The sequence below is a fragment of the Amblyomma mixtum genome, chromosome 7 (assembly GCF_055824585.1).
Source record: "Amblyomma mixtum isolate Tamu chromosome 7, ASM5582458v1, whole genome shotgun sequence".
Lineage (NCBI taxonomy): Eukaryota > Metazoa > Arthropoda > Arachnida > Ixodida > Ixodidae > Amblyomma > Amblyomma mixtum.
The window spans coordinates 75,603,815-75,747,993 of NC_143018.1; the positions used below are offsets into that span (position 1 = coordinate 75,603,815).

At 47.6% G+C, this 144,179-nt stretch overlaps 3 protein-coding genes across 3 annotated transcripts; 2 read left to right on the forward strand and 1 right to left on the reverse strand.

The window, feature by feature from the left end:
• Nucleotides 1-8,550: 8,550 nt before the first annotated feature.
• Nucleotides 8,551-64,981, reverse strand: LOC149336542 (uncharacterized). The gene is made up of 11 exons (XM_089554166.1): nt 64,952-64,981; nt 32,330-32,531; nt 27,190-27,445; nt 18,110-18,245; nt 17,580-17,747; nt 16,846-16,998; nt 16,159-16,438; nt 13,791-13,951; nt 12,688-13,064; nt 11,530-11,872; nt 8,551-8,985 (listed from the first exon to the last, which is right to left on the reverse strand). Exons 1-11 carry the CDS (start codon nt 64,979-64,981, stop codon nt 8,659-8,661), a joined length of 2,433 nt encoding a protein of 810 aa, XP_089410292.1. The 3' UTR covers nt 8,551-8,658.
• Nucleotides 25,942-26,852, forward strand: LOC149336543 (uncharacterized). Its single transcript, XM_089554725.1, has one exon. It carries the CDS (start codon nt 26,004-26,006, stop codon nt 26,850-26,852), a length of 849 nt encoding a protein of 282 aa, XP_089410851.1. The 5' UTR covers nt 25,942-26,003.
• LOC149336544 (uncharacterized) lies at nt 64,980-67,556 on the forward strand. Its single transcript, XM_089554167.1, has 3 exons — nt 64,980-65,273; nt 65,977-67,295; nt 67,385-67,556. Exons 1-3 carry the CDS (start codon nt 64,980-64,982, stop codon nt 67,554-67,556), a joined length of 1,785 nt encoding a protein of 594 aa, XP_089410293.1.
• Nucleotides 67,557-144,179: the final 76,623 nt, after the last annotated feature.

Genomic DNA, 144,179 nt, shown 5'->3' on the forward strand with positions numbered 1-144,179 from the left:
TTTTTAATAGGAGTGTACGCCAGTTCGGCTAGACTCCCTTTTGAGTGTTACACAGATAGTTTTTTTTACCTGCCGGAGAGAGTGCTAGGTTGAGCTTCTGAAGTCCTTTCATTCAGTTCCTACATTTTATATTCCATTGTTTTTTAATTGCTCTGCTGTGGGTGCCTTGGTAAACGCGCAAACCTTTCACAGCACTGGCACTTCGTGCGTCGCTCCAGAGCCTTCTTGACGTCTTCGGCGTGATAATCGGCACTCAGGGTTTTCTGTGCTAGTTCATATTATCCTAGAAAGGAGAAAATCTGAGTTCATCTTTTTTTAGAGCAAGCAACAAAGCATTCATCTTTAGTTTAACACTTACAAAGCACCAGAGGGTCTCGTTTCGCTACAATTCTACATGTAAAATAACGTTGTTAAAAACCCGGGGCGCAAGATTTAAATATACATGAGAGAAAAGCGGTGACTAATCGTAATAACAAAATGCTTGCATTAATCTAGAAAATAATGCTGATTGAGCCGCGGGGGTCTGAAAAATGTGGCCTGGAGAATTTCTACCCTTTTAGGAACTATTTTAAATTCACCAAGGCTCACTTCGTGCTTCTCCTGTTTGCTGCTTAAAAAGGAACCCAAGCAGGTCAACTTTCAATTAGGGGTAGTGCACATGTGGTGGGCAATACAGCCTAAATATAAAGTTAACATATCTGAACGCCTAAAAGCTAGGGGGCGCTGAGTAACAAAAAGTGTCGTTTTGTAACTCCCGTATGTCCCTTTTACGGTGTATTTTCTTCAGAAAATAAATTGCTGCAAACTTGTGACGTTCCTTGCACTTACTATCTCCGTAGTTTAGTGTCCACATCAAAAGAGCTTTCAATGTGATCCCTTGTTGCAACAGTGCGCATCCACTTGGGCGGAGCTGCGCAAACAGTTGTATGGGACACAGTAAGAGAAAGTACGCTCATATAGTTCCCGGCGATTTTAGCCCTGATTCTGAACGCTTGTTACTGCTCCACTCCGGAGCAGCCTCTTTGCTTTGAAGCGAGTGTGTCCAGTGCAGAAAGACTACTGAATGCATAAATCACATTGCTAACTTACCCGGCGTACGAAGCAGGACGTCTGACTAAGAGAAGCGGAGCATGCCGAAAAAAAAAATAATTTCCGGCATTCCATCCGCCTCAAATGCCAAATTCAACCTTAATTGTAGCAAAGCGGGGTGTTGCCACAGTCGGGGCGCTTGCGTTCAGAACTCGTGTAATGCTTTTTTGATCGCGCTTACTGAGTGCGGGCGAGTGTCGGGGACACACAAACCAGCGCTCGCAAAACGCAACGCGCACAGCTGGCGCAAACAAGTAGCCTTTGTTAGTGTTACAAAATAATGTAACGGAAAGAAATACATTTACAAAAACTGATTGCATATGTATACAGCAAAATACAATCAATGAGCCATATAATGAGGGCCCAGCGCCCGAACACACGCCATTCTCCTCGTCGACCCCACACAAGCACAACACTTCGTTATCTTCTTTGTTCTTGCCTACGACCGGGACATAATCTCCGTCGGCAAAAGCACCGTTCCGGTGCTAAGGTGATGACGTATCAAGGGCGCGGTACGGTTTCAGCCGAGCCACATGAATGACAGCAGTCACTGGGCGGGTGGATGACGTCACAGGAGAGACCGGAATAATTTCGTACGCGACACCAGTTCCCTGGCGGAGGGCTTGATAAGGGCCGGTGTATCGGAAAACAGCTTTTCAGACAGCCTAACGCGGCGAGAGGGACCCCGAGGAGAAGTGAACCTTCAGACGTTGGCGGTCGTAAGTGGCCTTCTGCTTGAACTGAGATGCGGAGAGACGAGCGTGAGCAGCTTGGCGCGCCATGGCGGTGCGTATAATGGCATCCTGTGCGTACTGCGTGATCGTAACGATAGTGGGCAGTAACAACGTGTTCAAAGGGAGTTAGTGATGCCAGCCGAAGAAAGAGAGTAGCCTGAAGTCTCATGGCGGTACGAATTACAAGCGAATGCAATATAAGGCGAATCTTCGTCCCAATCGCGACGATCAGCAGATATGTACATAGGTAACAGTGTGTGAGTGTTCGATTCAGGCGTTCAGCAAGTCCACTAGTTTGAGAATGGTAGGTAGGCTGTGGAGAGTTTATGCGGGGCAGAACAGGACCGAGGGCTATCGTCCACGACGTTCTACAAGAAACAGCGGTCGTGGTAGGTGTGGAGTTGCCGCGGTGCTCCCTGGTGACTCTCGCGAAACTCGTCGGCAACAGACGCACGATGGCGTATCTTATAGCATAGTCGGTGGCGACAACAATCGCTTTATTGCCTGATCGATTCGGCGGAAAAAGGCTAAGAAGGTAGAGACCGACGCGATAGAAATGAGCGGAAGGTATGTGATTAGGCTGGGGGGTCTAGCAGGCAGCAGGGTAATTTTCCGGCGTTGACACACGTCGCTGGCGACAACATTGCCATGGACGGAACGGTGTAATCCTGGCCAAAAGAAGCGGAAGCGGACGCGGTTGTATGTTCGAGACGCACCGATGTCCGGCTGTTGGCAGGTCGTGATATTCTGACAAGACAGCCGAACGCAGGCGCTGAGGCATGACAAACAGCAGGTGAGGGCAGTCAGGGTGGAGATCATATCGGTGCAGAATGCCATTTTCGAGCACAAAAAGTAACAGTGAAGAATCGGGGCAGCCAGCGCTCAGGCCTTCAATGGTCGCGCGTAACGAAATATCGCGCGTCTGTTATCGGAAATGGTGCTATCGGAAATATCTGAAATATCGGAAATGATGAAGAGAGAAGGTGTCATGTCGTTTCCATTTTAGTCAGGTGTACACAGGTTGACGAGGTAAGCAGGCAGCGTCCTGGTACAGACGACCGCAATTGTACACTATACTGAAGAAGTACTCTGTAGGCCCAAGACGTCACAAGACCAAGACGTCCCGTGGGGTTTTTGAGAAAAGAAAGCTCGCAAAGGGTGTGGTGGCCGGTCACGCGGAGAAAGGATGTCCTAAGGGATAACAGCGGAATTTAGCAACTGGCTAAACGAGAGCCAGGCATTCCCGCTCGGCGAGGGCGTAATTGCGCTCGCCGGAAGAACGAAGACCGCTGGAGTATGCATTGATGCGATCGTGGCCCTGCTGCCGCTGGGCTAACACAGCACCGATCCAGTATCCACTGGTATCGGTGCGAACTTCGGTAAGGGTTCAAGGTCGAAATAGACTAAAATAGGTGGCGTGGTCAGCAAGGTGATGAGCGTTGAAAAGGCATTGAGAGTACTGCAATGTCTTGCAGGCCAACGTGCGTTTCTTATTCAGGAATCGCTTGCTGACTTGGACAGCTTAAATGACTAGGATCTGCGTTTTCGAGAAGGAGAGTACGGCAAGTTACGACGCCGAGTAAGTCAGAACGACGCTGCGCGAAAGCAAAGATCGGTGTCCTGCTCGTAGTGGTCTTCAACTAGAACGTATGTAATCCACGGAACGAAGCCACTACGAAGTTTCGTTTGGTAAACGCCTCGGCAGCTCATTATTTAACAAAATTTCATCAATACACCCGCGAGCGCGGTCGTGTGCAGTGGACAATAAAGTCCGAAAACATTTCATCTCCCTTCAGGAGAAAACCCCTTCAGGTGAAGATGTGAAGCATAGAGGAGCCCCGCGATCCACCTAGTTAACACGTTCAAGGCGGCCGCGACTTGCGCACACTCATTGATGTGCGGCTTGGCCCACCGGTGCGGCAGCCTTCAATTTTCTTGCGCGCGGCGTGAGCCACTGACGAAGCCAACTTCTTTCAACCGCCGATAGATGGCAACAGCGATTTGGCACATGCGCTTTGGTTTGGTTTGGTTTATGGGGTTTAACTTCCCAAAGCGACTGAGGCTATGAGAGACGCCGTAGTGAAGGGCTCCGAAAATTTCGACCACCTGGGGTTCTTTAACGTGCACTGACATCGCACAGTACACAGGCCTCTAGAATTTCTCCTCCAAAGAAATTCCAGCCGCCGCGGCCGGATCGAACCCGCGTCTTTTTGGGGCAGCAGCCGAGCACCATAGCCACTGAGCCACCGCGGCGGCTGGCACATGCGCTTTATCAAGCGCTTCGAAAATCTGGGCTGTATCGCGGGTTCATAGTGAGACTCAGTATTCGAGGCAGCACATCATGAAACACGACCTCACCCACCGGTGATCCATTGCGCATTCAAAGTGTTACTTTTGAGATTTCCTACTGTTATGTGGAGTTTAATGTCCCGAAGCTCTACGACTTCAATAACTTATGTCTTATTCTACAATTTACAACAATTCAGGCTCAGAATCCTGCGACAACTTGTGGCTTCTTTTTGCAGGTTAGCAGCTAGTGGCGCAGACTGCGAGCTTAGGAAGCGGTTGCTGGCCACGTGATGTGACTTATTTTTTAGGCCAACCACTTTGCGAAGTTTAGGACGTTTACGTGAAGGATGCCAGTGGTGTGGAAAGACTGAGAACTCGAACTCAACCGAGATCAGAGCACTGAATTTAGACACACGGGTCCTGCACGGAGTTTTAAAACTTTAGAATGAAACAGCCCGGCCTTTCCTGATGAGCACACATGACCTCAAGGACTCCTAGCCCGTGGGTGTAAACACGCGGACCGTGCGCCGCATGTCGTCCAGGAGACGTTATGCGCCCAGCAGGACAGGCCGTCGTGGGGTCTACTTTGCTTGCGCGACGCAATGCCAGTGACAAGTCGGTTTCTTTTCCATCCATAACGCGCGTGTTTCATCCTGCACATTTCGACACTAACATGTTTTTTATCGAGTTTTCATCGTAAGGCAGTCCTGTAAATCAACTGACGTAATGATTTGAGCTGCTGTTTGACTTTTGCTCCAGTGGCGGTGGCAGAAAAATTTATTAGCTCTTTCTTTCTTCCACCTTGTTTCCATCTTTCTTTCTTCCATCTTGGGTTATGCGGGGCGAAACCCACCGGCGTGGCTCAATCTTATTATGCATGCATTTTTTCAAATCATTTCGTAATTTGCGCGCTCTTAACTTACTCTTACAGATAATTTGTAATATAATTGTCAGCATCCTTGCTCGATTACTTCAAATTACGTGCTTTGGGCTCTCGCACTCAACTAAAATGACCAAAATAACCAGGCCGTGCACAAGAATGACTGCCTGCGTGTTCTACGCGAGGGGCGTCCCTTTCAGTAGCCAAGGCGCCATCAGCGCCTTGCAGTCCTTCGAAGGCTTAGTCTCCGATGTAGTTGACCCTGCGTGGAGTAGTCTCTAGACCGTCGTCGTTGCGGCGGTCTCCATAGTTGGATTGGCGAAAGTGCCCAGCACAAGGTCGCCCAGCCCTTTAAAGTTACGGTCAAGAGCCAGGCCTCCATGGTTCTGACCGTCGACTCCGGCTGCCTGGTCATCGGCAGCGAGCGCGTTCCCATCGTTCCAGGGGGGCCACCAGTCATCACCATGGCCTGCCTTTTCATGCCTTCGCATGTTCACAACGAGGCGCTCGTTCAGGTCCTGAGTCAGCATGGGAAGGTCCTCTCCGCCACCGTGGGCCAGATGGGTTCACGTTGTGGGGTCCTGACCGGCACAGGGTTCATCCACATGAAAATGAGCAGCATAAACTCTATTCCAAATTACCAACGCGTCGCATGCCAAGAGGTTACCTTCGACTACCGTGGCATGAAGCGCATCTGTCGGCGCTGTAGCTCTTCGGAGCACTTCAGGGCGCAGTACACGGCGCCGTTCTGTGGACGCTGTGACATTCATGGCCATCCGAGTGGCAACTGTATGCTTTCCTGTCGGCGCTGCGGCGACGAGCACTGAACAGTGGCGCGCCCTGTACGCCGGTCACACTTGGACGAGACCACTAGCGCCTTCCCCCCGCTGGCACCATCGGCGGCTATAACCGCGGCCCCCTCTTACCATCCTGTCACGGTGGGGGAAAATGAGCTCTTCAAGGGGTCGCAGTTTTGTTGGACATGGCGCCACGATGCGTCAGCCAGCAGGCTGGACCGCGCATATGTGCCTCAAGTGCTTTCCGGCTACGTGTCATAGACGAATGTCGCCGCTTTGCCGTCGAAGGCGATGTACGTACATTACTGATCATTGACCGATACTTGTGATGTCTCTCCCGGGAGTTGCAACCAGTCGACTATGGCGCCTAAAGATGCGCGTGCTGCAAGACCCGAGTTCACGTGCGAGCCTTTTGCGTGCTTTGAGCTCTTCGCTGACCGACAGCAGCCAGAACCCGTGGGATGCGCTGAAGAATCTATGGCACCTGTATTGTTCCGTGGAGGGTCGCGTGCTACGTTGTCGCGTGTCAGATGATCTGGCCGACACGGCTGCAGAGCTTAGAATCGTTCTGAGGGCGGGCTGCCATACACATTGTATGCACACGTGGTATGACGAGCTGCAAGAGCTGTACCAGCGCCTTGTTGGTGCTTAGTCTCTCTTCGCTGCGGCTTCGCGATGCAAGCACAGACCTTGTGCGCATCCTGAAGACTTGCGCTTTGCAAGATCCAGCTATGTATCCAGCTCAAGGACAGCAGTGGTCAATCGCTCAATGTGTTAGCGCAGATTCAGATCGTTTTCGGTTTCTGGTACACATCGAGGCTATGCCGCGAACAGTCATCGCTGTAGATGAAGCGGCTGCTGTTCCGCCCAAGTAAACAACCTTCTTCGGGAGGCCCTGGCTGCGTATGAAGATAAATTTAATTAGCAACAATGCTTGCCATCTCTCTGTTCTTCCCTGTTGAGAACTAACAATTCCAAGCCTGCAAAATATCGGTTGCTGATTGTTATTTGGCTACCTAGTGACATCTCACGAAAGTATCAGGTGTAGGCGCTTAGCACTCAGATTTCGATAAAGATTAGTTTAGAATATCTACCCTGTTCCTCTAAGCCTCCGGTATTGGCTTAGAACATGCATGTTTCTGCTTGAAATGAGAATGCTGCGCCTGACATCTGCGTCACATAAGGTCTTTAAAAATATTCAGCTTCCGTAAAACAGTCTGAGAACAAATGGCGCTGTTGTATGCGCTCTAATCAAGAGAAAACAATATCGAAACTCCTTCGGCCAGAGAGGATGAGTACATGGGCTCTTCCTGCGTTGGGTACACTTGCCGAAATCCACGAGGCGGTGCGTAGGGCAAAGCAGTCAGTGGCATTATAATGAAGAACCAAACTTTCCCGTACACAACATCGTTCGGCTCTTCACTGGATATATCGAATGTTTTCCCGGAGAACCACTCCTCTGCGGGCGTCGTGTACGCCTCCGAAGCAATATTATTGCCCGCACTCAAGGCAACTGTTACGTCTGGACGCTGAACCAGTAGCAAAAATTTGCACGAGGACACAACAGACAGGATGCAATTTATTTTTAAAGAAAAGAGCGAAAATACTGTACAATAAAACACTGCTAAATCGAACATGCATCACTGAGCTCAATTCTATATCGTTGGCAACAAAACGAATTCAACCGTGAAATGGCTGCTCAACGTTCCAGGCCTCTCAATAAACTGCACACATAAGAGCAGGTGAACTGATTTAACGACAAAAATGGTTTATTCACCTGGTTCATCAATTCACAACATAAAAAGGTGTGCGCAAAACGCTGGCACATAATCGTCTTGCACATAAAATAATTCTAAAAAGTATACATTAGTAAAAGTAGTCCACAAAAATACAATTGTGAACACTTTGGATCACATGTCGAAAATGAAGGATAATATAGTACTCGTGAAGAAAAGTTACTACGCTAAAACATTTCAGCATGACTCGGTCACAAACTAGAACCATGTAGGTTCTTGGTCAATAGAGCTTGAGGCACGCTGATGAAGAGCGGCCCTGCACTGCGGCGAATCGGTCAGGAAACAGCCGCTTGGAAACTATGATGAATGTAGTGAAGCCATAAAATGAGTCACTAAAAGTATGTAATTCTTTAAAGCATATAAAAAGACTTCAGGATGGGGTCAGAGTCAAGCAACGTAATGAGATGAGACGCGTAGAGAGTATGCCTACAGAGACAGGATGTCTTCAGTAGCGCTGAGATGTTTTGTCAAAGATTTTCTGGCGGTAGCATGTACAGTCTCGAGCAAAAAATGTTAGCACAGATCACTGGCGATCAGAATTGTGATATTTCACCACGCGGCGCTGCGGTTCGCAGACCTGCCGATCGGGCCGTTTCCATGTTTGCAGACTAGGGGGGGGGGACGGCAGAAAGTAAGCTTTATCAAGCGTGCACCGTCCGAGCGTTTAAGTGCCGACCCTACTTGACTGCGCATGCGGCATTTATTTTGGCTCGGTTATCAGCAAAGACGACTTATTTTTATTACACTGTTTTTTATGTCCGCGATGCGTTGTCAAAAGGAACTCGCGGGAACAATAGATGATAGCGCTGCTTTTAACCAGTAATTTTGCTGGTGCGTGACAGTCCGCTGAACCCCCCCCCCCCCCCCCCCCCCCACCAATACTGTAGAATGGGAACGGCCCGGCACTCTCGTTATCAGCTTCTTCGCCACCCGCAGTGCCACGCGTTGCCATTCCGGCGCTCCGGTGTTCCGTCATGTGTGATAATCTTTTTTACTCGCGACTGTACTCATTCATTAGTACAGCAGCTGGCGGTAGTGTGTACTGCAGGCTGTCCTTCAGAAGTGATGGTGCCTTAGATGTCCATGACGTCAGTCAGGCTGAGGTAAGAGCAGATGTGAGCCTGCGCATCCTTACTCAGCTTGCTGAACCTGGCCCTCTTCTTTGGATGCGGGTGGCAGGCTATCTTTGCCTTGACGACGCCCGTGAAGACGAAGTAGTTGAGGGCCAGCCTCCGGCGGGCTTCCCGGATCTGCAGTTTGGCACAAGCCTCGTCACGATCGTCGCCATCCGGGTTCAGGTCTTTCAGAACAGTCCACGAGTTCTGCAGGGACTCGAATGCCAGAGCATCCTTTTTATTGCTGGAGCCCTTGACGAAGCGCACCGCTTCATTGACGAGAACCTGCATTTTAAGGCAGATCCGCTGGCAACTAAGTCCAGACTTCTTTGCTACGGGGGCACTGAAAGTTCCTTTAACAAAGTGGGGTGACCACCGTTTCGTCAACAACCTTTGCGTAGACCCAAAAGCACTTATCACGTGTGCGCATGCAACGGGCATAAAGCTATAAGCAATTGGGATTTTTTCTTTTGCTTCAGCACACGTGAAGCCCCAAAATACCGAGAACACATGCAGGAAATATGGCCGCAGCTGTAAGCGTGAGTATGGTACAAAGAATCCTATCTTTTGGTTAGTCTTGATCTGCCGAAGCTTTGCTCCAAAAGCTTGCTTTTGGCTTTGTAGCTAGCCGGGATGCTACCTCCCCATGTTGCCGAATGAGTAGATATACCATTAGTAGAAAGCTCTTACTAAGAACAGGCTGTACAGACTATTTTGAGATACGAATTTGCCTTGAATCATTACCTGTTTGAAGTTGAACGAAACGTGGGGACATACAGCGTCTTTCGGCAGATGCGACTGCTGTACAAAATACAGAGGGTTCTTGCATGTTCTTTTTTATGCAAGAACGTCGGCGGGGGGGGGGGGGGGCAATGCGGAAGCCGTGGTGTAATCATTTTTTGGTACTGCAGATTTGCGCATATGGCAGACGCATATGGCAGGTTCTCTCAGATCATAAAAGGCAGTTAGCCAACATCCCTCAAGAGGAAAGTATACAACAGCTGCATCTTACCGGTACTCACCTAAGGGGCAGAAGCTTGGAGGGTAACGAAATGTTCAGGGTATGTTAAGAACAACGCAGCGAGCTATGGAAATAGAAATGATAGGTGTAACGTTAAGAGGCGGGTAGGAGGCAGACTGGGTGAGGGAACAAACGCGGTTTAATGACATCCTAGTCAAAACCGAAAAGAAGGACTGGGCTTGACCAAGGCATGCAGTGCGAAGGGAAGATAACCGCTGCTGCTTAAGGGTAACGGAGTGGATTCCAAGATAAGGCAAGCGTAGCAGGGGGGGGGGGGGGGGGGGGGGGTGGGGGGGGGCAGAAATTGAAGTGGGCGGATGATATTAAGAAGTTTGCAGGCATACGGGGGCCACAGCAGGCAAAGAAAACGATTAACTGGAGAGACATGGGAGAGGCTTTTGCTCTGCAGTATGATTAGTTAGGCTGGCAATGATGTGCGGTAGCAATTGTAAGTGATATGTGGTACTGACACGTTTTCTGTCCTGTTACAATTGTTATATTATCACTCTTTGGCGGTTGACAAAGGAAACTGGATGTGATTGCATAAATTCGTTTAAATGGTGCAATGATTAGTGTAACTTTTTTACTGGTGGCCTAGCATACCTGAGGAAGTACGCCCTTAAACTGAATAAAAAGCTCTCTCACGCGGTCCCATTCCTTGTCTTTCTTGTAGCAGAAGCAAACATGACCTGTGGCCCTAAATCTTTCGATTGTAGTTCCTTCTTCAAGGAGCACCCAGGAGCCTTACTTCCTGCTTGGTTTAGAAATGCCGAAAATGATTTTCTATTTTAATTCAATTTTTAGCCAAGCTATACGGCTCCAACTTGGGCTTTTTTTAGGATAAGTCTTGTGCTTTTTGTAACACGGTTGCTATACTTTCTTAGCAACCCCTCCCCCCTCCCCCCCCCTCTGACATTTGCATTTTTCCTTATCCATCGAGTTCTCTTCTCAGGCTTTAGTCCATGGATTAGCTTCACCATTTTTAAGTCAGAACCGGATTTTCCTTGCGCATTTAGGACGTTGACCACCACATTTTGCCTTGAACTACTTCATTTCTCGTGCCTCGTTGTTCTCATTGCCAACTCTTCTCTTCGTCTTTCAAACAATAGGATTTCCGCTAGACCCATGAATGCAAGACTTTGGCAAACTACGTAGAGGTACAGCGTCACCACGAGCGCTGACACTTAATGCAGCTAAATCACCTAAAAAAAGGAAATCAGAGGAGCTCGTGGCGCTGCACTCACGAAGTGTCATGTCTGGCAGTAGCGCCTTCTAAGAATAAGTGGTCATCCCTGTTATCATGCTGAGAGCAACGGTGCACGATAATGGAGCTCATTAAATGACTCACTTCTCGGTGGACACCTCAACGCTTCTTTAAGCGATGAGAGCGTCTGAATGTAGAAAGAGAGAAAGAGGTACCAAGTGGACGGCTCCAGAATAATTTCGACCACTTCTTGACTTTTAACGTGCAGTAACATCGCAGAGCACACAAGTGCCTTTCTGTTTGACGTTCATTAGACGCGCCAACAGCGCCGGGGTTCGAGCTCAGGAACTACGGCTCAGTAGCCGAGCGCCCTAGTTTACGCCGCCAACTTCACTCGTTGCCAGCTCCTCTTTCTTTTGCTTGGCCTTCGCAATGTTTGAAAGCACAGTACGCAGCAACTTTCTCACTTCTCGGTGGACACATCAACCACGCCGTGAGAGAAAAGATGAAAGGTAAGGGAAAGAAAGATTCAATCCACTTGACTAAATTTTTCACAAAAGGAGAAAGTGATACAGCCTTCATGACGAGCGAAGCCGGCTCTTACCCTATTGCGCCTCAGGGCCTCTTTGATGATGAAATCTGAAGCACGGTTCACATCTTGCAGGTTCACGCTTACATTGGTCAGGAAGCGACTACGAGGCACAGCCTCTTTCAGCTCTCTGCAGATGGTGAGATGCTGCAGAAAGTCGTCGGAGGCTTCATCCAGGTCCACGAAAAGGCTGCTTAACGTGCGGTTCTCCTGCACCAGTCGGGCAAGCGCCCGGGCTGACCGCTTCTTGAAGGTTTCGATGCCTATCTGGAGTCTCCAGACGCTGCGGTTTTGTTCCAATGACCGCAGCACGTTGACGATGCTGGTTTCAGACCAATTGAGCATGAGGTCCAACTCTCTGCGCCAATAAAATGCGATTCACTTGCAACGTGCAGACGGTCAGCTATTGGTATCTGCGTGACACAGTGATATTTTCGGGGGAAATTCATGGCAGCAAAAAATTAGAGGAAAGGATACCAAGATACAGCGCATGAACGTACAGCTGAGCACTGGAAGGAAACACAGGCATCGCGGTTATTTTTTCTGTTCGAGAAGTTCCATTATGGTGTATGTCCGGGTTACTTATATATAATATACTTAGCATACTGCACACTTTGTACTACTTGACTAAAGTAGATTTTTCACCCAAACTTACATTTAAAAACTGCCTAAGCATTCCACACTTGTCCAGATTCCTTAAGTTTTGCTCGGTTTCCAGTTAATATGTTCTTCGCTATGTATATGCATACATGTACATACATAGTATGTATATACATGTATAACCACACCTGGACAGGTTGCCCATCACCCGGTGTGCACATAAGAAGCCTGCCACAAAGCAATCTTCAGACACACAGACAGATACACTACTCCTGAATGCGAGGAATAGCCACTATAAGTGCTAGTGAATGAAAAAGGAGCGGAGTGGGTTATTGCTTTTTAACCACGAAAATTTCTAGTAGAGAAAACAACTTGTTACTATTGTTTTAAAGTTAAATTCTAAATAAGCATGCGCGAGAAACCGCCTATCCCTAATTCCCACCGCCATGTCCTAAAGGCGCCCCCTGCCTTGGCTCCATGCATCTAAGCAAACACTGAGCTCTCCTCTTCCACCCAGTGAGTACAAAACGGCCCGAGGAGAGCGATTAGGGAATAAAAGCAAACAGTGCCTACCTCAGGGACTTGGTCTTGCCGAGTGCGTCGACCAGCTGCTGAACGACGGCGTCTTCCACCGGCTTGACACACTGAATCCACGCTGAAATAACATTCCTACCGGAGGCCAGCGGTTCCAGAAGAGTGGCGACGTCTTCTGGTCTACACGTGTCCAGTTCGGCGAAGAGCCAAGAGCTACTGCACAACTGTCCACCTTGTGGGTAATCAAACGGACGTGGATTGTACCAGTTCACGTGGATTCGCGAAGAGACGTCGAGCTCTCGAATGGTGTTGAACATTGTGCATAGACCGGACTCTGGTAGACTGCTGTACAGGTCGAAGCCAAACCTCTCCAGAGTAGAGTTCACCTGTTCATTGAAAGCGTGCATTACTGGGCCCTACAAGACATAAAAGTTCAAAAGAGTTCAAAAAGAAGTCTGGGGAGACCGTCGTGAGAATTATGGTAAATGTAGATATAAGCAAAAAACAGTAAATGAGGCTTGAAGAGACACAACTGAGGGCACTATTAACACTGCCGCGTGTTAATATATGAGCGGGTTTAGGAATCCCCGTAATTATTCTAGCGCCTTGCCCTATTGTTGATAAAGCGACGGCGAACTGGACGTAGATATTTTTCATTTCTCCTTTAGCTCATTGTTTTCAGTTGTTGCGTATTAATGCAGCAGTTAGGAGAGCCCGAAATCTCACAGTAACCAGTTTTGCAACTGGCAGCGTAGCATAGCACTCGTACTTCCCAGTAGGTATTTTGATGGTTTTACTGAAGATGTGACCACATAGGACAACTTTGCAAAATGTTTAACACTTTGGTCATGGTCACATTTCACGCAAAATAATATTCGCAGCTAGTCGACGCTCCAGCCACTAACGACCACGACTGACAAGCCCTCAAAGCAAAAAGGCTCGGGAATCGCTTGCGAAATAACACGCCGAAGGTTCTTACAATCACCGCTCGTATGCAACGCTTGTTTACTAAAACGATAATAAATAGTTTGAAATTGAAATTGAAACTAGCTCATGGTATCCTTGGTTTCTTGGTTTGCTTCCCAGAATATAGGAGGGATCGCCCTGTAAATTAAAAACGCTCAAACAAATATTTTACTCACCTCGAGCGCTTGGACCAGGATGCGGATGCAGTTGACGGGAAGCGTGATTTGTTGCAAGTTCAGCACTCGTAGGCGGGTGTCGGTGCGAAGTTTGCAAGCAGCAGTGGAAGCGAACTCCTCGCCCAAGGGGCACCTGCTAATCATGAGCTTTAACAGGACGCCTGGGCGAGGGAAGACACGCGCACACAACAGGTCATGTGAAATTGTCTGGCACTCGTGTCTTGTCTTACATCATCTTTTCGTCCTCCTGCTTCGCTCTACCTTCACAGTGAATCTTATTCAACTCGCCACACTTTCCATCTTAATATAATGTTCCGGGTTATACTGACCGCGACTGTGCGCAGTGTCTTCCCCAGTGCATCTTTTCCTGTCTTTATATAGGCGGGAAAGTATTCTCATAAGTGTGAAGCTATCGTTACTGTTGGCTTAGACTATCCCTAATGCGTACAAAGCTCCATTCCTCGCCACAGAACGAGGTTTTTTTTTTTAATTCTGTGGAGTATAACCTTTTTAAGCAGCCCGGTCTAGAGTGACTGAAGTTCTGGGTAGTTGGTAAGGCACAAATCGGAGGAGGTTTAACGTTCGTCCTGTGTCCCTCTGACGTCTTTGTTTCTCTCGGGCTAAGCTCCCCTCGAAGTCACGACTCAGTATACGAGGGTCGCCGCAGTTGAGGGCTCCAGATAGTTTAGACCACCCGGGGTTCTTTAACGTCTTCTCAGATCGCACAGTACACGGGCCTGTAGCATTTCGCCACCATTGAAATGCGACTGCCGCGCACTGCGACTGCACTCGACGAACTCGTCAGTTGACGCTTTACGAATATCGCCAGTAATATGGCAAGCTTGTCGAGCCCGATTCTATTTTGCTTCAATTTAAAATTACAACTTTGTGCCGTCCAACGATTTGTTGTCAACACTGGAGGCCAGGAAAGTAGCAGAGAAGATGATTTTTTAGTCTTGTCCGGGCATGGCTACAATAATTTAAAAAATATCATGGTGCCTTCACCTCGGTGAAGCCTACTGAGGCATAATACAGGCTGGAGACATGTACACAAGGTATTGTATGCACTTACGCGTGCTCCGTAAGTGGCGAAAGCACATATGACGAATGTCAAGAAGAGCAAGCGTAAACCTTGCCTGCGTATTTTATGCCTTTGCCGTTTTCATCAGATTCTTAATTACTTCCTTGGCAGGTACATGGCCCATAAACACAACTAATCGGCGCAATATTAAATATTGGAGCCCTATAGTGAGTGGTCACCGTGCCCATAGTCAGGGTGACAACTCACTATAGGGCTTACTGCTATAGCCCCTTTTCTAACTACGACCCGCTAGTGTACCTGCACCATGCAGGTGGTGAGCTGCGACAGCACGGTTTCCCGAGCATCCGCGGGTGCATGCCCGCGGGGAGATGTTGGTGAGCAGTGCGCCACCACGTGGCGCCTCGGGGGAAAAGAGATCCTGGTTTTTGAGCCCATGCAGGGAGTTTGCACCTTTAAAGGCCTCTCGGCGAAGGCAACATATCATTCCTTTAGACGCCACTTCCGTCGTTGCCCGACCGGGGGAATTTGGAAGTCGCGAACCTCTCGCTTTCCTGTAATTGTTCTCACAACTTTCCTAACTCCTCTTTCCGTCGAGGTTTTCCACTTTTCATGGGCGGCTACTGCTACTCCTGTGCGGCGAACTACCCTGAGTTACTCCACATTGGTTAGAGCACTGGTGCCCATCTGGCGAGGGCAGGATTGTTTTTAATTTCCTCTCCCGTCCCCTAGTTGGGCTTCATAGTGAGTGGCTGGCACCATGATTGAACAACATATTTTTTTTTATGGCTCCCTTCATGTTTATAATGGATCGCCCTCTGCAGAGAGGGTGGACAGAAGTGTCCTGTGAGTATTTCAACAAAAAGACACCAACTTTCATAAAATACCCAAGGCTGCAGAGTGTTACTGTGATAAGGAGATTGCTAGCTTGAAGTTTGCGAAGGGCATGTGCTTGTGCCATGTCGAGTGAGGGTGAGGTTGGACTCAAATTAGAGTACACGGGCCTGTAGCATTTCGCCACCATTGAAATGCGACTGCCGCGCCCGCGTCCGGTCCCATTCCGGTCCGGTCCGATCCTGTGTCTTTCGAGTCAGCAGTAGAGCACCATTATCAGTGAAGCACTGCGGCGACCGATGTTTTTTAGTCTTTTTCATCACAATCGAGGAGTTTTCAGCAGCGCAAAAGAACTATAAACATACAAACAAGCTACACAGAAGAGGCCGAACGCAGAACACCTGCTCTAGCCCCGTGCCCTCAATTTGGTTCCTTGTACTGTTGTGTCTACAAGAACCTGAACAAGCCACGTTAAGAGGAAGATGCATTGCTTGCCTCCGATGAGCGCTGCGTAGGCCACCTGTAGGCGTGGTTCGCACATGTTGCAGTCGTAGAAACCTAGGCTTTCCAGGCGGCTTGTCCGTGTCGGTGGTGCCTTCGCCGCGGTGCCGGTCAGGCTCGCGTACGAAGGCGGGTGCCGTGTTAGGGCGGCGGCCATGACCTCGATGTCCTCGGCATGGATGGTGTACGTGCGGACACAGAGCCATTTGAGTGTGCGGCTCTGCACAGCAGCCCGAAGCACAGCTGAGGGAGAGTAGTCGTGTGTGCCGCAGATCTGCCGCCGTACGAAAAAGTACATGACGTTCAGGGACAGGCACGGAAATATATAACGTCCGCTATATAAAACAGCAGATAACGCGAACAGTTATAAGGCATCGGGGAGATGCTGCTCGGAGAGGGAAGTAAGGCCCCGAAGCTCTGTAGTGTTTGTTTGCACTCAAAAGCTATGGCACGCCGCTTTATCATTCTATTAGAGACGCAAGATGTGACCAGACTTATCTCGATTGATCGCGGCCACGTGCACTTACTTAGACATTGTTCCACGATGTTGCAGCTGCATTTGTCCGTTATCTCGAAACTCCTTTGACTGCTTTAAATTGAGCGCCAGGGATTTCTGCCCCACCGCGCACGCTTGTCTATACAAAAAACTATACTATACAGAAGAACTACCATCGGCCTTACCTCCAGGCCCTCCAGAGCAACGTGGTTTTGCACGACACGTGCAAGTGCCTGGCCCTCCTGTGCCATCACGAAGTGCTCTGGCAACACGAGGCTTGTGACCGTCTGGTTTTGAGCCAGAGAGTCCAGGAACACAGTAGCGTTCTCATCTCCAGCCTGCGGAAGAAATAAATGGCAGTGAGCAAGTCATAAGGTCTCTGTATTTGCAGGCACTGGACACGAAGGAAGAGCAGACAACTTTTCGTCGCTTAGCACATCCGGAGATCACATGCAACTCGGCTCGCCTGTAAACCAAACTGCAAGTGGTCTGCAGGCTTAGCAATTTAACCCCCGTAGTTGTCTCAGGAAACGTACTAAAAATCAGGTTTTACTGGCCAAAATTTTTTTTTTCATTTTGTTTCAGTTCCCTTCCTAATCGCTATTAAAGAAAAATAAAACAAAGCAGCTTTAGAGAAGTTTTTCTTCAATGCGTAGCGAGAGCACAGGTTCTGAAATGAGTATTCGAACAGACGCAGTTCAAAGAAAATAGCATATGACAAGACATATGTAGCATATATAAAGCATATATATATAGCATATGTCTTCATCTGCACTGTCCAAACGTTGAAATTAACAACTCTTTTTGAAGCTACATTGCTACAAAATTGAATTTCATTTCGTTATCTTGGCTCCAGGACTGGGGAATGGGAGACAGTCGCATATAAAAAGTTCAAATGACCGCGAGTTGAAAGCGTTACCTGGACGTCTTGAAAGCCGATGCACTTGAGGGTAGTGGTGCGCACAAGGTAGTCGCCCAGCGTCTCCGCCGCTTCGGCGTCGAAAAGGACCCGCGATACGTGAAGGTCGCGGAGAGAAGGGAGGCAGACCGCCGACTGGGACCACATGCCCACGCTCATCCACTGAAGCTGGTGGAAACGCAGACAGAAGGAAAGGGGTGGGGAAAGAGATTACGATGGCTAGTCTTACATCTCGATGAACTTGCGTTTATATATAGCGTCGTCGTATACTTCGAGCTGCCAACAGGTACCACGGAGTGGCGAGGTTCTGTTGCGCATGACCAAGCAGCAGAGGTAATTGGTCCAATATTGGAAACGTATTGGCAAATGCTGGCCCTACAAAAGACCAGGGTGAAACCATGCATTTGCAACACTGGGCCTATTACATGTGCTGCTTGGTTGGTGTACCGGAATGACCTGCGCATGCCGTTGGCGGTTCGCTGTAGCAGTATATGATTACACTATGATGAATCTGTTATTGCTCAGCTCACCAGCTTGAGTTCAGCGCTCACTGAAGAAGTGAACGAGAAGGAGCGCACTCCCGTAGCTCCGTTCTGCAGGGAATGCCAGAAGATGCCCATCTCGATCTTCGTTATAGCATGGTCGATAACAACGTCGGTTACGCACCTGAAATACCAGACAGGAAAAAAAAAAAAAAGAAACCAACTTGAATGCTTCCTGTTGAGTAGCCATTCATTATTAGCATCGTAACCTTAATTATTCCCACTGCAGGAGAAAACCCTTGCACAACTCTCTCCAAATAACCCTGTCCTTGCCAGCTGCTGCCACGGTTTCACTGTAAACTTCTTTATGTCATCCGCCCACCCAACTTTCTGTCGCCCCCTGCTACGCTTGCCTTCTCTTGAAATCCACGCCGTTACCCTTAAGAACCAGCGGTTATCTTGCCTTCGCATTACATGGCCTGCCCAAGCCCATTTCTTCCTCTTGATTTCGACTAGGATGTCATTAACTCGCGTTTGTTTCCTCACCCACTCCGCCCGCTTCCGATCTCTTAACGTTACACCTATCATTTTTCTTTCCATAGCTCGCTGCGTTGTCCTTAACTTAAGCTGAACCTTTTTCGTTAGCCTCCACGTTTCTGTCCCGCGGGTGAGTACCGGTAATATACAGCTGTTATGTACTTTTCTGCAAATGGCTACTGGGAAACTGCAATTCATGATCTGGAAGAACCTGCCAATTGCGCTTCACCCCATTCTTCTTTTTCTAGTTTTTTCATTAGCTGTCAGCGCAGTTATTGACATTCTAAAAGCCTTCAGTAAGAGATAAAACAGGAAAGGACGACAGGTTGAATCCGTTTGTGCTGTCGTCTTCTTTGGTCTCTGTTTCTCTACCCTGCTTTCCAACTGATAAGTATTTAGTTTTCGGTGACACAGCCGCGCGATAAATTTAACTCGACTAGAGTTTCTCGGCACTGAATAGGCTGTTTCTGAGGCTGCAGTGTGCAGGGCCATCGGGTGCTGTGCATTTTGGATGTAGGGTCCACCACAAGGCAGCACCTTCTTTTATCAATGTTTTCTTTTCTCTCTAAGGAAGCGGCTAACCGCTAGTGCATTCTTATTTATATGGCTGCTATCACTCAACAGAGCGGCACGATGATACACAGGGTTGCGGAGACACTGAAATCCGTCTGATAGCAGCAGATCACCCCTATATTGCCATCAGTGAATACTCTGCACTCAAAATTTCCCAGTACTCGCAACTCGCTGTAGCTCTTGAGGGCGATAAAACATATATGTGTATAGATATCTCGAATTCTGAGATATCAAGTAGCGCCTATGTTTTCTGCGATAAAAATCACAAACGGCCCCCCTCTGACAACGGATGGCATATAGGCCTACCACCGAGCTCAGGGAGAGCGCATAGGGGGCTTCAGCGCACTTTTTTTTCTCATAAGCTCGACCTGCGTGCCTACCAGCTATTGAGACGTGGCCCAATAAATTGCCAGTTATAAAAATTGTCAGTGAGTACTTCTATTAGCGCTGCGTCTGTTTCTAGCATCTGTGGTCTTTGCTTAATCAACTACCATTGCTCGATGAGCAGATGTTGTACAGTGCGCGCTCAGGCTGTTTCCTATTAGCTGAACATAAGCTCAAGTTTAGTCGCAGTGTAAAGTCCCTCTGATTGACGCTGTGATAAGACACCGTGGCTTGTGATTAGAATGGCAAGCTGAAAGACATAATGCAAAACATTGAGCTCTGTCTTGTCAATGGTGTATCAACGTCATAGTGACGCCCTTATTTTATTTACGCAGTTCAGTTTTGCTATGCACTCTATGGAGGTGTGCAGCTTAGGTGTAGTTTTCTGACTGATCCGAACACGCCTGCAATGTATTTTCACTGGCTCATCTTCGTAGATCCAAATAACGTCCAAGATTCTCCGACAAAAATTTGGAAAATTTAAAAATGCAAGATACTGTTAGGGAAACATGGTTCATTCTTGTGATATGTAGCAAAATACTACTTCTAAAGTGTTTCCATCGATCGCTTCGAACAGTTAAGACCGCAGAAAAAAACCAATCGGCAACGTACCGTAAATAACAAACATACACTCGCCAACAAATTCTTCAAAAAGCAAACGACGTTTCGGGGCCCGTACGGGTCTCCTGGATCACATAGAGCGCTGCATGGAACGACATTGGCTTACATACGGTTAAAATTTCCTTGTGAGCGATTATAGATTTCCGGGCGATTACCGGAACGCTTTTGGCGATAGCAAGAACTTTAATTAAAAAAAAATGTGAGAATCGGGTGATCTGCGGATATATCGATTGTTAAAGTGAAATCTCACATTATTAGAAAAATTGTGATCATCAACGGTTTTTCCCTTAGAAATTATTTTGCCAAGAATTGTTGGCTATGTGCTTTCCCTTGATTATCCTCGAAAATATTTCGGATAATACTGTTGCTCTCGAACATAGCTGAGCATTGTGTTTACTGATACCGACCGGCTCACCCGATCCTATGTCTATTCTGTCTTCGCACTGATATTTTTGTGAAGCAAGATTATGTTCCTGAGAGCATCGTAAGCAGATATTGCAATATGAAGTCCTGTTCATACACCAGGGTACACACAAAAAGCGGTATTTAAAAAAAAATGTTTCATTTCACTACACCGCCACACAATTCTCTGCCCCGCCGCATCACAGTATGTGCCGGCGGTCAACGCACGCTTTCGTGTAAGATTACGAGTCACCGACGGCGCATAAAATGAACACGTTCATTCGGGTTCTACCCTTCCATTCGGGTTGTACAGGTTCCAACTAGAGATTTTTTTAGTGCCTCCAGGTCAACAGCCAAAGTTCTTGGATGCTAGTCTCACGGTACTCCTCAAACAATGTGGAGACCTATGATCTTCGTCCCTGGTACCCTCTGGTCGTCTCCACGCCATTCATCTCCTCGTAATATCCTCCTCCTCGTGACTGCTTCACAAGACAAAGCAGAAGTTTCAAGCGAAATGGATGCAGTAGGAGCTCACTTGGCCCAAATCTTTGAATGTATTGCGCAGACAACGCGTATGGACAGAAGTGCTGGAGTGGAAAGCGTGACCAGGGGCTATGGTGAATGGTTTATGGAGGTTTAGCTTTCCAAAGCGACTCAGGCTATGAGCAACGCCGCAATGAAGAGGCGTTCCTGTATCGAATGCCTCCGGAAATTTCGACCACCTGCGTCTTTCGACGCAGCAAGCAATCTGGACCGCTTGGATGCCAAATTTCGCCAGGTGTGCCCAATTTTGAAGATTTTAAGGCCGAATTACACCCGGCCACCCGGGCGACGCAGTTTCGCCTAAAGGCGTCGGCGTGGAACCGGCCTCCCGAGATAATATGGCTGCCCCTGCATCAATCGTGAGTGGTTACGACCCCGACGGCATGATCTGGACGACCGTTTCAACCTCAGAAGGTGACAAGTCCACAGCTGTTCCGAAATTTAGAAGCAATCCCTCAGCGAAGCGGTCGCGCGCCGCTCGCTCGCTCAAGCCAAACTGGCGGCGTCCATCTGTGATGAGTGAAAGTCTAGAATGGCTAAGGATTGAGTGTGTCTGCAACCTGCGTAGCCATTCTAGACTTCCACTCATCACAGACGGGAAATACAACCCTGTCTGCCCAAATTGTTACCCGGGAGACATCGCCACCCAGGCACACACCCTCTGGGGTTGCGCAGGAAATCCGGCCCCTAGAACCTCAAGCACAAAAACGCAAGCGAAAAAATTACCGACGATTACGTTACTTCCTAATGCGAAATTTGAGCGCAGCAAATAAGCTGTTTCATCTTTTCGATAGTGAGTCAACCCCAGCTGCGGAGTTGGTTTCAGGGACAACGCCGCCGATGCCGACACAAACAATATGATACCCTCGCTTCCTCAGCGCTAAGAACCAGGTCTAGCCGTGGGAAGGTGGTCACGTATTCGTCGACGTGCCGGGGCCTACGTGAAATAACCGGCGCGTCGGCAACTGAAGAGCACCCTATCCGCCACACAAGAACAGGGGGGGGGGGACCCTTTCCTCCTCTTTCTGCACGGCGGCGACGGTGTTCTATGCAGTCACGTTATCTTGACTCTCTAGCGGCGTCATGGCATCCAGCGGTATCAGTCGGTCGCTGCTAGCGCTGGGGGGATGAAAGGGGGGCGGAGCTGGTTACGAGGCCGACAGGGGGGGGGGGACCCTTTCCTCCTCTTTCTGCATGGCGGCGACGGTGTTCTATGCAGTCACGTTATCTTGACTCTCTAGCGGCGTCAGCGGCATCCAGCGGTATCAGTCGGTCGCTGCTAGCGCTGGGGGGATGAAAGGGGGGCGGAGCTGGTTACGAGGCCGACGACAACGCCGACGACGACGCGAAACCCAGGAACGGACGCCAAAGAGCTGCGCTCTAAAAACGAAAGTAGCTGCCAAGAAGAAGAGCTGCCATCTTGGCGCCCCCGGTGAGTTACCAAGCCGGGACAACAACATTGAGAAGCCGGCGACACCCAACGGAGGAGCCGGCAAGCGCCCGTCGACGCAGCCGCCACCACACGGCGACACTGTAAAGCAGTCGACAGCGCAACCACGCAACAAGCCCGGCGCCTGGGTCAACGCCATGAAACATGAAACGCAGGTGAGCGATACGGACAGGGCTGCCTGCTCCTCCCTCCCTCCTGCCCCCCTGCGGCATGCAGTGGTGAGCAAACCAAAATAACGGCTCTTGAGGGCAAAATTGAGATGCTGCTCCAGAAAATCGCGCTCCTAGAATTGGAATCAAAACAGCCTATCAAGCCCCCCTCGCAACCCGCTACCGAGGCAATGGAGAGTGAGCCCGCGGCATCGAACGCAGCACTGAACGCGGAAGCTGCACTTGAGGTCCGTCTAGAGGCCCGCATGACGCCCGTTTTAATGCCCTGGAAAGTCAAATTTCCGCGGCAATCACCTCCGCGATCGCAAAAATTACCGAAATTGTACCCAAAATCGTCGCACAGCACATCGCACAATCTTCGCGTGGCGTCCGACGAGTCGGCGGTCTAGTCAAATACGTGTCTGGCCGCTATCCCAAAACCTCGCGTCGCGCCACGGAAACTGACAGCTGCTCGCTCTACGGAATAGAGGATGGCCCCCTCACCGCGAGTACTGGCTCCGGAGCAGCGTCCCTACAATCGCCCTCTCATTTAACTGACCATGGCGAGCAGGCCTCAAATTAGGCGTTCTTCTCAAATCAATTCGGCTACCCCCATCCAAATTACCCAGTGTAACTGCCGGGGAATCCGTTCCCGCGCCAAGCGGTCGAAGCTTCGGCTCTTCCTGTCAACATTCGATTCACTTCCTGCGGTGGTTGCCCTCCAGGAGCCAGGGAGCGGCGCAACTCTTACAAATTATGTTACGTTCCAGCAGGACCCATCTACCTGTATCTGCGTGCACAAAAATTGCACAGCCAACTTGGTTGATTTGGACCTCAATACTGCATACTCCTATGTAATGGTCATTCTTCTTCCGCTTAAGAAAAAAAACGCACCCTTACATATACTTAACATCTATTCTTCTCCCAAGATAAATACGTAACTTTCGCAGCCCTCTTCAGTCGCACCCTGAAGGCTGCGGGCAGGGACCCCCTGGTGATCGCGGGCGACTTCAACGCTCATAGCACACTCTGGGGGTACGTGCGTGAAGAGAAGCGCGGACGTAAGCTAGCTGAACTTGCGTCCACGCTGTGCCTGACCCTTCACACCGACCCCACCGACCCTGCACATTCAACGCGGTTGGCTAACTTCGTGCCTCGGGACACGTGTCCGGGCCTTACCTTCACCAAAAACATAAGACACGCAGAATCGACCAACACCGAGGAAACCCTCGGCAGTGACCACTGCATACTCAACATCAGCCTTACACCAAACCACTGGCAAGATACCACGCCCAAGCCCGCCTGCCCGACTGGACAAAGTTCCGGCACACATACACTAATTAGGCCCCCATTCACGAACGAGGCTACCACGCGTGGTCACAAGAATTGGTTACGCATCTTCGTTCGGTAGAAACTCAAGTTAAACTATCAGAGGCCACGCCGGAGGTGGAAAACCACCTCCTGCACCTCTGGGAGGCGCGGCATAGCCTCGTCCGCAGATGGCGCCGCCAAAAACAGAATCAGAAACTCAAAATTCGCATCGCCGAGCTCACTCAGCGAGCGGCTGAGTATGCGGCCCAGCTAGCCAACTCGAACTGGGTGGACCGCTGCAATACAGCCCCTAGGCAGATGTCTAGCCGGAGCACTTGGCGTCTCTTTCGCGCCTTGATCGATCCGACTAAAACCAGAGCCGAGACACAAAATCATCTCCAACGGGCTATCCATAGCTTCAGCGGAGATACCTCAAAATTAGCATGCATATTACGCGATCAATACCTCTGCATCCAACAGGGCCCCCGAGGGCCAGCGTACTCGTATGCAGGTTCCGAGAACGCGGAACTGGATCAACCGTTCCGGCTCCACGACCTGAAGGCGGCCTTGAGTAAAATAAAACGAGGAACGGCGCCGGGAAGGGACAAAATAACTGAAATTACTTGCCAACCTTCCCGACCCGGCCTACGAGGCTTTCCTCGCATACATAAACTCAATCTGGCTAGATGAGGCGCCCCTCCCAATGGAATGGAAGACCACCCTGGTCACTTTCATTCCTAAAGCCGGCAAAGCCATAAACACGGACAACCTCCGTCCCATCTCCCTCACGTCTTGTGCGGGAAAGCTGATGGAGACTATGGTGCGAGACAGGCTGTCCAAGTTTTTGGAAAACCAAAATGTATTCGCAGACACCATGTTCTGGTTCCGCCCGCACCGGTCCTCGCAGGATGTCCTGCTTCAATTAGACCACGCAATTCTGAATCCCCTCGAATACCCCCTTAATGACAAGGTAGTACTTGCCCTCGATTTGAAGGGGGCTTTCGGCAATATAGCACACGACATCATTTTGACGCACCTCTCCCAAATCAACTGTAGACACAACACGTTTCAGTACATTAGACAATTTCTCTTCGCCCGGCAATCGTATATCCTGATACAAGACGAAGAACACGGCCCCTACCAATTAGGTACGAGAGGTACCCCGCAGGGCGCCATCCTCTCACCCCTACTATTCAATTTGGCAATGATGAAACCAAGCCCAGCTGGAAATTGTCGAGGGCATACAGCACGCGCTCTGTGCCAACGACATCACCATCTGGGCTAAACACGGATCGGTAGGAGACATTGAAGTCAACCTGCAGCAAGCGGCAGAGATTGTGGACGCTTACGGCCGCAGCTGCCGCCTTGAATGTCCCCGGCCAAATCGGAATTTGTACACATTCGACCCTCGCCGAAGTGCACTACCAAAATCAAACTGTCCCTAGCGAGCGGACCCATCCCAGAACACGCTGAGATCAGAGTACTGGGTCTCTTTATCAATAAACATCGCCGTGTCGACACAACACTGGCCAAATTGCGCAAGGTGGGGGACCAGGTGGGCCGCATGATCCGCCGGGTTTCCAATAACCGCGGGGGGTTACGGTGCAAAGATGCCTTGCGGCTGGCGCACGCATTCGAAACCAGTCGAGTCTTGTACTCGACTCCTTACCTCCACCTTCGCAAATGTGACGAGGAAGCTCTTGAGGTGGTTCTCCGTAAGATCTACAAGCGTGCTCTCGACCTCCAGGTCACCACGTCCAACCAGCGCCTCCTCGGTCTGGGGATGGTCAACACCTTCGTGGAGCTCCGAGAAGCACACTTGACAAACCACTACACAAGACTCTCAAAGACGCCGTCGGGTAACCGCCAGCTTGCCTGACTTCACATTAAACATCCAAAACTGACGGAAGAGCGCGTGCGCATTCCCGAAATCTGGAGATACGCCCTGCACGTCCGCCCTCTTCCGGCCAACATGACACGAGACGACCATAGTGGCCGGCGCCTCGCGCGGGCGGGAGCCTTGGCACGCTACTATGGAAACAAACGCGGAGTATTTTACGCGGACGCCACCGGCCCACACCATGGGGGTTGGTACACGGCCGCAGTCGTCCACCAAAACACCGCAGTGAACAGCCTTACGTTCAAAGCACAAGACATTACTCGTGCGCAAGAAGTGGCAATCGCGCTCGCCGCCGCCGATCAGGACTCGCGGGTCATCATTACCGACTCGCGAGGGGCTTGCAGGAACATTGAAATGGGCTTTATTCCCTATTTGGCATGCCGAATACTTCAGAATGACAATTACCTCGGGGCTCCCGCGTCCCGCACACTAGTATGGACTCCCGCGCACACTGGTCTCGAGGCAAACGAAGCGGCCGACGCCGCTGCCCGCGCGCTCACTCTCCGGGCATCGCCCTCGCCTCCCCCCGATGCGGACTCCGATCCCAATCCGGCTTTTACCTTCAAGGAAATCATGCAATATTACCAATTCGGCCATGCAATCTTCCCTAAGCCCTGCAAGGGCCTCAGGAAGGCGGAGAAACGCTTACTCCTTCGCCTTTATACTAAAACACTGCTGTGCCCGGCAGCCATCAAACATTTCGACCCTGCATGCGCAGGGGAGTGCCCGCACTGTAGGGAAAAGTCTTCCGACGTTTACCACATGGTGTGGGCATGCCAATCAACCCCGCACCTTCCCCTTATCCCCAACCCTACCCGGGAGTACTGGGAGGCGGGCCTGCTCGGCTGCTCTGACCTGGCGAGCCAAAACGCCTTGGTCTGGCGCGCCCAAGCAGTAGCTACAACCAATGGGCTCCTGTAATTAGCAACCCACCTAGTTTGTAAGGAACGGCCCCTTAAGCACCGCTCCACACCCTCCCTGTACATATTTTAAATATCAAGTTTTCCAGTCAGGCAGTCAGTGCACTAACATCGCACAGTACACGGGCCTCTAGAATTTCGCCTGCATCGATATTCGACCGCCGCGGCCATGATCAAGCCCACTCTTTCTTGTCAGCAGCCGAGCGCCATAACCACTCAGCCACAGCGGCGGCCGTGGTCAGCGGCTAACCGCCGAAAATCACTTCTGGCATACAAAAAAATAAAAAGAAGCACGTGACGGGCTAAACTTGCCCAAGTCGTTCGCATGCGCCACTCGCCTGTGCTGCCGCAGGAGCACGTTAATGAGTAAGGAGGTCATGAGGACGTCACGGATTCCCGGCTCATTGCTTTCGGGACATTTGAATCCCTGGAGGACCAGTTCGCCCCAGGAGTGTTCGTGCAGCTCGATGTAGTTGCGGGAGAGCACCCGGTTCCATGCTTCCAGCTCGGACACGAGCCAGCACTGCTCCTCGCCGGGCTCACACGTGCAGGGCCGGTCGAAGTTCTCGCGGTCGCCGCTGCCGCTTTGAAGCGCTGTGACAGTTTGAAAAAAAAGATGCTGAAATTGATTAGGTTCATTTGAGAAGCCTCTGTCACTTTTACATGTACCTTTATTACTTCAATTCTACTTCATTTATTTCACAATATACACGGTAGGAACTCTCGGAGAAAATGCTGCTCGAGGCAGTTTGACTGGGCCCAAGGGGTTACAGCAAGGTAGGGCAGCGGAAAGATGCAAACACAAGGAGAAAAAACAAATGTAACAACGAAAGTGGATGCTCATACATGAGGACACACAATACATAGCAAGTAGCTAGACAAGTAATTACTTTTGAAACAGTGCAATCAGTGATCAGTAAGCATAATGTCATTACAGTGTACATTACAGGTGCAGCAGCGACACCACTTGACACTTCAATAATTAAAACAAAATTTCAATATTAAATTATACGTCATAATGTCGCACATACAGGAAAGCGTATTCCATGTATAGGTGGAAATAAAAAAAGTAAAAATATATCCGGAGATTTGTGTTCACAAATCACCGGATAAGTGCATCATAGACCCGCAGGGGTGCCCTCTGTCTTCACCATCCGCCTCTCATGGGGGAAGTGCGGTGTTCAAACTCCACTGTCACACCGGGTGTCCACGGTTGATACAATAGCTACAACCTTTCGCCTGGCCTGGTGTTCGCCTTCTCGGGGGTTAAATACTTGGTTAATGGGTATCTGACCCTACCTTGTGCAGACAAAAATATATCGTGCCATATTGCTCTTTGGTCGAAGCTGCACATGCACTGCATTAATTAAACATAACGAACTGCATCACGGAGGGATCGGCTCTGCACCACAGAATGCACGATGAAGGTCTTGAATTTCGTACTTGAATGTTTAATTTAATTTGTGGAGGTTAACGTCCCAAAGCGACTCAGGCTATGAGGGACGCCGTAGTGAAGGGCTTCGGAAATTTCAACCACCTCGGGTTTTTTAACGTGCACTGACATCGCACAATACACGGGCCTCTAGAATTTCGCCTCTATAGAAATATGACAGCCGCGGCTGGGATAGAACCCGCGTCTTTAGAGTCAGCAGCCGAGCGCCAGAACCACCGAGCCCTCATGGCGGCCTGTACTTGAATGGTTCAGCAAAGCACTTCCTCATTTAAACTTCGAAATTGCTCGTATAAAGATTATAACTACTCAAAGTTAATATGAGGGTGCTAAACATGCGTTGGTAACATTTTAGAATGGAGGAAGCTGCGCAGTCTGACGGCACTACGCCTCACACGTGGTGCATTAAGAGGTATCTGAAGAAAAACTCCTATCTACGCTGCTGTATCTGCGTCTCGAAGCTTTCTACTCTTGGCGTTGCTCCTGCGCTGGCAGCTGCAGAGGTGCACCCAGCGCGGCACGTCGGAATTAGAACGGGGATCACTTTGCGGTAATTTCGTTAAAGAATATAGTGCTACACGGGACGCTAATTTCTTTTAAGAAAGGCTGAAAGAATTAGGGAAGCACAGCAAATACAGCTGATCCTACTGCGTCACTTATGAACGCTCGTGACCCACATACCAGGAGGTACTTTTGGTCTTTTTAGGCCGACGCAGAAGAGATGTTTTATTATGTATGATCCAGTTCTGTGCTATCGGCACATAGGTATCCGCCACTACTTCTACCATAACCGACTGCTGTTTAACTTGTCACTAAAGCTAGTTATATTTTGCGTAGGTAACGCATTGTGCGACGGTGGTTTCCTAAAGAATGTTAATATACTGCGTTTAATTGGTTGTGCTACGCTGACGGGAAACCTTCACGTAACTTTGCCTAGACTACATGGCCGAAGCTATCGGCAATTCTGTTCCTCCAATACAAATTATCCATGTTAGGTATCAGGACTTCTTAAACTTGTCTCGCTTGGCTAAACAGTCTGCTGGTGGTATTTGTGCAAAATAGCTTCACGCTAAGTGTGCTAGCCTCTGTTCGGTTATATACTTAGCCAACTTCTTTTCATATCACTTGGACGATGACATTTGCTGTTTAAAATCAGGTGTGTATGCGTGTACAGGGGGCATCAAATGTGCCCTGGCCGCGGAGTCTGGTACTGCAGCATGTTCTAGCACTTCGGCCTGCGAAGCTGGTAAGGTTCTCACATGTGAGACTTCTCCTACCACCTACGGAGATGTTGGAGTCTGGGGGGGAGGGGGGGGGGGTGTCGTAACGGCGTTGCTGCACGTACGATACACAATCAGACAGTGTGGCATGGTGGCCTTTGGCACACCCTTAAACTGTTGTGAATGTAATGCCGCCAATTCTTGTACTGTTTGTTCACGCTCGAATTGCCGGCCCGCGGCTTTGTAGGTTTAATTTCATGCAATATGCTTCGAGATATGTCTCTAATGATCGCAGCCACGCGAAACTGCTACATTTTACGAGGTTCTTATCGCTGGCTTTCGTGCTTTACATTTAGTGCGGCCGAGCTCATTTCTTCGACGACATCCGGATAGGTTTGCTGCTATCGTCGCTCCCGAGTTGTTCAGTTCTTTGTGTGCGCAAGAGAGCCAAATAAATTATCTGCTTAAGCGTCACTTCTGTCTGCTTCGCATCTTACTACGCGTCTTTGTCACCACCAAATGACATCTGGTCGAGGTGCTGGAGTGTTGACTTTTCATGCGCATGAAGATAGACTCAGGAGCACATTAAATGGCCGTCGTCATTCAATACCGCCAATACAGCGTGTATATAATTTTGTGCTTTATGCTTCAGCGACACATTAGAGGCTTCATCCAAAAATTTCTAATGAACTCCGCACAGTATCAGCCGCGTTCTCTTCATAGAAGCATCTTTAGTAGTGTTGTCACACAGCACTACTAAAAAAATTAGAATTGTATGGCATACGAGGAACTGCACTACAATTAATAACGTCATACATGCAAAAACGGAAGCAATGTGCAACAATCGGAAGCTACATGTCGACGTACAAAACAATTAATGCAGGAGTACCTCAAGGGAGCATCTTGGGGCCCTTGTTATTTAATTTCTACATCAATGATATCACAAGCATCCCTACAGCTGCAAAATATGTAATCTATGCTGATGACCCTACTTTGTTGTTTCGAGGCAATAGTTATGACTCCCTGGAAAATAATATTAGGAACTCTGAATTATTTACATTCTTGGAGTGTCGCAAACTCACTGCAGATTAACAGCAAGAAAACAAAAGTCGTTATCTTCACTCCAAGGCAGTCATCAGCGCAACGTATTAATTTAACCTTGGGTGACACAACTATAGAAGTCGTGGATACAATAAAAATACTTGGTGTACATTTTCATAAACACAAGTTATGGGACACTCACGTTAACAATATTATTTCCTGAATTGCCAAAAGTGTCGGCTTACTCGCGAAATTCAAATATTTTCTACCGACCCCAGTTAAGTTACTTTTGTTCAATGCATTGTTTCAGTCACATGTAAACTATTGTATTCTGGTATGGGGAAGCACAACATTTACAAATTTACAACAGATTCACATGCTACAAAAAAAAAGCAGTTTGCCTTATCGCAGGGGTAGATCCTTATGCACACACTAAAAGCCTGTTTATGCAATTCAAAGTACTTACAGTGCATCGGCTCTACTCATATTTTAGCCAAAAGATATAAACAGGGTGTCCAAAACAATGAGGTCCTCATTCAAACCATATCAAGTCTAAGTTTAAGAGAAGGTAGATCTACATCGCGGTCACCTGAAATTTGGAAAATTCCGTTCATACGCACAACCATCAGCCGTCAAATGCTCGAACATTCACTTCCAACTTTGTTAAATTATCTGCATAAACACGATATAAATTTCGAAAGTGTTAGCACCCAAACTCTGAAGAATTTTTTTTACACAACAAGAGTGATGGTTATGCTCGCTATAATTGTATAACGATGCTTTTCTTTTCTCCGGTGTATTATGCTGGTCTTGTTGTGATGGGGACATCTTATTGTTGTGTAAAATGAGATTTTTTTTCTTCTTTTTTTTCTTTTCAGACAAGAAGGTCTTGACTCACTTTCTATGTGTGTATGTTCTTGCGACTATGCTGCTATACATGTAAATGTGCAACCGCTGTATGCCTTGTAAATGGGGGCTCGAACCACGTCAAGTGATATGTTTTCACTTTTGTTCGAGTCCCTTACCGCCTCGACGGAATAAAGTTCAATTTCAATTTCAATCTTCCTTGATCGCAACTCCACGTCCCATTCTCTGCTAGCTGAGCTAGGTTTTCTGTTTGGAATCTCCTCTTGTGACCCAACTGATCACCTGTTATACGTTCTTTAAATCAAGTGCGCCAACCACGTCCATTTCGTCTGTTTTATAGCAATAAGAAAAACATTATCTGGCCTGTCCCCTTATCTACGTTGGTCTACTTCCGTCTCACAACATTGCCTTTATGCATTTTGTTTAAAAGCGCGTTTCTCAATCTTTCCATATGGAATAAAACTCTCTGGAAGCATAAAGATAAGACTTCCCAGGAGATTATGGAGGCCTTTTGCATAAGGAAGTCGGCAGATGTATGCGTGAGTTTGCCATCCTTGCTGCTGCTTGACGCCGAGGTTGATTATCTGCAAAGAACACTAAACCATGATAACAGGTAGATTCGTCGTGATTTAACGTGTGTGCTTGCCTGTAACCTTTGTAACCGTGTTATGAGTGTGCATGTAACCATTGGTTTTGTCTATATATTTTTTGTGCTTTCAATAAATTTTGTCAGTTGTTAGTGAGCACTTGTGTTGTTGTCACTGTCTCTGTCCCTGTCCCTGTGGTGCCACACCAGTATGGAGTAAAACTACTTCTTAAGGTTACAGTTTGATGGATCCTGAAACGAACTTTTTTTTACCAAAGTGCAACAATTCACCCACTGCAAAGAACTTTCATTACCGGAGTCACCACGGCCCTTCCTGGCACCACGAGATGAGGTAGACTGCCTGGACGCTCCCCTGCTAAGAGTGCGGTTGAACTCGTTGAAGATGCCGCTGATATCCTTAGCGGTGGCTTTGGTGAATGTGCATAAGCTCCGAAGCGTGTCTATGTACTTTTCAGTGACGACTCCTCGGACCTTCTTCGATGAGCTTGCCATGCTCTGAAAATGAAGCGGGAAAAATTTTGGCGGACACTTAAGCTCGACCTTTGTGCAAAACTGTGTACAAAACGAACTCGCAACTTTTTCTCATAGTGGGCAGCACTTAACAGTGACTTTTTTGCTTCAGGTGAATTTCGCACCATTCATCTCGAAAATATGCGGTTTTCCAGGTCATATAGCGAACATAGAAAATAATATGTTCCGAAACAGTGAGTGTGGCTGCACACAGTCCGCCATTTTTGCGCCATCATATTTTGCCGCCATCAGTACCGCCGTTTTTATTGCGAAAGCAATACTACTTGCACTTTCAAGCCTTTGCCGTGACGCGGCGGTGCCATGAACCCCATGTGACGTCATGCGTGACGTAACGCCGAAGAGCTGGGCGACCATCTCGCGCCGTCGGAGGAAGCGGCGGTGCCTTCATCGGTGCCTAACTCCTGCGCTCTCCGCTAGGAGCGCAATTGTGGCGTTACGCCGAAGAGATTGCTCAACTCACGTCGCTAGTAAGCAGTAGCTGTGCCAACCACCAGCGGCTTAACATTGCTTCGCGACGATGCCGCCCACCGCTAGGGAAGCTCGTCGCAATGCGCGTAAGAGACAGCAGCGAGCTATTCATCCTTCTCTCAGGTGCAAAAACAACAGCCGTATACGCAGAGCGGCGGTAGACACGGCGGATGCGGGCTGAAGAAACGGATGAAGTTGCTTTCGCAATTTCCGGGCTTAACCAAGGTGAGCCTTTGCCAATTTTTTCTCAACTTAAAGCGTAATGAGGATATTCGAAATAGGAATTATTTCCGAGATCCCCATTCCCCGGAATTGAATCCGGGGATTCAAATCCTACTGCTTGGACACACCAGCCCAAAGGCACAGGCACAGAGGCAACCGTAAAGGCTGCAGTCATGACAGTTTAATGCCAGAAGCTTAGACCCAGGTGGCCATAACACCTGCGGTGAAGCATAGTGTCTGTGGTTGTTTTCAGTGGTTGCGGAAACGGAGCTTATGATGCGAGCAGGTAGGAAAAATTTTGATAATTCTACGGGCTACCTTTCAATGCGAAAGCACTGCCTGGCTCATCGGCAACGAAGCCCGGCGTCGTCCAGAAACTCGATGACGTCATCACCAAAGAAAAATAAAATTTATTGCGAAGGTGCGGAGAATTAAACAAAGAATCTTAAGATTGTGAGGGGAGCGCTCAACAAAAAGGCCACAAAAATGCCGGACTTAATGGCGAATTAAGGGGAACCTAACCTAGTGTGTGCTTGCCTTATGACTCTTTACCAATGAATATGTGCGTCATTAGAAAGGAAAAAATATTAAAAAATTCGTAGGAAGCGTGGTACGGTAATTGTATACGGGAGACACTAGATACAAACAGTTCATATTTGCTGCACATGGGAGCCAAAGCGGCCTGATCAGGTTGCTATGGGTATGCCGACAACAGCACTTCTGATCGGGTGCAGCCACAGCGGAATGAACACTACATTCACTTCGGCCTCGACTTGTGACTAAAGTTCTATCCCCATTTCCCCCCACAGTGGTCTTGTGCCATCATCTTCAAAATAAACGCCTTTAAGTCAATTATTCAAACAAATAATAAAATAAAAATGCCGAAAAGAACAAAATTCAAAGTACAGTTGCTTAAACGAAAACACGCCTATGTCACGCTAGTCACTGTACGCAACCAAACTGAACTCGTAGCTACACAGCATGAAGTTCAGAATGGTTGTGCTCTGATTGCTAACGAGACGGGCGCAAACACAAAAGTAGATACGCCAAATATTTAATGAACTTCCTTTCCTCCTATGCACTCAAGGGACTGTCTGTCTATCACTCTGGCTACTCCCAGGACGTGAAAACAAGCGGTCATCAGAGCGTTAACATCTGGGATGTGGTATCAAGGGACAGACTCGGTCCCGTCTGTCTGATTCCGAGCCTACCCCTGTTAGGAAAATACACTAAAATATTTGATGACAGGCTTCTGCCCCTCTTTCTCGACTTGACCGTCATAGCCGACCTCATTGTCATAGAAAAATAGTGGGGATAATAAAAAGGAATCTTTCAAGTACGGGCCAGCAGAATGCGACTCCGATCAACCGTGGGAAGCTGTGATGGACGAGTGGAAAATGCCAAAAGCCGACGCTTACTTCGCGCCAGCTCTGCGATTCACTACCACTGCCGCGCATGGCTGGGGTTATGCAGTCAGTTGGAGCTATCTTGCCTCGCGCAGTCGGCAAATGCCGTCAGTTTTAAACTCGCGCACACTCACGCTCATGCACGCACGTAACACGCGAGCAGTGTCCGAATACCGAACCGTCAGTTTTAAACTCGCGCACACGCACGCTCATGCACGCACGTAACACGCGAGCAGTGTCCGAATACCGAATAAAGAGCATGAAAGTCAAACCAGGCATCTTTTTTTGTTTTGGTCCTTTATTCCTCGTCTTCATGTCCAATGTTTCCCGGTGTATGCGTAATCATGCGACAGATGCCCAAAAAAAAAAACGACCTAGCTACAAGCGCCTCTGCCATTTCAATCGTCCGGAAACCTGCGCACGGAGGAGACCATGGGAAGTAGTTGCTTCGCGCTCTTGGGAAAATCCTGGCTGGGCTTACTTGCGACAGGCAGAACCTTGTGAGCAGATGTTTATTCTTGATGGTTTCGCCGCTCAGCGCCGCGATAAGGAGCTGACCAGCTGGCGGCTCGACGGTTACGTGACGCTGTTAAATTGGCCGAATGTGCACTGTACACTCGCCGTCAAAAGTAGATGGAAGGCGACTGTCTGAAAACAATTTAAGTTCTTTAAATCTAAAGCATAATGGTCCATGTTTATTGGTGCACACTGCGATTCGCACAATTACAATTATGCTGCACATATGTATTCAAGGATGCATGAATTAGAGGCAGTTTGGGCTCGTTGGTAACACATGTCAAACAAAAATAGCGCAGCAACAGAACAGGGATGAATTTCTGTGTGTGTGTGTCCTTGCTTGTCCCTGTTCTGTTCCCGCGCTATTTTTGTTTGGCATGAATTGGGCCGGGGGGGGGGGGGGGGGGGCATTGATTAAATTTTTTCGTTAATTTGTTTCCCAATTACTTCTGACGGCACCTGTACAGTCTTTGTCAAAAGTTTAGAGCCCAGGGGGTTTGCTTCTAAGCCTTGTAGTGGGACTCCTGAAGCATTCGTGGCAGCCCTACCCATTGGAGGAGGCAAGACCAGAAATCATCTTACCTTCAGGAAATTTGGAGCGGTGGAGATGCATTACGAAGCACACTGTGTGGCTCAGAAGCAAACCCCCTGGGCTCCAAACTTTTGACAAAGGCTGTACATTTAGATTAAAAAAACTTGTTCTTTAAGCTCAGTTCAGTAATCGCCTACCAATTCGCGCAGTCAGTAATGTTGGTTTAGATTGTGTACTAGCCAAAATTCGTTTCGGTTGTTACCTAAGTGAAAATGTGCATAACATAAGTTCAATAGCTTACTTCAATAGGCCAGAATAACACTAATGAGAAAAAAAAATGACGAGAATCCAAATAGTCAATAAAAAAGTAAAAAAAAGGAGCAGTATTCCTTTCCTTTCAACAAACCATACTGGAGTGATCAAGAACGGCAAATTCTAAACAAGGGCAGGAATATGCGTTGTGTTTTTTAGGCCGCCCATGTGGAATCTGTGTCAGCGGGAACCGCCTTACTTTAGCACATACCACAATCCATGCTTGCAAACTAATTGGGGCGGCCTCAACTCGGACTAGACATAGGAAGAGTGAAGCGAGCCTTCGTAGCAGTTTGCTAGCGTCATAAATGCATAGCTAGACCCATAATTTAAAGAGCTGCGTGCAATAAAACATCTCCCAGAATAGACGACAAAGTGCTAATGCTTGCCTTCCGCTTCTTTGTACCGCTCTCAGAATCGCGTAAGCCTCCCAACAAGACACATCCCGCCTATATTAAATAACTTCACACTGGCTTACTCACGCGCCTAACGTGAAATCCAATGCACCTGAAATAAAGTATATGACAGTATCTATCCAGGAATAGGCACCCCATTGTCTACACTATATTGCTTGTGCAACTTCACGAGAAATTAGCAATTTTCTAATTTTCTTTTTTTTTGCCAGGTAGGAGGAAGGGGCAGTGGCGTGGTAAGTAAGCAATATTCGCAAAAAAGTAGATGCTTTTTAATTGGAGTCTTGTAGTCCATCGAAGCTTGCACGAAACGTTTGCGAAGACGCTAAAACAGCTCGATAATAACAGGACTGCTTCATAGAACCACGCAATTCAATAGCATAGTGCAAAAGCGAGCGTCATCTTTTGCCGTGCCATGTTCCCTCTGATGCTTGAGTTGGCACTTATAGGCGGAAGAACAAAACACCGAGGAGTGTCTTCAATCCTCAAACAAACCTCCTCTCCAGCGGTGTTAAGGTGCTTAAATGACATCAAAAATAGCTAGCGTAGTTATGCCTACCTTTCCTGACGGGGCCCCGCCGTATCCAGGCCCTCGGTGCGAAGAATATCTCCGCGGTAGAAACGGTTAACACAGACGCGCTTTAGATGCCATGGACGTTGCTAATGATGTCGACTGAGCAAATGCCGGCTGTCTTTCGGTAGGCGTGTCCGCTGCCGTCAAAATACCTTGCGCCTTGATCGACGCAGATATTGGTCGCTAGTGGAAGCATTGTCGATGTTCACGGAAGAAGAATCAGTGGCGCATGCGCAACAAGCGTGCTGATACTTTTTATGTAATGTGGATGTTGCGCGAAGCGTGAAGAAAGTGAAAATATGCAGAGGGTAAGGGGGGTGTAACCAGGCGAGGTGCTGGGTGGAAAGAGATAAACGGGACATCTTGCTTTCCAGCGTTGCGTTTCTTGCGTACGCGGACGTTACTAGAGCTTGGAAAGACAGAGTAGCGCAAAAAAGGGAACACGGATGTATTGAGGGAACAGAACGAAAGCTGTACAATCAACGAGTTTTGTTGGAGGAAGCGCGTTTTTATATCAGCTCCTTTACCAATGCGCCAAGGCGTGGACCGCGAACATTCATGTGTTTATCGACACTTATCAATTAAAAGCCTTTCATTCTAGCGAAGAAAAACTGACCTATGACTTATACAGCCATCTCCTCATATCTTTATATAAAAGCCTTCTACAGGTTCACGTCCTCTTTTTTCACGACACTTTACATTCCCAAAGGCGATATATAAATATCTTCGTTACATAAATCTTGTTTATAGTACAGCGCTCGACACACTCCCTCACTACATCCGAGTTGGTGTCTTTGCTCTGCTATGTCTTTCCGAAATCTCCACTAACAAGTGCAGCTACAAGTACTTAACAATTATCAGAGCTGCGTGCTAAAAAAATGAAAACGAAATAACGATTTGGAAGACGGAGTGCGACGTGCTAAAAATAGTGAAGCGTGATGCTTCAGCTTTTTTTTCGAAAGGATGCTGGGTTACATTTGGAATCAACACCTTCTTATCCTGAGTGCTTCAACTTGAACCCATATTTATGTAAAGTGCACATGGCACTACACATGGCTGCCAGGAGTGTATCACACTGGATGCTTTCTGCTGCAAAACGGGAAGAAGTATACAAAGAAAGAAGCTAGGCAAATTGAGGGGTATGTTCCTGCTGCAACGTCAAATATAACCATTTCCTTGTTTTTCTAGCTAGAGAATCGCCTTCGCTCTTCCTGGACTCATGCAACATGTGGTTACTGATTGCGCCAAAGGAACTAAGAAAATGTGCTGATGACTAGATACTACAGAATTAGAAACCCGAAAAATGTCACCCATAACTTGAGTGCAAGTTCAGTCCCCCTGCGTTCCTTGCAACCGTGAGGTCCGAAATAATTGGAGGCTTAAAATTATAATTTATCCCCTTACCATTCACGTGTAACCCCCGAAAAGAGCCAGAGTAATTAATTTATGTACGCATAGTGCGATCGAACATACATTTTGTCGAAATATAATTACACAGCATTTTCTACCATGCTACCTCAACAGATATCACGTACACAACTCTTCTGACTATCAAATTTATTAAGTATGTCTCTCGTGCCTTCACAATAGACCAACATTGTTATCCTGTATGTGCACCTCTAAGTCACTAACTGCCTCGCACGGAAATTACTTCCAATGCCGTATTCTTGAGAGGGCTGCATCAGCCTTCCTGCTCCGTCTCACGAAGCAGAAAGCATCGTGTGAAACTGAATTTAGGTTGTTTGAAGAAACCACAGCTTGCTCGTAGCGTACGCTGTAAATTTATGCCGTTATAGATTGACGCGCATGACTCACAGCGTTTTGTTCATGTAGTCTGCGACAGGCTTTCTTGGCAATGAAGGGTAGGCTAAAGGAGTGCGACCTCCGTAATTGTGCCACTCCGCCAGAGATTTCAGCCGCACACCGTGCCACCTAACTGCCTAGAGCGTTGCTCTTTCTATAGTTCTAATATATTCTGCGCTCCGTCCTTGGTGCAGCTGGCACGATTTTTCCACTCGTACGATTGTTCGAAGGTTCATGCAGCAAGACACATGCAACAAATTCCTTCTAATTAAAGAAACAGTTTTTGTATTTACTGCCTTGCGTGGAAACTTGGTAGGTGGATTGGAAATATCCCCTAAATATTGTGTATTAACAGCTTAGATTGTGTACTCTTTGTAGAAGGAAAAGACAGCTATAAACGAGGATGAGGAGACGGGGCGTTTTCGGCCGTGTCGCCTCCATTCCACTGCCAAGGAAAGTTGTCGCGGATCATAGAACAGGACTCTCTAGATTGTGAAAATGTGGAAATATTCAAGTTGTAATTGCACACGAAGAGAATGCAAGAAGCATGAAGTAAAGAGATCCGAATACTTTTGGACTCTTCAAAAAAAAAAAAAAACAATGATTTCTCTTCCTCTCGAATTACTGCTGGGTGAACACTCACTTCTTTCAGCAAACAGCGTACTGTGTTCTTGAAAATAGTGAACGCCGTACTCTAAGCTTCTGCCATCCCTCCACAACGGCAACCTTAAATATACCTGAGCCCACTGGCACAAACGAAATTAAAGTCTATAGTTCCTAGTCTAACCTTATTAGCAGCCTAGACCTTCTGGTAGATTTGAAGACAGGAGAGGCACATAAGTCGCTCAATTTATCGGTAGGCACCTGAGCCGCCCCGTGAGGAACAAAAATCCCAATCGTCGATTCACACCTTGCGCGAATCACTAGCGCTCGTGTTTGTCCATTTGCTTGTTTCGCGTTTCTGCGCCACAGCAGAATGGCGAGAGCGCGCGACCCCGTCGTGATTCGAACACAGAACCTGAAGTCTGACGCTGTCGAGTAGGCATCCTTGATTCCGAAGCGATTGCTGCCGCAGAAGCATCGGACTTCGAGGTCCAAGAGCATCATCTGGCCCATTCTCTGGGCCCTGAGTGGCTATGCCCTTTTCGCTCTGACGGGGTCATGCACAACGTCTGCACGTCTTGTCATTCCCACCGCATTTCGCCGCGGGTAAGCTCCGAAACATTCTCTGGACCAATTTCGTTCCAAGCTTGAATAGCACGAGTGCGGAAATGCATGCGGGCTGTGCCGTGGTTTGTAGGAGCGCGTACGCAACAAGGGTTGTCGCTACTCAAATCTTTAGCTCTCGTTTTGGTACGCCAGTATGAAGCACACACGTGGCACCAACGGCAATCTGAAGTTTAAGCCACAAGACCGCCTGTCCTCGACGCATTGACGGGAGCACTTCTTTTATCCGATAGCATAACGAGCTTGCCGTCCCAAGAGGCGGCGTGTAGCGTCACACTCGATCGTGAGCCACCGCGGTGGCTCAGTAGTTATGGCGCTCGGCTGCTGGCCCAAAAGACGCGGGCTCGGTCCCGACCACGGTGGTCGAATTTCGATGGAGGCGATATTCTAAAGCCCGTGTACTCAGCGATGTCAGTGCAGGTTAAAGAACCCCTGGTGGTTGAGATTTCCGGAGCCTTTCACTATTGCGTCCCTCATGGCCTGAGTCGCTGCGGGACATTAGACCCTCATAAACCAAACACTCGGTCACGATGTAAAACAGAAGAGAGAAATGTCTTTTGAAGCTCTTTTATCGTCCGCGTACGCAACGAACGCAACGCTGAAAAGCAAGCTGTCCCGTTTATCTCTTTCCGCCAAGCGCCTTGCCTAGTTACACTCTACTTGTCCTCTAAATATATTCCTTTTCGCCGCGCTTGGCGTAACAGCCACAATACATGAAAGTATCAGGATCCTTGTTGCGCATGTGCAACTGATTCATGCTCCATGAACACTGACAATGCCTCCACTAAAGACCGATATCTGCGTCGATCAAGGCTCAAGATACTTTGATGGTAGGGGACACGCCTACCGAAAGAGAGCTGGCATTTGCTCAGTCGACACCATTACCTACGTCCACGGCACCGCAAGCGCGTCTCTGTTAAACGTTTCTACCACGGAGATATTCTTCGCACCGAGGGCCTGAATACGGCGGTGCCCAGTCAGCAAAGGTAGGCATAAGTACGCGAGCTATTTTTGATGTCCTTTCAATACCTTAATACCGCTGGAGAAGAACTTTGTTTGATGACAGAAGGCGCTCCTCAGCGTTTGTTTTTGCGGCTCTGAGTGCCAACTGAAGCCACAGAGAGAACACGGCAAAAGCCGACGCTAGCTTTTTACCCTCCTGCTATTGAATTCCATGGTCCTAGAAAGCCGTCCTGCTGTTATTGACAGGTGTTAACGTCTTCGAAAGCGTTTCGTCTAAGCTTCAGTAGACTACAAGACTCCATTTTAAAAGCATTCACATTTTTGACAACATTACTTCTATTCCCCCCCCCCCCCCCCCTCCCGCGTAAAAGAGAAAATTTTTATAACTGACAAATTCGCGTTATGTTGCATGATCGTCACACCATAGACGACGCAGTGCCTATACCTTGATAGATATTGTCGTATATTTTATTTCAGGTCCGCTAAATGGAACGTTAAGCGTGTGAGCATGCAAGTGTGAGCTTATTGAATATAGGCGGGATGTGTTTGTTGGGAGGCTTACGCGATTCGATTAGTTGCACGAAGATACGAAATACTAGCATTGACACTGTGTCGTCTATTCTAGTACATTTTATTCCGGGCTTCTTTTTACATTTAGCCTGAAGTCACGCATTTATGAAGCTAGGAAATTGTCACAAAGGCCATAGCTTCACTCTTCCTAGCTCTATTCGGAGTTGAAGCCTTGTCAATTAGCTTGCAAGCATGGTTTGGTTTATTTCGGTATAACGTCCCAAATCGACTCAGGCTATCAGAGACACAATTTGGAAGCATGAAAGTGATATGTGCTAAAGTAAGAGCGTCTTCACTGTCAGCGATGCTGCATGGGCGGGCTATAAACAACTCATTTTCTGCCCTTGTTCAGAATTTTTTTAGTTCTTAATCAGTCCAGGGTTGTGGGTTCAATCGGAAGATATACTGCTCCTAACTATCTTTATTGTTTTTACTCTGGCTTAGTCTGAACCTTGCCACTTCATTTCTGGAAGACTGTTATTTGGTCCTATTCCAGTAAAGTGTTCGGCTCTTGTTATGCATTTTTTCGCGCATGTACAGTCGTCAGCACGCTTAACACGAATGACGGAAGGCGTGGCCGGGAGCGGCTTGGACTGACGCCAGCGCCGCGAAGTGTTGCGCGCTGTTGCCGAGATAACTCGGTATGTTTGCGGTGGCAGACGATAGCAGGAGCGCAGCTCGATTTGACTAGTCACCTTGTTATTTCGCTTGTATCTAGCTGGCGGGGTGAGGGTGCTCACTTGACCGTCTCGCGACTTTTCTGTGCTGGCCACGGCTCACGCGGGCGTAGAAAAATACGTTGCGGTTCGCTTATCTCCAAAAAGCGTCGAAGTGGCGTGGCTTCAGATCGCTCGAGCGCTTTTCTAGGCTCTTTTTACTGCCGACAAGTGCTCCATCCTCTATTTCTCGTTGAAACCAGGACTGGTTTGTTCCAATTTTGTGCGTGTGCTCAAACTCGGCTCGTTTCGGTTTTGTTGGCGCTTCTCGCTAATAAATAGGCATTAAAATCTTAGAATGGCATCCACGTGTCTTTCTTGCTCATGACACGAGCAGCTCTTACGCACCTGCACTGGATCTCCAGTGCAGCGTGGGCGAAACAGGAAGCCCGACACTAACCTGCGAGAGCACAGCGACGCACGCTATCCTAGAATATGAGAATTGAAGGGGAACCTGCGCAACGATGCCACCGGATTTGAAAATTTATTGTCCAGTCTTTACAAACGCCACAAACCCACATTTGTTGTGTTTTTTCGAATCTTCATTTCTTTCGATCACCGGCTTTGAGGTCGACCTGGAAAAGTGCTCGAGCGGTCTGAAGCCACGCCACTTCAACTCTTTTTGGAGATAAGCAAACCGCAACCTGTTTTCTGCGCCCGCGTGAGCCGCGGCCAGTAGAGAAAAATCCCTAAACAGTCAAGTGAGCGCAATCACCCCGCCGGCCAGATACAAGCGAAAGAACAACGTGAGTAGTCAAATCGAGCTGCGCTCCAGCTATCGCCAGCCACCGCAAACATATCGAGATATTATCCGGCAACAGCGCGCAACACTTCGCGGCGCTGGCGTCAGTCCAAGCCGCTCCCGGCCACGCTTTCCGTCATTCGTGTTACTGACAGCTGTACCAAGCGAAATTGATTTTGCTAGTGCACCTTGTGCGAACCTAAGCAACGCTACTGAATGCCCGAATCCGAAACGATTACAGATTGCACAAAGCGCCCAGAAGAACATTTATTAATGGAAAGGATTATGCCGTGCACTCCCGGAAAATTTAAGCGTCGCGTGACCGTCTTCACGCCGTGGCTGCCGCCTGGTGATGGCTACGAAAATATAAATGGGGCCTTTTATTATTGGAATGCATTGCTACATTCCTGATACACCGTAAGGAATCCTACGCAAACGGCAGTCTTTCAGCCTTGGTGTTAGTCAATGGCAATGATGATTTTTGGTCCGCTTGTCTGCGCGTGAAGCCTCCCTTGTGTAGACGACTCGTACACCTGACGAGCAGTGGGAGGCTCAGCTGACTGGCGTATTCCTGCAAGATCGCGTAAAGCTCATCGATCAGGTTCGTCAAAATGTTGCTCCGCGACCTTCTTCAGCTTTTACTTTCTGAATTCCAGATTTCATTTTAGCGGAATTATAAACTAATTTTGGTGATTTCATAACACAAGGTTGGCAAGGGTCATGATAGCCTGCTGTGATGACTTCGCAGAGTTTCATATTATTGCAGCGCCAACCACGCGTATGCCCAGCGCGCTGTCGCGCCAAATAGTTTGTTTGCATACTGATAATGCATGTCAGCAAATAAAAAAGAAAGCAGCGGAGGGCACTTTAGGCTACTTGCGTGCTTTGAATGGGAAAGCATCGTCTCATCGCGAGTTCTGTTGCGTGGTTGAGTAAAGGTTTCTCGTGTTCGTCGTGTGTTTATGCCCTTTTCCTTGGCAACCTAGACCATAGCCATTCGGGGCTGCCGCCTGACAGTGGCCGACAGTGCGGCTCAGTGGTTATGGCGGTCGGCTGCGGACCCGAAAAACACGGGTTCGGTCCCGATCACGGCGGCCGCATTTCGATGGAAGACATAACGAGGAGGCTCGTGTATAGGCAAAGACTACAAAGCAAAAAAGCAGCGAACCGGAGATCTCCTTGTAGAAATAAACACAAAAGAACAGAGCACCAAACTGATGTCGTTACAGAATCTTGGAGAAACGAGTGTACAGGTAACCCCGCACCGCACCCTGAACCACACAAAGGGCGTCATATCTGAATATGAACTCCTACAGAGTACCGATGCGGAAATGGAAGAACTATCTGAACAAGGAGTAATAGCAGCCCGACGAATAACCATCCGGAGAAACAATGTTGAAATCAAGACAAAACACATTGTCTTAACTTTCAATACCACAGCTCTGCCTGACTCCATCCACGCCGCATACCTCCATTGTAAAGTCCGCCCATACATACCGAACCCGAGACGATGTTTCAAGTGCCAGCGCTTTGGATACAGCATGTTTGCTTGCCGCGATAAACCCACTTGTGTCACATGCGCAGAAGACGCACATACAGAGGAAAGATGCGAACGCACACCAAAATGCATCAACTGCAATGGCGCACATGGCGCGTACTCCAGGTCGTGCCCAGTCTGGAAAACAGAAAAACAAATCATAACTTTGAAGACCACAGAAACCCTGTCCTACCTTGAAGCAAAAAAACGCGTCTCTTTCCAACAGAAAGGGACATACTCTGAAGCGGTGACGCGGGGACCGCCGCCGCCTTCAGTTTCTGTCGGCACACCGGTCGATCCGAAGGACCTGGGGTCGACAACCAAGTCCCCACCACAGAAGTCGGTGACACAGTCCACAGGGCTCAAAATTTCGCGGGAAGACTACGCGATCCTCGCCGGAGGCCCTCAGGCCCCACTTTCAGCAGCGGCATCCTCGGCGACAGACACCCAGAACAGCTCTGCTGAACTGGACCTGTCGCCCCACCCCTCTAAGAAGGCAACTGCTGGCCCAAGAGACTCTGCCCCTGGAGCAGAGCATAGTTCAGTGGTGCCAACAAAAAAGAAAAATGCGAAGGCCACGGGCCATCGCAAACAAGAAGCATCCTCCACGTCCACCGTGGAGGAGATGGATGTCAGCGAAAGTCCGCTGACATCTAAATCACACGCATCCGCGAATTCTCCGCGGAAATCCGGCGCCACGAAAGTGGCGATGGATACAACTCCTGGTTCGCCACCGCTGCAGCGGCGTCGAGAGTCCCTAGAGAAAAAAGGGAAACCACGAATCACTGCTCCTGAGAATAAGTAACTTTCCCCAATCCCCAACTTATCACAATGGCGTATCTAATACAATGGAACTGTAGAAGTCTACACAGAAACTACACAGACATAACCGATATGCTCAAAACAGTGGCACCTACAGCTGTGTGCCTGCAAGAAACGAACCTTGGGCCACAGCACACAAACATCTTAAAAAATATAATATTTTCCGGAAAGACCGAGTACAAGCTAGCCGACTCTCAGGAGGCGTCGCTATCATTACACAAAGCGATGTCCCTGCAAGAGAGGTATCATTAAACACGAACTTAGAAGCGGTCGCAGTAAACATCATTAGCCATAAAACAATAACAATATGCTCTTTGTACATACCACCACACAACACAATAACCATGCATGACCTACAAGAACTTCTGGGACAGTTGCCAGAGCCATATGTAATAATTAGAGGCCGTATTTTTAGGCACTAAAAAGCACGTTTTAGGCGCCATAAATAGGCGGCTAAAATTGCATTTTAGGCACCTAACGGAGAAAAATAGGCACTATAAACTTTATCAAAAGTGCACACACTTCCGAACTTCAGCGCGCAATATCTGCCGTAAAATAAAACAAAAACACAGCAGGAATGATCTGGGACCTTAAGCAAGGTGCGGACATTAGAAGCCGTTTTTTTAAGCAACTTTTCGTACAATACACATGCTTCAGCACAGCAAAAGGGACGGTTACCAACCCTTTTAAAACACTTTGGTATACTTCGAAACAAACAATTCGCTTGTCGTGTACAAAACTAGAAACAATGAACACCTTAACAGGAGGCCATGTATTTAGAAATTGATAGAAACATTGTCAATTCAAAGCATCTGACAAATGAGTTCAGTCTTCGCTCACACAGGAATTGAACTTATTTATTGCAGGCATACGCGATGCTTCAACATTAATAAATATGTTGTCATTTGTGTAAACAGTGTTTTATAGTCTTTGGGTTTACGTGTCTGGAGCCATGCGACTATCAAATGGTGCTTGCCATTAGAAGGGTCCGGAAACCATAATTACGAGATGCTGGAAAATGTTACACAGAGTGCTGCTTGATGCGGAATATGCCGTAAAGGATCATAGTTCTGCACGGGGCTGCGTACATCCACGAGGATCCATGGTAAAATAAACATCATCCATCTAGAAGTCACTCTTAAGGCCATGGAAGCAGTAGCAGACAAGCACCATCTCCAGGTTGATGGACCCACATTTATGCCTCTTATCAGTAAGAACAAGCTTGTATGCTGAAAAGGAACGCTCAACATCAACGGATGTTACAGGAGCGTGCTTGTACTTAGGAACATTTGATGACTTTACACTGTTCACTACAGCCAACTGACGGGGTCATCTAATGTTGCCACGTGTGTGTTCTACTCAAAACCGAAATGGATTTGAGAGCAAACAGAACCTGAGAGCAAAACCACACCGTATTTCAGGCCCCTTTTTCTGTAAAATAGGGCATTTTTAGGCACCGACGTCGGAAATAGGCATTTATAGGCACTCACACCCAAAATAGGCATTTATAGGCACTATAAAAAGAGTATTAAACATATTGTAACACCTAATTCGTGCTCATATGTAAAAATGGTAAGCCTACGAAGCGTTGAAAAAAATAGGCATTTGCCTAAAGTCCGGTCTCTAGTAATAATAGGGGATTTTAACGCACACTCCTCCTTCTGGGGAAGTGAGCATACTGATTCCAGGGGTCAGCTCATCGAAGATTTTATTTTTTCGAATAACATACGTTTAATGAATACGGGGAAAGCTACGTACTGCTGCCCCAGCTCTGGAAAAATGACCTGCCTCGATTTAGCATTTGCATCATCTGTTTTTAATGATTTTATTTGGGATGTTTTAGATGACCCCCGGGGAAGTGATCACTTACCTACTGTTTTAAAACTAACACCAGCTACTTTCATTCTCCCTACGAAGCCACGGCGATGGAAAATTCACCTCGCCGATTGGGCACTTTTCAGAACGAAGGCCACACTAGAAAAAGAATATGCCGAAACCCTTACTATAGAAGAACTAATTGAAAAATTTGTCACATGCTTAATATCTGCAGCAATAGAAGCCATCCCACAAACGTCTGAAATTGCACGAAAAACACAAAGTTTGGTGGTCAAATGAATGCTCATTTGCTAAAAAGCAGCAAAACAAGGCTTGGGGCAACCTTCGCAGATATCCCACTGCAGGAAACTTGCTCATCTTCAAAAGGGCTAGGGCCAAATCACGATACATTAGACGCAGCGCAGAAAGGGCATAATGGCCACAGTACATATCCTCCATAAACAGCTCAATATCATCAAAGAAAATGTGGGAGCAGGTGCGGAAATTCACAGGAAATTTTACTCCATTCACATTTTCAATGCTAACAACACCCGGTACTCAAACAACATTAGAAGAGCAGGCCAACATATTGGGTGAGCATTTTTCTACAGTTTCAAGCTCATCCAACTACACACACTCCTTTCAAAAGCACAAAACAATAGTAGAAAAACAAACATCTCTCCAGAGGATGCATACATGAAACAATCAGCTTATTACAATGCAGGAACTAAACGCAGTACTAACATCCGGTAAAAAGATAGCTCCAGGCCCAGACAATATACATTATGCCATGCTTGCTCACCTCTCCGAGACTGCCATAGTGGCTCTACTAAAATTTTTCAATAAAATATGGATGAGTGGAGAAATCCCCCAAGCATGGAGAGAAGCAATCATAGTACCCTTCCTAAAACCTGGCAAACCACCAACTAGTCCCACCAGTTACAGGCCAATAGCACTCACTAGCTGTATAGCAAAATCATTCGAAAGCATTCTAAACATCAGACTAACCTTCACACTTCAGTCCCGGCAACTTTTAGATATACACCAATGCGGGTTTAGAAAGACATGTTCCACAACCGATCACCTTGTTCGCTTTGAGAACACAGTCCGGGAAGCGTTCATCCACAACCAACACTGTATCGGGGTCTTCTTCGACCTGGAGAAGGCTTACGATACCACGTGGAGGTTCGGTATCCTCCGTGACCTAGCGGACCTAGGTATCCGCGGCAGGATACTGGGCTGTTTGAGCGACTTCCTAAGCAACCGCACGTTCAGAGTCCGCCTAGGCGCAACCTTCTCCAACACTTTTATTCAAGAAACTGGCGTACCCCACGGCTGCATCCTCAGCACGACCTTATTCATCATGAAAATGAACTCCATAGGAAAAGTAATCCCAAAATCCATAATGTACTCAGTTTACGTAGACGACCTCCAAATGGCATGCACATCTTCCAGCATACCTACCTGTGAGTGACAGATACAAATAACAATAAATAAACTGGCTACCTGGGCAGATAAAAACGGATTTAGATTTTTTCCTCACTAAACAGTAGCGGTTCTGTTCTCTTTGAGACGAGGCGTACAGGCCGACCCCACACTATATCTAAACCAAACCCCATTACCTGTCAAACAAGAGCATAAATTTCTAGGGGTAACTTTCGATAAAAAGCTCACTTTCTTGCCACATATAAACAGCCTAAAGAAAAAAGCTTCCCAGGCCCTCAATGTACTGAAACTAGTGTCAAGAAAACGCTGGGGGTCTGATAGGGCATGCCTGCTACATATATACCGTTCTCTGGTTCGCTCTAGGTTAAACTATGGGTCCGTAGTATATGGCTCAGCAAGACCGTCCTACATAAAACGACTGGATCCTGTCCACAATCTTGGTTTAAGGTTGTCTTCCGGTGCTTACAGAACTTCCCCAATAGCAAGTGTGTATGTGGAAGCTAATGAACCTTCCTTAGAAGATCGAAGAAATGCACTAACTTGTACATACATCCTCAAAATCCTTTCTCAGCCCAAACATCTTTGTTACCCAATTGTCACGAAATGCCCATCCCGAATACTCTTCAACAACAAGCCTCACGCGATTAAGCCGTTGCTCTTGCACTTCGAAGAAAAATGCCAAGCTCTGAACATACTAAATGAAATTAAAAATATTGCCCCAAGACACGAAACGCTACCACCGTGGTACACTCTCCCCACAGTGTGGGACGTCACACTAACACGCCTCAGGAAAACCTGTACGCCACACGACCATATAATACGAGAATATCTAGCACTACAAGAAAAGTACAGAAATTATACTGCATTTTATACTGAGGGGCCAAAAACTCATGCTGATGTAGGAAGCGCAGTAATACAAGGAAAAAACAAAAATGCAGTACGACTGCCCCCATGTGCGACAGTTTTCACCCCTGAGTGTTATGCTATTTGTGTTGCGGTACAGAAAATAACAAATGAACACATCAAAAAGAGCATCTTTTATACAGATTCACTGAGCGTCCTTACAGCATTAAACTTCAAAAATGCCACGGAGCCACTGATTGGAAGCATCATACACAATATAGTAAAGGTCAAAGCACAAAAACATGTTATAAAATTCTGCTGGGTTCCCAGTCACGTTGGCATTAGGGACAATGAGAGAGCCGACATGTGTGCTGCACAAGCCAGAACCATAGAAATAAAACATGTGAATTTGCCTCCTAGGGTTTACATGAAGTTAGTACATAGCAAACTAAGAGCCAAGTGGCAAGCTTCTTGGGAAAATGAAGGAAACAAGCTGCATACCATAAAGCACATTTTAAAAGAATGGAAATCATGCCGCCATAAAGAACGTTTTATCGAAGTAATTTTATGTCGTTTACGCATAGGTCACACACACATCACCCATAAATTCTTATTAACAAAAAAAGACAAACCTGTGTGTGAAATGTGTGGTGAGGAGCTCACAGTAAATCACATTTTAATTTCTTCTTCGCATCTCGAAGAACTTCGAAAAATTTTTTTACGGTATTTTACAATGAACACATTCCATTTCATCCCGCATTGCTTTTAGGCGAGCAAACACTTGTCGAGTTTTTACTTGTTTGTAAGTTTCTAAAGAAAGCCAATGTTTTAAATCTATAATTAACCTCTATACACTTAACATATCATCTAACCTTGTCTTTGGCGCATGATAGCCATAGTTGCTTATGCGCCATAAAACCCCATATAACTATCTAAGTAACTATTACTTCGTCAATTATTACCATTTCAATAATCACTCTTGACACAAAAACTGCTTTTGCATTAATAGCAAGCACCTCCGCCATTTAGAAGACCTTCGTACTTACAATCGTCAGTTTCACAGCAGACACCCTGAGCACTGGTGTGTTAAAACAACTACTACATATGGTCCTTTGAAATCCTTTGACCCAGATCTGAAGCTCCGGCTTCCATGCGGCTTATCACGACGTGACGAAACTTTACTGTGTCGCCTGTGGCTTGGTGTAGCTTTCACCAACCATTACTCTTTCTTGATCGGTATGGCTGATAGCCCTGCATGTGCGATCTGCGGGTATGACGAGACTATATCAGACATTCTTTGTGACTGCCCTGCCTACAGCGTCGAAAGGCAGTCTCAGCCGTGCGCTGGAGCGTCTAGATCCACGCCCACTGACTGAAATGAAGGTACTCGGCCACTGGCCGCAGCGATCGCCGGCGGTGAAGGCCTCCAAGGCACTGCTCCTCTTCTTGCCGACTTCTGGCCTGCATGACAGGCTGTGACTTCACGAATGCTGACTTTGATGCGACTTCAATTTTCTGTTACTCTCCTGTCTCTTTCATTGTTTTTATCCCCTCACCCTTTCCCCCCGTGTAGGGTAGCAAACCGGTAATTCTTTCGATTAACCTCCCTGCCTTTCCTCTTATTCTTCCTCCTCCTCCTCTTAAATATGGTACATAAAGTATTAAAAACACATTGCCACATACTTGGAACACACTAAACGCTGTTGATGTGAGCATTGCTGATATATCGGACAAATCACTCTGAAACTGAGTGATACCGAGCTCGTCCTGTAACTACATTGAAACTGGTTTTTTCCTTTGGTTTTCGGTGCTCTTGCAGCTTCTATACTCGGCCGTGCCCAAGTGACACTGGGAAAATAATTAAATTCACTTGCGTGAGATGTTGACTTGGTGCGTTTACTGAAAATCTTCACCTCCTGTATGTTAATTTAGCATCAATCTTTGCGAGACTTATCGCCAAGCATGCAAACAATCTGGCATGCTTGAACCATTGCAAGAAAAAATTGCGAAGTAAATCGACACAAAAAAAATGAATTTCCCTAATGCCACACATTCTATTCACTTTATTTTGCAGAAGCGGTGTGCTTTCCTGACTACTACTGCAGAAGCTGTGTTCTGGGCTCATTTGTGGACAACCATCGTGCCAGGGTGGCGAACACTACCTGAGAAGACCCCTAGTGCCGTATTCACTCATGGAAAAGAATTCGTTAGGGTGGCAGACACCTGGATTGAAAGGAGATGTGTTCATCTGCCCCTTCTGCGGCTACCCTTCAGCGAACTTTGCCGATGTTACGAGACACATGCACCCTGAGACAGGAGGGGACCCATTTAATTGTTCCGAGGACGCATCGGTGTTTGCGAAATGTGACGGTAAGAGAGATGTGCGGTGTCAAACCGGAGGACGACCGTATGAGAGCGCTGTGCGGCCTGTTAAAGCAGAAGACTCTACAACGCTAACTGGGCACGAATGTACGCACACTGGCGAAAACCACTTCAATCTCGACACGTGTCCTTCTACAGCTGCAGACTCGAGAAATGTCACTCCGCAATATAAGATGCGCACTGGCGGAGGCCCCTTTAATCGCGACATGGGTCCTTTTGCACCTGCAGAGTCTAGATGCGTGACTCCACACGACGGGATGGACACTGGCGAAAGCCCCTTCAATCCCGACACGTGCCCTTCTACAGCTGCAGACTGGACAGATGTCACTCCACAGGAAAGTATGGACACCGGCGAAAGCCCCTTCAATCCCGACACGTGTCCTTCTACAGCTGCAGGCTGGACAGATGTCACTCCACAGGAAAGTATGGACACTGGCGAAAGCCCCTTCAATCGTGACACATGCGCTTCAACACCTGCAGACTCCAGAAGTATCACTCCACAGGATAGTATGCACATTGTAGAAAGCCCCATCAATCACGAGACGTGTACTTCTACACCTGCAGAGTCTAGAACTGTCTCCCGCGATAGTATCCACTCTGGAGAGGAACTCTTAAAGTGCGACCTGTGCCCTTTTACTACTGCAATCTCTAGTGCCTTAACTCGACACAAGCGCACACACAGGGGGGAAAAACCGTTCACGTGCGACATGTGTACTTTTAAATGTGCTCGCTCTGACAATCTAGCTGTGGACAAGCGAACGCATACTGGCGAGAAACCCTTCATTTGTGACATATGTCCCTTTGCAGCTACAAGGTCTAGCCAACTCACATTACATAAGCGTACGCACACAGGCGAAAAACCGTTCAAGTGCGATAAGTGCCCTTTCACATGTGCAAAATCTTCAAACTTAATTTCGCACAATCGAATTCACACTGGGGAACGACCGTTCAAGTGTGACATATGCGCTTATGCAGCGTCTCAGCAAGGGACTTTAAACCGCCATATGCTGAAGCACGCTGTCGCAGAGGGCTATCGCTGTACCCTGTGATCATTTACAAGTTCAAATAGAGAGGACCTCAAAGAGCATGCGTTCGGTCACAGGAAGTGAAATGTTGAGATGGGCAGGCCAATGTCTGGAATACGCCTGCCGCTAGAGTCCAGTACTATGTGCCTTATCAGACAAATAAGCGCCGTCGATGAGGCTCGACGTGAGACGCATTGTTCTTGAAATCCGACTACCATCCGTACTCTACGACTTAGTTCTTAATGCACGGAGATAAATGCACGATTTCGCGCCTATTTTTTTCTTCCTCGGAGCCTATTGCTGCAGTGTCTTGCTGATAAGTGATATTTTGGAACTGGACACAGCATCAGTGCTTCGATTTTTATCCGAAGTGTAGAAGTTTGAATACTGGAGGACATATGAAGCGAAAATTTCGGAGGGCACTTGTAACTTCTGACGTGCTTAGAATTTGAAAGTACCTTTTTTGTGTCTTCAGTTTTTAATTTTTAGATATATTGTCATTAATTTTGCTTCCTTTGTAATTAGACACCTATTCGTTAGCATGCAGTCGTCACGCAACACATGTTCAACGTGCGCCTTCGTTCGCTAAGAAGCAACGTGTATTTAGGCCTATGGGTTGGATGATAGCCTCGCTATCTGAAAGTCGGAAATCTTCGGAAGAAATGCTAGTTTCCTGTGTACACCACGGTGACGTCATCTGGCAGTTTTCTGACCACGGCTGCTGGTCCACGCTGACCCGCGTTTCGTTCCCTATGATTCACATAGTGCTTTCGCATTCATAAACTGCAGACTACAGCCACCTTGGCCGCTCAGCGCTCGCCTTGTTTCTAATAGAGCGTCACTTGCTGTAAAACATCTTGTCAATTGCAGCCGAATTAAGTGTCGCTACGCAGAGCTCGTTTCCGAATACTTGCTTAGGGTGAGAATGCTGCGGACATTCTGCATGTTGCAATAAAATTAACACTGCTCGCTCGTGCGTTGACTTCGGCCTGTGGTGAATGCCGTTGTATCTACGCTGCTCATTTGTACTTCGACATTCAAATAAAGAAAAGATTTTTAAGTACTTGTCTCAAGAATGTATTACAAGAAATTCGTCTGACCACTCGACATTGGTTGGATATGCAGAACAGTTTTCGAACTAGCTTCAGCAAACTATGCATATTCAGCACATCGATCTTCTAGCTTAAGGGGGTGTCATTTGAAAGCGTACAAGTGATTCCTTGTTATAGCTGAATGGATAAAACCACAGAAATGAACAGGTGACTATGACAGTCGGTAACGCGAAATTTCAGCGCAGCTCTTCACACGCCACCTGCCACCCCTTTCAGGTGGCGTGTTACGCTGCTAGCCGCCCTACGGGATCTTCCAGTGGCAGCCACCTTCGGGTTGTCCGTTCCTCCGTTATCCCTTTGGCAGGTGGCGTTTCGCTCTGCTACTACCTGCAATAGTTGCCAAGTGGTTCGTTGAGCCAGCGCTGACAGAGAACACTACGATGAGGAATCTAAAAACTGGAGATTGTAGAGGTCGATGTGAAGGTCGCCCAGGAGGCAACTGGGGCCATGTTTATTTGAAAGCTTCTGGAGAGATGATAGCGGCAGAGCAGCGGCGGCAGCGTCCGACCGAGGCCATGGCCCAAAGCGTTCTCCTTGGCGCGTGCCAGCAACTTCGTCCTCTTCGGCATGTTGTCACTGTCGGCCCCGCGGGTCGCTGCAGGCTAATTACTTTTTTATTGCGTAAGCAATACTGCTTACACTTTTCTGCCATCGATGGAGGCCACGGTGTAATGGAGGCTCACCCTTCGTTCCGGCGCAGCTGCCGAGTGAGGGCGCTCGCTAAACTGGGATAAAACGGTCCTGCGGCTGTGCTCCTCGCAGTGCTGGGCTATTTCAGAGGATGCGTACAGGGCGAGGCTGGAACGGTGTGCCGCGGCCAAGCGACGGCGCCGTGCCGAAGAAACAGACGAAGAAAGGGAACAACGGTTGGCGAAGCAACGTGCGTATGCTGCAGAATGGCGAGCACGACGGCTTGATGCGGGTGCATCTACAAGTTCAGAGTCAAAAGGCATTTCTTTACGGATCACCAAAGCGTGTTCATCGGAATAAATAAAGCACATTTACAGTAGACCCATGTTGTGTCCAGAGTGAAGCTAAGCCTTCAGCCAATTTTTTCTTTTGAGGAAAGGAAATGACGTAGTGTCTGTCTCAGTATCTCGGTAGTAGAGTGCTCGGGCTAGCTCGTGAGTCCCCCCCGCTCACTGAGCACAAGACGAGCGTCTGCAAAATTACCGGGCAATCATCAACCATTTTAAATTGAGACGCAGACTGGTACCCCCGTCAGATGTTGGCTTAAATATTAGAGAAATATTCACTTGGAGGCGACTCCAAACCAATAAATTGATGAACGCGGTCTTTGCGTTGCACGTGAGGCCAGAGCTTATGGACAACGATCAGTGAAAACGCTGGGGCGAGAGGAACAGTCGACAACATAATTTGGGAGTGCCCACAATCCACAGCGTTTGGATACAATATAGTAAGCAGAGAAGGCCAAGTGCCCCGGCTGCGAAGCGCGGACCTTCCCATACAGCGACGCACCATCCATCTGGCGGAAGAGGCCGCAACAAGCGAAGGGCTGCCTGCCAGCCTCTAATCCGCGGGCGCACCACTCCCCATCTGCCCAGGCCTACGTGGGGGCGGGGGGGGGGGGGGGGGGGGCGGAGGGAGGCGCCTCTTTTCTGACGGAAATAGAAGTTGTTTCGATCAATCGATCTGTCAATGGATCGATCAATCGATCAACATATGTCGGCGGACGCCCGAACCATGCCGTAAGGGGAGGGATAAAGGACTGAGTGAAGTAAGAAAGGAAGAAAGAGGTGTCGACGTGGAGGGCTGCGTAAAAATTTCGACCACCTGGGGATCTTTAACGCGCACTGAAATCACACAGCACACAGGCGTCGCCTCCATCGCAATGCGACTGCCGCAGTTGGGTTCAAACCGAAGTACTCCGGCTCTGTAGACGAGCATCTTAGGAAGGGGGTGAAGAGCTGCGGCATAAAAAAGCAAGTTGAGCATAATTAGTTTGCGTGCCTGACATTGCTTGGGGTCATACGTTTGGTACAGCACTACGAGGCAAACGTACATCATTCCGCCAGCACCAGGATGTTCCCGATTTGCGCAGCATCATCATGAACAATTATTTGGGACAGCCGTGGGGCATTGCGCTGCCGGGTTTCACATAGCGGCAAAATACCTTTGTTGCCGAGCCTGCGGTGGTACTAGAATTCGTTCGGCCCTCTGGAATGGATCACTGAATAAATAGGGAGGTCAAGTGGTGAGCCCGGGGATGCGGATTTAGTAAGTTTCAAAACATCCACGTGACCCAAAATATTCGGAAGCCCGCCACTACGGCAGCTGTTTCTTTTTTTCTTTTTCACCGACTTCATTGTCTGTGGAATTCAAGTAAAGATAAATTGTTTTTACTACATTTATATGACGCACTTCGCGGTACTTTCTAAGCACTGGAACGAGAACATTTCGGGAGAGATCTGCCGCGTCGAGATCTGAATTATAAAGAGAAGACGAACAGTACGACTAAATTGCTACGAGAGGACTGCCGTCCGGTGCCGACTCGGCACCATCTTTAGGGTTGAGTGGGTAGGAGCGGAAGACGAACTTTTAATGCGAAAACAGTGCTAGTCCCATTACAAGAAAAGCTGGCTGTGTGCGCGTGTGTGTGTTGCGGTGGCGGAGTGGTCGTGGTGCTCGGCTGCTGGCACGGATGATGCGGGATCGATCCCGACCGCGGCGGACGACGTTCGATGGGGGCGAAATTCCAGAAGCTCGTGCAGTGTGTGACCTCAGTGCACGTTAATGGACCCCAGGACGTCAAAATTACCCGGAGCACTCCATTATACAGTGTCCCTCATAACGTGAGTTGGTTTCGTACCTCAAACCTTACAAACCCCTCTGCTGTTGGGGTGGCTCAGTGGTTATCGCGCTCGGCTGCTGACCCGAAAGACGCAGGTTCTATCATGTCTACGGGGGTCGAATTTCGATGGTGGAGAAATTCCAGAGGTCCGTGTACTGTTCGTTATCGGAGCATGTTAAAGAACCGCAGCTTGTAGAAATTTTCGGAGCCCTTCACTACGGCGTCCCTCATAGCCTCAGCCGTTTTGGGACGTTGCAGCCCATAAACCATATAAACCGTAAAAATCCCCAACTGCAGCAGTCGGTGTGAGTTGGCGTATGGCGGCAGGCCAAGGACTGCACTGTATGTTATTCTAATGATGCTGTTAGGTGCCTCTTCGTCCCTGCGACGCAGATGATAGTACGGGCAAGCATACGTGATTCTACTTGTGATGAAGGATTGGATGATCCTGCACAGGTCGGCTTCTCTCACGCCCTCTCGACGGGTGGCAATGCGCGTCACCAGCCCGCCTATCTGGTGCGCCGTGAGGCTTAGCCGGCGTGCTGATTCCGTGTTTTATTAGTCCGAATCAACGTGACAAGAAACTTGATCGTGGCTACCGCCGGTATCGGATGGCTGTCGATGAGGAACTCGATGGGTTCCCGAGGGTCGGGTTCTGCCTGTGAGGCTTGTTTGTTCTTTATAAGTGGAGGAGGAGGAGGAGGATGTAGAAAAGGAAAGGCAGGGAGGTTAACCGAAAGAATAATCGGTTTGCTACACTACACGGGGGCAAAGGGGTGAGGGGATAAAAAAAAAGAAAGAGAAAGGAGAGTAACAGAAAATTTAAGTCGCTCTAAAACGTCACTGTTCGTTAAAGTAAGGGTCCCCAATTCAGCCAGTGAAATCGACAGGCCGTTTCCCTGCACGAAAGATTGTACCGCGTCGATAGCTCGTTTTAATGGCCCTGGAATCTCTCTGTCGGATATGGAGCTGGTCCATATGGTGATGTCGTCAGCGTATATAGAAAATATGGTGAAAGAGAATACATTGTGGGGAAGCACACCAAAAGGGTCGACGCGAGGTGAGTCCTCATAACTTGGATCCGCGGGCAATGAATCCAGAACACAACTCTTTCGCATCGCCCTCTGAAGATGCGTTAAGCGACTCCATGGTATTTTTTTCGTGTTGACTATATTTCTTGCATTGTTTATTGAGAGGACGTAGATGTCGCTAGAATATTTACCCGTGCACAACACGGTGTAAACGGAAGACCTGAACATGAAAATGTACATTATATGTATATCGAAGCGGGGGGGGGGGGGGGCATTTCGATCTATATACTTCGCCTATGGAACACAGGTATCCTTGGAATCTCGTAGACAAAGGCATCCTTCGACAATGTCGTTCACCATCATCAGTTACACAAAAATAAAATTTCAGGCTTATAGGCAGCATAAGAAAATGCGACAGGCTCGGCACAAACATGAAAAACAGCAGTAACGCCGCCTCAGTGCACAGCCAATTAAAACAAGCGGTCGTTTATTCTAAGAGCGATAACAGGTTGGAACAAGTTACGTCGGTATGTGGCCACCTTATAATAACCGAAAGCATTTTTATCTGCAGTCAGATCAAGCCACTAAGTTTTATGTACTTGGTTTCATTCCTCGAATGTAGGCTATTGTGCTTTCGACGCTAAAATCAAAACAATACGCCTTTTAGAGCGCAGCTCTTTGGCGTCCGTTCCTGGGTTTCGCGTCGGCGTCGGCCTCGTAACCAGCTCCGCCCCCAATGTCACGCTTTTCAATTGGTCGAAATGCTCGTGACGTCGCAGTGCGCGAATTTCAAATGGGGCCAATTGTACTTTGGCTAGTAACCATGCAACCAATCAAAGGGATCGTATAGTGATGCTGCAACTAAGTTGGACTGAGTTTAGTTAATTGCTTAATTAATCAATTGGCCTAATTAATATAGAGGAGAATGAAGAGGTCAGAAGAAAAGAAAAGAAAGACGCGCGCCGCAGCGACAACAGCGTCCGCGGAAGGAGACGCTGCTGAAAAAAACAGATAAGTACGAAGCCGCGTTCCCTCCACCACCACGCACTTCCCCACTCAGTAAGACGTTGCTCGTTTCATATACGTTGTGTCGAACATCCTAGACAGTTCCAACAATTGACAGGTTAATGACAGAACACGATGGATAGAAATACAAAATATAAATATGAAATAGCCTAATTAACCTTTCTAGTTAGACCGCATAAATCAATAAAACCGAGAACGAAATTGGTCGAGTTGGGGAATCGAACCAGGGTCTCCGGAGTGCGATACGAGCAGGCTAGCCACTCCGTAATGCCAGCTGAATGGTTTGGAATGAACAAAGGCGCGTCTAGCTAATACGGCGTCTTCGTTCACTCCCATCTTCCCCCTTTCCCTTACGGCGAGGTGCAGGTGTCCACCCAGATATGCGAGAGAGATACATTTCCTTTCCTCAAAAAATAAATTTACCGTCCAGCAAGGCGTACAACCGAATTGGCGATGGCGTTCTGTGGACTCCCTGGCAGCGTTGCAAGACGCTGTCGCGTTCCACTCTTACAGGCGAAGCTTAACATGTTAACCACACATCAGTAACACACGCAGACAGCCAATGGACGCGTCATTCGCTGGCAGCACTTGATTCATCATTCACAACCACATTCTTAACGTACGCTCCCTTGCCGCACATGCCAAGGACGTACACCACGATCACATTCTGCGCCATTCCTCTGTACTTTGCTTTGCTGAAACCTGGATGGATCCCGAGAGAGAGAGAGAGAGAAAACTTTATTTACAAAGGAATTCGGGGCACGCCCCAGGGTCCCCGCACGACCCCACTGCACTCAAGTGTTTATGTTCCTGAGGTCCATAACACTGGCAGCACGGCCGGTGGCGATGGTCTGCACGGCCAGGTCCTCCGAGTGCAGCAGGGTCTCCCAGTCCTCCCAGGTCTTGAGGTTCTCTAGGTCCCGCGGGGGAGGGTCCGCCGGGCAGAGGGAAAGGATGTGGAGGGAAGAAGCGAAGGGTTCTGGGCATAGGGCTCAAGCAGGAGTGGGGAAGGAGGGATGATAGTGGGTTAGGGTAAGGGGGATGGATCCCGAAGAGCCTCTCGAAATCATAGATTTCCTATACTGCTGTGGTGCTCGCAGAGACCACAACAGAGCGGCGGGAGTCGCTATCTACTTGCGCACAGGTCTCTCTGCAATACCAGTCGAAATGTTTGGCACGTCACATGAAGTTGGCGAACTGTGCGCCGCAAAGTTGCCCAACGGCTTGCTGGTAGTAGCTGCCTACTTCGCCCCTACCGCACTCACGAAAGACGTCGTGCACTTCCTGCAACTCGCATTAACCGTCCATCGATCCTCACCGATGTTAGTAGTGGGGGACTTTAATGTTGACATAAAGACAAACAGCAATTTCCTAACACTTATGCGGGAGAACATCCCGTTCCTCTCGCTCGTAACGCGTCCCACGGCTGTGACAACCTCGCGAGGCACTTGTATAGATCTCGTGTTTGAGAATCAAGCATTGGTGTACCAAGTCGAACATATATCAGTCTATTTCTCCGACCACAAAGCTTCCTTCATGACTGTCAAGAACTGTTAGTGGAGTCTTTGTTAAAGGAATACGTGTGAAAAATAAAAAAAAAATTCTGTGATAGCGCATACATGTGTTGCTCGATTTCTTTGCCTCAATCTATCGAAAAGGTGAAACAGCTTATTTGCTGCGCTCAAATTTCGCATTAGGAAGTAACGTAATCGTCGGTAATTTTTTATTCACTTTATGAGCTCGTTTGTTGCGCGAAAGCTTCACTAATGTGCTCTCTTTTCTTATTGTTGCCTGTGATGGACCAAGCATTTTTACGCATAGCGCACCTATTCCTGCCGTGGTCCCGAAAAGGCAACCGGCAGTATTGAATGCAAAAACATAACAAAAAAAATACCGACGATTACGTTACTTCCTAATGCGAAATTTGAGCGCAGCAAGTAAGCTGTTTCACCTTTTCGATAGATTGAGGCAAAGAAATCGAGCAACACATGTATGCGCTATCACAGAACGTAAAGTAACGTAATCGTCGGCGCGTCGACAACTGCGCGTCGGCGCTATCACAGAACGTAAAGTAACGTAATCGTCGGCGCGTCGACAACTGCGCGTCGGCAACCGGCGCGTCGGCAACTGAAGAGCACCCTATCCGCCACACAAGAACAGGGGGGAGGGGACCCTTTCCTCCTCTTTCTGCATGGCGGCGACGGTGTTCTATGCAGTCACGTTATCTTGACTCTCTAGCGGCGTCAGTGGCATCCAGCGGTATCAGTCGGTCGCTGCTAGCGCTGGGGGGATGAAAGGGGGGCGGAGCTGGTTACGAGGCCGACGCCGACGACGACGCGAAACCCAGGAACGGACGCCAAAGAGCTGCGCTCTAAAAACCGCGCCACGCAGTCGTGTTTCTCGTGATTTGCCACGTGGTGTCGCCACATGGAAACAAGCGAGCCCCTGGGTGTGGTGTCCAGACTAACAGTACGGGGGGTAAAAAACAACCAGCGAACTTTTTTACACTTTCGACGGTGTCCGGCTGCCACACTAGCTGCTTAGTCGAGCAGTTTTCGCCCGCAGTGTGGTGTCCTTAGTCTACTGGATGTTTAAGCAGGACAAGAACGCCGATGAAACAAATTTGGGGAGAGCCTGTGTGAGTAAAACTGATATTTTTGGCATTGCGCGCCTCCCATTTTTTTTTTCACATCACGTTATAGGTATTTTTTCAGCGTCCATATATATTCCACGCTACATCAAATGAAGGGTTTGGTCGAGCTTAGTGCGGCTTCTGTCTATCTGTTTTTATGCCGGATGTTTTTCGCTCTGTTTTATGAAGAACTACCAGGTATTCAAACACGATTGACATTTCAAAACGAGGTGTGGCCTAGGATGCGACCCGCAGTGCTGCTTCTTTTTGGTTGGGATTGGTTTGGCGCCACAGAAATATTCAGGAGAGCGTGAGCATGTTCATAAGACAACGTACTGGGTGCGCCATTCAAAAGATGAACTTGTTCTCCCTCGCGACTTGTCTATGCACTTCACAGGCAGTCAACTCAAGGTGTTCTGCCTAGCAGTGAGGCGTCTACTTTACCTTGCACGACCAATTAGGACTGGTACGTCGACGACTCAACACTGGGGAGACCCTACGTGAGTCCATCTGTACTCTTTATCATCGCTCGGTTGGTGTTTATTGAGCGGATGTCTCTGAAAGCCGCACGCTTTCCTACCTGCCTCATAGTAGCAGCCCGCGTTCTGTCTACGTCCTGGAAGCTTTCATCAAACATAACATTTTCTACAAAGAATATTCTGGAGAAGCCTGGTGCGGGTGTAGAAGTGGGAAGTTCCTGAAACATGCATTCTTTCACCCAAAGAAGTGGTGCATCAACTGTCACTCAGCGAGCCATTTCGGGTGACGCAAAGTCGTATATGTTTGGCGGCGGCGGGTGGAATTCTAGAGCGCGAAAGGAAGAGAAGAAAGAAGCGTCACGGCGCACATCCACACTCTCCCTTTGCAAGCATCTCTGTACCGTCACACCTTACCTTACGCGCTCCGTATAAATAGCAACTGAGAAAACTTTATGCCCGTAGATATACAGCAGAGCCCACTTATAACGACAGGCAGTTATAACGAACGCCGGCTTATTAAGAAAGAGGGTAGTTGGTTGGCTTGGTTGACTTTTGGGGTATAACGTCCCAAAGCGACTAAGGCTATGAGAAGGCTATGAAAACTATGAAGGCTATTAAAACACTTGGCTTCTTGAAATGTCACCTGCGGGATGCCCCTCAACATGCAAGACTACAACCATACATTTCACTCATCAGAACTAAACTGGAATTCGCATCGGCTCTTTGGAAACCTCACCAAACATATTAAACAAATGCTTTCGAAGCTGTGCAGAACAGAGCCACCAGATTCATTCATTCCTCGCATTCATACGACGTTAGGAAATCATCTCTAAAATTGCAATCAGGTCTGTCTAATCTTTCTGCTCGCCGTCGCACTGCCAGTCTCGTCTTATTTCACAAGTTTTTTTATTCACAAGTCAGACAAGTACCCTATATCTGCCCACCCCCGCCGCGCAGATCCCATCGCATCAGTCACCCTCTTCAAGTTTTGCGCCCATGTGCCCGTACTACTGTTTTCACTAATTCATTTTTTTGCCGAGTAGCAGCTGACTGGAACGGCCTTCCCGACGATATCGCTGCCATCACCTGCCCTGGAACATTCATGACTGCTGTGAACGCCTGTACTTCATAAAAACCCACCCCTTATGTAACACCCCGCAAGGGGTCTTCAAGGAAATTAAAGGGATGTGATGTGATGAGACACCGTAGTGGAGGGCTCCGGAAATTTAGCCCACCTGGGGTTCTTTAACGGGCACTGAGATTGCACCTTACACGGGCCTCTAGAATTTCTGATCGAAAGAAAAGGCAGTGCTGCGGTCATAATATACATTGGGGCAATGGGGTCTGCATTTCAGACACCATGAAGGACCGCGGCAGCGTAACGAGGTCAGAACGAACGGAGAGGCGCAGCAAATTCTGCCGCGCTGTCCAGAAACTCACTTATCTGGTAAGCGCGGAGTTGGAAGAGCGCCTCGGACCCCTCGTGACACCCGCCCTCTGATCGAATGCGGAAACCAAAAATTTCAGTAGGAAAGGCGACACATGGACGAAGAAGAGACCGTTTTACCGAATCATGCCGTGAAAAACAAATTTATTTATTTTATTTATTTATACAAGTACCTGCAGCGCCCACGCGCATTATAGGAGGGCAGACAGTAACAGTAAACATATACCTAAAATTAGCATGTACACATTACTGAAAGTAAACAGTAGAGCACATTTGTTTAAAAATAAAAAAAAGAAATGCATCCCTGAAATGAGTGTACTAGAAACAAGCTTAATAGGGTGGAAATCCTCTACTCCAAATTGGACGCCAGGAAATACAGAAAATGTTTACCCGTTTTACATTGTTCTATGCTCTTGGGAAGTTTATTCCAATGTGAAGTAGTATAAGGAACAAAAATTACGAAACATCAGTTCGACATCGCGGAACAAAAACTTTCGCCACCGCGGTGGCTCAGCGGTTATGGTACTCGGCTGCTGGCCCGAAAGACGCGGGTTCGATCCCGGCCGCGGCGGCTAGAATTTCTTTGGAGGAGAAATTCTAGAGGCCCGTGTACTGTGCGATGTCAGTGCACGTTAAAGAACCCCAGGTGGTCGAAATTTCCGGAGCTCTTCATTACGGCGTCTCTCATAGCCTTAGTCGCTTTGGGACGTTAAACCCCATAAACCAAACCAAACCAAACCAAACCACAAAAACTTTCAGTTTATGCTCGCGGCGTTCAGAGATAAAATGTGGAGGTAGAATGTACAAGCTATTGTTTATTACCGTGTGATCAGAGTATATTTGGAAAAAAAGATCTAATTTTGCGGTTATTCTCCGGTGAGCCAGTGTTTTCCACCTAAGGTTTTGTTTAACTAGTGTAACTCTACTACTGAAGTTATTGTTGCCAGAAACAAACCTTGCAGCGCGGTTTTGGATGCGTTCAAGTTTTTCCTCAAGATATGAACTTTGAGGGCTCCCATGCTGCACAAGCATACTCTAGTATTGGAAAACATTAGTTACGCATAGCTATTCTTTTAGTTTTGTGGACGCTTTATAAAAGCTTGGTCTAATGATGTTTAGCGTTCTAGATGACTTTAAGATTAAATATTCTATGTGTCGGTTCCGTGCAAAATTTTCAATTGCAAATTTCAATGCCTTGAAATGCGACGCTTGCGCTCCTGTAAGGCACCGCACACTTTCGCGTTAACGAGGAAGTACGCCTGCGATAGGCGGCTCTCCATCCTCATGCGCAAGCCCAGCCAGCTGGGAAGATTTTCAAGATTTCAGAATCCTGCGTAATGCCTCACCTTTTGTTCGAATTCATGGAGCGTAAACCAAGCATGAGTTTCACAGGGGAAGGTCTGGACAACGGGATGCCTACCGGAGGCCTGGCGCAAGGCATTGGTGGTCCCAGTGCTCAAGGACGGTAGGCCGCCAACGGACCTGAAATCCTACCGGTCTTACTCCCTGACCTCAGCCCCGGGGAAGCTCCTGGAGTCCATGGCCCTGGCAAGGCTGGAGTGGATCGCCGGGGCCACGGGCTACCTGCCCGAGCAGCAGTCGGGGTTCCGAAGACATCGCCGCACGGCAGATGCCATTGCCGACATCACCTCCAGCCTCGAGGAGGCGCGTCACTCCCGCCAGGTGGTCTGCCTTGCACTCCTGGATGTGCAGGGGGCGTTCGACAACGTCACGCACGAGGCAATCCTCGAGGCTGTCGACTACCTTGGCGTGTCCGGCAACCTCCGGGAGTACGTCCGAGGATTCCTCAGCGACCGCTCCAGCTGCATCCGGGTGGGAGGAGCCACCAGCGCACCCCAGCCGCTCACGAGATCCCCAGGGCAGCGTGCTGAGCCCCATGCTCTTCAACCTGGTGATGGCGGAGCTTCCCCGCTTCCTTCCGGAGGGTCTGTGCCTCCCTGTCCGCATTTATTTATTTATTATTTATTAATTATTACCCTCAGGGTATAAACATTACAGAGGGAAGTGGGTTTTAATCAATAAACAAACAAAAGATATGCACAGCAACAAAAACATACAAGTAATACTGTAAGTGACATTTAAGTTTGGTTAAAAATGATCTAAACAAAGTCCCATAACACTTAATATAACACAATGAAAATCGTTTGAGTGTACACAGTGGTGAAATTAAATAATATATGAACACACAGGAAAGAGGTAGGTTTTATACAATGTTAAGAAGAACTCGCATGGTCTATATTGCGCACGGCAGACTGAAATAACAAAATTTTTTTAATTGTTGCAACGGAAAAGGGAAGGCGGTTCCAATCTTTAGATGTGCGGGGTATGAAAGAATCGGAGAAACATTTAGTGTTGCATGAATTTATGCCAACCTTGCCCTCTATGCGGACGACCTTGCCCTCTGGTGCTACGGGCCACGGCGCCAGCGGGTACAGGTCGTCCGGAATATGCAGCGGGCCATCACCAGGGTGAGCTCCTACCTGGAACGGGTGGGCCTGCGGCTCTCCGCCAACAGACCGAGGCCATGCTGCTCAACACCCGCCCAGGAGCACGCCCAGGGAAGACAGCCCTGAGCATTGCGGGACGGGAGCTGCTGTGGCGGCACTCCTGCCGATACCTGGGCCTGATCATTGACCGCCACCTCACGTGGCAACCTGCGGTCAAGGCATTCACGAGGCAGGCATCCCGGGTCCGTGGAGCCATCCGGAGGCTCCTGGCGGGCGGGAGAGGCATCACCCCAAGCATGGGCCTTCAGTTCCACCAGGCCATGGCAGGGGTGCAATTCCTTTACTCCCTCCCCCTCATCCAGCTCACCACCAGGCAGCAGCGGACCATTGAACGCTGCCAGAGGGCCGCCATCCGCCTGTGCCTCGGCCTCCCACGGGGTTCCCAGGTCCCTGCGACGCTGGCAGAGGCCGGGGTATGGCCCATGGAGCTCCAGACCCAGAGGGCAGCACTCCGCCACGTGGGGCGGCTCCACCTTGCCCCAGACGGACGTCCCCTCCTGGAACGCCTCCTCAGCTGCCCCCACTCACGCATGGGGAAGACCGCCATTGCCTTTGAACAACTGGTGGGGGGGGGGGGGGGGCGGACAGAGCACCTACCTACCCCTCCACGGCCTGACCAGGGACATCAGTTCCGGGTCCTCCTGCCAGCACGAGGGGCCAGGCCCAAGCGCCAGACACCTGCGGTCGGCCTCCGTCAGGAGGCAGCGGAAACCATGGAGGAGGACCTGGCTGGCTGCACGCAGTTGTTCACGGACGGCTCCGTCCTGAAGAGGGCCTGCCCATCTGCAGCGGCTGCCTGCATCTCCCCTGCCCTGGGCGAAACAAGGCAGGCGAGACTCCCCTTCGCGGCCAGCTCCACCACAGCCGAGCTGGCAGCCCTGCACCTGGCGGCGGACATCCTGGATGCACGGCCTGCTGTACAGTCGGTGGCCATCTTGTCCGACTCCAGGGTGGCCCTCCAGCTCCTGCAGGAGCCCCGGTGCCGACTCCCCATTGTCTGCAAGCTGGCGGCGCGGCTTAACACCATCTGCTCCCGCGGCTGCTCCATCTCCCTGGCCTGGGTCCCCAGCCATGTGGGAGTTCAGGGTAACGAGGCTGCCGATGCCCTGGCCAAGGCAGCCCACGAGGCCTCCATGCCCTGCTGCACCTCAGTCGTCCCCCTGGACGCTGCCCGCTCCATCACGGAGCGGCTACTCCTCCTGGAACATCCCGACACCAGGGTTGCCCAAGAGACACCCCCCCCCCCCCGCTCCTGCCGGACAAGGGGCTTGCAAGACGGAGGAGGTCCCTCCTGCTCCGGCTCCGTGTGGGCTGCGCCTGGACCGGGGCAAGGCTCTTCCGCAAGGACCTGGCTACCAGTGCAGACTGCCCCCGCTGTGGTCAACTGGAGGAGACAATAGAACACCTCCTGTGCAGTTGTCCTGCCCTGGCCGCACAACAGGCTAGGCTCTCAGCTGGCTACCGGGCACTGGGTCTCCCAGCTGACACGGCAAGTGCCCTGCTCTTCCCGTCCGGACCCAACACCAGCAAGGCCCTTCGGCCCCTCCTTGCCTTCCTGGAGGACACGGGCTTGGACAGCTATTGCTAGTCCTCGGCGGCTGATGACAGCGACGGCGCCTCTAAAGACGCTCCTCTTTCCCTTCCCTTTACTTCTTTCTTATCCCCTCTACCTATCCTCCTCCCTATCTGCACGCCGGCAGTGGTGGTGGCGATAACTCGCCAGTCACAGGCCCGTGCTAGTTTCCTTTCCTCTTCCTTCATGCACTTACTACTACTACTACATAGGGGCGATGGACAATTATCTGGTCAAGTTAATTGTGAACTCATCCATGACATGGCGAAAAATATGGGAGCTTCTGCACGTTCTTGACAAATTGCTTTCTCTGAATACGGTGCCAATGCACTTCTCGCAACTGAATAAAAAGTGCAGGATTCAGCCACTGGAAATGGGTGTCAATCACGCGCTCAAGATGTCTCAGCATCGGTGCTATATACAGCGCATGCTCATACCAAATGACGCTGAAGGTGGCGATGTTCCGGGTCGGATATATTTGATTGCCGCAGTGGAAATGAATCAGACCGTGTCGATGCGGGTTACGGCGGAGTGAATAGCAAATTGCCTCCCTGAAGCACAGTTCATGGGCCAACAAACGACATAAGACGCTGTTGAAAATGTGCGTGATTTGACACATGTTGAATGGTAACAAGGCGTCGTTGACGCACAGATCGCAGGACGTGATTTCACCTAGGATGACTTTGAGAGGTGCGGATAATGACGCCGTCATTGCAAAGCGATACACTGACGAAGCCATTGCACGCGAAGTACGAGCACTCCCTCACTGCCAAGGATCTGTTGACTAGGATGCCGAGCTGCCACCGGTTGCCAAGAAGGCTTCAGCCCGGATTAGGTAAATCGTGTTCTTAAAGGGTTTTATTAGTTGGCGTTGGACAGAAGCATACGTATGCCCGCTCTGCGGTACTTGGAAAGCGTAGTGGTATGGTTTAATTTGAGGAAGCCGACGCGGATAACGAACGTTTCTGAGGAACAAATGTTTGTTTCGCCGGACTTCGCATTTATGGGTGAAAATGAAAAGTCCGCTTACTACGAAGCTCGGATGCAACGCAATCCGCGCTACCCTCAGATTCGTTACAAGTGGGCCGCCGCGGTGTCTCAGCGGTTATGGTGCTCGGCTGCTGACCCAAAAGACGCGGGTTCGATCCCGGCCGCAGCGGCTAGAATTTCTTTGGAGGAGAAATTCTAGAGGCCCGTGTACTGTGCGATGTCAGTGCACGTTAAAGAACCCCAGGTGGTCGAAATTTCCGGAGCCCTCCACTACGGCGTCTCTCATAGCCTTAGTCGCTTTGGGACGTTAAACCCCATAAACCATAAACCGTTACAAGTGGGCTTCACTGTACGGTTCTCTACATCCGCCGCGGTGGCTCAGTGGTTATAGTGTTCGGCTTCTGACCAGAAAGACGCGAGTTTTATTCCGGCTAAGGCGGTCACATTTAAATGGAGGCGGAAGACGACGTCGGTGGACGTTTCAATAACACCAGGTGGTCGAAATTATTCGGAGCTCCGCACTACGGCCTCCTTCGTAGCCTTGGCCGCTTTGGGACATTAGACCCCATAAAAAAAAACCGAACTAATCAATTTTAGGTTATAACCTTCGCCCTTGAAATGTGAAAAAAATGTGACTAGTTAACCTTAGGTAGTTGTGTACTTATTCATACATAATGAGTTCGTAATCTCCGTTTTGCTCTAAAGTCTGCCTGCACACACCACACCCGCGTACTTCTCACATTTTTTAAAGTTATCTGAAATTGAAAGAAGGTTTTGGCGCTTAATTATGCAGACTATGCCGTGCCGAGCTCCATTATGATGTTCAATGAATCTACAGCATCTACAATACCGTTGGCGCCAAAATGCAACGAATTTATCTATTTTTCTCCTCTCTTTCGATTCCTATATCACCATCCCAGAGTCCACGGCATCCAAGAGGGAATTTTCTCGCTAACCACTCTATTTCTCCTGTTTGTGAGTGAACCTTTTTCTGAAGTGAACCATGTCGTTCTCGCAGATATACAAGGTGATTAAGTTAAGTTGAACCCACCACAGCTTTTGCGCATTATTCAAGAAACGAATGCCCTCTGCTCACAAAACACCAAGGCCTATTTACAGTTTCAAATCTGTTGTCTTCGAGTACTTCGTTTCGCACGCAACTCAAGGACATTTACCGAGAACCTAAGTTTTAATTGTGACGTTCTTTGGTAGTCACTCTCGATATACTGATACCTCGCATGCATTCTAAAATGCTAGATGAATTATCTGTGCTTTTTGTGTACAATTTTTTCTTAATCCTTCGATTCTTCTTGATGATTTATAGCCACTTCTAGATCTGCTTGTTACTCAATCTGCTCACATTTTTCCTGTCTGCTAGTAACGCTGACCAGTTGTACTTTGTTGCACGTGTGGGTTATGACTGCCAAACATTTGCTGCAGAGCTCCTGCTTCGTTTTCAGAGTATATGAGATTTGCAGGCATGATCTCAGCTGTGTGATGAGCCGATAGGTATCGCTAAGTGCTTATTGTAATACGAATTCTCTCCGGGAAAGAAAATTTCTCAATCTTAATGCAAAGATTTGTTTTCGCTAGGGCTGACGTGCAGGATGAAAATAGCCTAAAGTTGATCGCATCAATGCACACAGAACACGGTATCACACAAAACGCTGAGCACGAAACTTGGAAACTTGACCGCTTCAAGCTTTAAGGGCTAGAGCGTTACAAAAGACGTCAACGTCAAACTCCGCCACACACAGTGGTTTATACGAGCGCAATGTCATGCACACCGTTGCCTACATTAGGTGTGATATTAGAGCTGCCCTAACAGTGTACGATGGTAGATACACGACGATTTTGAAAGCTTGCATGAATCCTCTCTTTGATACTAGAGATGTCGTTGATGTGATGCGTTTAATAAAAATGTCTGCGAATCATGTGTTATTTTAGCATGAATCTTAGCGAGAATTGTTCGTTGACGCGACCAACAACCTGTCATGCTTGAACCATCGCACGAAAATAATGCAGACGGAGTAAGCGCAACAAAAAAAAACTGATTTTGACTAACGCCACATATTTTATAAAATTTATTTGCAGAAACAGAGTGCTTTCCCGACTACCACGACGGAAGTTGTGTTCTGGGCTCATTCAAAGAAAACGACCAGTATAGAAGGGCGGTGAACAATACCAGCAAAGAACCCTAGCACCTGTATTCAATCATAGAACCGAATTCGTTCGGGCAAGAGGCACCAGTATTGAAAAGAGATTTGTTCAACTGCCCCTCCTGCGCCTACGTTTCAGCGAACTTTGCCGAAGTTACGAGACACATGCGCACTGAGAGTACGCACACTGGCGAAAGCCTCTTTAATCGCGACATGGGCAATTTTACACCTGCAGAGTCTGGAAGTGTCACTCCACATGGTACTACTAACATTGCCGAAAGCCCGTTCAGCCTGAACACGTGTACTTTTACGCCTGATGAGTCTGAATGTGTCCCTCCACACAATAGTGTGCCCACAGGCGAAAGCAACTTCAGTCGAGACACGTGTCCTACAGCTGCAGAATCGGGAAATGTCAATCCACACGATAGTATGCACTCTGATGAGAAACCCTTAAAGTGCGACATGTGCGCTTTTACAACTGCAGACTCTAGAATTTCAGCCGGACACAAGCGTACGCACACTTGGGAAAAACTCTTTATGTGTTACATGTGCCCTTATACAACTGCTCGATCTAGCTGTCTAGCTGTGCACAAGCTGAACCATACTGGCGAGAAAACCTTCATTTGCGACGTGTGCCCTTCTGCAGATGCTAGCTTTGGCAACCTCACTCGACATAAGCGCATACACACGGGCGAAAAACCGTTAAAGTGGGATATCTGCCCCTTTTAAACTGGAGGCTATTCAAACTTTAATCGGCACAAGCGAATTCACACAAAGGTGCCCTTATGCAACGTTTCGGAAAAAGAGAAAAAGAGCATCCTGTGCTCATCCACGCGTTTAGATAAGAAGAGTCTCAGAGAGCACCTGTCCGGTCACGGGCAGTGAAATCTTCAGATAGACATGCCGTTGTCAGGAATATGCTCCTGCCACTGGTGTACAATCCCATGCGCCTTAAAATATAAGCGTTCATGATTAGCCGTCATGCAAGACGTATTTTTCTTGTAATCTTACAGGCATCAAGTAATAATGACTTCGTTACTAGGGCAGAGAGGTAAATGCAAGATATCGCAGGCTTTATTCTTTATTCGGCGTTGCAAACTGCTGCACTGTCTTGCTAACAAGTGACATTTCAGAACCGGACACAGCATCACTGATTCGATATTTGTCTGAAAGTGAGTTTGTATACAAAAGAAGGTATGTCGCAAACTTAGCGGAGAGCACTTACGTCTATTTATGTGCTCTTAATGCGAAAGCATTGTTTTTGTATCTTATTTATTTTTATTTTCGTTACCTTGTTATTATCTTCTCTTCCTTTGTAATGGCACACCTACTCATTAGCAGTCGTAAGGCAGCGCATATACGATGTTCACCTTTGTTCGCAAAGAAGAAATGCAATTTTACGGCCTTTAATTATATGCTGGCTTCGCAGTTTGAAAGATATGGGTGGAATTCCCAGCACCTTGGGAAGAAATTTTGGTTTTTATTGATATCACAGTGGCGTCGTCTGGTACTTTTGGGAGCAGCGCAGACGATAAGTGCCGACGCCGCATTTTGTTCCCAATGGCCCGTAAAAGGCTTTCGCATTGATAAACTGCAGAATAAAGCTGGCTTGGACGCTCAGCGCACGCCCCTTTTTTAATGGAGCGTCATTTGGTTAAAAGATCCATGACAACTTCGGGTCGAAATCAGTGTCGATACGAAGAGCTCGTTTCCAAATACTTGCTTGCAGATAGGATGAGAAAGTCTTGCTGATGGCATCTGCATGTTGGAATAAAATTGCCACAGCAGTTCTCGACGAGACTCGTGTATTGAGTACATCCTGTGGTGTCTGTTCTTGTATCTAAGGAGCGCCTTTGTACTTCGACATTCAAATAAAGGACACTTTTTTGAGTACATGTCTCAAGAAAGTGTTGCACGAAAATCGTACGTCATACTACTCGACATTGGTTGGATATGGAGCATAGTTCTTAAACTTGCTCCAGCGCACTATGCATACCCAGCACATCTATGTTCTTTCCCATGTGGATTGCCAGCTGAAAGCTAACAAGCGAATCCCTGTTTAGGCTAAATGAATAAAACCCCAAAAATTGGGGGTCCACTACGATAGTCGGTAATGCGAAGTTTCAGCGCAGCTCTTCGCACGTCACCTGCCACAGCTGGAAGGTGGCGTGTTACGCTGCTAGCCACCCTCCGTGATCTTCCCGTGGCAGCCACCTTCCGGTTGTCCGTTCCTCCGCTCTCACCGTGGCAGGTGTCGTTTCGCCCTTCTACTACCTGCCATGATTGCCAGATGGTGTGTTAAGCAAACGCCGACTCAGACGTCTACAATGAGGAACCCAGGAACAGGAGGCAAATGGTTGGTTTTGAGGAGAGGAAATGACGCAGCAACTGTCTTGCATATCTCGGCGGACACCGGAACCGCGGCGTAAGGGAAGCGATAAAGGAGAAAGGAAGAAAGAGGTGCCGAAGTGTAGGGCTCGGGAATAATTATGACCATCTGGGGATTTTATGCGAAGCATATTACTAGAGCTACACTAAAGCCCGTCGAGCGCGGCGGTGGAGCTACCATTGACCTTTAGCGTGACCACGTGACAACATGACGTCACAGCAGAGGAGAGATGGGCTGCCGGCTCGCGCGGTCGACCGCGGCGGTGGAGGCTCCACATCAGAGGCGCTGCCTCTTGTCTTATATTTTTTGTCTTATATTTTGTCTTAAATTTTGTCTTATATTTTTACTAGGTTGCATGATTTAACTTTTTAGGCCCTTTACACCGCCGTTCATTTAGACTTCAGTATAACAGCTATTTAAAAGAATTTTCTATACCCTGAGCTCGGCGCATGATAGCCTTAGTCGCTTATGCGCCATTAAACTCAACTCAACTCAACTTTACCACTTTGTCCTCCACAGAGTCCGGTAAAAAATGCTTTTCATGACCAGGAGAACTCTACACTGGAGACGTTGGCCTTCGACTTGAGCAGCTGGCTGCCGCAGTTCGTTCTATCGACACTGTTCAACATCCTCCGAGAGATCGATGTCTCCTCACGCGTCCAAGTGAACTGCTACGACCTGCACCCGTTGTGTATCTCGCAAGGCGGAGGATTGTTCGCAATCTCTAACTTCCTTGTGGATCTGGGCAAGCGCACTGCAGAAGATGTGGCCATCCTCCTGGAACCACTGGTTTCCGGCACGAACGTTACTTCAGCGTGCATTCATTGCAGCAGCACTGTGGAAGACTCCGTGGTCGAACAGTTAGTCGATGCACTCGGCAAGACCAAGTCCGTCAGGTGGGCACTTTCTGTTTTTTTTTTTTATGCGAAGCATATTACTAGAGCTACACTACAGCCCGTCGAGCGCGGCGGTGGAGCTACCATTGACCTTTAGCGTGACCACGTGACACCACGTGACAACATGACGTCACAGCAGAGGAGAGATGGGCTGCCGGCTCGCGCCGTCGGCCGCGGCGGTGGAGGCTCCACATCAGAGGCGCTGCAGCTGACCACGTGACGCTACAGCAGCGGTATAAAGCTGAGCTTGCCTCGCTCTCCGGGCACTTACGAGGCGGCCAGGTGTTGGGATGCTGCCTAGAAGCAGGGCTGATTTGAACGAGAAGCGAAAGCTTCAGCGTGCCACAGAGACCGATGAAGAGCGGGATGAACGTCTGGCTGAGCGGCGTGCTCAATATGCGGCTCGGCGACAACGTTCTACAACAACTGAAGAACAAAGCGAGGAACTTTACCAAGCCTAGCCATCAATATGCTTCGCATCTGACTAGGCTTAACCTTAGCTAAGCCTCAGCCATTTTTTAACGTGCACTGACCCCACACAGCACACGGGCGCCGCCTCCATCGAAATGCGACTGCCGTAGTCGGATTCGAACCCGGGTTCTCCGGTTCAGAAGACGAGCGCCTGATTGGTGTGTGTGTGCGTGTGTGTGCGAGGGGGGGGGGGGGGGCAAAGATCTACGGTTTTAAAAAGCAAGTTGAGCATAGTTCGTTATGCGAGCCTTGCATTGCATTGGATAATAAGCGCTACGAAGCAGACGTGTACCACTCCGCCAGCACATGGGCCCAATTTCCGCACCAATTTGGTGGAAAATTATTTGGGACAGCCGGTTTTCATTGCGTTGCAGGTTTCTGATAGCGTCAAAATACCTTCCTGTTACACCTGCAGTGGTATGCTTCCGCTCTCCGAAATGACTCAGTGAATAGGGCGCTCGGCTGGAGAACCCGGTATTGGAGGCTGCCTTTAAATGGAGGTGAAACGGAAAAGAATTCGCGCGCTGTGCGATGTCAGTGCAAGGTAAAATTATCCATGAGATCCAAAATATACCAAAGTCCTTCAGTAAGGCACCTGCGTATTTCGTTGTTTTTCCACCGACTGTTTTGTCTGTCCAACTTAAACACAGGAAAATGGTATTTACTTCATTTTTATTACGCACTTTATACGGCACTTTGTAAGCACTGAAACGAGAACATTTCGGGAGAGATCTGCCTCGTCGAGATCTGAATTATAAAAAAAACACTAACAACCCGACCAAATTGTTGTGAGAGGACGGCCGTCCGGTGCCGACTGGGCACCTTCTTAAATGTTGATTGGGGCTAAGATAGGAAGACTCACTTTTATTGCGAAAGCATTGCTAATCCCAATAGAAGAAAAGCTGGCAGTGTGTGCGTGTCAGGGTGGCTCAGTGGTTACGGTGCTCGGTTGCTGGCCCGAAAGTCGCGGGTTCGATCCCGGTCGCGGCAGTCGCATTTCGATGGAGGCGAAATGCTGAAGGCCCGTGTTTTGTGCGAAGTCAGTGCGCTTAAAAAAACCACAGGTGGCCTAATTTGTCTGGAGTTCTCCACACTGGTGTCCCTCATACCCTTAGTTGCTTTGGTACGTCAGACCCCACAAACCATCCTGCCGATGGGGTTGCTCATTGGTTACGGCGCTTGGCTCCTGACCCGGAAGATGCTTGTTCGACCCCGATCGCGGCAGTCGCAGTTCGATGGAGGTAAATGCGGAAGGCGGACTGTGCTTAATCTGAGCGCTTCAGAGAACCACAGGTGGCCTAAATTACTTGGAGCCCTTCACTGCGGTGTCCCTTTTGGCCTGAGTTGCTTTGGTACGTCAGACCCTATAATCCATCCTGCCGGTGGGGTGGCTCAGTGGTTACGGCGCTACAATTTTAATAAGATTGTATTAGATATCTCTAGAGTATATACTTCTCCACAACGCCGAGTAGATTTCGTATAGGATCCGCATACGAAAAGAGACGTTAGAAGTCTAGGGAGTGGGGCGGGGGTTAAAAAATGCGCAGCGATTTATATGACAAGCCTACTGAAGACAGGTATCGCTATCTAACCTTGTCAGGCGCTCCGGTTTGCCCCCCTTTGAATTTCGTCAGTTTATCATACAAAATAAAACAAAAAGAATATAAGTCTTATATGCTGGTGTTGGTTTATGGGGTTTAACGTCCCAAAGCGACTAAGGCTATGAGGGACGCCGTAGTGGAGGGCTCCGGAAATTTCGACCACCTGGGGTTCTTTAACGTGCACTGACATCGCACAGTACACGGGCCTCTAGAATTTCTCCCCCAAAGAAATTCAACCGCCGCGGCCGGGATCGAACCCACGTCTTTCGGGTCAGCAGCCGAGCACCATAACTATTGAGCCACCGCGGCGGCAGTCTTATATGCAGTATAGCAGAACACGAAAGAACAGGGGCACCAACATGACAAAGCGATTGCAGTCTCTCAGTGCAGAACCAATGCATACAAGATCTCGTTCTTTTCAAGTACGATAGCCTATTAGAATTGGTTACTAACGATTTGGCCACCCGATCGTCACCCGAAGCATTTTTATCTGCAGTTAGATCAAGCCAGTAAGTTTTATGTAGTTGGATTCTTTCTTGGGGAGTGTGGTTTTGTTGTCTTCTGCCATGCATGTAACTGTGGCTCTTTTTCATTTTTGTTTGTGGGCTGGTATCTTCAGCAGAAATTGAGTGTATGCCCATTTTCGTTCTTTCTATGTTGTTTGTTATCTGTTGCAGACCATGAATTTGTACACCTCATATATCCGCTTCTTCTTTGGCTACCAAAAGGCGGCGGGCAGCATTGAATAAAAAAAAAAACAGGACGAAAATAAAACACACTGAGCAGCCTTGTTGCTGGCGGTTGCCGCATGGTGGCACCACAAAAAAGACTTGAGACTGCAGGGGCGTGGTGTTCAGACAAACAGTATGGGACGCAACAGAGAACCACAGTACTTTTTAACTCTGCCGACGGTGTGTGTAGCAGCCTCATTGGCTGTTTAGAGACGCATTTGTAGCGCGCTGTACAGCGTCCACTTTACACTGAATGACCAAGGAGGACTTGAATGCCGAAGACCCAACTCTAGGAATACCCAATGTGATTCTTTTACGCATTGTGCGCCTCCTTTTTTTGTGCCCGGCTAATGTTGTAGCTTTATTTTCAGCGCCAATATCTATTCCAAGTGTCATGAAATTAATGGTTTAGTGGAACTGAGTGTTTCTACAGTCTGTCTGTTCATATGCCTGTGGTTTTCGCCCTGCATTATGTAAGCGTACCAAATGTTCCTACGCAGTTTACGTCTGCTAAACGAGGTGTGGCCTAATACGTGCCCCGCAGTGTTGCTTCTTATTCCTTGCCATTGGTACGGCTCAGCTGTAAGAAAGTGAACTTTTTCTCTCGCGCGACTTGTCCAGACGCTCCACAGGCACCCAACCCAAGCTATTCTACCTCGATCTGCAGCGCCCACTTTATACTTGAAGAACCGAATAGGAAAGGGACGCCAACTACACAAATTGCGTGAGTACATCTGTTCTCTTGCACATCTCTCGGTTGGCGTTTTTTGTGCGGATGTCGCGTAAAGCCACTCGCTCTAATACCTGCCTCATACTAGCAGCACGCATTGTGTATACAGCCAGGAAGCCTTCATCAACTATGTCATCTTCTGCGCAGAATATTCTCGAGAAGTCCGGTGCGGGAATAGAATTGTGAAGTTCCTGAAATATGCGTTCTCTAACCTAAAACTGGTGCATCAGCTGTCATAAAGCGAACCAATTCGGGCGATGAAAATTCGGCGCACATTTTTAACGGCGGTTTGTTGAATTCTAGAGCGCGAAGTCAACAGAAGAAAGGAGCTGCGCCATTATTTGTGCATCCAATATATGAACATGAAGTTTTGCATTGTTTGTTGGTTTATGACCTTGATACGGGGCTTTATCACTTTGTGACGCGATCCGCGACCATATTTATCTTGAATTTATTATGGGTTTAACGTCCCAAGGCGACTCTGGCTATGGTGATGCCGTAGTGAAGGGCTCCGCAAATTTCCACCACTTGGGGTTCTTTAACGTGCTCTGACATCGCACAATACACCGGACTCCAGAATTTAAACTCCATCAAAATTCGACCGTGGCGGCCAGGATCGATTCCGCGTTTTTCGGGTCAGCAGCCGAGCGCCATGACCACTGAACTACCGCGGAAGCTTCTATCTAGAGTTATCGCAGTTACGCGCAGCCGCTTCAACGTCGTGCAAGATAACAGCCATACCATTCGGACCTTGCCTCGAATGTTCATCTGGCAGCTTTAAATTTAGCGCGGCTGAGAGCAGCGGTCAGTTGAGTTATTCGACGACCGCAAAATGTGCTAGTAGCTATCGTTCAGTGCAGTCATGAAGTTGATGAGCGTCAAAAGGGGAGCTTGTGGCTGATAGCCTCGAGCCCTACTTGCGGCAATACGCGACGGCTGCTTTTATCAACGTGGTGGAAATGGTTAAGCCGCGTTGCCTGCTCCCGGCCAGCCGAAGGACACACCTCCCTTTCCAGTTTGCTTATGAAAGCGGCCGCCGCCCATCGCCGCGAGCAGGGTTCGAGGCTATCGGGCACGCTGCGATGTCCACGCTCAAAAATTTCATGACTGTACTGTTGCGATCACATCTGTCTAGAGCAGACCTGCAGGCTCTCCAAATAGTCACTTTAGCTCCAAAGTGCGTGTGCGAAGTCTTGAGGCAGTCATTAGGTTCGAATTCGCTTGGTGAAATGCGTAACAAGAGTGGATCCTACAGCATTCTAGGCGGACCAAGATACAGGTTTGTGTGATTTGCGGGTCCCGAGGGCAGATTTTCCAAGATTCTTCAGAGGAAAACGCATGACGACACTTCATTCCACTGCGACGACTCCGCACACGAAGTTGAGGCGGAAATTGACGCGATGAATGTATGAAATGACGCGAGCGAGAAAAAAATACGACGACATGCCCAAGCCATATTTCTATACGTGACGCAGCACTGACCCTGCTCAGAGGGCAACAATCATTTCGAAACCATCGAAACTGACGCAGCGGTGGCTCAGTGGTTATGGTGCTCGGCTGTTGACCCGAAAGACGCGGGTTCGATCCAGGCCGCGGCGGTTGAATTTCTTTGGAGGAGAAATTCTAGAGGCCCGTGTGCTGTGCGATGTCAGTGCACTTTAAAGAACCCTGGGTGGTCGAAATTTCCGGAGTCCTTCACTACGGCGTCCCTCATAGCCTGAGTCGCTTCGGGTCGTTAAACCCCACTAAACCAAACCAAACCGAAATTATCGAAACTGAAGAGGTATTTCATGGCCGCAAGGTTACCGTCCTCGTAGACAAGAGAGACGGCGCTGCCATCAGCGCACTCTCTGCAGTCATCATGATTAAAATCATGTTTATCCTCATGGGACCCCGAATCCCCACTGCTGGAAGGTGCCCTATTACCCATTAAAGGACAAGTACACCACTTTTAGAGAATTCCGTGATATTTAAGGATTCTATTCCATATAGGCTGTAGGTAAAGCGTGGCAAGTGTTTTTTGAGCTTGTATTACAATAGTGACGTGACCGCTGATTGAATTTTGGGCTTGTCCTCTTTGCGCCGGAGAAGTGCGGGCAAGGTCGGTGTGACGTCATTGAAGGGGATATATCAAATTACCTCTGCCGTCAACCAAATCCTGCAGCGTTTCGTTTGATGCTGCCAAATAACACACGGTGGCGTTGTCTTCAGTGGCATTGGCTCATTCGTTCTAAGGAAGCGCTTACGCTTTCGAAATGTTCGTGGCAACACAAAAAAACCTACGTATTATCTCCTGCATTGTAAATACAAGCGCGGTTGAAGAACACTTCTAAATAAGAGTCTTGGTGCGTTCGAAATTAAAATAGCAGGAGCTAGCACTCAGCTTACCTGGCTAAGCGCTGCATATTTTGCAGTGCGTGGTTCAGTTGTCTTCTTCGCGTTTCATTTCTTGCTGATAGCACAGGTACCTCGATGACGTCAACATCCGCCCTCCCACTTGGCGCAGTGTGCTGCGGAGAAGCTTAATTCCATTGGTATTTTAATATGAGATTACGTCAGCATTTGAATAGCTAGCCCAAAAGGATTTCGCATGCTTTACCTGCAAGTTCCACACCTTCGACCCCTTAAATTTCGTCGATTTCTAGAACCTATGCAGTTGCGCTTTAAGGACCTTGTTTTGCTCGAGTGGTGGTGAACGGACGTAGTTACTTGCCCTTCGCCCTTTGTTTTCCTGCGGCTGTGTTCCCAGGACCTTATCGGGGCATAGGCTTCCTGACGGAACATAAAAAAAATATGACCTTAGGTACAAGCACATCTGCCTTTCGACGGACTTTCCTTTTAGAAGACGCTGCATTCTTAGCGAATAGTATCGACGAAAGCCCCTGAATTACCGCTAGCTTGTTATCTCGTGTGGGCAACTAACTACCACTGCATTAATAAGAACAAGATATTTGCCTGCTTCAGAATAATATTCTACGTGCGATATGTAACCAGAGTTTTTTCGCCCACACAGTCGATCTTTTTGGTCAGTATAGTCAAAATATCTGGCCTTTAACACTTAAGACTGCTTGACACTTAGAGAACTTACCTTGTTAGAAAAGTATAAGAGATGCACTTAAGTTTTCTTAGTGGCATTATGGGAAAGCGTTTCTTTTAATGCAGCCGATTCGGTTCTACCACACGTTCACATGTCTCGTTGCTAGAGCGTGTACTAAGTACACCAAAGTATTAATTCATTATTCAGTAATTAAATAAATAATCAGTTCGGTTTAATTACCGATGACTGCGAAGTAAGCTACTAATTGAATTAGGCCGGTTATTTATTCACCGAATAATTCATCCAATTCATTTGAGTGATTATTGGAATGTAATATAAATTAATGGTTTATATGATTCTGTAACGACTTGTTCGCCGCTTCAGTTAATACACCTTAATTTGCGAGAGTAATTGACAAAAACAACTAATTAGTTACTTCGTCCAATTATTTCTATTCGATTAATCACTCGACCCAAAAAATGCTTTCGGATTATTAGCAACCACCTCCGCCACTTGGAAGACCTTCGTACTAACACTGGTATGCTAAAATATCTACTACATACGAGTATGGTGCATAAAGTATCAAAAACATATTACGACGTACTTCGAACAAACTAAACGCTGTTAATGTTAGCGTTGCTGAAATTTCGGGCAAATCACTCTGAAATTGATTGTATTCCTGTAACTAGATTGAAACAGCTTTTGTTTCTTCCCTTTGTTTTCGCGCACATGTGTCTTCATTTTTTTCTGCGTTTCTGTTTGCTGCCTCACACTGCAGGGATGACTGGCTTGTTTTCATCTCTGTATGTTTTGTATCGGAGTGCTTATTTTTCAACACTGCTGTCTGCTGAAGCGCTCTATAGAGGTTGAAGCGCTAGACTAGCTCCGTTTGCACCTTTTATACTCGGCCATGCCCAAGTGACACTGGGAAAATATTTCAATTTACTTGCTTGACATATCTACTTGGTGCATTTACTGAGAATTTCTGCCCCCTGTGTTACTTTAGCATCATTTTTTAAACTTATTGCCAAGTACGCCAGCAATCTGGCATGCTTGAACCATTGCAAGAAAATATTGCGGTGTAAGTGGACAAAAAAAAACGAATTTCCTTAATGCCACACATTCTATTACCTTTATTTCCAGTAGCGGTGTGCTTTCCTGACTACCACGACAGAAGTTGTGTTCTGGGCTCGTGGCGGACAAACAACATTGTCGAAGGGTGGTGAACACTACGAGCAAAAAGCCCTTGAGCCGTATTCGCTCATGGAACCGAATTCATTTCAGCGGGAGCCACCTGCATTGAAAGACGTGTTCAGCTGCGCCTCCAGCGCCTCCGTTTCTGCGAACTTCGCCGATGCTACGCGGCACATGCGCCCTGAGACAGGAGGAGAGCCATTTGAATGCTCAGATGACCCAACAGTGTTTGCGAAATGTGAACGTAAGAGAGATGTGCGGTGCCAGAAAGGACAACCATATAAGAGTGCTATGTGCCCTTTTACAGCTGAAGGCTCTACAATGCTATCATGGAACGAGCCTACGCACTCTGGCGAAAGCCCCTTCAATCTCGACACGTGTCCATCTACAGCTGCAGACTGGAGTAATGTCACTCCACAAGATAGCATGCGCACTGGCGGCAGCCCCTTTAATCGCCACACGGGTCATTTTACACCTGCAGAGTCTAGATGTGTCACTCCACACGATAGCATGGGCACAGGCGAAAGCCCCTTCAATCTCGACACGTGTCCATCTACAGCTGCAGACTGGAGTAATGTCACTCCACAAGATAGCATGCGCACTGGCGGCAGCCCCTTTAATCGCCACACTGGTCCTTTTACACCTGCAGAGTCTAGATGTGTCACTCCACACGATAGCATGGGCACAGGCGAAAGCCCCTTCAATCTCGACACGTGTCCATCTACAGCTGCAGACTGGAGAAGTATCACTCTGCAGGAAAGTATGCAAATTCTCGAGAGCCCCATAAATCACGACACGTGCACTTCCACACCTGCGGAGTCTAGAAATGTCTCACACGGTAGTATCCACTGTGGTGAGAAACCCTTAAAGTGCGACATGTGCCCTTTTACAACTGAATATTCTGGAAATTTAACTCGACACAGGCGTATGCACACTTTGGAAAAACCGTTCACGTGCGGCATGTGTAAATTTAAAACTGCTCGCTCTGACCATCTAGCTGAGCACAAGCGAACGCATACTGGCTAGAAACCCTACATTTGCGACATGTGTCCTTTTAGAACTAAAAACGCTGGCGACCTCACTCGACATAAGCGTATACACACAGGCGAAAAAGCGTTCAAGTGCGATATGTGCCCTTTCACATGTGCACAATCTTCAACATTAAATCAGCACAATCGAATTCACACTGGGCAAAGACCCTTCAAGTGTGACATATGCGCTTTTGCAGCGACTAGACGAGACGCTTTAAAGGGCCATATGCAGAAGCACACTAGCGCAGAGGGCTATCGCTGTACCCTGTGCTCATTTACAAGTTCAAATAGAGAGGACATCAGAGAGCACGCATCCGGTCATCGGCATTGAAATCTTCAGATGGGAGCGCCAATGTCAAAGAATACGCTTGCCGCTTGAGTCCAGACCTATGTGCCTTAACAGATAAATAAACGTGCTCGATGAGTCGTGACTTGAGACGCATTGTTCTTAATATCCGACGGACATCCGTACTCTACGACTTGTTTCCTAATGCAGGGAGATAAATGCACATTTCTCACCTTTTATTTTTATTCCTTGATGCGTATTGCTGCATTGTCTTGCTGAAAAGTGATATTTTAGAACTGGACACAGCATCAAGGCTTCGATTTTTATCCGAAGTGTAGAAGTTTGAATAGTGGAGGAGATATGAAGCAAAAAGTTGGAAGGCAACTTAATTAAGACTACTTACGTGCTTAGAATTTGAAAGAATCGTTTTTTATATTTTAACTTTTTATTTTTATATATATTTCATTATTTTTGCTTCAATTGTAATTAGACACCAATTCGTTAACACAGAGTATCCAGGCAGCGCATATTTTACGTGCACCTTTGTTCGCCAAGAAGCAACGTGTTTTTGGGCCTACCGGTTGGAAGATCGCCTCGCAATCTGAAAGTTGAAAATCTTCGGAAGAAATGTTATTTTTCTGTGTACACCACGGTGACGTCATCTGATTGTTTTCTGAGCACTGCTGCTGGTCAACGCTGACCCCGCGTTTCGTTCCACATGAGCCACACAGTGCTTTCGCATTGACAAACAGCAGACTACAGCGACCTTGGCCGCTCAGCGCTCGCCATTTTTCTAATAGAGCGTCACTTGGTGCTAAACATCCATGACAACTGGAGCCGAATGCAGTGTCTCTTCGCAGAGCTCGTTTCCGAATACTTGCTTACAGTGAGAATGCTGCGGACACTCTGTATGTTGCAATAAGATTACCACAGCCGGCTTGTGCGTTGAATTCGTCCAGTAGTGTCTGCCGTTGTATCTGCGCTGCTCATTTGCACTTTGACATTTAAATAAAGAACAGATTTTTCAGTGCTTGTGCCAACAATGTATTACCAGAAAATCGTCTGACCAATCGACATTGGTTGGATATGAAGAACAGATTTCAAACTTGCTTCCGTACACTATGCATATTCAGCACATCGATCTTCTAGCTTCTGCGCGGAGTCATTTGAAAACGTGAAAGTGATTGCCCGTTAAAGCTATACGAATAAAAGCACAGAAATTAACAGACGACTGTGATAGTCGGTAATACAAAATTTGTGTGCAGGTCTTCACACGCCACCTGCCACCCCTGGACAATGGCAGCCACCTTCCGATTGTTTATTCATCCGCTCTCCCTTGGTGGCGTTTCGCTTTGGTATTACCTGCCGCGGTTGCCAAGTGGGGTGTTAAGCCAACGCTGACATAGACGACTACGATGAGGAGCAGGGGTTTTAGAGGTCGATGTGTAGGTCACCCAGGAGGAGACCGCGGCCATGTTTATTTGAAGGCGTCCGGAGACATGATAGCGGCAGAGCAGCGGCGGCAGCGTCGGCCAGAGGCCAAGGCCCCAAGCGTTCTCTGTAGAGAGCGCCAGACACTTCGTCTTCTTCGGCACGTTGTCCCTGTCGTCCGCGCGGGTCGCTACAGGCTAATTACTTTTTTTCTTTTGAGGAAAGGAAATGGTGCAGTGTCTGTCTCAACATCTCGGTAGTAGAGTGCTCGGGCTAGCTCGTGAGACCCCCCCCCCCCCCCCCTGCTCACTGGTCATAAGACGAGCGTCTGCAAAATGACGGGGCAATCATCAACCATTATAAATTGGGACGCAGACTGGTACCCCTGTCAGATGTTGGCCTAAATAATAAATTGTCTCGCGGAGGCGACTCCAACCTAATACCTTCATAAACCTGGTCAGGGAATTTCACGTGCTCTCAGAGCTTAGGGACAACGATCAGTGAAAACACTGCGGGGCGAGAGGGACACTAGACCACATAATTTGGGAGTGCCGGCAATCCACAATGGTGTGTCAAAATATAGTCAGAAGAGAAGGCCGAGTGACCCTGCTGCAATGCGCCGACCCTCCTACACAGCGACGCACCATCCATGTGGCGGGAGAGGCCACAACAAGCGAAGGACTGCCTGCCGCCTCTAATCCGCGGGCGCACGACTACCCATCTGCCCAGGCCTACGTGCCAGGGGCAGGAGGGAGGCCCCCCTTTTTTGGCGGAAATAGAGGTTGTTTAAATCAATCAATCGATCAATCAATAAATCAATCAACATATCTCGGTGAACGCCCGATGCGCGCCATAAGGGGAGGGATAAAGGATTGAGTGAAAGAAGGAAGGAAGAAAGATGTCGAAGTGTAGGGCTCCGATATAATTTCGACCACCTGGGGATCTTTAACGCCCACTGACTTCACACAGCACACGGGCGTAGCCTGAATCGAAATGCGGCCGCCGCAGTTGGGTTAAAACCTGAGTACTCCGGCTCTGTAGACGAGCGACTTAGGAGGGGGGGGGGGGGGGGGGTAGGGTGAAGAGCTGCTGCTTAAAGAAAGCAAGTTGAGCGTAATTAGTTATCCGTGCTTGACATTGCTTGGGGTCATACGTTTGGTACAGCGCTACGAAGCAATCGTGCATCATTCCGCCAGCACCAGCATGGGCCCGATTTGCGCAGCATTTTCATAAACAATTATTTGGGAGAGCCGTTGGTGTTTTCGCTGCCGGGTTTCTCAGAGCGGCAAAATACATTTGTTGCCGGACCTTCGGTGCTACTAGAATCCGTTCGGCAATCCGGAATGGATCAGTGAATAAATAGGGCGGGCAAGTGGTGAGCCCGGGGATGCGGATTTAATACGTTTAGAAATATCCACGTCACCAAACATATTCGGAAGCCCACCACCATGGCAGCTGTTTATTCCTTTCTTTTGCCACCGACTGCATTGTCTGAGGAATTCAAGTAAAGAAGAATTGTTTTTACTACATTTATATGACGCACTTCGCGGTACTTTCTAAGCACTGGAACGAGAACATTTCGGGAGAGATCTGCCGCGTCGAGATCTGAATTATAAAGAGAAGGCGAACACTCCGACCAAATTGCTACGAGAGGACTGCCATCCGGTGCCGACTTGGCACCTTATTTAGGGTTGATTGGGTACGAGCGGAAGACGAACTTTTAATGCGAAAGCAGTGCTAGTCCCATTACAAGAAAAGCTGGCTGTGTGCGCGTGTGTGTGTTGCGGTGGCGGAGTGGTCGTGGTGCTCGACTGCTTGCTCGGAAGATGCGGGATTGATCCCGGCTGCGGCGGTCGCAGTGCGATGGAGGCGGAATTCAAAAGGTTCGTGCAGTGTGCGACCTCAGTGCACGTTAAAGAAGCCCAGGACGTCAAAATTGCCTGGAGCACTCCACTATACAGTGTCCCTAATAGCGTGAGTTAGTTAGGTGCCTCAAACCTTACAAACCATCCTGCCGTTTTGTTGTCGCAGTGATTATCACGCTCGGCTGCGGACCCGAAAGGCGCAGGTTCGATCCTGGCCCCTGCGGTCGAATTTCCGTGGTGGCGAAACTCTAGAGGCCCTTGTACTGTGCGATATCAGTGTGCGTTAAAACACCGTAGGTGGTCGAAATTTCCGGAGCCCTTCACTACGGCGCCCCTCATTGCCCCAGTCGTTTTGGGACGTGGAAGCTCATAAACCATATAAACCGTAAAAATCCGCAACTGCAGCAGTCGGTGTGAGTTGGCGTATGGCGGCAGGCCAAGGCCAAGGAATAACACTATTATTCCAATGATGCTGTTAAGTGCCGCCTTCGTCCCTGCGACGCAGATGATAGTACGGGCAAACGTACGTGATTCTACTTGTGATGAAGGATTGCATGATCCTGCACAGGTCGGCTTCTCTCATGCCCCCGCGACATGTGGCAATGCGCGTCCCCAGCCCGCCTATCTGGTGCGCCATGACGCTTAGCCAGCGTGTTGATTCCGTGTTTTATTACTCTGAATCAACGCACTAAGAAACTTGACCGTGGCTACCGCGGGTATCGGATGGCTGTCGATGAGCAACTCGATGGGTTCCCGAGGGTCGGGTTCTTTCTGTGAGGCTTCTTTGTTCCATATAACTAAGAGTTCAGATTCAGCCGTTGAACACGCAAGGTTATTCCAAGTTAGTCCATATGGTGATGTCGTCGGCGTATATAGAAAATATGGAGAAAGAGAAGGCATCGAGTGGAAGCAAACGGAACCTGCCGACGCGGGGCGATCCCCCAGAACTTCCATCCGTGCACATTGAATCGAGAACACACCCCCATCGCGCTGCCCTCTGAAGATACGTTAAGCGACTCCATAGTATTTTTTTTGCTTGACTATACCTATTGCGCTGTTTATTGAGAGGATATTAGCTATCTCTAGAACATTTACTTGTGTACTATACGGTGCAGACGTAATGCAAGACCCGCGCGCGAAAACGTAGATTATAAGTATGGCCGGGGGGGAGGAAGACTTCGAATTATATACTACGCCTACCTACGGAAGACAGATATCGGTACTTGATCTTCTCAGGAACTCCGGTTTTCCTACCTTTGAATCTCGTCGAGAAATGCATCGTTCAATAATGTCATTCGCCATCATCAATTCACATACAAAAATACAAATTCAATCTTATCTGGAGCATCAAACAGCGTGACAGACTGGGCACAAACATGTCATGAACTAATGCCTGAGTGCCGAACCAATTCAAACAAACTGTCGTTTATTCAAATAACGATATACAACTTCAATGAGATACCTCGGGATGTGGCCGCCTTAATACACCCGAATGATTTTTGACTGCAGTGAGATCAAGCCAGTAAATTTTATGTACTTGGTTTGATTCTTCGAGTGAAGATTTTTGATGCTTTCGACGCTTACATGGAGGTGAAACGCCTTTTTGCGTACTTCATGAGCTGGTTTGTTGCGCAGAAGCTAGACAGTATGCTCATGTGCTCTCTTTTCTTGTGATTGTCTGTGCTGGACCAAGCATTTTAAGGCGAAAGGCTTTTATGGCTCATACTCGCGGCCAGGTCACATCCGGTGTAACGCTGTCTTCCGGCTGTGAGAATGTGGCACATTCTCACAGCCGGTTTTTCCCTTGCTCCGTCGCCTCCGTCACGCCGGGAGCCGACGGAGGGGGCTGCATTTGGACCGTTTTCCCCCCCAAATCGGGTGGCCGGTGCCGCCGGCTCCTGCTCTACGTTTCCGTCGAGCGGCGGCGACGGAGCCCGCCCCCACGGAGAGCGAGCCAGTCACAGCGCGAGCTCGCTTCACGTCACCCGCGGCTTGCTTGCTGCGACCAAGAGATGGCGCTGGCGAGCGTCGGCGGCGGCGATGCGCGGGTGCGCGGGCAGGGAGAAAAAACAAAAAGCCTGCTCATTTTTTTACTCTCCCTCGGGAGATGCACGCGCCTTGCGCCCCGAAAAGCGCCCGCTGTCGAGGAGCAGAGAGCGGATGAGTTTTATTTCATATGGCAATATGCGAGGGGTTCGAGCCAAAACGGGTCTTCGAATGAACATTGTGGTTGCACTAGGCGTGGGATATACGATAAATGATTTTTTTTTTTGGGGGGGGGGGGGGGGGGGGGGGCGCTCAAGTAGCACCACTGTTATGTATTTGAATTTCATGCGCTATCTTTTAGAGCTTTAAGAAAAAACTACTCGGACGATACCTTGTTGCGAACACTCTAGCCGGCCGTTTGTCAAAGTGATCTACAACTTTTAAATTGACACTTTTTTAAAGAAATCAGTCAGAAGAATGAAAATACAGCACCAAAACCTTTTCCAAGAGGACTTCCTGACGTCCGTGTTTTTTTTTAAGAGGGGGGGGGGGAAGCAATCTTTTTTTTTTTTTTGACGCGAAATAGCCTTGCCGTGTTTGTTGCCTGAATACCGCTAGCGGGAACGATGCACACCGCGCGATACTTTGAAGCTGGAAAATCTGGTGCGATATTACTTTGGGAAAACGGCACGGAAAACGTAGAGTGAATGACACAACACGGGAGGTGGCTAACAACTGAGGTTCACTCCACGCAGAGAGAAATACAGAAAACGGCACGCCGGGTCAACACACTCGTTCACATTTAGCCCAGAAAGAAAAGCCTGTTCGCAAACAGCGCCGACTGCAGCACTCCGCTTGCATGCTACAAGAAACTCGCAAACCCAAGACACCCCAAATCAGGAAAAGCCTGGGAGGTTGAAACGGTGGCTCAACATGTGGCTCCACAGTTCAGAGGCGAGCCATAAGGTAGATAAAACCTAAAAAAAAAACACGGCCCGTGGGCCATGACGAACAGAGGGAGTTCGGGAGGGTAACGAAGAGGGGGACGAAAAGACTGTTGCCAGGTTTAAAGCGAAGTGAAGGGGATGGCTGATGCAAAGGGGAACCATCCAGGTGAAGAAAGGAGAAAGGGGCGAGAGGGGTAACTGCGGAGATAACGAAAAGAGCAGAGAAAACTAAATTTTGTTCATTGTTTTTATTAGCCGTTTAAATTCTTTTGCTAGCTTAATTCTTGAATGTTTGTATAAAGACCAATCTCCCAAGCTATTGATAACAGAGTTCATTACCACCCTACATATGTTCAATTTCGTGCATATCGGCCTGAATACTGTGACTGCAGCACTCATTTCTGCAGCGGCTTTAAAAGTAGTTGCTATACTCATATATATTTGTTTTGGTGCTGTACACGTGGTGTTTCGTTGCAAAAACAGGGGAGTTGCGTAGAGTTAATAAACCAACTTCAAACTTTTTCCACCGCTTGCGAGATCGCATCGTTTTTTTTTTTCTGCGATAAGAGCCAAGCGAACCAAAGCCCAAGCAGTCGACAGACGACTTTCACCGCTACTTCGGCATGTCCTACAGACACCACCGAGCAGCGTATTTTTTTTTCGCGCGGAAGAAAAAAAGGCACCGACGTAGAGTCACGTGGGAGCAGCGAGCGCCCGCCCAAACTGGTTTGCCGGTGTCCGGCGCCTCTTTCGATTAGAACACAAATCCGTTCCGTTGCGGCCGTGGTTCCCGGCTCCGTCGCCGCCGCGCCGGAGAGGAGACCGGCTGTGAGAATCAGGCCTAACGCGGCAGCTAATCAGGAAGAAGAAAGCGAATTGGATCATCAGACAGAGGGGCAAAGTAACCCCGCGCCAAGTTTGATGGCTGTAGAGTGATTAGTTAATTATTTTAGCCAATTATGACATACAAAACACAGAAAAACGCGAAATCCGTCGATATAGTGACGGGAACGGTGTGATGGCACATCAACCGGAAGTCGTCAGCATAGTGAAAATTATCACAGAATGTCCAGAAAAACGCCGAATTCCTGTCAAATTAGACTGAAAGTGTGTAATTAAGCGTAAATAGTACTTAATATCCCTGAAACACCTATAATTTGGGTAAAAATTGCTCAAAAAAGAGGAAAATTACATGATGACGTCACATCAGAAGAAAGAACGTCGAAGCAGTGTGATCTGCCGCCAAGCAAAAAATACCGACATGCTGCGCACGCGCAGCGCCACGTCACCGCTTTCTCTCGCCACGCTCTTGGCTCTGTCGTGAAATTAATTCAAGCTCGGCAAATTCAAATCAGTGCAATGAGTCGCAAACGGCTTCCGCCTTCCCGTACTTAAGAGATGCTTCCAAATAATTTTTTTTTTCACATAGCGTACCCCATCCTGACTAGGCCAGAAAAAGACACATGGCAGTATTGAATAAAGAAAAAGAAGAAAAAAAGCACCACGCACTCGTTTTCCTCGTGGTTACCGCGCGGTGGCGCCACATAAATACTTCAGACACCGTGGGCGTGGTGTTCAGACAATCAGCACGGGGAGTGATATAGAATCAGCAAAGTTTTTACCAGTTCTGACAGCGCCCAGCTGTTCACTTGCTGCTTATTCGCGCAGTTTTAGCCCGCTGTGTACTGTTCATATTCCACTCAATGTCCAAGCAGGATTAGAACGCTGACGACCCAACTGGTGGGAGACCCCCTGTGAGTAACACTGTTCTGGTACGCATTGCACGCCTCCTTTTTTTTTGTGCCCGAGTGATGTTACATCGATATTTTCAACTCTAATATGTATTCCAGGTTGCATGAAATGAATGGCTTTGTCGAACTTAGTATGGCATCAGTCTACATGCTCGATTGACCTTTGCTTCGCGCTCTGTTTTAAAAAGGAATGCCAGATTTTCCACACAATTTACAGCTGCAAAAGGAGATGTAGCCCAGCACGCCTCCCGCAGTTTTGTTTCTTTTTGCTTGGGTTTGGCTTCGCGCCGCATATGTAATCAGGAGAGCATGAACATACTCATAAAGAAACGTACTGGTTGCAGCATTCAAATAGTGACCTCTCTCGCTCTCGCAACTTTTCTAGCCACTTCACTGGCAGCAACCTCAAGCTGTTTTACCTCGCTGTATAACGCCCACTTTACCTTGCACGACAAAGTGGGACTGGGTGGCCGACAACATAACTCTGATTACACCCTACGTGAGTACATTTGTTTTCTTGCACATGGTTCGGTTGATGTTTTTTGTGCGGGTGTCACAGAAAGCAGCATGAATTTCTACGTGCCCCATACTAGCAGCACGCGTTGTCAAAATCAAGGCAGCCTTCGTCAAATATCGCGTTTTCTGCACAGAAGATTCTCGACAAGTCCGGTGCGGGAATAGGAGTGGAATGTTCCTGAAATATACATTCTTTCACCTATATAACTGGCTCATCAGCTGTCACTCAGCGAGCTATTCCGGGTGATGCAAAATCAGCGTATATCTTCAGCTGCGGCTGGTGAAATTCTAGTGCGCGAAGTTAACAGAAGAATGAAGCTGTGCCATTCTTAGTATATCCAATATATTCCGTGAAATTTTGCAAAAGTTATTGGTTCATAACCTCGATACGGGCCTCATAACTTTGCGTCGCGAAGCGCAGCCATATTTATTTCGAATTATCCCATTTATGCGCTGCCGGTTCTACGTCCTGCGAGACTGTAGCTACTTGATTTTCGCACCTTACCTAGACAGTTATTTTTCAGCTTTACGTGTAGCGCGGCTGAGAGCAGCGGTCATTGTGTTCTTCGACGACCGCAAAACGCGCTTGCTGCTATCGCCGTCGCCAAGCTGTTAAACACAGTCGCGATCACAATATTGTGTTACTTGGGAAAGTGTGGCAAAATATGGCAAAAATACGTTCTGCTCGACCTAATGCGCAAGGCCGCACTTTCGCCACATGCACACGTCTCTGTACCTCCACTTCTACCTATTGCGTGCCGTACGTATCGATTGAGAAAACTTTATGCCGGTACACAAACAGTCGAGCCTGCTCAAGCGACCGCATCATAACGAACGTTTACTTATTTTGAACGAGGGTAGTGCTATCGTTAAAATATGCATTATGGAAATGCGGACAGCATTTAGGATACACCGAACAACCATGGCACCGTAACTGAGGACACCGTAACGAACGGAAAGGCGCCACTTAGCCGCGCAGTCAAACAGCCCGCTTACTTGTTAAGCGTGGCGTTTGAAGACTGCCTCTGACCACTCATGAAACGCGCCCTCTGATCGAATGCGGGACCAAATAATTCAGTAGAAAAAGCGACAAACTGACGACGAAGTGACAGTTGTAACCAATCGAGCAGTCAAAAACAAATGCCTTGAAAGGCGACACCTGCGCTGGTGGAAGGTGCCGCAAACTTTCACGTTAACTAGCAAGACCGGCTGCGAGTGTCGGCTCTCCATTTTCATAGGGCAAGTCCAGCTAACTGACATTCTGGGGCGTGCGCTTTCGTACGCTTCGACCGTAATTGAAAGGCCTGCATAATGCCTGATTTTATGTTGTTATTCATGATGTGTGCAACCAGACACGGGTTTCATAAGGGCGATGCACAATTATCTTGTCGAGTGGCTGGTGAAATCATTCATGACGTCACGAAAAATGTAGGAGCTTCTGCTCATTCTTTACAAATTTGCTACGCACCACGTGTTGTCTTCTCTTGGTGTGGTGATAATGCTCTTCTCGCCACCGAATGAAGAGTGCAAGATTCAGCCACCGGTCATGGCCGTCATTCACGTGTTCAATATGTCCCAGTATCAGCGCTATATAGTGCGCATGCTCATACCAAATGACGCTGAAGGTGGCGTAGTTCCGTTTCGGATATCTTGTTCTCCGCTGTGGAAAAGAAAAAGGCTGTGTGGATGTGGCTTACAGCGGAGTGCGTAGTTAATTGCTGTTCTGAAGCACAGTTCATGTTCCAAGAAACGACAGAAGACTGAGTTAAACATGCGCGTGATTTCAGACGTGCGTAATTGTATTAACGCGTTGTTCATGCACAGAGGGCAGGACATGACTTCGCCTTGCATGACTTTGAGAGGTGCGGATCATGACACCGTCATTGCAAAGCGAGACTCTGATGAAGCCATTGTTTACGAATTACGAGCACTTCCCGACAGTCAAGAATCGGCTCACGAGGATGCGAGCTGCCACCGGATGCCACGAACGCTTTAACCGCGATCAGTTAAATCGTGTTCATAAAGCAGCTTATTCGGGATCGCAGCGGTAGCCTTGTCGTTTGAGCATCCGGCTTGCTTCCAGGAGGTGCGAGGTTCGATCCCCAGTGCCGCTGGGTTCCCACCGGTGAAGCAATCGGTACAAGTTTTCCCCTGGTCTGGCGCTCGTCTTCTTTAGGGTGAAAGGCTTGGGAGATGGGTCTTTGACCCCACCTTCAATAGAAGAAAACCCTGTGCCATGGCTCCCTTTGTCCACAGATGCCTTGCGCCATAAAAATTCATCACCAAAAGCAGCTTCTTCATGGCCTTGGACTGCAACATACTCATGCGCGCTCTGCAGAGCCTGTAATGCGTCGTGATACGGTCTACTTCTAAGAAGCAGGCGCGCATATTGAATGTTCCTGAGAAACAAACGTTTGTTTCGCCGAATTTCGTATCTCTGGCTTACTACGCTACTACAACGCTTACTACGCTAAGTCCGCTTACTACGAACCTCATATGCAGCGAACGATATTCGCGCTACCCTCAGGTTCGTTAAAAGTGGTTGTTGTTTTGGCGTTCGGCTGCTGACCCAGAAGATGCTAGTTTGATCCCGACCAAGGCGGCCACATTTAAATGGAGTCATAAAACTATATCTGCGCACGTTAAAGAAACCCAAGGGGTCAAAGAGCCCTCCTCTAGGACGTCCCTCATAGCCTGATTCGTTATGCGCATTAGACACCATGAAACCAAACCAAACCAATCAATTTTGAGTTATCACCTTTTCCTCTAAATGTAAAAAAGGTGGTTAGTTAATTTTAGATATTTGTGTACTTATTCATGCGTTATGAGTTCATAATGTCTGTTTTGTTCTATATTCTACCTGCACATTCCGCACCAACGTACTTCTCACAATTTCTTATATCAAAGCTTTAAAGTTTAAAAAATCGCATTGCATTTGATTATTCAGCCTATGGCTAGCCCCGCACCGTAATGCTGTTATTTACTCTACAGGATCTACATCATCACGGGCATCAAAATACAAGGAATTTAACTTTTTCTCTTGTCTTTCCTATTCCAACGTCACTCTCCATCGTCTACGACAGTCAGCAAGGAATTTAATGGTTAACCGCTCTTTCTCCTGATTGTGAAGCTTTTTCTGGAGTTAACCATATCGCCCAGGGAAGCCGGCCATTAATTTTTGAAATTAGGGTTCTGACGTAAAGGAAAGTTCTTTGCGGGGAATTAATACACAGTGTTGGCGGACGTCAAAAAATAGGCGAAACATACTAACTAGTAAAGTGATTAATCATTGCTTATAGTTAACTATCGAAATGTGACCGATAGCCATCTGATTGCAATCAAAGTTTGGTAGCAGCCCGTCAGTGATGACCATGGCAGTTTTTAGAATTTTGCAAATGCGGTTATTGTCGCTGCTGTGGCTCATCAAATTTAGTCCATTTATCGTGCCGTTCAAAATCCAAGCGGTTTCGTGAAAGCGCAAAGTGAAGTCAATCAAATGCCGCGTGTACCACGCGACAGTTTCAGTCCCGCCCAGGCCGCAGTGTTGCCCGCTCCTCTCCACTTCGCTTCTCCAGCGCAGGCGGGGCGGAGAACGTCGCGTGGTACGTGCTTCAAGTGGTGTCGCGATTTGTCTGGCGTTGCAATGCGGCCTGCCGCAGGGGCGCGGTTTTCGAATGTCGTGAGAAGTGGCCCAAAAGAGCAGAGCAACAGCAGCGAGGGAAATCAAGTTGTGAAAAACTACAAAAACTAATATCGCTATTGCAAAGGGCAGGCTAAAAATCTGATTTCAATCAGGTGTGTATCGGTAATTGTTACGAAGGCAAATATTAGGATTTACTGAACAATATTAACAGGTAACATTATTCGCCTGTCTCTTATCATCCGCCAACACAGGTGTTACGACACCGCAAAGAGCTTCTCTTTTAACTATTTCACAAATTTATCACCGCCTACCGTGAAACAACTCCTGAGTTGTGATCTAGTTGCTTTTTTATTTTTATATTGTGTAACTTCTTATATATCTAATTGCGTCTTGATGTTTCGTTTTTTCCTGCTTTGGAATTTTCTTTTCCGCACTATATTTATCCTTTGAAGCCTTTTTTAGCTTTTCTACTCAATCAGATTTATTTTCCGAAAATTTATTTGCCTCTTCTTTTTAAGGATATGCTGGCGTTTAACATGCATTATATATTTCCCTTTCATTTATGTTTGCCTAAGCACACTCCTATTATGAGTTTGTACTTCACCACTGATGTGGTACCCTCAAATTGAAGGTCCTTGATAGGGTATCCTGAATTCAAAACAGAGCATGGAATTGTATCTATTCATCTTAATACAGCGCGATACACAGGACGAGAGAAAGAAAAAAGAGACGTCCTGTGTATCGCGCTGTATTAAGATGAATCCGTTCCAACTTGCCCAGTTTTCTGTTCTAGTTAATTGTATCTAGTCAGGCTGTAATACTTTTTCAGTAACCGTTTTTTCTCTATCGTATAGTGTAAAACTATTCAAAATGCCCGAAACTTAATCGATCGATCTTGTACGCGAAGAAGGAAAGGACAGGCGAAAAACAGCAAGCGCGATGACAATAGGCTTACCGGTGTAATATGACGTCTGAAGTTGGAATAGGGATATTATAGATGCATGCATAGGTCTCGGTGCTAGGTTGTCGATATTCCGTCGCTATATTTTGTTTCTGATCTATGCAAGGTCCAAAGGTAGCCATGGTTGATAAGCTACCGAAATTGAGTAGTTATCGCAGAAATGAGAGAAGCTGGATCGAGCTGCACAGAAGGACATAACCTTTCACCCCTCATCCGCCGCCATCGCCGTATACGCTATGTCACAGTTATGACATCATCACGCAGAGCTAACCTACCGAACAGCCGCTCCATTGAAATCAGGCGCCCGATAGGCGAGGCCATGTCAGAAGAGAAAGATCCACCGCCCCAGTGGAATTTCTTCGTGAGGTCAAACCAACGCAAGGATGGGCAAAAGAAGAGACATCTGTAATAAGGGAGTAATTACTCATTGGCATCCACCCAAGCGCAGCCATACGGCTACAAAGGAAAGCTATACAGCTTTCTCAGAAACTTCGTAGTTAAAGAAAAATTCGTCCTGGTCCGGGGTTCGAACCCGGAACCACCGCCACACCGGAGCCGTCGCTCTACCAATTGAGCTAACCGGGACGGCAAGCTTATGGTAGGGCGAGAGCGAATTGAATTTCTTTCGAATTTTTCTTTAACTACGAAGTTTCTGAGAAAGCTGTATAGCTTTCCTTTGTAGCCGTATGGCTGCGCTTGGGTGGATGCCAATGAAATTTTTCTTTAACTACGAAGTTTCTGAGAAAGCTGTATAGCTTTCCTTTGTAGCCGTATGGCTGCGCTTGGGTGGATGCCAATGAGTAATTACTCCCTTATTACAAATCTACTCCACCTTGGGGGATTCCCCTAAAACATTTGATCAAGAGACATCTGTGCTAGTTGGTAGGGTGACATAATGGATAAACAGCGCTAAAGATGAGGATGAAGAGCAAACAGGACAAACGCTGTCTCGAAACTAAAGTTTAATGATTAAAGCACAATTATATCCCAGACAAGCAGCACTATTTATTTTTATTTATTCATACTGTTAACCGTCTGCATGAGGGCCATTACAGGGAGGGAAACATATACAGACACAAGTGCAATTCTCTTCGCTAAAAAAAAAAACACTCAAATGCACAGAATTACAGATTTGCACAGCAATCTTCCAGGAACGCGTTCACACCTATCACAAATTTGTCTACATTTGGTCCACAACGTCACTTGGTAGTTGATTCAAAATTTCTACAGCATCGGGAAAAAAGAAGTAGCGATAGACATCAGTACGTGTAATAATAGGTTGTAATACCTTACTGTGATTTTTCCGAGGGCAACGCTTCAGGGGAGGTGTAACATAGTGATGTTTATTAACTTTGACTTTATCATTCATTATCAGAAAAAAAGTTTCAATTTCTGCTTTGTTCTTCTTACTTCTAGTGGTTCTATCTGACACTCTTTTAGCATTGCTGTGACTGAATCAGTGCGGCGGTATGGTATTTAGAGCATATAAAACGTGCTGACTATAACTGCAAAATCATCAAAAACCAAAAACCATGTCCTGACAACTCCCTATGCATGCATTGTTCAAGAAATCTAGCCTCATTATCTGTTAAAGCAATGAAAGGGTCACTGACACATTCTTCCTCTAATCTCATGATATGTTAGGCCTCTATGATTTCCTGGTTGATCTTTGCAGAATGGGAACCTAAACCAACTGTCTGTGATAGAAATGGATGCAGCCATTACACCCCTTACAATGCGTAACCAGATTCGACCACCTACCAATCTGTAGTGATCTCACGTGTTCCCGTAACCGAACACTGATACACCTTCCAGTTTGACCTACATACACTGTCACAACATAACGGGATCATGTATACCACACCTACTTTACAAGGAACATAAGCAAATTCATGCTTCGCCCGACCAAGCTTCAAATTTTCGACAACTTATTTGGTGCCGAGAAGACCACACCAACATCATACCTTCTGGCTGCATTGTTCGAATTATGTGATAGGATATATACATATGGCAGAACAACAGGTTTTTCAGCTTTTCTCTACCCAACCCCCTCTTGCTCCCGGAAAACTGCCCTCGATTGTTTTACTTTTTTCAGCAACATGTCGCACGTTCTCATTATGATGTCACTGGTTTCGGGAAACCCTGCGATCACTAGCCTTGTTATTTGTTCTTGAAAGCTAAACTGCATGCTATGAAAGCATGATTTTGACAGGACCGAACCCAGGCTAGACCGACCCCAGGCTAGAAGGTCAAAGCCGTAGGATGTGCAGCATACTGTGTTCCGAGATGTGGCGGCAAGCGCGCATCTACAAGGACAATCTGCAACCAAGGATGCCAAGGATGGGCGGAAAAAGATTTCCACTGGAGCGCGCCGACATTGTTCAATCAAACTTTAGCCAGAGCACTTTTTTCGGAACAGCAAGAATTTACACGCTGAATGTTAAAAGCATTGGGTAGATAATGAATGGCTAATTTTTCCAAGGGTTAAAAGCAAATTTGAAGCATAATCATAACTCCGGCTTTGCTGCAGCACCTGACCATCAGTATATCGTAAGTGAAAGCTTCTGCACCAAATTAGAGCTGACGCATAGTGTGGACTTCGTTCTTTGAGGCTGGAGCTCACAATTTCAGCGTGGAACGCGGGAGAGTTCTGCAACCATCGCCTCAGGGCATTGTACTCTGGACTGCGCCTCCGTCTTCCATGTGATAAAGCGCGTTGTGAAGAAACATTACTGTGACGTCTATGGCTAGGTGCTGCCTTCACATATCAATATGCTTTCCGGATCGCGAAGGCCGACAGCCTTTCTTGTGTAAACTGCTTCTGTACAGAGACAGTCAGTCATCTCCTGTGTGAGTCCCTGTCTTTGTGAACGAAATACGTAAGCTGCGTTGTGCTCTGGGCAGCCTTGATCCTCGCCCTTTCACAGAGGCCAAGATGCTCAGTCCGTGGCCACAACAGTCGACTGCCATCAAGGCTTACACGGCACTGTTTTGTTTTTTGAGGGAGACTGCCTTGATTGACAGATTGTGTCTGTGTTTCCCGTTCCTTCTCTCTTCCCTCTTTAATCCCGTCATTCCCTTCCCCAGTGAGAGGTGGCCAACCGGAAACCTTTCTGGTTAACGTCCCTGCCTTTTCACTATCTCTGTATCTCTCTACATCAGCGCCCACTCGCTGTCATCGAACCACCACCACCTTTTGCCCCGCCACATACACAAAAAACGACATGAAATAAACCTTATGATAAAGTGCGATACCCGAGCTGCCTTAACACGTTGCAAGAAACCCCGTACATCTGCATACGCCAGTTGATACACTTTTAGCACTATTTCGAAATCTTAAATGAGTCCACTCCTTAATGCTTGAGATGTCGTTTGCGTGGTGCGTTGCCTTAAAATGTCCGCGTCTTGCGTGTTTTCTTAACATCAATCTTTGCGAGAAATATTCTTAGATACAAACAACAATGTGGCATGCTTGAACCAAAGCAAGAAAATATTGCGGAGTGAGGATGTCGAAAAAAAAACTGATTTGCTCTAATCCCACACAACTTTAATTTCAGAAGCGGCGTGCTCTCCTTGCTACCGCGACGGAGGTTGCGTTCTGGGCTCATTGGCGGACAACGACCATCGTTGAAGGGTGGTGAACACTAACAGCAGAGACCCATAGCTCCTGTATTCACGGATGGAACAGAATTCACTTCAGCGGGAGCCACCTGCATTGAAAGGAGATGTGTTCAGCTGCCCCTCCAGCGAATGCGTTTCAGCGAACTTCGCCGATGCTACGAGGCCCATGCACCTTGAGACAGGAGGAGAGCCATTTAAATGCTCAAAGTACCCAGCGGTGTGTGCGAAGTGCAACTGCAAGAGAGATATGCGCTGCCACTCACGAGGACGACCGTATGAGAGTGTTATGTGCCCTTTTACAACTGAAGGCTCCACAACGTTAACTAGGCACAATCGTACGCACATTGGCGAAAGCCCCTTCCAGCACGACACGCGTCCTTCTACAGCTGCACACTCGAGAAATGTCACTTCGCAGGATAGTACGCAAACTGGCGAAAACCCCTTCAATCACGACACGGGTAAATTTACACCTGCAGAGTCTAGAAGTGTCACTCCACATGGCAGTATGCACTCCGGCGAGAAACCCTCAGAGTGCGATGTGGAAACTCTTGCAACAGGATACTCTTCAGCCTTAACTCACGACAAAAGTACACACACTGGCAAAAAACGGTTAAAGTGCGATATGTGCCCTCATACAACTGCATATTCTTATGCTTTAACTCGACACAAGCGAACGCACACTGGGGAAAGACCCTTCAAGTGTGATATCTGCCCTTTTACAACTGCAGACTCTGGACGTTTAGCTCGTCACAAGCGCACGCACACTGGGATGAAACCGTTCAAGTGCGACCAGTGCACATTTAAAGCTGCTCGCTCTGACAATCTAGTTCTGCACATGCGAAAGCATACTGGCGAGAAACCCTTCCTTTGCGACATGTGCCCTTTTGCAGCTTCAAGGTCTATCAACCTCTCTCGACATAAGCGTACGCACACTGGCGAAAAACCGTTCGAGTGCGATATATGCCCTTTCACATGTGCAGATTCTTCAAATATAAATCTGCACAAGCGAATTCACACTGGAGAAAGACCTTTCAAGTGTGACATATGCCCTTATGCAGCGTCTCAGCAAGGGACTTTAAAGCGCCATATGCTGACGCACGCTAGCGCAGACGGCTATCGCTGTACCCTGTGCTCATTCACAAGTTCAAATAGAGAGGACATCAGAGAGCACGTATCCGGTCATGGGCACTGAAACCTTCAGATGGGCTCACAATTGTCACGAATACGCTTGCCGCTTGAGTCCAGTCCTATGCGCCTTACCAGATAAATAAGCGCCCTCGATGAGACCTGACGTGAGACGTATTGTTCTTGAATTCTGACGGAGATCCGTACTGTACGACTCGGCTCCTAATTCAGAGAGATAAATGCAAGATTCCGCACCTTTTATTTTTTATTCCTTGATGAGTATTGCTGCATTGTCTTGCTGATAAGTGATATTTTAGAACTGGATACAGCATCAGTGCTTCGATTTTTATCCGAAGCAAGAATTGCGGAGGGCACTTAAGACTACTCTCTTGCTTAGAATTTCAAAAGCATCCATTTTTGTATTATTCATTTTTATTTTTATATATTTACCATTTCGCTTCCTCTGTAATTGGACTCCTGTTCGTTACCATGCAGTCGTCAAGAAACACATATTCTTTGCCCGCGTATGTTCGCCAAGAAGCAAAGCGATTTTTTGACCCATGGGTTTTATGCTTGCCTCGCAATCTGAAGGTACTGGGTGCACTCCCCTGCATCTTTGGAAGAATTGTTAGCTTTCTGTGGACACCACAGTGACGTCATCTGGCAGTTTTGTGACCACTGCCGCTGGTCAACGCTGACACCGCGTTTCGTTCTCGACGAGCCATATAATGCGTTCGCATTGATAAACAGCAGAGACTACAGCTGGCTCGGCCACTCATCACACGCCCGGTTTCTAACAGAGCGCCAATTGATGTAAAAGATTCATGGCAACTGCAGCCGAAAAGAATGTCGGTAGGCAGAGCTACCTTCTAAATACTTGCTTACAGTGAAAATGAGAATGTTGGGCTGCGGGCAGTATACAAGTTGCAATAAAATTGCCACAGTAGTTCGCCACAGCACACGTGTATTGAATTCATCCTATGATGTCGGTACTTGTATCTAAGCTGCTCATTTGCATTTCAACATTCAAATAAAGAACCGATTTTTCAGTCCATGCGTCAACAATGTATTCAAAGAAAATAGTCTCACTACTCGACGATGGTTCGATATGGAGCACCGTTCTCAAACTTGATTGAGCAGACTATTCATGGCCAGCGCATGTGTCTGCTAGTTTATGCGGCGAGCCAGTAGAAAGTGTATAAGTGATTACCCGTTACAGGGAAATGAATAAAACCACAAAAACTGAAAGACGACTACGATAGTAGGAAGCGCGAAGTTTTAGCGCAGTTCTTCACCCGCCACCAGCCACAGCTGGAAGGTGGCGTGTTACGCTGCCAGCCACCATCCGGGATCTTCCCGTGGCAGGCACCTTCCGTTTGTCCGTTCCTCCGCTCTCACCGTGCCAGGTGGCCTTAAGCTGCGCTGTCCCACATACCGACTGTTGCGTAAATCAGAGAAAATCGGAAAAAAAATTCTCTCGGCCTAACCGCACGTTTGTTCGGGCGAAAATTTCGCACAGAGGTTGCATTTGGTGGTCAGTTTTGTTTCATACTACATTTAGGTGGGGTACTTGCCTGATTCGGTCAGAATTATTTGGAAATCCGCATCGTCTGCGGTGACGGCGAACCAAAACCGAAAGTCTTCGCAACAGTGGTACCCGTGGCGCCACCTCGCACCCACCGGAGAAACGAGCGCTCTACCGAGGACATAGACCGAGGAGGGCGCGGGTGGAGGAGTTGGACTCGCATAGCCAAGTCACGGCCATGGCCTTCTTTTGATCGCTGTACGACCGTATTTTCAATGGTGGGCTTCTTCGATTAACCGGGCTCGGGCAGCCCGCTGGCAGCCCGCAAGTTCGTCTCTGACAGGAAATCGCATCATGGTCACGTGGGCTGGCGGCCACCGGAACCAGACGGTCGGCAATCTCGGCGGCAAGCAAGTCGCGGATCACGGAGGGCAGATGCTCTCTCTAGCTTCGCGTTCTGCGTCCCATTCACGCGTACGGTAGAAATAGGCTGCTTGGTATCGAAAACAACGACTTGCAGTTATTGAGGGCTGCGTGCCGCAACTGCAGAACATGCAGCTGATCAAGCTCGCACTCGTATACATCGGCAACGACAACGCGAGCGTGTGCCTTCGGTGCGTGTAAGCTTCAAGAAATCCTCAAAAGCATGCGATGAGCAAGCGCAATCTAACGTGTTTCAGTCGACACCACACAGAACGCAAAAACTGCCCGTGCGTTGTTTATCAAACGACAAGCCGTACTCTCGGATTATTGCGTGTTTGCTTACTACGCAGTAAGTATATATGACTGGTATGACCGCCGACGATCGACCCAGCTGGTGTACTCTGCTGTGGTCGTTGCGATTTCTACGCTCGTAACCTGCTTCCCGTAAGCTGTAAGCAGAAAAGAATCGGAATACGTTCGTTCAACTGTAGACTGTCGGCCGCCGGCTTTTGCTGCGGGCAAGGAACGCCTAATCTCGGCAAAATTTGCGCATATCAGCTTGTTGAACGTCCACCTAGAACAAGCGGGTGCACTGTATAAATTTAGCTGCGTATCGTTTCTGTAATAATACAGCTTTATAGCAGAGAACTGGCACTGAAATGAAAGGCGCTACAATAAAGCCCTGCGTGTCGGCTCCTAACGTTCCGCGTGTGTTTGCATGACGATCAGCGCTAGAGCTCATTTTTATCTATTTTTTTTAATGGGCCAAACGCGAGGAGGTGCATGCCTGCGGTACTTCTCAGATATTTTGAGCATATGTGGCAGTAGGCCCGAGCATGAAGCTGTTCAACAGTTGGTGACAACAGAATCAGCACTTGGCGCGACAATTCTGTGTGGCCATATGCCCGCAGAGATGTCTCGAGCAATGTGCTCGTTAGGGCTTTTAATAAAGGACATGTTTCAGTCAAGCGTTTTTCAAAGCATATCCACTTTTGCACTGCGCCAAACGCAATGAAGACCATACGCTCCCGTATCGCGCTCAACCAACACTTCGTAAAACACGGTCAGCACATGCATCGATGCGCGCGTCTGAACGCGTACTCGGAACTGGAATCCGGCTGCTCTCGTGAGAGGCCTCGAACACCATCGCAATATCTGCCGGGCGCACGAAATTAACAGCCGAAATATTTTGTGAATCAGAAGTATGCGATCGTAATATGAAGCGAGCAATTGTGCTTTCGAGGTGGTGAGACGATCGAAATATGACCGCGCATACGCACGCAAAACATATCAATAAACAGCGAGAACTACCGCAAAAGGTGTCATTGCAGGCGACACAGTCGATATGCACCGTGGCCTAGTCGAAACAAGCGCCTGCATCGCGCAAAACATCGCATGAAGAACCGCGGTCCTTCTAGTCCTTATAAAAATGGCCGCGCGAGCTTCCCGCTACCAAACACCTCTCTGTCGTCTGCTAGCTGCCCGAGCGCTGCCAGCACAAAATCGTCCTGGCGAGTCTGGCCGCCGGCTGGCAGCCCGAAACCGCCCAGCCAGAGAAAAACGAACGCGTTCCGGGCAGCCACCGGAAGTGGGCGGAGCAACCCGAGAAAATCGAGCGCGCTCGGGCAGCCCGCAAGCAACCCGCGGGCTGCCAGAGGCGGATAATCGAAGAAGCCCGGTGTCTTGCGATGCTTCGCAGCAGAGAGCACCAAGCACAGATAATTTGCTCACCAACTTAGCACAGCTGGGTTTCTTCGGTGGTTGCGAGATGGCGCCACGGGTACCACTGCTGCGATGTCTTTCGGTTTTGGCTCGCAGTCGCCGCAGACGATGGGGATTTCCAAATAATTCTGACCGAATCAGACAAATACCCCCCCCCCTAAATGTAGTATAAAACAAAACTGACCACGAAATACAGCCTCTGTGCGAAATTTGAGCCCGAAAAAACGTGCAGTTAGGCCGAGAGAATTTTTTTCCGATTTTCTGATTTACGCAACACGCGATATCTGGGTGGATACCCGAACCGCGCTGTATCGGAGGGTAAAAGAGGGAGCGAAGAAAGAAAGCGGTGCCGAAGTGGAGGGCTCCGGAAAAAAAGTCACACGGCGCTACAGAAACCACATTGAAGTAATGCGAAAGCATTGACGCCTCCGCCGCCGCGGTGGCTCAGCGGTTATGGTGCTCGGCTGCTGACCCGAAAGACGCGGGTTCGATCCCGGCCGCGGCGGCTGGAATTTCTTTGGAGGAGAAATTCTAGAGGCCCGTGTACTGTGCGATGTCAGTGCACGTTAAAGAACCCCAGGTGGTCGAAATTTCCGGAGCCCTTCACTACGGCGTCTCTCATAGCCTCAGTCGCTTTGGGGCGTTAAACCCATAAACCGAACCAAACCAAACCATTGACGCCTCCTCGCCGCCTCTAATTACTCCTATTTGCCTCTGGTTGCTCCTCTTCACCTCTATCTCCATTGTGACGGCGCGTGCGACAGAGGAATCACATAATTCTTCTTAAACACAGTTAAGGCACCTAACTGCATAATTAATTGACCCGCCGTGGTGGCTCAATAGTTCCGGCGATTGGTTGCTGACCCGAAAGACGCGGCTTAGATCCCGGCCGCGGTGATAGAATTCCGAGGCGAAAATACAGAGGCCCGTGTACTGTGCGATGTCAGTGCACGTCAAAGAACCCCAGGGGCTGGAAATTTCCGGAGTCCTTCACTACGGCGTCCCTCATACCCTGAGTCGCTTTGGGACGTTAAGACCCAATAAACCAATAAACCAATCAACTTTCACATTTTCTGCACAGAACTTTCTCGAGAAGTCCGGTGCAAGAATACAAGTGGAAAGTTCCCCACCTAAAGAATTGATGCATCACCCCTGACTCTAGCGAACCAGTGAGGGCGATAAAAATTCGGTGTGTATTTTTAGCTGCGGCTGCTGGGATTCTAAAGCACGAAGTGAGCAGAAGAAAGAAGCTGCGCCGTTGTTACTGCCTCGATCATATTACCGTTAAGTTTTGCATTGTTTATTGGTTGATAACCTTAGTACGGGGCTTTATGACTTTCTGACGCGAAGCGCGGCGATATTTATCTAGAATTGGCTTATGGGTTTAACGTCTCAAGGCTACTCAGGCTATGGTGACGACGTTGTGAAGGGCTCCGGAAATTTCCTCCACTGAGGGCTCTTTAACGTGCACTCACATCGCAGATTACACAGGCCTCCAGGATTTCATCTCCATCGAAAATCAACCACGGCGGCAGGTATCGAACCCTCGTCTTTCGGGTGTAGACGCTCCACAGGCAGCCAACCCAAGCTATTCTACCTTGATCTGTAGCGCCCACTTTAAAGACCAAGTAGGACAGCGACGCCGACGACGCAACTTCGGGGCGAACCTACGTGAGTGCATCTGTTCTCTTGCACATCGCTCGGTTGGCATTTTTTGCGCGGATGTCGGGGAAAGCCGCACGCTCTCCTACCTGCCCCATTCTAGCAGCACGCGTTCTGTATACAGCCAGGAAGGCTCCATCAACTACCGCGGTGGCTTAGTCGTTACGGCGCTCGGCTGCTAGCACGAAAGATGCGGGTTCGATGACCGGCCGAGGCGGCCGAATTTCGATGGAGGAGAAATTCTAGAGGCCCGTGTAGTGTGCGATGTCAGTGCACGTTAAAGAATCCTAGGTGGTCGAAATTTCCAGAGCCCTTCACTACGGCGTCCCTCATAGCCTGAGTCGCTTTTGGACGTTAAGTCCTAATAAACCATTAATAATTGATAATAATTCGCATCTAATTCAATATTAATTTCATTCACATTTATTTCAGTTAATTCACTTTGTGCGGACACGAAATCATCGACTTAGCCAAGAAAGGCTTTTGCCTTAATAATTTTGACCCCACGGGGATTTTAACGTTCACTGATATCGCACAGCACACAGGCGTCGCCTGCATCGGAAGGCGGCCGTCGAGGTAGGGTTGGAACCCGGGTACTACGCCTGAGTGTACGAGCGCCTTCGGGCGGAGGGGGGGGGGGGATATATGCGGTTCAAAAAAGGAAGTTGAGCCTAAGTCGTTATGTGATCCTGACATTGCTTGTTATAATATGTTTGGTAAAGCGCTACTAACCAAACATGCATCATTCGGCCGGCACCAAGATGGGCCCTATTTGCGAAGCATTTTGATAAAGAAACACTCGGAAAAGCGTTGTTCATTGCGCTGGTCGGTCTCTCACAGCGTTAAATTACCTTTCTTGCCGCACATGCAACTAGAATCCCTTCCGCCGTCCGAAATGGCACACTCAATAATGTGCTCGTATGGTGAGCCCGAAGAGTCGGTTTTACTTCCCGCTTTTTCCCCGCAGGGAGGCGTCTGCAGCATGCAGACGTTGGTGAGTGGCGACACCACGGGGTTAACCCGAGCATCCGCAGGGACATCCCCGCAGGGGGATGATGGTGAACAATGCGTCACCACGGACCCGAGCATCCGCGCTTAGCCGTGCGTGGCATCGCCGTGTCCGGGAAAAAGGGGATCCTGGTGGTTGAGCCGATGCCGACCGTTTGGACCCTTAAGGCCCCTCGGCGGAGGCAACACACCACTTTGGCCCCAGCTTCCTGTAGACGGCACCTCCGGCCTGACCCGACCGGGGGAAATCGGCAGTCGCCTTTTCCTATCCTCCCCTCTATCTTTCAGTTTCCTATCTCTTTCTTACAACTCTCCTGTCTCCTCCTCTCTTCTTCGTTTGTTCCTCTTTTTCCTGGCGGCGAGGGTTAACCGTGTGTGACCAACTACCCTGAGTTGAGTCATATTAGGTTATAGTTAAGGTGTACAGCTGGCGTGGGCAGGACTTGCTCGCAAGTTCCTGTCGCGTCCCCTTGTTGGACTCCATGGTGGGTGGGTGGCACCATGACCGAAAAACATCAATTTTTTATGGCTCCCCCACTTTCCAAATTTGATCCCTCTCTCAAGAGAGGGCGGAACGAAGCAGATGTTTTTTTCCAAAAAAGAAAAGTCAGTTTTCCTAAATACAATGTCATCCATTGTGAAGTACAAGATAAGCAAGCTAGAATCCTGTCCCCCTTCCTAGTGTCAAAGTGTTTGACAGATGCCTTGGGCATTGGCTACAAGGTATCTAAAATGGCCAGCGGTGACTTACTGCTCGAACTGCGTGACAACGTCCAACACTCAAAACTCGTAAACATTGTATCTGTTGAGGACATTCCTGTCTCCGTGACGTCACACCTATCTCTGAACACCGTCCGAGGCGTTATATCCGAAAATGACTTTGTCCACATCACTGAAAAAGAGATGCTCGAAGGTCTGAGTGACCAAGACGTGATAGATGTTCACAGAATCAAAATCCGGAAAGATAATAAGGAAATAGACACAAAACACATGATCCTGACGTTCAACACCAGCATACTGCCCGAAGCAGTCAAAGTAGGATATCTGAAAGTTAACGTAAGACCATACATTCCCAACCCTCGCCGATGTTTCAACTGCCAAAAGTTCGGTCACGGCTCACAAAGTTGCCGCGGCCGGAAAACGTGCGCGAAATGCGCCTCGAAGGATCATTCTGATCAATGTGACGCAGCCCCGCACTGCGCAAACTGTGATGGAGATCATGCAGCGTACTCCAGGGCTTGTCCGTCCTGGAAAAAAGAAAAGGAAATAATCACCATAAAGACAAGGGAAAACATTTCATTTAAAGAAGCGAGAAGGCGTTTTGCACTCACAAACTCATTCTCCTTCACAACAAAACAAAACTTCGCCGATGTGGTGCGTGGGCGCGGCGCACCACACCAGGCTTCGGCACCCGTCCAGGTCACACGCAGTGAGCCTGTGGCGGTGCCACCCGCGCCCCAAGGCAGAGCAGCTAGCGCTGTTCTGCCTTGTATTTAGGACAGCTAACGCTGCTCCGCCAACTGCAAGTCAGGCTGCGCAGACCCCCGGGTCGGCAGGCCTCAAGACCTCTTCCCACAGGTCGAGGTCAAACTCGAACGCGACCGTGCCTTCTGCACGGTCGTCCAGCGCCTCCGCAGAGGCGATGGACACGGCCCCGGGCAGCCCCGCGCCGTCCACGTCGGACGGTCGGCGGAGCTCTCTGGATCGATCAAAAAGACAGGCCCCGAGTCACGGTGCCATCAACAACTTGATCTACCTTTCCATTCTATAGAAACACAAAATTAGGATGGCTTTCACAGTACAATGGAATTGTAGAGGACTTTTAAACAATTACAGGGACATAAAAGACGTACTAGGAGCACACGCTCCTGTCGCCTTATGTCTACAAGAAACAAATTTAGGTCCCCAAAAAAATAACTTTCTTAAGAATTACACTGTTTTCCGCCGCGATCGGGAACAGGCGAGCCGACTATCGGGAGGCGTAGCCATCATAGTGAAAAACGGTGTCCCAGCTCGAGAAATCACACTCAAAACAAAACTTGAAGCTGTTGCGGTCAGTGTCGTCAGCCATAAAACAATTTCTATCTGTTCTGTATATATTCCTCCACACTTTACATTAACAGTCCATGATTTACAAGAACATTTCAATGAACTTCCAGAACCGTATCTACTAGTTGGGGACTTTAACACTCACTCCCCTTTTTGGGGAAGCGAGCACTGTGACTCTAGGGGTCAAATAATCGAAGATTTTATCCTCACAAACAATGTATGTCTTTTAAATACAGGAAAAGCCACCTACTGCTCCCCTGCCTCGGGAAAAATGACCTTTTTAGATTTTTCATTTAGCTCACCTTCTGTTTTTAATGATTTTAAATGGGATGTCATTGACAACCATGGCAGTGACCACCTTCCTATACTAATCACTTTAACTTCCTCACCCGAAATAATCCCAACAAAACCGCGGCGCTGGAAACTTCACCTCGCCGACTGGACTGGTCACTTTTTAAAGCAAAGGCAACTTTAGACGATATAGTTTTAGAAAATCTCACCAGCGACCAGATAAACGAAGAGTTCACTAATTGTATCATAACTGCCGCACTCACAGCTATTCCTCAGTCGTCAGGAGTGGCGCGACAAAACCATAACGTATGGTGGACAAAGGACTGTAAGGAAGCCAAAAAACAACAAAACAGAGCTTGGGGTAAATTCCGCAGGTATCCGACAAATGAAAACCTCGTTAATTTTAAGAAGGCAAGAGCCAAAGCTCGGTACGTCCGTCGGTGTGCCGAGAAAGCATCATGGCAGAGTTATGTTTCATCCATTAACAGCCAGATGACATCTAAAAAAATGTGGGAGCAGGTTCGCAAATTAAATGGAAACGTTTCACCCTTCGCAATTCCTTTTTTAACAACACCTGGCACACAAACAAGCATAAGGGAACAGGCAGACATACTGGGGGAACATTTCGCTGCAGTTTCAAGTTCATCACACTATACACAGTCTTTTTTAAAACACAAAAACACAGTCGAAAGACAAAGACTTCCAACTAGTGGAGGTGCAAACCAAAAATAGAACAGTGTGATTACCCTCCAAGAAATAAATACAGTACTGTCTGCTAGTAAAAAAACTGCTCCAGGACCCGAACAAATCCACTACGAAATGCTGGCACATCTATCTCAACCTGCCGTAGAGGCACTTTTAAGGTTCTTCAACATAGTTTGGATATCAGGCAAAATACCTGAGGCCTGGAAAAAAGCTATTATTGTACCGTTTCTTAAACCTAGTAAACCCCCAACCTCTCCTAGCAGTTATAGACCCATAGCCCTGACCAGTTGCCTCGCCAAAACCTTCGAAAGTGTCCTAAATATAAGACTAACCTTTGTTCTTCAATCCTGTGAACTTCTTGATATCCACCAGTGTGGTTTTAAAAAGGGATGCTCCACTACAGATCACCTAGTCCGTCTCGAAAATACAGTCAGACAAGCTTTTATACACAAACAACACTGTCTTGCAGTCTTTTTTGATTTAGAAAAAGCATATGATACTACCTGGAGGTTCGGAATTCTTCAGGACTTAGCTGAACTGGCATCCATGGCAGAATGCTGAACTCCATTAAAGACTTTTTATCTAACCGCTCATTTAATGTCCGTCTAGGCTCGACCCTTTCGAGGGATTTTATTCAGGAAAATGCAGTGCCTCAAGGGTGTATTTTAAGCACAACTCTTTTTATTGTAAAAATGAATTCTCTTAACAAAATAATACCAAGGTCTGTTATGTATTCACTTTATGTAGACGACCTCCAGATAGCTTACACATCCTCCAACATATCAACATGTGAAAGACAAATACAGCTAACAATAAATAAACTGACAACATGGGCAGACAGAAATGGTTTCAGATTTTCCCCACAGAAAACAGTGGCCATTCTGTTTTCACTCAAACGAGGCTTACAGGCAGATCCCACCCTACACCTTAACGAAATAGATTTACCAATAGAAAATAAACATAAATTTCAAGGCATAACATTTGACAAAAAACTCGCTTTACTGCCTCATATTAACACATTAAAAAAGAAAACTTCCCGATCACTGAACATACTCAAAGTCCTTTCACATAAACACTGGGGTTCTGACAGGGCAGGGCTTCTAAAAATTTATCGCTCTGTGGTACGATCCTCATTAGACAGAATGGTAGTATAGTATATGGTTCAGCAAGGCCATCGTACTTGAAACGACTGGACCCAGTGCACAATTTAGGTTTACGTCTTGCAGCTGGCGCTTACAGGACATCACCCATTAATAGCCTCTACGTTGAAACAAATGAACCATCTCTTACAGATAGAAGAAGCATACTTACATGCTCATACGTCCTAAAAATCCGTTCCCTACCAAAACATATCTGTTATGAAATAGTTACAAAGTGTCCATCCAGAACACTTTTTAATAATAAACCACAAACTACCAGACCACTCCTCTTGCGTTTTGAAGAGATGTGCGAGAGTCTCGGTGTACTGAACACATCGCCTAACATTGCGCTCAGACGAGAGCCACTACCTCCATGGTACAACTTCCCTGCAATATGCGATTTCACTCTCACACAGTTTCACAAAAAGCAAACCCCGCAACAACATATAGTACAAGAATTTCTTGCACTGGAGGAAAAATACAATGGTTTTGCGGATTTTTATACGGACGGTTCAAAAACAGCCACCTACGTAGGAAGTGCGGTAGTACGAGGGCATGAGAATGAAATAATCAGACTTCCACAGTGTGCATCAATTTTCACAGTCGAATGTTACGCTGTATGCTTGGCCGTAAAAAAAATAGTAAATGAAAACCTCAGAAACAGTATTATTTACACGGACTCCCTTAGTTTACTTACAGCTCTCCACTCTAGAAATGCAATTACTCCGATGCTCGGTGACATAATACACAACATAACAAAAGCCATAGCTCAAGGAAAAAACATAAAAATTTGCTGGGTGCCGAGTCACGTCGGAATTAAAGGCAACGAGAGAGCAGACCTCTGCGCTGCGCAGGCTCGTAGCAAACAAATAAAGAAAGTAGACATTCCCTTTAAAGATTGCATGAACTCAGTACATTGTGAAATAAGGAAAAAATGGCAGTCCGCTTGGGACAATGAATCAAACAACAAACTACACTTTGTAAAACCAGTTTTAGGCGAATGGAAATCTTGCACCCACCAAGAACGCTTCAAAGAAGTCATTATTTGTCGTCTTCGTATAGGACACACGCATCTGACGCACAATTTCCTACTGTAAAAAAAAGAGCAACCTTTTTGCGAAGAATGCGGAGTTGAAGTTACAATTAACCATATTTTATTCACTTGTATGAAATTGGAAAAACTAAGGAAAAAGTACTTTGCTCAATTTTATAACGAATATATCCCTTTTCATCCCGCACTGCTTTTAGGAGATGATGCAATTGTTGATATATCATGTGTTTTCAGCTTTCTTAAAGAAACTGGATTTTTTAAGTGTCTCTAAATTTTTACCCACAGGTCTGTTTTCATTCTAATACACCTCCGCCACTTTCTCACGCCTGAGAAGAAGGCTGAGGTTTTTAATTTTGGTTGGTTGGGAGTCTCAGTGTCCTTGTCCAGCCAAGGATAGCTACTGAGGTTTCCCAGCCCCGTTTAAAGCTTTTACTAGTTGCCATTTTTAAGCTTGTGGTGTGTGCGTATGTGTGTGTCGTGGTGGCGCAAAGGTTATGGCGTAGGCTGGCAGATCAAGAGCCGCCTTGTATGCAGTTCTAATAATGATATTAATATTAAGTTCCCGTTCGTCTCAGCAACGTAGATTATAGTTCGGGCAGGCGTATGTCATTCGACTTGTCATGAATGATTGCATGATCCTGCATATGTACGCTGTTCTCATGCCCCTGCGTATGGTGGCAATGTGCGTCACCAGACCGCCTTTCTTTTGTGCCGCGATGCGTAGCGTGCGTATCGCTTCCGTGTAGTATTATTCTGAATCAAAATTCGAAGGACCCTAATCGTGGTTACAGGAGTATTGAATGGTTGTCAATGTGCAACTCGATAGAATCCCGATGCTTGCGTGCTGCCTGTGAGCCTTATTTGTTCATTACAAATAAGAGTCCCGATTAAGCCTTTGAAATCTCAAGGCCGTTCCCCTACATGAAATACTCCACCGTGCCGATAGCTCGTTGTAATGATTCTTCAATCGCTCCGTCGGATCGGGAGTTGGTCCATATAGTGATGTCATCGGCGCATATAGAAAATGTGGAGAAAGAGGATGCATCGCGGGGAAGCAACCCAAAAGGGTCAACGCGGAGCGAGTCCCCACAAATTCCATCCGTGTGCAATGGATCCAGAACATACACCATCGCATTCCCTCCTTAAATGAGTTAAAGGGACAGTGAGGACAGCTCTATTAATATTTTTTTTAAAGCAAAATCTGACAGTTCGGCATTTCATGGCTTTGTTGCCACTTGGCCGGCAGCGAAAGATGCATTTATTTCTAAGAAATTTGAATTCGAAGTTCAAAAAGTTTTCCCGCCGCTCTGATTCAAACTTGGGATTCTCTGATGACGACACAAGACTAAGTGATGTGAAACATTACGTAACGCAGACTCCATGATTTCTGACGGCCAGCAGAGCGGCCTAGCAGCAGCCGAAAAGAAAGCTACCGCCGGCCGCACGTTGAAGGCATCTATCGGCTATTGCGGCCGTCGCTACCGTCGCTTCATTTACGTTTGCACCGGCATTTTGCCAGCGTTACGATGGATCCCGTTCTCGAAGTCGTCAACGAAGTTCTCGCAAATAGACACCTTAAGCATACCGTGTACCCTGTTACCGTTAGCGGAATAGCGGGAGCCCATCTACCACCGGTAAGCAGGCACTTATTGGTCCCGATGCTGCAGGCGCGCGCGTAGCTGTTGGGTACGTGGCGCCATCTGGCGACGTCAAAAAGATTTGGGCATGCATTGGCTGCGCCTCAGTGATTCGTAGCTTGTCGTTTCCTAGTGTTGCTAGAATCATTGGTTTTAGCAACACTGTTCTGTCCTATGGCGTCATCACGCTTGTGCTTGCGAGTTTGGCCTGTGGCGGTGATACCTGTATTTTGGTTCTTGCTCTTTTCTACATTACAAGAGCTTTGTTGTCAGTATGAGTGGCGTTTTTGTAATCAGGAGCTGGTATTCTGTCGATACAAGCCAACTTCAATTTCTCCTCAGTGTCCCTTTAAGTGACCCATAGCATTTGTTTTTCGTCTTGACTTTCTTTCTTGCATTGTTTATTGCGAGGATACAGCTGTCTCAATGATATAGGCGTGTGCACAACACGGTGTAAACATAATGCATGGCCCGCACACGAAAACGTACATTATAAGTATATCGCGAGGGAGAACTTCGATTTATACACTTCGCCTATGGAAGACAGGTATCAGTATCTTCCTTCGAAGCCACTCCGGTTTTCCCACCTTTGAATTTCGTAGTGAAATGCATGGTCTGATAATGTCGATCGTCATGATCAGTTGTCATAGAAAAATAGAATTTTAGGCATATATGCAGCACAACAGAATGCGAAAGACTCGGCACAAACATGACAAACAATAGTAATGCCTAAGTCCATTGCCATTAAAAACAAGCTGTCGTTTATTTCAAGAAATATAGCGGGCTGGAATAAGTTATTTTGCGATGAGGCCGCCTTATCATCCCCGAAAGCCTTTTTATCTGCAGTCAGATCAAGGCAGTAAGTTTTATGCACTTGGTTTGATTCTTGTAATGTTGCTTTCTGAAGCTTTCCACGCCTGAATCGAAAGATGACGCCTTTTTATTTACTTTGCGAGCTCGTTTTTTGCGCAAAAGCTTTACAGTATGCTCATGGGCTTGTTTTTGTTGTCTGTGATGGACCAAGCATTTTTACACATAGCGTACCCACTCTTGCCTTGCCCACTAAACTGGCAGGATTTAATGAAAAAAAGAACGGAACACCCAGCATAATGTCGACTACGTGGGGATCTTTAACGTGCGCTGACATCACACAGCACGCAAGCATTGCTTCCATCGTAATGCCGGTTCCGCAGTTCGGTTGGAACCCGGGTGCTTCGGGTGACTAGACGAGTGCCCAGGAGGGGGGGGGGGGGAGCTGAAGTGTGAATAAGAATGTTGAGCATAATCCGCTATGTGTGCGTAACATTGCGCTTGGGATCATACGTTCGTTTTTTAAAGTACTACGAAGCAGACGTGCATCATTTTGCCAGCGCCAGGACGGGCCCGATTTGTGCAGTATTTTAATACAAAATGACTTTGGACAGCCGTTGGGCATTGCCCTGCCGAGTTTCTCATAGCGTCAAAATACTTTTCTTGCCGCACCTGCGGTGGTACTACCATCCTTATGCCTTACAAAAAGGCACAGTGAAGAAGGTGCTCGGCTGAAGAGGCCGAATATGCGGGTTTAATCACTGGCTTAGCGGCTGCCGTTCCTTAGGGGCGCAACGGAAAATGGCTTTTCAGCTGAACGATTTTAGTGTACGTTAAAAATAACCATGTGATACAAAATATATGGGAGCCGTCCACTACGGCACCAGTTTAATTCTTTGTTTTTCCACCGACTGCGTTCTCTGTGCAAGTCAAGTACAGAAAAAGATGTTTTTACTTTATTTGTATTACGCACTTTACGGTACATTACAAGCATTGGAAAGTAACATTTCGGGAGGGATCTGGCTGGCCGGCATGTGATTTGTAAAGAAGAGACTAACCCTCCTACCAAACTGCCATGAGAGGACTGCCGTCCCGTGCCGCCTTGGCACTTTTTTAAGGTTGATTGGGTGGGAGCAGGACACCTACTTTAAAGCTAAAGCACTACTAGTCCCATAACAAGAAAAACTAGCGGTGCGTGCGTGCGTGCCAGCCTGTGTGAGCGTGTGTCCGTGTGATAAGTGTGCGCCCGTGTTCGCGCGCGTGCGAGCGTGTGTGTGTGTGTGTGTGTGTGTGTGTGTGCGTGCGTGCGTGCATGTGTGGGAGTGTGTGTGGGGGGTGTGTAGGGGTGTGTGTGTGTGTGGTTTTGTGTGCGTGGGGACGTGTGCGTGCGCGCGCGTGAGTGCATGTGTGTACGTCTGAGCGCGGCGGGGGGGGGGGGGGGGTGTTAGGGGGGATGGGTTTCTAGGTGTGTGTGTGTGTGTGTGTGTGTGTGTGTGTGTGGGGAGCGGGGTCTCTCGTTGGGACCAAGTTTATGGTGCTCGGCTGTTGGCCCGAAAGAATCTCTTCGATAAATGTATCGTTTGATTATGCTTTTCGCCATCATCAATTATCTCACAAAAAAAATAATTTCAGGCTTATATGAAGCATAATAGAACACGAAAGACTGGGAAGAAACATGACAAAACAACTGCAATCTCTCAGTGCACAATCAATGCATACAAGATGTCGTTCTTTCCAAGTACGATTGCCTATTAGAATTGGTTACTCGTGGTGTGGCCACCCTATTATCACCCGAAGCCTTTTTATCTGCTGTCAGATCAAGTCATTATCTTTTATGTACTGGGTTTCATTCTTCAAGAGTATGTTTTTTGATGCGTTGTGCCCTGCATGTAAATGCGGCGTTTTTTTTATTTTTGGTTGTGGGCTGGTTTCTTTCGCAGAAATTGAACTGTATGCCGATTTCCTTTCTTTCTTCTTTTTGTTATCTGTTATAGACCATGCATTTGTACACGTCATATACCCGCTTCTGTCGTGGCTACAAAAAGGCGATGGGCACTATTGAATAAAAAACAAAAAAAAGAGGGAGAAAAGCCGTCACCTTGTGCAGCCTTGTTGCTCGTGGTTGCCACTTGATGGCGCAACAATAAAAACGTGAGAGAGCGGGGGCGTGGCGCTCAGACAAGCAGTACAGGGCGCAACAGGTAACCAGCGGACTTTTAAACAAATGTGACGGTGTCTATACGTGCTACACTGTCTGTTTTTGTGATGAAGTTGTACTATTTAGCGTCCATTTCGCAGTGAATGACCAAGCAGGACTTCAGCGCCGAAGACCCAGCTCTAGGGAGACCCAGTGTGAGTCTTTTATGCATTGTGTGCCTCTTGTCTTCTGTGCCCGGGTAGCGTGGTGGCTACGTTTTCAGCGAAAGTATCAATTCCAGCTGTTATCAAATCAGTGGTTTAGTGGAGCTCAGTTTTTCTTCTGTCTATCTGTTCATATAACCGTTGTTGTCACTCGGCTTTATGTAAGCGTACCAGCTGTTCCTACCCAGTTTACGTCTGCTAAACGGGGTGTGTCCTAACACGCGTCCCGCAGTGTTGCTTCTTCTTCCTTGCCCTTGGTATGGCGCAGCAGTCAGAAAGCAACCTTTTTCTCTCTCGCGAATTTTCTAGACGCCCCTCAAGCAGCCAACCCAAGCTACTCTGCCTCGATCTGCAGCGCCCACTCTGCCTTGAACCACCAAGTAGTACCGGGACGTTGACGACGCAACTCAGGGGAGACCCTACGTGAGTACATCTCTCATCTTGCACATCGCTCGGTTGGCACTTTCGTGCGGGTGTCACGGAAAGCCGCACGCTTTCGCACCTGCCCCATTACCAGCCCGCCTTCTAGCTGCATCCAGGCAGCGTTCATCAATTATCGCATTTTCTGCACAGAATATTCTCTAGAATTTCACTGCGGTACTAGAAGTGGAAAGTTTCTGAAATATGCGTTCTTTCACATAAAGAACTGCTACGTCAGCTGTCACTACGAACCATTTTGAGCGCTGAAAAGTCTGCGTACATTTTTAGTGGTTGCTGGTAAAATTCTAGATCGCGAAGTCAACAGAAGCTGCACCATTATTTGTCGATCCATTATATGACCGTGAATTTTTGCATTGTTTGTTGGTTCCTAACCTTGGTACTGGGCTTTATATCTGTATGACACGTAGCGCGACCATATTTATCTCGAAAGGGCTTTGGAAAGTTCCGCCACTTGATGTTCCTTAACGTGCTCTGCTACTGCACAATACACCGGCCTGCAGAATTTCATCATAGAAATTCGACCGCTGCGGCCGGGATTGATTCTGCGTCTTTCGGGTCAGCAGCCGAGAGCATAACCACTGATGCACCGCGGCGACTTTTTTCTCGAATTATCGCAGTTACGTGGTACTCCATCAACGTTCTGCGAGGTACTAGCCCTAGCATTTGGACGTTGCCTCGAAAGTTCATTTGCCAGCCTTATATTTAGCGCGGCTGAGACCAGCGGTCGGTTGTGTTCTCGCTGAGCGTAAAATGAGCTGGTTGCTATCGTTTCCCGTAGAGTGGTAAGTAATGTAACGATCACATTTGTCTAGAATGGACCGGCAGGCTCTGCACATTAAGTCACTTTAGCTCCAAACTGCGCCTGCGACGTCTTGCGGCAGTCATGGGGTTCGAGTTCGCTTGTTAAATTGCGTCACGAGAGTGGATGCTACAGCATTCTCGGCGGACAGAGATACAGGCTTGCGTGATTTGCTGCTCGCGAGGGCTGAGTTTCCAAGATTCTTCAACGAGGACAACGCCTGACTACGCCTAATTCCACTGCGACGACTCTGCAGACGAAATTTTGCGTGAAAGTGACGCGGGGCAAATCTCAAGTGACGCTAACCAGAATACGACGACATCCCCGAGCCATATTTCGATCCTCGACGCAGCACTGACCCTACTCAGAGACCAGCCTGCATTTCGAAAGAAACCATCGACACTGAACTGGAATTTCATGGCCGCAAGGTTACCGACCTGGTAGTCAAGGGAGGCGACATTGCCATCTGCGGACTGTCTGCAGCCATCATGATTGAAGTCACGTTCATTCACGACGGGCCCCGAATCCACACTGCAGGAAGGCTCCTCATACGCGTTCAAGGGCAACTGCACCACATCTCGAGAATTGCGCGATATTGAAAGATTCGAATCTATATAGGCTGTAGGTAAATCATGCCAATTACTTTTGCGCTTGTAGCCCCGCCGCGGTGGCTCAGTGGTTACGGCGCTCGGCTGCTGGCCCGAAAGACGCGGGTTGATCCCGGCCGCGGCGGCCGAATTTCGATGAAGGCAAAATTCTAGAGGTCCGTGTACTGTGCGATGTTAGTGCACGATAAAGAACCCCAGGTGGTCGAAATTTCCGGAGCCCTTCACTACGGCGTCCCTCATAGCCTAAGTTGGTTTGGGACGTTAAACCCCAATAAACCAAACCAAACCAAACCAAACCAAACGAAACCAAGCTTTTGCGCTTGTATTTAAAATAGTGACGCCATCAACAATTGTCTTTTAGGCTTCTCCTCACAGCGCAGGAGAAGTGCGGGCAAGTTCGGTGTCACGTCACGGAAGGGAAGATTTCAGGTTGCTGCTGCCGTCAACGATATTCTGCCGTGCTTCGTTTGATTCTGGCAAACAACTCTCGGTGTGCTTTGCTTTTTCTGGCGTTGGCTTTTTCCTTCAAAGCAAGCGCTTACGCTTTTAAATGTATGGGTACCTTCGATGACATCACCATGAGCCCTCCCACTTGGCGCTCTGTGCTGCGGAGAAACTAGAATGCCACCGAGATTTTAATCAGCGTTTGCGTCACCATTTCAAATGCTAGCCCTAAAAGGTTTAGCATCCATTACCTGCAAGTTTCACGCATTCGACCCCTTAAATTTCGTCGATTGATAAAACTTATGCAGTTGCCCTTAAAAGATCATGTTTTGCTCGAGTGCTGCTGAACGCACGTAGTTACTTGGGCTGGTAGGCCTGCGGCTGTGTTCTCAGGACCTTATCGTATTCACAGGCTTCCTGCAGCGAACATAGAGGAAGTCAACGGCCTCAGATCCAAGCACTTCTCCGTTTCGACGGCGGACTGAGAGGTGTGTTCTGAGGCGACCTTGCAAATAACATTGCTCAAGTGTGCTCGATGATGGTTTATTTATTTATTTATTTATTCCAGATACCTGCAGCGCCCAAGGGCATTATTGCAGGGGGGGAAACACAATAACTTCTGCTCATTTGGCCGAAAGTACACATAATAACAGAAATACAATTACACAACTAATAGATGAGGAAAAACATGCAGTGAAGGAAGACAACCGCGCTCCACAAATAAAATAACACTGATGAAATGAAAAAGACACGCGCAAGACAACTGCGCGCCACGTCACATCAGATAAAAATGCGCGGAATTGACCTTCCGTGCAGCCCTCAGTGACGCCGGCTTGTAGCCTGTTCCACTCATTGATCGTCCGTGGAAAGAACGAGGTTTTGTAAACATCTGTGCAACACCTAATCTCTTAATCTTAATCTCTCAATCTTAATCTCTCAATCTTAATCTCTCAATCTGAATATCTTAATCTGAATATCTTAATCTTAATCTCTTAATCTGAATATCTTAATCTGAATATCTTAATCTGAATATCTTAATCTGAATATCTTAATCTGAATATCTTAATCTTTATCTCTTAATCTTTATCTCTTAATCTTTATCTCTTAATATTTATCTCTTAATCTTTATCTCTTAATCTTTATCTCTTATTCTTTATCTCTTAATCTTTATCTCTTAATCTTTATATCTTAATCTTTATCTCTTAATCTTTATATCTTAATCTTAATATCTTAATCTTAATATCTAAATCTCTTAATCTTAATCTCACTGATCTTAATCTCACTGATGTTCAACTCCTCTAGAAAAAAAATGAGGTCGAAGCAGATACCGGTCTTTGTCAATGCTCAGCTTTCAAAATAGATGCGATGCATGATTTGTAATCTCAAATGTTTCCTACGGTTAGCTAAAGATCCCCAGCCAAGGTGGTTTTTAAGAGAAGTGACACTAGTTGAGAAGCTATTTATTGGACACAAATCTCGGAGCATTATTTTGGACGCGCTCGAGCATATCACATAAATAAGCAAACTGGGGGTCCCATACAGGACAGGCATATTCAAGGATTGGTCGGATGTAAGTGAAATACAGGAGTTGTTTGACATTAGACGGTTTAACGTCCCAAAGCATATCTAGCTATCAGGGACGCCATAGTGGAGGACCACGGAAATTTCCACCACCTGTGGTTCTTTAACGTGCACTGACCGCGCACAGTACACGGCCCTCTAGACTTTTGCCTCCTTTCGAAGCAGGTATCTTCTCACCCTGGTCAACCGTCGTAATTCCCGAGACTCTTTGGATTGCAGAGAATTGCAATGAATGCATCGTAGAGTGAAACAAACAGTTCCTCCTGGACCGAGGATTGGCATTGCACGAGGCGACGTATGTCTCGGAAATTGCTAAGCTGAGGTTCTGGCTCAAAACTTTGCAATGAATCTCCAAAGCTGAGCTAGAGCACGATAATTCCGCTCTTAGATCAGAGTGCCGAGGGAAGCAAGGGACTCGCTCTTCTAGACATTTACTAAACGACTGCAGTAGCTCAAGCACTCTAGGACATTCTTATCAATGGAGAGACCTTCTAACGGCGCGTAGAGGGTGCCTTAGTTCACCAGGAAAGCCCCAGCAGACACCACTGAGTCACGAAACGTTTCGTCATAACTGACGATTACGCGGGCAACCTGTCTCTTAATGCCCATAGCAAGTAAGAGCACGAGAGCGTGATGCTATCAGATATGAGGTCGAAAAAAATTAAGTGGCACGGCGTCATCAAGCCATGCTTTGTTTCGTGAAGAAGGAAGATGGCACTCTTTGGTACTGCCTTAACGACAGTAGCCTCAACAACATAACGATTTGCACCACTACCGTCTATCCACGACACCCGGATCTGAGTGCAGCTCGAAGTACTTCTTGTCGGTGGTTCTCAAGATCACGCCATACGGCGCATTTGAGTTCTAGAAAATGTAATTTCCATTTTGATCCGCAACTGCATTTTTTCTGCAGATCAAGGGCAATGGGTCTGCAGGTCTGTGGTGGCTGAGCTCTGTTGTTTATTTTGACGACGCTATGCTCTTTTTGTGAGGAGTTTCGAGGAAAACCTAGGAAGGCTGAAGCAAGTGATAGTCGGACATATTTTTAGGACTCAGGCTGAAGCCAGGAAGGTTCCGCTTCACCTACCTAAATTTGTTCTTCGTTGTCAGCAAGGACAAAGTGGGATCCGGCCAAGGGACGACAGTCACTATTTTATATTTACCGATACAACCGACCAGGAAGGCGCTTCAAGGTATTTTTGGGCTGCAACCCTATCCATACACAACAGTTCGTAAAGGGCCATTGTCGCACTGCCGTCGCTTTTTGACGCAGGCGAGAAAAGTAGACGTTCCTTTTCGATGGGAAACAATGCAAATCGTAGGGCTGAAGGAGCCTCAGTCCCGTTTGCAGGCACCACCAGTCCTCGCCCACATTAATGAAGAGATATATCTGCTTCAGAATAAAGTTTTACCTGCAATACGAAAGCACATTTTTCGCCCACACAGCCAAGCTTTTCTATCGGCATATTATGCGTAGTCAGAATATCTGGCTTTTAACACTTACGACTGCTTGACGCTTAAAGAACTGACCTAGTTGGAAATAATTCCAGAGGTGCTTCTAAAACTTCTTAGCTACAGTGATGGGAAAGGATTCCTCTTACTGCTGCCAATCGGCTCTACCACATCTGAAGGCGTGGGGCTCGTTGATAGAGCGTGTAGTAAGCACGCCAAACTACTGATTATTCAGTAATTAAGTAATTATTCAGTTTCATTCATTACCGATGTATGTCTGAAGTATTTCAATAGTTGGAACAAATTAAATAATTAATTAGTTCAAATATTTAATAATCCAGTTCACTAATGGTAATAGCTATTTGATTGGACGTAACTGAATTCATTGTTTAATTCCATGCCTAAAGCCGCCGCGGTGGCTCAGTGGTTATAACGCCCGGTTGCTGATCCGTAAGACGCGGGTTCGATCCCGGCCGTAGCGATCGGATTTCGATGGAGGCGAAATTCTAGAGGGCCGTGTACTGTGCGATGTCAGTGCACCTTTAAAGAACCTGAGGTGGTTAAAGAACCTCTCAAAGCCTTAGTCGCCTCGAGATGTTAAGCCCCCATAGACCAAAGCAAGCAATAATTAATTCTACAAATATTAATACGTCCGTTCAATAATTTTACCCAACAATTTTTGTAATGATTGACTAATTCAACTAGTAAATGACTTCAATCAACTAGTTACCCATTTGATAAACCATTTTGGTGAGTTAGTTATACTTGCTATATACAAAACTACTCAATTAAACCATTCTATTAATTACCCCTATAATTGATTGCTGACAGTTCGCGCCGGCGCTCTCTGATGACATGCTCTGCCGAGAGGTGCTGTAAGCCCCACTCGTAACACAAAAAATGCTTTCGCATTAATACCAAACACCTGCGGCACTCACTAGAACTTCTATTAAAAACGAATATTAAAACACATTGCCACGTATTTTTGAACACACTGAACGCTGATGATTTATGTATTTAATATTTATTTATTTTACCGTCAGGGTTCAAAGGTCCATTACAGAGTGGAGTGGCGGATGCCGGGGCATACACACTGTACAAAACTATGTTATTGGTAAAAAATATACATAAATCTCTGCAAACCAGTTCGAAAACAAAACTAAGTACACAAAAAATAAAAAGCACAAAGGTACAAACAGTAAATTTCAAAATCTAGAGTAGTGTTAATAAATACAGAAGAATATGACAAGGAAAATATAAAACAAGGAATACAGTTCCTAATAAAGAGTTGATGTGAATATTGCTGAAATTTCACGCTACTGACTTTTAAACCGATCACACTCCTCTAACTGTGTTGAAATTTTTTTTCTTCTTCCCTTTGTTCTTGCGCACATATGTGCCCATTTTGTTTTTCTGCATTTTCGTTTGCTACCTCAGACTGTAGGGCTGACTGACTTGTTTTTATCTCTGTGTGTTTTTCATCAGAGTACTTATATTTTTGCACTGCTGTCTGCTGCCACGTACTGCAGAGGTGGGCGCACTCGAGCAGCTCCTCTTACAGGCTTTATATTCGGCCCTGCCAAAACAACGCAGGGAAAACAGCTGAACTCACATGCTTGAGATGTTATTTGGTGCGTTGGCTGAAAATCTTCGCCTCTTGAGTGTTATCTGAGCACCAATCTTTGCGAAAATTATTCTTCGACGCAAACAAAAATCTGGCATGCATGAGCTGCCATAACACGCTCCAAGAAGCCCTGTAGATTAACATACGGCGGTAGATACACTACGGGCACTATGTTGAAATATTCCTTGAATTCACTCCTTATTGCTTGAGATGTCGTTGATGTAGCGTGTTTCCTTAAACTGTCCGCGTCTTTGTGTTATTCTGACATCAATATTATCCAGAATTATTTCTGTTTCCAGAAAGCAACTAACATGCTTCGACCAATGAAATAAAATATTGCGGAGTGAGTAAGCCGAAAAAAACTAAATTTTCCTAACGGCACACATTCCATTAACTCTTTTCGCAGGAGCGGTGTGCTTTCCTGACTGCCACGGCGGAGGTTATGTTCGGGGCTCATTGGAGGACAACGACCATCCCAGGAGGAAGGTGAACACTGCCAGAACAGACCCCTAGCGCCGTATTCGCTCATGGAACAGAGTTCGTTCGGGCAGCAGACACCTGCATGGAAAGGAGATGTGTTCAGCTGCCCCTCTTTCACCCACGGTTCAGCGAACCTTGCCGATGTTACGCGACACATGTACCTTGAGAGAGGAGGAGAGCCTTTTAAAAGCTCTGACGACCCAGCGGAGTTAGCGAAATGCATTGGTAAGGGAGATGTGCGGTGCCACACACGAAGACGACCACATCAGATTCCGATGTGCCGTTCTGCAACTGAAGACTATACAACACTAACTCGGCACAAGCATACGAACAGTGGCGAGAGCAGCTTCAATCGCACCACGTGTCCTTCTACAGCTGAAGACTCGGGAACTATCACTCCACATTATACTGCGCACAGTGGCGAAAGCAGCTTCATTAGCTACATGTATCCTTCTACAGCTGCAGACTCAGGAACTGTCACTCCACATTATAGTACACACAGTGGTGAGAGCAGCTTCAATCGCACCACATGTCCTTGTACACCTGTAGACTCGGGAACTGTCACTCCAAATTTTAGTACCTACAGTGGCGAGAGCAGCTACAATCGCGGCAAGTGGCCTTCTACAGCTGCAGACTCGGGAACTGTCACTCCTCATTATAGTGCGCACAGTGGCGAGAGCAGCTACAATCGCGGCACGTGGCGTTCTACAGCTGAAGACTCGGGAACTGTCACTCCACATTATAGTGCGCACAGTGGCGAAAGCAGCTTCAATTGCGACATGTGTCCTTCTACAGCTGCGGAGTGGAGAAATATCACTCCACATTTTAGTGCGCGAACTGGCGAAAGCGCATTCAATCACGACAGTTCTACATTTACACCTGCAGAGTCTGGATGTGTCAGTCCACACAATACTATGCACACTGGCGAAAGCCTCTTCAATCACAACACGTGTGTTTTTGCAGCTGCAGAGTTTGGATGCGTCAATCCGCACATTACTATGCACACTGGTGAGAAACAGCTAAACTGCGACATCTGCCCTTTAAAAAATGCAGACTCTTCAAGCTTAACTCGTCACAAGCATACGCACACTAGCGAAAAACCGTTGAAGTGCGACCTGTGCGCTTTTTCCACAGCGCATTCTTCCACTTTAGCTGTGCACAAGCGAAAGCATACTGGCGACAAACCCTTCAAGTGCGACATGTGCTCTTTTGCAGCTGCAAGCTCCAGCAGCCTCGCTAAACATAAGCGTACGCACACCGGCGAAAGACCGTACAAGTGCGACCTATGCGCTTTTTCTTCTGCGCATTCTTCCCCTTTAGCTGTGCACAAGCGAAAGCATACTGGCGAGAAACCCTTCAATTGCGACATGTGCTCTTTTGCAACTGCAAGCTCTAGCACCCTGACTACACATAAGCGTACGCACACCGGCGAAAAACCGTACAAGTGCGACCTGTGCGCTTTTTCAACTGCGCATTCTTCCACTTTAGCTGTGCACAAGCGAAAGCATACTGGCGACAAACCCTTCAAGTGCGACATGTGCTCTTTTGCAGGTGCAAGCTCCAGCAGCCTCGCTAAACATACGCGTACGCACACCGGCGAAAAACCGTACAAGTGCGACCTATGCGCTTTTTCAACTGCGCATTCTTCCAATTTAGCTGTGCACAAGCGAAAGCATACTGGCGACAAACCCTTCATGTGCGACATGTGCTCTTTTGCAGCTGCAAGCTCCAGCAGCCTCGCTAAACATAAGCGTACGCACACCGGCGAAAAACCGTACAAGTGCGATTTGTGCCCTTTCACATGTGCAGACTCTTCAAAATTAAATCGGCACAAGCAAATTCACAGTGGGAAAAGACCCTTCTAGTTTGATATATGCGCTTATGCAGCGTCAGTGCCAGGGGTTTTAAAGCGTCATATGCTGACGCACATTATCGCTGAGGGCTATCGCTGTACCCGGAGCTCATTCACGTGTTTAGATAAGGAGAGCCTCGGAGAGCACCTGCCCGGACACAGGCAGTGAAATCTTAAGATAGACATGCCGATATCATGAATATGCTCCTGCAACTGGTGTACAATCTCATGCGCCTTACCACATAATTAAGCGTCCACAATTAGCCGTCACGCGAGATGTAATGTTCTTAAAATCTGACGGAAATCCAGTATTAATCACTTCGTTACTAATGCAGGGAGATAAACACGATTTCGCAGGTTTTATTCTTTGTTCAGCTTTGCGCGCTGCTGCATTATCTTGCTGATAAGTGACATTTTAGAACTGGACACAGCATCACTGCTTCGATTTTGTCTGAAAGTCAGTGTATACTGACGGATTTATGTCGCAAAAAATTGCGAGCGCACGTAAGCCTACTTTTGTGCTATGAATGCGAAAGCATCGGTTTTGCATTTAAATCTGTCTTCAATTTCATTTATGTTGGGATGATTTTTTATTCCTTTGTAATGACAAGACGACTCATCAGCATAAACCCGTAAGGCAACGCATATCTACGTTCACCTTTGTTCCCCAAGCAGCAACGCGGTTTTATGGCTTGTGGTTGTATGCTCGCCTCGCAATCTGAAAGTCCTTGGTTCAATACGTTGCTCTTTCGGTATAAATGTTATTCTTCTGTGTATACCACGGTGACGTCATCTGGTAGTTTTGCGACCACTCCAGCTGGTGAACGCTGACCTCACGTTTCGTTCCCGATGAGCTACATATTGATGTCGCAAAGATAAACTGTAGACTATAGCCGGCTTGGCCGCTCAGTGCATGCTCCTTTCGTAATAGAGCGTCACTTGGTGTAAACCATTCGTGACAACTTCATTCGAAATTAATTTCGCTACGCAGAGCTTCCTTCCAAATACCTGCTTACCGTGAAAATGAAAAAGTCGCCCTGCGGACATTTTGTATGTTGCAATAAAATTACCACGCCAGTTCGCCAGGAGGCTCTTGTGTTGACTGCCTCCTATGGTGTTTGCCGTTGTATCTAAGCTGCTCATTTGCACTTCGACATTGAAAAATGAAAATTCACTCCACGTCTCAAGATTCTGTTTCATGAAAATCGTCAGACTGCTGGAACTTGGTTGCATAAGAAGCACAGTTCTCAGACTCGCATCATTACACCATGCATGCGCTTCTTTACGCCAGGTGCTTTGGTGGGCCAGTAGAAAGCCTACAATGATTCCCCGTTAAAGCTAAATGAATAAAACCACAAAAATCCACGGGCGACTACGATAGTCGGTAAATCCGAAATTTCAACGCAACTCTTCACACGCCACCTGCCATCCTTGGAAGGTGGCGTGTTGCGCTGCTAGCCGCCCTCCGGGATCTTCCCGTGGCAGCCACCTTCGGGTGGTCCGTGCCTCCGCTCTCGCCGTGGCAGGTGGCGTTTCGCTCTTATACTATCTGCCATGGTTGTCAGGTGGTGTGGTATGGCAACGCCGTCACAGACGACTACGATGAAGAATCCAAGAAAAGGTTTTAATTAGTTGGTTTCAGAAAAGGAAATGACGCAGTAACCGTTTCGATATTTCGGTGGACACCTGAACCGCGCTGGAAGGGAAGGGTTAAAGAAGAAAGGAAGCAAGAGGTGCCGAAGTGGACGGCTCTGGAATAATTTCGACCACATGGGGATTTTTAACGTGCACTGACACCGCACAGCACACAGGCCTCGCCTGCATCGGAATGCGGCAGGCGCGGTGCGGTTGGAACCCGGCCGGGTACTCCGGCTGAGTAGAAGAGCGCCTGTAGAGGGAGTGAGGGGTGGGGGGGGGGGGGGGGGGAGGGATATCTGTGGTTTAAAAAAGCACGTCGAACCCTATTCGTTATGCGTGCCTGATATAGCTATGGTTAATAGGTTTGTAAAGCGCTACGAAGCAAACAAACATCACTCCGCCACCACCAAGATGACATCTATTTGCGCCGCATTTTGATGGAAAAATACTTGGAACAGCCGTTGGTCATTGCGCTGACTCGTTTGTGAGAGCGTCAAAATACCTTTCTTGCCACACCTGCGGTGGTACCAGGATCCCTTCCGTCATCCAAAATGGCTCAGTGAATAGGGCGCTCGGGTGGTGGGCCCGAGGATGCTGCTCTAATCCCGGCTTTGGAGGCAGTGTTTACTTGGGGTCGAAGCTGAAAAGAATCCGTCCGCTGCGCGATGTCATTTTACGTTAAAAATTTCCATATGATCCAAAGTACTCGGAAGCCCTCCACTACGGCAGTGTTCTATTTCTTTGCCTTTTCCAGCGACTGCATTGTCTGTAAGAAAAGAACAGTAGCGCAAACAAAACGAACACAAGAGAGGACCACACAGGACTAGCGCTAAACTTCATCTAACTTTATTTACTAACAGCGCAGCATTGTCTGTTAGAGCGAAATACAGCAAAATTGTTTTAGTTCACTTTTTATTGCGCACTTTACGATACCATATAAGCTTGAATGACACATCGCGGGCTAGTTGGTTCATAGCAAGGAAGAACAGCGAGCTACTAAGGGACAAGAAAGGAGGCGAGACGCGTATAGCGCTGACCTACAACTGAAGGTTTAGTTTTTCAGACACTTCGGTAAAAATATACAGCAGCATCAAGAAAAGAAGAGCAACCGAGTCTGAGAAACAGTCATCGCCACCAGAAATAACACAGAACTCAGATCATCCAGCTACCGATAAGAAGCGCAATTCTTTATCTTTAAAGGATATGGAGGGTGTGCTGACACAACTATTTAAGATGCGCGATTTTTACGGCTTCAGGGATTTCTCGCATCGTTTTGTCATCGCACTTGCGCAGCAAAGTTGTATTGCCCAGCTGAGGAGCGCATTTACAATCTTGGCAGTGAGTGCCGAGATCGCCTGAGATTTGTTGGGTTACATTGCATTTGTGCTCGGACAATCTCTTATTAAGGCATCTGCTGGTTTGGCCCACGTATGCATGGCCGCGAGACAAGTCGATAGAATACAGGACGCCCTGAGCACAGGAAACGAACCTGTCGCGATGATTTATGGTGCATCCTGTGTGCTTACGACACATTTGATTAACGCGCTTGCAGAGGCTTGATAAGCGATCCGGAGCTGAAAATAAAACATCTATTCCTACTCTTTTTCGTATCTTTCTTAAGTTGTGTAAAATCCCGTGTGTGTAGGGAATGACTGCGACCTTATCCCCATCTCTCATTCTTTTTTTATTCTTTCTCTCTAAACAAGGCCTCAGCCAATTAAGAAAAGAATCTCACCGGGTAAGCAGCCTGTAGTAATCGGCGCGTATGGGCTAAAAAGCTATCTTGCAGTTTGTGGTTGCAGGATTTCTGCTGCAGAAATTTGTTGCTTCATTTTTACAAAAACAACTTAAGCTACTAACAGTTGTCAACCCATTTTTGGAAAAAAATGTAGGTCATGTAGCTGATTTTCTAACAGATGACTGCGGAATCACATTGACAGGATTTTCTATCGACACAAAGGACTTATATTATGCCATCCCTCATGACGACATGATCAGTTGCATCATGAACTGGATAGACCAGCATGGAGCTGTAAAATTTCAGAATTCCAGTTGCATCTCAACTGCCCGCTTCCTTGAGCTACTGTGTAGTTCTTAAGATCGACATCGGAAGAATGGAACGGTTTGTTTTTCATTCAAAACAATGGCTTTTGTATCGGTTCATAAATTGCGCCTATCCTCAGTGATCTTTACTTAGCCATGCAAGAAAGAGCGCTACACAGGTCCCTTCAGGGCAGCAATGTGAAAAAAATCTTTAGATTCCAGGATGATTACTTTGTGATATTACAATCCCAGCAGAACGTCCTCTTTTCTAAAGCTCCCAAAGTTCTTTGTAATGTTTCAAGCATTCTGAGCCCCTTGACTGTCGCCCAAGAACTACCAAAAAACAGCTTCACACGGTTTATTAGAATTAGGAATATATTTTAACCCCAATCACGTTTGCTGGGGCTTTGTGCCTCGGGCCAACAAAGCATCTTCTCTCTTTTGGTTCACAGCTCTCGAAGCTGGTTAAGCCGAGCATCATCAATTCATGCGTTAACAATGCATTAAAAAAAAACCTGAAACCAAAAACTGGAAGATAGCTTTTTAGCCCAGCAGCGCCGATTACTGCAGGCTAGTTACCCGCTGACACTCTTATCCTCAGTGGCTGAGGCCTTTTTGAGAGCCAAAGAAGAAAAAAGAACATGACATAAGGATAAAATCGCAGTCGTGCCCTACGCACACGAAATTTCACAAAACTTAAGATGGGAAAAAGAGTAGGAATAGATGTTTTATTTTCAGCTCCGGATCGCTTGTCAAGCTTCTGCAAGCGCGTTAATAAAATAGCTCGTAAGCACACAGGATGCACCATAAATCATCGCGATCGGTTCGTTTCCTGTGCTCAGGCCGTCCTGTATTTTATCCACTTGACTTGCGGTCATGCATACGTAGGCCAAACGGGGAGGTGACTAAATAAGAGATTGTCCGAGCACAAATACAATGTGACGCAACGAATCTCAGGCTGGATGGGAATTCACTGCCTAGATTTTAAATGCGCTCCTGAGCTGGGAAACACGACCGTGCTGCGCAAGTGGGATGAAAAAGCTACGCGAGAAATCATTGAAGCCGTAAAAATCGCGCATCTTAAAGAGAGTTGTGTCACCCCCCCCCCCCCCCCCCCCCCCCCTTAGCCCTTATAGATAAAGAATTGCGGTTCTTTTCAGTAGCTGTATGATCTGAGTTCTCCTGTGTGATTTGTGGTGGCTATAACTGTTTACCAGACTCAGTTTCTCCGGTTTTCTCACCTCGGAATTTAGTCGACAAATGCATCGCTCGATTATGTGGTTTACAGTCATTAATTATCATACAAAAATATAATTCCAGGCTTATATGCAGTACAACAGATCGCGACAGGCGGTGAACAAACATGTAATAAGCAACACTAACGCCTCTGTGCACAACCAATTCAAACTAGCTGTCATTTATTCTATGAACCATAGCCGGCTCCAATAACTTACATTGCAACGCGGTCAACTTACCATCACCCGAAGTATTTTTATCTGCAGTCAGATCACGCCAGTAAGCTTTTCTTATTTCGTTTGGTTCTTCGAGTGTAGGTTTGCGGTGCTTTCGACGCTTACATAGAAATACGAGTTCTTTTTGTGCACTTTACGAGCTCGATTTTTGCGCAGGAGCTTGACAGTATGCTTATATGCTCTGTTTTCTTATTTGTTGCTGTCTGCGATGGACCAAGCATATTTACACATCTGGCACCCAGTCGTACCACGGCCACCAATAGGAAACCAACAGTATTCAATACAAAAAAAGAATAAAAATGCACCACGCAGTCGTGTTCCTCGTGCTCAAAACGTGGTGCCGCCACATAAAAAAACATGAGAGAGCGGGGGCGTGGTGTTCAGACAAGGAGTACGGGGCGTAACAGAGAAACAGCAAAGTTTCTAGCACTTGTGACGGTGTCCAGCACCGTCACTGGCTGCTTATAGTCACGCAGTTAAAGCCCCGCTGTGTAGTGTCCGTGGTGCAATGAACGTTCAAGCAGGACTAGAACGCCGATGACCCAGCTCTAGAGAGACCCTGTGTGAGTAAGACTTTTCTTTTCCGCATTGCACCCATGCTGTGTTCTTTTTTATAGCTATGTTTTAGTGCCAATATATATTCCAGGATACATGAAATGTATGGTTTCGTCGAACTTACGGGGCTTCTGTCGATCTCCTCGAGATCGCGTTGTTTAACGTTCTGTTTTATGAAGGAATACTACTCCAAAACGAATTGACATTGCAAAACGAATGGCCGCATAGGATGGGTCCCGCTGTGTTACTTATTTTTGCTTTGTCTGTTGTCGCCGCATAAATAATCAGAAGAGTTTGAGAATGCTCATAAGACAACCTACGGGGTGCAACAGTCAAAAGGCGGAACTTTTTCGCCCTCGCAACTTGTCTAGGCACTCCACAGGTAGGCAACCCAAGCTATTCTACCTCGCTCTGCGGCGCCCACTTTACCTTGGACTACTTAGTAGGACTGGGACGACGACGACGCAACTATGGAGAGAACTTATGCGAGTAAACTTGTTCTTTTACACATCGCTCGGTTGTTTTTTTTTCTTTTTTTCTTTTTTTTTTTGGGGGGGGGGGGGCGGTGTAGCATAAAGCCGCAGGCTTTCATACCTCCACCATACTAGCAGCAAGAGTTATGTCTACATCCAAAGAGCCTTTATCACAATTTCTGCACAGATTATTCTCGAGAAGTGCGATGCGGGAATAGAAGTAGAAAGTTCCTGAAACATGCATTCTTTCATCTAAAGAACTGGTGCATCAGCTGTCACTCCGCGAGCCGTTTGGAGAGATGCAAACTCGTAAATTTTTAGCTTTTGCTGGTCGAATTCTAGGGCGCGGAGAAGACACCACAATGGAGATGCGCAAATATTAGTGCATGGAATATATTCCGTGAAGTTTTGTAATGTTTTTTGGTTCATAACCTTGGTACGGGGCTTTTTAACTTTGTGATCCAAAGAACGACTATATTAATCTGGAATTACCACATTTACGCGCTGATGGTTCTCAGCCACGCGAGAGTGTACCCATTGCGTTTCGCGTCTTACCTGAAAGTGCTTTCTCATCTTTAAATTTAGCACGGCTGAGAGCTGCGGTCATTGTGTTGTTCGGTGACCGCAAAGCGACCTTGTTGCTATCGTCGCCGCCAAGCTCTTAGTAGAGCCCTGAACTCAATATTGCGGTACTTGGGGAAGTGTGGCAAATATACGGTCAGCGTCACCTAACGGCGCCCGCCGGCACTTTCGCCCCATGCAGGCATCTCTGTACCATCACGCCTACCTTACACGCATTGTATACGTAGCAACCGAGAAAACTGTACACCGGTCGATATAAAGTCGAGCCCGCCTATAACGAGTGAATTATAACGAACGTTCGGTTGTTGCGAACGGGGGGTAGCGCTACTGTCTAAATTTACAGAAGAGTAAATGGGACTGCATTTCAGATACAAAAACCTTCACAGCGTGACTAGGTAAGAACGAACGGAGAGGCGCAGCAAGTTCTCCAACGAAGTCGAAAATCCGCTTATCTGGTAAGCACGGATTTTAAGGACCGCCTCCGACCCCTCGCGACAACCGCCCTCTGAGTGAATGCGGAGACGAAAAAATTCAGTAGGAAAGGCGACAAATTGACTACTAACTGAGAGTTTTACCGAATTGGGCCGTTAAAAAAAAAAAAAAAGACCTTGAAAGGCGACACCTGCGCTGGTGGAAGGCACCGCAAACTTTTGCGTTAACGGGGAAGGCGGCTACTTATTGTCATCGGAAAGCCCTCATAATTGATAATTTCAGGCGAGCGCGTTCGTACGCTTCAAACCGCCTTTAAATTCCTGCGTAATGGCTCACATTTTGTTCAAATTCTTGGAGCGCGAAAGCAAGCATGAGTTTCACAAGGGTGATGCACAATTATCTCATCGAGTGGCTAGCGAGCATATCCATGACATGGCGAAAAATATAGGAGCTTCTGCCCGTTCATGACAAATTTGCGACGCACAAGTGTTGTCTTGTCTGAATTTGGTGCCAATGCTCTACTCGCCACTGAATTAAAAGAGCAACATTCGGCCACCGGACATGGGTGTCATTCCCGCTCTGAAGATGTCCCAGGATACGCGATGTATGCAGCGCATGCGCATACCAAATGACGCTGAAGGTGGCGATGTTCCGGTTCAGGTACCTCTCTTCGGCGCTGTGGAAATGAATGAGGCCGTGTGGATTCGGGTTACGGCGGAGTGAATAAGAAATTGCTTCCCTGAAGCAGAGTTCGGCGCCGCGGTGGATAAGCGGTTATGGTGCTCGGCTGCTGACCCCAAAAGAAGCGGATTCGATCCCGACCGCGGCGGCTAGAATTTCTTTGGAGGAGAAATTCTAGGGGCCCGTGTACTGTGCGATGTCAGTGCACGTTAAAGAACCCCAGGTGGTCGAAATTTCCGGAGCCCTCCACTACGGCGTCTCTCATAGCCTTAGTCGCTTTGGGACGTTAAACCCCAGAAACCAAACCGAAGCACAGTTCATGGGCGAAAATATGACATAAGACGCTGTTGGAAATGCGCGCGATTTGACTCATGTGCACAGATGGCCGGGCATGACTTCGCCTTGGGATTACTTCGAGGGGTGCGGATCGTGATCGCGTCATTGCAAAGCAATACTCTGAGGAAGCCATTGTACGCGAAGTGGGAGCGCTCCAGGACTGGCATGAATCTGCTGAGGAGGATGCCAAGCTGCCACCGGTTGCCATGAACGTTCTAACCCCGATTAGTTAAATCGTGTTCTGCAAACACCTTATTGCTTGGCCTCGGACTGAAAAATATGTATGCCCATTCTGCGGACTTTGGGAAGCGCCGTGCTATGGTGTACAATGAAGAAGCCGTCGCCCATATGGAACATTTGTGAGGAACAAAAGTTTTTTCGACGGACTCCGGAATTCTGGCCGAAAATAAGTCCGCTTACTAGGAACATCAGATGCGACGAACGCAATCCACGCTACCCTCAGGTTTGTTAAAAGAGGGATCGACTGTATAGATCTCTGCGAGCCGCCGCGGTGGCTCAGGGGTTACGGTATTCGGCTGCTCACCCGAAATACACAGGTTTGATACCGGCCAAGACGATCGCATTTAAATGGAGACGAAAGGCTATGTCACTGGAAGATAACCCCAGATGGTCTAAATTATCTGGAGCCCTCCACTACGGCGTCCGTCATAGGCTGAGCCGCATTGGGACATTAGACCTCATAAAATCAAACCGCCGCCGCGGTGGCTCAGTGGCTATGGTGCTCGGCTGCTGGCCCGAAAGACGCGGGTTCGATCCCGGCCGCGGCGGTTGAATTTCTTTGGAGGAGAAATTCGAGGCCCATGTACTGTGCGATGTCAGTGCACGTTAAAGAACCCCAGGTGGTCGAAATTTCCGGAGCCCTCCACTACGGCGTCTCTCATAGCCTCAGTCGCTTTGGGACGTTAAACCCCATACACCAAACCAAACCAAACCATAAAATCAAACCAAACCAATCAATTCTGGAGTATCAACTTTGCGCCTCAAATGTCAAAAAAGTTGTCTAGTTAAAATAAGGTAGTTGTGTACTTATTCATACATAATATGTTCGTAATCTCCGCTTTGCTCTACAATCTCCCTGCACATACCGCACCGAGGTACTTCTCACAGTTTTTAAATAAAAATCTGTCAACATTGAAAAAATCTTCCGGCGTTTAATTATGCAGGCTACGCCGCGCCCAGCTGCATAATGTGTTTATTGAATCTACAGCGTCTACAGCATCCCTGCCATCAAAATGCAGTGAATGTGACTTTTTTTTTCTTCTCTTTCAATTCCTACATCGCCATCCCAGAGTCTACGGCATCGATGAGGGAATTTGGTCGTTAACGCTCTTTTTCCCCGGTTTTTGTGTGAACCTTTTTGTGAAGTGAACCATGTCGTTCCCGCAGATGTACCAGGTGTTTCAATTAAGTTGAACCCACCACAGCTTTTATATATTATTCAAAAAACGAATGTCCTCCTTGCTCACTGAGCACGAAGGCTTGTTTACAGTTTAAAATCTGTTGTCTTCAAGTACTTCCTTTCGCATGCAACTAAAGGACATTTACCGACAGCCTAAGCTTTATTTCTGACGCTCTTTGGCTGTCAGTCACGATATAGTGATGCCTGGCATGTATGCTAAAGTGCTACATGAATAATCTGGGCTTTTTATGTACAGTTCATTTTTTCTTAATCTTTCGATTCTTTTTGATGATTTATAGCCACTTTTAGATCTGCTCATTATTCCTGTCTGCTCCGATTGTTTCGTGTCTGCTGCTAATTCTGACAACCTGTACTTTGTTTCACGTGTGGGTTATGACTGCCAAATGTTTACTGGAGTGCTCATGCTTCGTTTTCACAGTATATGAGACTTGCAGGCATAACCTCAGTAGTGTGATGCGCAGCCAGGTATCGCTAAGTGCTTATTGCAATACGAATTCTCTCGTGAGAAGAAAATTTCTCATCCTAAATGCCAAGTTTTTTTTTTTTTTTGTTAGGGCTGACGTGCAGGAGGAAAACAGCTTCAAGTTCATCCCATCAATGCACATAGAGTACATCTGTTCTCTTCCATATCGCTCGGTTGGTGTTTTTTGTGCGGGTGGCGTGGAAAGAACCGCGCTTTCCCACCTGCCCCATTAGCAGCCCGCGTCCTGTCTACATTCAGGAAGCCTTCATCAAATATCACGTTTTTTGTACAGAATATATCCGAGAAGTCTGGATCGGGAATGGTAGTGGAAAAATCCTGATAGATGCAATCTTTCACCTAAGGAATTGGTGCATCAGCTGTCACTCAGCGAGCCATTCCGAGACATGAAAAGTCGGCGTACATTTTTAACTGCAGCGGTCGAATTCTAGGGCGTGAAGTGATCAGGAGAAAGAAGCTGGGTCATTATTAGTGTGCCCTTTATATTACCGTAATGTTTTGCAATGTTTGTTGGCTTATAACCTGGGTACGTGGCTTTATAATTTTGGGACGGGAGGCGCGACTATATTTACCTGGAACTGCTTTATGCGGCTGACATCCCAAGACGACTCAGTCTGCGTGGATGCCGTAGTGACGGGCTCCGGTAATGTTCGCCCCCTCGGGTTCCTTATCGTGCGCTGACATTGCACAGTACACCGACCTCCAGAATTTCATCTCCACCAAAATTCGACCGCTGCGGCCGGGAACGAACCTCCGTTTTTCGGGTCAGCAGCCGAGCGCGTAACCACTGAGCCACCGTTGCGGCTTTTGTCTCCAATTTTCGCACTTACGTGCTACTGCCTAAACGTTATGCGAGGTAGTAGCCCTAGCATTTGGACCTCGCCTCGAAAGTTCATTTGCGAGATTTAAATTTAGCCTGGCTGTGAGCAGCGGTCAATTGTGTTCTTCGACGGCGACCCTAAAATGGGTTAGTAGCTATCGCTCCCGCCAGTCTGTTAAGTACTGTAGAGATCATATTTGTCTAGTGTGGACTTGCGGGCTCTGGCTATCGCTTCCGCCAGTCTGTTAAGTACTGTAGAGATCACATTTGTCTAGAGTGGACTTGCGGGCTCTGCTAATACAGCCACTTGAGATCCGAACTGCGCCTGCGACGTCTTGCGGCAGTCATTGGGGTCGAGTTTGCTTGGTCAAATGCGTCACAAGAGTGGATGATACTGCATTCTCGGTGGACAAAGGTACAGGCTTGCGTTACTTGCTGCTCCCGAGGGCTGAGTCTCCTAGATTCTTCAGCGGGCATACTGAAGACACAAAACTACGCAGGAAACAGGACACAGAAAAGAAGCAGACAGGACGAGCGTAGACTAACAACTGATTTATTGGTCGAAAACGACCTTCCTTCAAAAGCAACGCATGCGCAACCAAACTTAACGCCCAAAGCAAAAGTACACAATCTTATCAACCTAAAAAGTCAAGTTCCTTCTTATACAAGTGAATTGATGCCTCGCTAACACATTCTTCCGCACCGTATCTAGCAATTTGCCAGGCTTCAAAGATCTCGCGTGCCTTCTTGTCCTTCGCGCAGCCTATAATCTTCGTTTGCTTGAAAAGCGGCGTACAAAATACTTGTTTATTCTTGTCATTGATCTTACAAGACTGGCAGTGCCTTGCTAAATGCTGCCCACCATGCTGGCTCAAAGAGTTATTATGCTCCTGAAGGCGTTTATTAATGCAGCGCCCCGTCTGCCCTACATATACGGCAAATTGCTAGATACGGTGCGGAAAAATGTGTTAGCGAGGCATCAATTCACTTGTATAAGAAGGAACTTGACTTTTTAGGTTGATAAGATTGTGTACTTTTGCTTTGGGCGTTAAGTTTGGTTGCGCATGCGTTGCTTTTGAAGGAAGGTTGTTTTCGACCAATAAATCAGTTGTTAGTCTACGCTCGTCCTGTCTGCTTCTTTTCTGTGTCCTGTTTCCTGCGTAGTTTTGTGTCTTCAGTATGTCTCACCAACTAGCCTCTCATCACACACTTCTTCAGCGGGGACACCGCGTGACAACGCCTCATTCCACTGCGATGACTCCGCACACGATGTTTAGCGTGAATGTGAGCGAGGCAAATCTCAATTGACCCAAACCAGAATAACTACGTCAACATGCCCGAGCCATATTTCGATTCGCGACGCAGCACTGACCCTACTCAGAGGCCAGCGTGCATTTCGGAGGCAATAATTGACACTGGAATGGAATTTCATGACTGCCAAACTACCGATCTGGTAGTAAAGAGAGGCGACACTGCCATCAGTTGACTCTCTGCAGGCATCATGATTAAAGTAATGTTCATTCACGACGGGCCCCAAATCCACACTGCAGGAAGGCTCGTCATTCGCATTAAAGTGCAACTGCACCACATTTCGACACCTGCCCGATATTTAAAGATTCAAATCTATATAGCCTGTAGGTAAAGTACGCCAAGGGCTTTTCAGCTGGTATTTAACATAGTTACGTAATCAACGATTTAATTTGCGGCTTCTCCTCAGCGCACTGGAGAAGAGCGGGCAAGTATAGTGTCACGTCAGGGAAGGAAAGATTTCAGATTGCCGCTGCGGCCAACCAAATCCTGCCATGCTTCGTTTGAGGTTGGCAAATATATTTCGTTCCGCTTTGCCTTCAGCCAGCGGCGTTGGCTTTTTCTTTCGAAGCAAGCGCGTATGCTTTGAAATGTACGGGTACCTTCGATGACATCATCATGAGCATTCCTACATGGCGCTGTGTGCTGCGGAGAAGCTTGAATGCCATCCAGGTTTAATCAGCGTTTACGTAACCATTTCAATTGCTAGCCGTGAAGGATTTCGCATGCGTTACCTGCAAGTTTCACACATTCGACCTCTTAAATTTCGTCGATTTATAAAACCTGTGCAGGTGCCCTTTAAGGAACATGTTTTTCTGGAGTGGTGCTGAACGGACGTAGTTACTTGTCCTGCGACCTTTGTAGTCCTGCGGCTGTATTCTCGGGACATCATATCAGGGGCCTCTGCCCATGATATGAGGTGTCTTCTCAGACGACCCTGCAAATAACATTGCCCAAGTGTGCGCGATGATGATTTATGGTTTATTGAGGTTTAACATCCTAAAGCTACTCAGACTATGAGGGACCCCAGTGTAAAGGACCCCGGAAATTTCAACCACCTGGGGTTCTTTAACGTGCACTGACATCGCACAGCACACGGCCCTGTAGAATTTCGCCTCTATCGAATCAGGTATCCTCTCACCCTGGTCAACCCTTGTAATCCCCGTAGCTGCTGGGTTACAAAGATTTGCATTGAATGCATCGCAGAATAACATACGGTTGCTCCTGGACCGAGGACTGGCATTGCAAGAGGCGTCGTACCTCTCGGATATTACAAAGCTGAGGTTCTGGCTTAAAAATTTGCAATGAATCTCCACACCTCAGCAAGAACACAATTGCGTTGTTAGATGATAGGGCCGAGGACAGCAAAAAATTCACCCTTCTAAAGCTTTAGTCAAGGACTGCAGTAGCTCAAGCACTCTAGAAAATTTTTATGAATGAAGAGACCTCCTGACGGCGCATAGAGGATGCCTTAATCCACGATAAAAGCCCCGGCAGAACCCACGGATTCACGAAGCGCCTCACCATAACTGACGAATACGTGAGCGATCTGTCTCTCAATGTCCATAGCAAGTGACAGCACGAGAGCCTGACCCTATCAGATATGAGGGCAAAAAAATGATGTGTGACGGCGTCATCCAGCGGACTAAGGGCTTACTAAGGTCATGCTTGGTTCTCGTGAAGAAGAAAGTAGGCGCTCTTCGGTACTGCGTGAATGACAGTAGCCTCAACAACATAACTACGATTTGCACCGCTCCCCTTTATCTCCGCCACCCAGATCTGACTGCAACTCGAAGTACTTCTTGTCGGTCGTTCTGATGTTCACACCATACGGCGTATTTGAGTCGAAGAAGGTAATTTTCAGTTTGTTCCGCAACGGCACTTTTTCTGTGGATCACTGCCAAGGGGTGTACAGCTCTCTGGTGGCAGAGCTCTGTTGTTTATTTAGACGACCCTACACTCTTCGTGAGGAGTTTCGACGCACACCTAAGGAAGCAGAAGCAAGTGATAGACGCAGACATGGATTTTGGACTTAAACTGTAGCCACAAAGCTTCCGCTCCGCCTACATAAACTTGCTCATCGTTGACAGCAAGGTCAAAGTGGGATCCGGCCAAGGAACGGCAGTCGCTATTTGACATTTCCAGAATCCAACCTTCAACGAAGGCATTTGGAGGTATTTTTAGGCTGCACCCCTATCCATGCATACTGGTTCGTAAAGGGCCATTGTCGCATTACCGTCGCTTTTGACGCACGTGATCAAAGTTTAAATGGCAAACACCGCAAATCGTAGTTTTCAAGGAACTTCAATCTCGTATGCAAGCTCCACTATTAACAATGCAAGAGCGGGGGCTAGCTAGTGCTTCATAGTGATCGATTCGCGCTAAAAGGCAAAGACACACGAAAACACAAACGGACGACACGCGTACTTTCAACTAGTTTACTTCACAAAACGTGTCGTTTTTATACAGAGCAGGATGGCAAAAATGATCTACAAACCAGATAATCAATTTGCATCTGAAAAGCTGCCTTCACCTTCTTGTCTATAATCTGGCCAGTGAACTTCACCAGACTAATTCTTTATCTTCGAGAGCTATCGACGGTGTGCTGACGCAGTTTTCTGTTCCACAAGTCCTGATCTTGAAGATAATTCTTCAATGAACCATTCTATTAATTACCCCTATAATGGGTGATTGAGAGTTCACGCGGACACGCTTAGATGACATGCTCTGCCGACAGGTGATGTAAAACCCCCTAATGACACACAAAAAAAAAATGCTTTCGCATTAATACCAACCTCGTTGACCGAATGTTTAGGGAAATCCCCCTAGGTAGAGTAGATTTGTAATAAGGGAGTAATTGCTCATTGACGTCCACCCGAGCGCAGCCAAACCAACCTCCAACCAACGCCCTCCGCAACCAACATCCTCCGCCAATCAGAAGACCTTCGCAATAACACTCGTCCATTTCACAGCAGACACCATGAACACTCGTATGTTGAAAGATGTCGAACTAAATATGGCACCCAAAATATTAAAAACACTTTGCCACGCAATATGAACACACTCAACGCAGGTGACGTGAATACTGGGGAATTTTAGCGCAAATCACTTCGAAACTGATCGAACTCCTGTAACTGCAATGGAACTGCTTTTTTTTTCTTCCGTGTGTTTTTGCTTGCATAAGTGTTCGTCTTTTTCTGCACTTTCGTTTGCTGCCTCACACTGCAGAGGTCACTGACCTGTTTTAATCTCTTTATGGTTTGAATAAGGAGACTTATTTTTCTGCACTGCTGCCGTCTGCTTCCACGCACTGTAGGGGTCGGCGCACTCGACTAGCTGGTCTTGAAAATTTTATACTCGGCCCCACCCAAGTGGCACTGGAATACTTGAGATGTTGACTTGCTGCGTTTGCTGAAATTATTTGTCTCTGGTGGGTTATTTAAGCATCAATTTTTGCGAACCTTATTCTTCGATGCAGCCAACAATCTCACATGCTTCGACCATCGCGAGAAAACATACCGGAGTGGTTGAAGAAAAAAAAAACTGACTTTCCCTAACGCCACACATTTTATTGACATTATATGCAGAACCGCAGTGCTTTCCTGAATACCATGGCAGACGTTGTGCTCTGGGCTCGTTGGCGGACAACGACCATCGTGGAAGGATGGTGAACACTGCCAGAAGAGACCCATAGCTCCTGCATTCACGGATGGAACAGAATTCAGTTCAGTGGCAGCCACCTGCATTGAAAGGAGATCCGTCTAGATGCCTCTCTTGCGCCTACGTTTCAGCGAACTTTGCCGATGTTACGAGACACGTGCACACTGAGACATTTAAATGCTCCAAGTACCCATCGGTGCTGGCGAAGTGCTATGGTAAGAGTGATGTTCGGTGCCACACAGGAGGACGAGTGTATGAGTGCCTTATGTGCCCTTTTACAACGGAAGACTCTACAACGTTAACTCGGCACAAGCGTACGCACACTGGCAAAGCTCCTTCAATCACCACATGTCTCGTTTTACACCTTCAGAGTCTAAATGTGTCGCTATAAACAATAGTACGCACACGAGTTCTTCTGCGCTTGCAAACTCAAGAAATATCACTCCAGAAGATAATGTGGACACCGGCGAAAGTACCTTCAATCGCGACACGTGTCCTTTTAGACCTTCAGAGTCTAGAAATGTCACAGCACACGTTAGTATGCAGCTTGGTGAGAAACCCTTAAAGTGAGACTTGTGCCCTTTTACAACGGCCCGCTCTTTCAGTCTAGCCGTGCACAAGCGAAAGCATTCTAGCGAGAAGCCCTTCGTTTGCGACATGGGCCCTTTTGCAGCTGCAAGCTCTAGAAACCTAACTCGATAGAAGCGTACGCACACTGGCGAAAAACCGTTCAAATGCGATATCTGCCCTTTAACAAGTGCAGAGTCTTCAAAATTAAATCGGCACAATCGAATTCACACTGGGGAAAGACCCTTCAAGTGTGATATATGCCTGTATGCAGCGTCTGTGGGAGCGTCTTTAAAGCGTCATATGCTGACGCACGCAGGTGCACAGATAAGGATAACCTCACAGAGCAGCTGTCCTATCACAGGCAGTGAAATCTTTTGGTAGACATGCCGATGTCAGGAATACGGTCCTCTCACTCGCATAGAATCCCATGGGCTTCACCACATAAACCAGCGTCCGCGGTTCTCTGTCACGCGAGTCGTATTGTTCGTGAAATCTGACGGTCCGCCAATATTAAATACTTGGTTACAAATGCAGGGAGATAAATGCAAGGCTTCGCAAGCTTTATTCTTCATCCAGCGTTGCCCAGTGCTGCATTTTCTTATTCATAAGTGACATTTTAGAATTAGACTCAGCATCAGCGCTTCGATATTTGTTTGAAAATAAAAGTTTGTATAGTGAAGGAGGTATGTCGGAAAAATTTCGGCGGGCACTGAAGTCTACTTATGTGCTATGAATGCGAAAACATCGTTTTTTTATTTCAATTTCTTTTTAATAATATCGATGCGGGTAGACGACGACGACAAAGAGCGATGGCACGAGTGCGAAGAGTAGAAGACGACAACGAAGTTCGGACTGTGTTCTCGGTGCCGCTCGCAGCTATTCTTGTCTATTTGTAAATATCTGTAAATATATTCTTTTCCGCAACATATTTGGTGGAGGTGCGGATTTCCCCTACGTCTACCGACGACGGAGCTCCGCAGCGGCCGCCAGTTGCCTTCACTCATCATGACCCACGACGCCGCCCAGCAAACCTCAGCCCCGGCGATGACATCACTCGTTCTTTCTCCCCCTCGTGACCCTGGGACATTTTCTGGTACCGACAACACTGACGTCGACGACTG

What these genes read in the sequence shown, in the direction of transcription:
- LOC149336543 (XM_089554725.1), top strand. Translation starts at nt 26,004, where the DNA reads ATGACACGAGACGACCATAGTGGCCGGCGCCTCGCGCGGGCGGGAGCC.
- LOC149336544 (XM_089554167.1), top strand. Translation starts at nt 64,980, where the DNA reads ATGGCCCTGGCAAGGCTGGAGTGGATCGCCGGGGCCACGGGCTACCTG. An exon ending in ACCGCTCCAGCTGCATCCGG is followed by an intron (nt 65,274 to 65,976) that starts GTGGGAGGAGCC and finishes CTCCGCCAACAG; the next exon opens with ACCGAGGCCATGCTGCTCAA. An exon ending in TGGGCTGCGCCTGGACCGGG is followed by an intron (nt 67,296 to 67,384) that starts GCAAGGCTCTTC and finishes CCTCCTGTGCAG; the next exon opens with TTGTCCTGCCCTGGCCGCAC.
- LOC149336542 (XM_089554166.1), bottom strand. Translation starts at nt 64,981, where the DNA reads ATGGACTCCAGGAGCTTCCCCGGGGCTGAG. An exon ending in TCGGCTTTCAAGACGTCCAG is followed by an intron (nt 16,999 to 17,579) that starts GTAACGCTTTCA and finishes TTTCTTCCGCAG; the next exon opens with GCTGGAGATGAGAACGCTAC. An exon ending in TCCTGGTCCAAGCGCTCGAG is followed by an intron (nt 13,065 to 13,790) that starts GTGAGTAAAATA and finishes TATGTCTTGTAG; the next exon opens with GGCCCAGTAATGCACGCTTT.